We start from the raw sequence: 143625 nt of genomic DNA, 5'->3' as shown, positions 1-143625 counted from the left end.
AAAATACTCTGATACAATATAATAAAATATGACTTAGAATGTTCACATACATCCCAGTAGTGTTATTATCGCGTTATACATGTGTCATTGCAAGCTATTAATTCTAATTTCTAGGTCATTACACAATTCTCTTTAACCATCTAGTATGGTTAATTTGTTGAATTTGTTATATACTGTTATTCGCTGACAATCTTTTACAGAATGAACTGTATTTTAGGGTTAAATCTTCGAGTAATTATCGGCAACTGGGGAAACCTATAAGTCTATCAATCTCACACTTTCTAAAGAAATAAAGTAGGTTAGATGATTAAAAAAATGAAAAAAAGTCATATATCCGATCCAAACTCTTTACTAACAAAATTAATATTATAACAACTAATATTTATCAATAATAAAAAAATCCATCACTTTCTAATTACAAAAAAAAAGTAAAGAAAAAAAGAGGACCATGCATGCGTGGTCATCGATATTATATTCCATATATAGACAACATATCCATCCATCGTAAATTATAAGTAAAAGTCAAAGAATGATGGTAACTGCTACGAAAGCCTGTGAAAGCATTTGTCGTCTAAGAAAGAACTGATGACAATATATATCTTGTCGGCGAGGGCTATTAAGCTATACAGACCTGATCACTGATGAGTTCTGCTTAGGTACAAAATTCCCAGTACTTAATTATTAATTTGGCAGCAGTGTCATGGCCTCACTTTTATACTTCATACGATTAATTCTTAAATAGCTAAGGTGAGCATTTGTCTAAGAAAGATATGCTTGTGATATCTGGTTTTCGGATAAGATTTGTTTAACACAAGCTTAAGCTATTAAATAAGGGTATAGTTTAAGGGTTGTTAATTATGATACCTTTTAAAAATTTAAGGGTTTAATTTGATGCTGAACCAACAGTTGAATGATTGAGTATATATACTAAGAAAGAGAAGAGGGAGAGAGACTCTCAATAACAATACCAAATTAAACTTTTAAATTTCTGAAAGTGACATAGAATTTTTAATATTTATTCTTTATTTAATTTAATGTACGTTGAGATTATTACTCACGATCACTAAATTTTAAAAATGAATACCTTCTCAGTTACAAACTAACTAATTTTATAAAAAAAATTGCTAATTTTTATTTGGATATTCATAGGACGGATTAAAAATGATCGAGTTTATCTTGGCTTGTATTTAACCTGTAATTTTAATGAACTCATTTATTCGGATTCAAATCTGATCTGAACAAAATCTGGTAATATGGGACAGGATTTGAGCCAATTTTTTGGCACAATATATTAATATTAACATAAAGTACAACTCGCTAGATAATAAAATTAATTAAAGAAATATAAGACTAAAATAAAGTTATACATTACCGTATATATTTTTAAAATATATTATATCAATATAAATATGATATTATGTTATGTAATATGTAATTCAAAAAAGTGTGTGTATATATATATATATATATATATACACACACACTATAGGAAATCAGGTAAAACCGAGATGATTCAAAATGTAATTTCAACAAATTCTTAAATTCTTATAATACACTGAATCTGATTTTTTTTATATAAAAAAAAGAACTTACGAAAATTAACTTACAGTGAATCCGGGATGAATATTCTTATATTTTACACGAGCAGCTCACAATATTCATGTGTGATCAAACCATATAAGTGTTATAGCACGTTATAAGTGTTTTAAACAATTGTAATGTCCTAGTCTCACAATATTCATTATAATATTTACGAGTTTAATTTTTTAATTGAAAGTGGAGATCAGATGAAGTTTATGATTCGAACTTCTGATAAGAAAGATCAAATTTGTCAAGATTATAGTTCTTTATTTCAAATTTATAATTAACAACTGTTAAGTTTTTAAAAGGAATTTGTTTCTCTTGAATAGTTGAAGCTTTGAAAGTAAGCTTCCTGATCGGGAATTTTTTCTCTCCATGTTCTTGAATAAATAAAGAATTATGAGATAAATATAATTAATAAGAAATTGTTTGGATGAAATATCTTCCTCATATATAGTTATTTAGCATATACTTGCAGCAGCCATCATCAATACCAACAATTAAGCCTAAATTATTCCCTTTTAATTATTGATGTACGAATCTTAACCAACATGGCACATATATTATAAAACGCTAGACAACATACTGTCTAGGTTCTCGTTACATGTTCGTCATTTCTTATACTTTTTCTCCGTTTAGGTATATATTGACCTAACGCGTCTATACATGTTTTCATCCTCATATTTGAGATCATTTGTTTAAGGTCAATGTGTGAGAAAATGTGGGCATATGGGTCAAATTCCATTATATGTTAGAAAGAGAATATATATAAAAGGATCAACTCATTAATTCCCTTCACGCATTGTACCAATTACCAAGTAGTAGTAGTTTCAGCACAGAGAGTTCATAGTACTGTTCTAGGATTCTTTTCTACTAAATTGGTGATTCCTGTTTTGCATGTTATTTTCCATCCCCACCAATTAGTCTCCCTTTTTCTCTCACCAAAAAGAAACAAACAAAGGCCAACAGAGGAGAAAGAGAAAAAGTTAAGGGTAAAAAAGGAGGAAAAAAAATAAAGGAAGAGAGGAAAAAAAAAAGTCCTCAAAGGCAAAAGAAAAGAAAGCTTGATTTCATTCATTAATCAATGAGTGCAGGCTTTTCTCTCATAAAGTCTGGATAATAGGCCAGAGAATTTCACAAATCCAGGGACTCTCTCTAAAGAACATGAGTTTTAGGGAGTGCAATAATGTAGAAAACAAGAATCTGTGTCTTCAAACCCCAACTTTTATTGAGTGGCTCAAACCATCATCATCTTCCTCTCTAACTAGTTTAATTTCTTCATCACCTCCTTCTTATTCCTTGACTCAGCATGAACAACTTGCCCAAGAAACCATCCAGTTTTTGCCCTTCAAGGAAGATCAGCATATAAGAGTGCAAAAGGAAGGTTTTGAAGTAAAGGAAGAGAAGAAGGTGGAACAGGTGACTGTGGCTTTGCACATTGGATTGCCTAACACAGGAGGCCATGACCCTGATGATGATAATGATCATGATGCTGATGATGAGAAGAAGGTTTTCCATGTTAAGGAAGAAGAAGAACCCTTGAAGAAAGGCTTCCAGGGTAATTGTTCTTTCAATCAGGAGAGAAGATTTTGGATTCCAACTCCTGCACAGATCCTTGTTGGACCGATGCAGTTTGCTTGCTCCATATGCAGCAAGACCTTCAATAGATATAACAATATGCAGGTTAGCAATTGGTAATTCTCAACTTCTAGTGCAAAAAACAAACGATAAGATTTTCTATTAATTAACTATTTGCTCTTAAATTAACTTGTTTTTAAACTAAACACATATTTTTAACTACCAATTATGCCAGGAAGAACCTTTCAAAATAGAGAGTGGGAACTGAGAATTAAGCATCTTATTGTTGTTTGAAAAGACAATCGTGCTTGATTTTCATATAATACGCCTAACCTATCTACAGATAGCTTACACTTCAATTTCATCGCTATATAAGTATCATTAACAAAATAGAATCTAACACCACAGTTAGTTTGAAAATTAATGGAATCTTAGATTTTGTATTTGTAAGTCTTTGTAACGTTTTACAGTTTGAGATTTACAATATAATGATAATAAATAAAAGAAGTTGTGCAGATATCAGTTTTCTTCACAATCACTGCAATAAACATTCTGGTGATAGGTTTTCAAATCATTGTTATCTAGTAGTTTTTTTTTTAAAAACAGAAATTATCTAGTTATATCACATAATTCACGCAACTGTATACTATGATATCTAGTTCATAATTGGTATATATAAATGAGTACATAAGTGTGTTTCTTTCATATATGTACTGTCACTTAATTTGAATTTTTTTATTTAATTAATACCAAATCATGAAATCTAAATTCGTTACAATCAGTTTAATTTGATAGTATAACCCTCTGTCATCTATATCTTTTGTAACTACTGATGACTAATATGTGTCCAAATTAAATTAAGGGAATTAGCACTAATTCCTCAGAATTTGAATTTCTTCTTTATTCAAGCCAACCTGAACTAGGTGTTTTAACATGATGATGTTGAAGAAGAAGATAATCATCAAGAAGAAAACAAACATTTAAATGAACTTTAATGGCTATATAAACATGACTCTTAATGACGGTCTTTTTCTTTTGCTTTCTTTTTCACTTTAAGAAATTTGAGCTATGGCCTGTTGCCCCGCTATTCAACTTTTAGCAAAAGGCTCCCTTTATACCATAGGCTTTCAAAGGGAAATTGCACTTCCATATCTTCATGCTTTTATTTTCTTTTTCTTTTTATTTTTCCATGTGTTTTGTCCTTTTGGGTTGAAAACCTCGTCAGAATACAATTACCTTAGGAACTAATCGTCGGTGTTTGAGGCATGCATGCAGTATAGCACAATATCTACCTTAGCAAATTCTTCAGTATAAGAATTGCGCCTTTGTTAAAATAAAAAGAAGAAAAAAAATCTATATCATCATATATGAGAGAGAATGCACACAAATCTCCCATTCTTAAGAGGCATTATATATAGCTATTAATTAGATTACTAAAAATCACTTCATCTCGTTTCCTTTTTATTCCTTTAATTATAAAAATGAGTTATATTAACGATTAATTAAAGACAATGGACACTAGCCGCTGGTCTGAATAAAGGCCAACATTGGTAGGTTATAAGTGGATGGAAATCATTTGCTCTCCGTTTTTTGTCTTCCAAATTAAAAAGCAACATATGTGATTAGAAAGTAATATTTTCTTTTTTGATTTTTAGTTTTTTTATTTACATTTTAGTTTTTAATCAAAGAGGCAGAAAATAATATAAAGAAAACGGATATAGCTGAGTTGGATCTCACATAAGCAGGCTTAATTAAGGATTAATTAATTTGATGGCCTAATTGGAAGCAAGTTTGGGATCATTTACAAATGAACTTGTTAAACAAACTTATGTATATGAGCCGGTTAGAGTAGTCTTGTACTCTTCGTGAAATTTGTTTGGATTTTTTTTATAAGAATGTTTTTTTTATTAATGATGTCAAAGCTTAAAATGAGTACAAGATATGCCAATATAAGTCTACAGTACACTTGATATATATATTAAAACAAAAGAAGTGTGAGACAAAAAAAAAACAGCAAAAATATTTAACATATATATTCATCTTCTCTTTCATTCTACTTATATCTCATTTTTCATAATTTTTATTTTCTATCACATCATTTATTATATTTAAAGTTTTTTCTCTTCTATTCACCCACACACCCCAAATATTAAGAATTCTTTTTTTAATTACCGAATTATTGATGTAAAATATTTATTAATTTTATAAATAATTAAACTTTATAAAAAAAATCTGGTCATCATCACTTTTAATAGTATTTTATCTTTTGGCTAGAATTTTTTATTCTAACCATATTTGTTCCAGTCAAAAATTGAAAAAATATTATATGATTTAGAATTACTATATAGTCTAAGCTAATCTCCATGACATGTAGTTGAGTATTATCCATTCTTGTAAATTAAAAAATGGGGTGTAAGTTAGTCATTACTCTATTTGCTTTGCTTAATTATGATCTAAGAGAGAAGAAAAAAAAGTAAAACAAATCTGAATTAAAAATTTGCAGATGCATATGTGGGGGCACGGGTCCGAATTTAGGAAAGGACCAGACTCACTTAAAGGAACACAACCAGCAGCAATGCTAAGGCTACCATGTTACTGTTGTGCCCAGGGTTGCAAGAACAACATCAATCATCCAAGAGCAAAGCCCTTGAAGGACTTCAGAACCCTCCAAACCCACTACAAAAGAAAGCACGGTGCAAAACCATTTATGTGCCGAAAGTGTTCAAAATCCTTTGCAGTTAAAGGGGATTGGAGGACTCATGAGAAGAACTGTGGAAAGTTGTGGTATTGCACTTGTGGTTCAGATTTTAAGCACAAAAGGTCCCTTAAAGATCATATTAGATCCTTTGGAAAAGGTCACTCTCCACATCCTTCTCTTGAAGGCTTCGTCGAGGATGAGAAGGAATGTGTTACCGGTTCTGATGATGAAGATGATGTTGCTCATACATGATCATGATATGCAACATAACACTCTCTCTCTCTCTCTCTCTCTCTCTCTCTCTCTCTCTCTCTATATATATATATATATAGCTTCCTTAAAGAGTAGTAGTACGTAACTAGTAAGTGTAGCAGATGTCAGTGCATGCATGCGCTTGTGCTCAGTAACAAAAAATTCTCGACAATTATTGAGGGATGAAAATAGGGAGCGGTTTGCTACCGAGCACTTGCAGGGTGTGATATGTGCTAGCAGGAAGAAATATGTGTGGACGAATTTTCTTTGTGGTTTATTAATATATTAATATAGCACATTATGATTACCTAGAGTGATGAAGCATCTCAATTCTTTTTCTCATGTATAGCAGCAGAACAGATGTATATCATGTTGAACTTGAAGCTTTTGCATACCTTTTCAGTGGAGAAAATTTATCCGCTTCATTACCAAAAGGTAATCCTATATCAAGACACTAGTAATGTAGATAAATCTTTTTAACACCAATTTGATAGTAATTTATTCTGTATGGATTATTAATTTAAGCTAGACTACTAGATGATTTCCCAACTTCTTCCCTAGTAGCTAGCAGATAAGGAAATAATTAAAAACTAAAAAATGTTTAAAAATAATTACCATATAAAAAATTATGTTCGACTCTGGCCATAAGACAATAAAAATATTCTAACACTCTATCTTTTTCATATATCAAATACAAAGGATTGAAAAAAATAATTTAATTAATAGTTGTGCACCCACAATTAAATACATGGTTGTTTGTAATTATTTGATAATATAAAACGGTTTTATAACATTAATGTATATTTTTTCTCTTAAAAAAACTATGTATAAAAACAGTTTTTTTATTGATTAAACAATTAAAAGAAATACTTTTTACGAAATCAGAGTATTTAGTGTATTATTATAGCATGAAATGTTACTTTTACTATTAAAAAAAGTCATACATTAATAGTTAGAACATGGATTAGAATTATTATCGTGATATAACACTAATAGACAATAAAGTTGTATAATAAAAAAATTAAATTAATTATATATATATATATATATATATATATATATATATATATATTTGATCATTTTACATTAATTAACAGTATAATATTGTTCTAATAAATAAGTCTTCAATATACAGAAATTCAATGCATATATTATTACATTAAATATTAGTACTCCTATCATCAGATAGAGGTTATAAATCTTAGCACCTAACATTTTTCCATTAGTAAATGATTTTTTTGTTATATTATGAATAAAAATCAATTTTAATTAGTTCTTCAACCAATATATTTTTAGACAATAAGTTACAAAAAAAAAAAAACTGTTACAAATACACAATTAGCAAATTTGCCAGATGTGAGACCAAGGAGGACTGAGTACATGCGGTGTTTACAGAAGTGCAAAAGGCTTTATAATTTATTCATCATGTTATGTATTTTGGCACTCTTAATAAAATGTTTGGGTAAATTGTAGTAGTTCACAAGTCACATTAACCAAGTCACGGTATTCACGAAACGGAAAAGATGATACAGAGAATCATTTATAATTATTGTCAAGCAAAAGGTAGTACCGTCCTCATCTGTAAAGGATTTTCACAATCCTAGCTACTTTTACGAATATGATTACTAATTGACCCTCGTGTAAGGAACAATAAAAACTGCATCTATCATTCCTATAACCTATAAACAATTCTAGAGAGGGAAAAAGAAAAAAAATACTGAAAAAAAACTTGTAAAATTAAGAGTGGGTAACATATAGAATTATTAGGATAATAATTTTTTGTCAAAAAGAAAGATGGATTCAGCCGCAAACTTGCTCAATGGAAAAACGGTGTAATCAAATTCAAGTATCCAGCTAGATTTTCTTTCTTTCTTTCTTTCTTTCTTTTTTCTGGTACCTGCTCCCATAAATTCTGGTCTTTGGAAGAGTCTATTTTGGGCTCACCAAACTCATACGCCACTATATGAAGTAGCTACGAGCTCGACATCAATTGCCCAATATAAAATTAGAACTACTAATTTATAAGCCTGATTCTTTTGGTCGCATACTTAGATGATCTGCTAAGAAAAGCAACCAAAACGGTGTTTAATTACGCAAGTGTGTTTGAAAAAGAGATTTATGATCTTGTGTTGTAAGTTACAAGAGATCGACGACTCTTTTTCTTACACAAGACATGGTGATCCTTAATACACTTGAGGAAGAGAGAGAAAGGGGAGAGTGCAAACAATAAAAGGGTTTGGGATTTGGATTCTTTTGAGGTAGCTAGGATTGACCAAAGCAAAAAAGTAGTAGAGAAAATGGGAGGTTGTATTTTGTTTTTGAAGATAAGGTTATAAGGGATCTCCACCATGCTTTGTCGGGTAAAACGTTAGAGGTAGAAAGAACACAGCAACCATCTTTTAACTGCACCAACCTAGCTAAATTTACTAGCAGTTCGCTTTCATACTCAAAAGTGTCAGCCCCTCTGTGGCTCACTCTAAAGCCATTAGCTAGCTAGCCAACTATGTTAACCAAAATCTTGTCTATATATGACATCATCCTCTGCATCCAAATGCAAATGGGGTGCTTATTGATCCAATCTTGTCCCCTATAACCCAATATCAAGAATATGTTTGTAAGATTGTGAAAAGTGTTACCAACACACTCTTTTAACTTACTATTATATATATATATATATATATATATATATATATATATATATATATATATATATATATTTATTGATTAAAATGTATTAAAAATATAAAATTAGGAGAGATAATCATTAAATAAGATATAAAATTCACTGAATTTTATAATTTTTAGTAAATTTTAACTTTTAAAATTGAGTTAGGTTTAAACTTAAATTCTAAAATGACATTAGAATAATCCTAGTGATTGTTTTTAGACCTTTTAAGTCGTAATCAGATCATTTAGATCTATTTATCATAATTAGATCACTCATAAATGTCACGAATGCAAATTTTATGTGTTGTCTAGTCCTTGACGTATAAAGGATGTCTATCTGTAATAGATTTTGGTTCCTTTGATACCACTTTTTTATGAATTCTCATTAGATCAAGTCATACTCAAATCATCTGTAGATGTTTAGTCCTGCAAACTTCATGTGTTGTCCAATCCTTAGTGTGAAAAGGGTGTTTATCTCATGAGCCAATTTTTTGTAATTGTATTAGGCTCAAATTCAAATTCTAAAATGATATATATGCTAGCTAGTGGTTGTTGTTAGACTCAATGGGTTGTAATTGGATCTTCTGGGGAGGTTAATCTAGTAAAGTTCACATTGTCTAATCCTTGTCAAATTTTATCTTAATGATTTTTGTTAGACTTATCGAGTTATAATTGGATCTCCTTTGCTGGATGTTGAATCATATAAACTTCACATTGTTCATTTCTTAGTGTAAGAAGGGGGTCTATCTCATCAACTAACTTTTCAAATTGTATTAGGTTGAAACCCAAAATGGTATCACACACAAATATCTGTAGTCCGGGAAACTTCGCATGTTCCTTAACATGTCTATCTCATGAGTCTTCTTAATATTAACAATATTTCAATAAAATAGAAACAATGCTATATTAATGCAAAAGTGAGTTTATAAATGTTAACCAGTAGAAGCAACAAACATAGGTCCCTTCTCTGTGAATTTAATGAAAAGTACACCTGCCCAAAATGAAAGGCCTAAGTTTATAGCAGAGAGCACGAGTAGATAAAGAAATAAAGAACATTGAAGATATAAATATTTCTTAAAGGCAACGTGAGAAAAAAAGAAAAAAAAAAACAAAAGGCTGAAAATGAACTAGTTGAGGATGGAGATTATACGACCCAGTATGCATGAGGCAGACATATGAACAAAAATTCCACGGTAATTGTATATCTGGAAAATGAGGAATCATATACATTATTTTGTATAAATTGTTTCTTACATGAGCTCTCAGAAAGTCCACAATGTGAAATTTATATGTATTACATATACTAGATGCATTATGAAATTTAAGTTTAAAAATATACTAAAAATTAAAATAAAAAATAAAAAACTTTATACTATGAATGCAAGGTCATTAAAGCACTCTCCTAGGTCTCACTGGGAGTTGAGTGTCAACTTGTTTAATAATTAAGTAAATCAAATGTGCATGACTTTTTTTAAGTAATCATGTGTCCACAAACTAACTTGTCATAAGTTTGGTAATTAATTATTCTTCTCTTAATTGGCCCATTTTGATGTAAAATATCTCCGGTTGTGATTTTATATTAAATTGGAAATTGAATTCCAAATCTTAATTAAGGAATCCAAGTATCAAATATCAAATGATATTTGTGTTGACAACTTTTGGTCATATATATCATTATATTTACTATAATTATCAGCGAAGAATAATCAAATCATTCGTGACTCCTTAAATGTGTTACTTTAATTTCAGTCGTTGGATCAGGCAAAAAATTATCATTGTGGGGACAGCAGATAGAATTTCATGAGCGTGGCAGTTCAGAATGTTGTTATTTGTGATATGTGAATATGTGAGCTTCAAGATTGATCATTGATATGACTATATAAACTACTGTATGTTAAGTGATTCAGTGCCTTTTCTTTCTGAGCAGCCAAGAGTTGCTGTTTTGAGACCGGAAATGTCTCTATAAACACTTCATATATATGCTTTTAAACAATTACTATAACATTATTATTGCACTTCGCTTTGCATGATAGACAGGACACCAAACAGAAGAATGGTTGGAATCATTATCAATGGGGGGGCCAACACTAGGAATTAGAAAACAGATGAATCTGAGTACATTGTTTGGTAAAACTTCCTTCAGGAGGAATAGTTGCCTCAAACTAATTAAAGAATCAAATTAGTAATACTTATAATAGTTGAAGGATTTTAGATTTAATTATGTATAGGATCATTGAAAAAATTAATTCATAACTAATTTAAAAAGAACTAAAGGATATGTTTATATTTTTAAACTAAAAACATTTAGCCTAAAGTTGAAAGTTTTTAAGTTAATTCATCAAGTTAGAAGTTTTTTTTTTGTTATTAAACTAATGAATATAAAATGATATAAAAGGATATGTTTATATTTTCTTATATGACTTTTATTTTGATTTAATATATAAAAAATATTTTTAAATAATTATAGTTTTAAGTTTTTTAATTAATGTTGAAATCTTATCATTTTTTATTTAAATATCAAATATTTAAAAAATGAAAATAAATGGTGTAATAATTAAAAGAAATACTATAATATTAAAAAAAGTAACCCAAAAAATAGTAAAAATGGTATAATGATTAATAAAAAAAAGTTAGGATTCTCTTAGGGGAGAGGGTAAAGGAGAAATTTTATTAAAAACATTACTAATAAAAATGACTTATAAACTGTTAATTAGCTTAGATCAAATAATGTATAAACAAATGCTACAAGTTCACTAAATAAACTTGGTTATCAAACACTTTCATTTTAGTTAAATAAGATTTGTAAGTTAATTAAATTAATGTTATAAATTAGTTGAAAGTCACTAGCTAACTATATAGTAACAACTTTTTTTTAGAAAAACTATATAAACATTATTCATTTTATATAATGATTTAGGCCTAAATGAAGGTAATTGCTTTCTGCACCTTCACAATTGTTTCTAGTACATTTTTAGCCTTCCACAAAGTCTTATTCAAAATGTAATTTTACGTTTTAGATTAGTCTTTTCGAAATGTAATTTGGAATACAAATTTTTATATTTTAAAATGGCTAATCTAAAATGTAATGCAAGAAACAAATGCCCTAAATGAATTAGTTATTTTGAATATAGACCCATTTAGAAAGGATCCAATAGAATAATCCATGAACTTCAATAACTTCATATATTTGAGTTTAGTCTAACTTAACCATTCAATTTTAGTGACCCTTTCATCTGGATAATATGTTTTTATGTTAAAAAATTTACAAACCTAATGACCCAACTCGTTTATTTATATTTTTTGCTTTTATTTTTTATTTTTTTACAATTTTTTAGAAATTTGTAAACAATTTTTAAGTTTTTTTTACCTAATAGACCCATCCAACCTGTCGTAATCAAACTAGTTTAGTTTGGATTTGACAAGAAAAAATACACAAATTTGATCCAACCAAAACTGAAGTATATAAAATGCATCATACACCTATTTTACACAGTAACATTCTTACTAAAATATCAAATAACAACTCGCGGGAATCATAGACGAAAATGATTATGTATCATTTGTTATTGTACAAATATAGCATCTCATTTAAAAGAGGAAAATGTATACAAACAAGATCGAAGGTGATATGCATAAGAGATATATAATCTTCTTTATTTTTCATCGTCTCCAACTCTTACTATCACTAACTTAAATGTCAAAGTCCTTATATTTAACTCGTCATCACTGTCTATTTGGGAGAATAAAAAATTAAAAATACTCTCATACCATTTATCCACATTAGAGAATCAATTTCAAATGAGACAGTGAAGAGCATTGTCAATAAATTAAATTATTGTTAATTTTTTTGATAAATCAAATAATAATAATAATAATTGAATATTTGGTAATTAAAAAATTACTCTAAGCCTTAATAATAATGTAAAAAAAATGTAATTTTATAAGAGGGTGAAATTACTTAAAATTTTAAAAAGATAATTATTCGAATAATAAACTTTGCATCATAATTAACATCATACACTATTTAATTTTTATCCTGTCCATTGTACTGTCTACTGCAAAAATATTTTTATAAAAATCAAAAGAACACCAATTGGTTCCTCCAAAAGAATTAAGAAAAAGCATTACTTTTAACTTGTGACCGAAAACTTATCAAACTAAAGAGCAATCATGGATAGTGGTCAATTTGTTATGCACCACAGAAGAAGGACGTAGCAAGCACTTAAAGACCCTCCGTTCACTACACATGTCAAGGACAAAACGGGTAGAAGATGGTATTTATCCGGTGCATGCCCCAGCTTCAATAAAATCATACGTGGCTTAATGTATCGTTAAAGTGATCAATTCCCCGATGAAACAAATTAAACCTTGTTCAATAAAATTCAAGGACAATACACAATTTTACTTGTTTCATGGTTATTTTCCTCTACAAAAAGAAACACAAAATAAACTTGACGAACAAAAATACTTATAACTCTGTCAATGCTATATAATGTCTCTTCTCAAACAAATAATGAAACTTAATAAAATGTTCATGGGCTAGTAGTGTCTTATGTGGAACCCATCTCAACTCATCAAGCTCTTCCACTCCTTATAGCTTGAAGCTCGAGGACTATGTTTGGGTTTGGTCCAAATGACAACCCTTAACCATCCACGCACCCTTTACATATGATCCCAAAGCTAATCAATGATCTTGTTAAGGATGTTCAACTTTCAATTCGTTAACTCAGAAGGCATAAATAATTAGAATGAGTCCACATATTTGTTAATTAAGAGAGACATAATTATCTAATATGTGCGTTATTACAGGTGTCCGTGTCAATACCCACCATCTGACTCCGCTAGACGACTACCACTCACCCACACAATGTCCTCGTGGACATTATGGGTAATTACTACCTTGGGCGTTGTCTCCCTTTATAAGAGGACACACGACGTATGTACATGTAAGACACATTTTATTCACTATACTCACCCAAAACAAACACTAACTTTAGCGTTGGAGTTCCTTTTTAGGTATTCCACCCACCATTGGAAAATGAGTTCGAAATGACTGAAAGATGGCTACTCACATATCAGACTCGGCATAGTTTAGTGAGAAAATTCGACGCCCATCATGGAGATGAAGTGAAATTTCCTTCGGTCACAAGAGTATATGGTAGTGACCAGAAATTCAACTTAAGGTCAACTGCCATGGAAGAAAATTTTGTGATATAAATAATAGTTGGAAGCTCTAGAAAAGAAGAATGCAGAGGAAATGGTTGCATTACAACAAAAGCAAGAAGCAAACCTGTAAGCACTGTGCGAGGAAAATGAGGTCATCCGAGTGCAAATGCAACTGTCACAAGCAAACACACTACAAATAATCCCAAACCACAACGTGCCAACAAAAAGAGAGCATTATTCACATGATACAAACCGCCATACGAATGTGGTGGGACGATCCCTTCAAAGATCCCAGAGCCAACCAGCTGAGATTCGTCAACGACATCCTTTGGTTGACGAAATTATTGATGCTCCCTTTCCTCGGGGATGGAAGCCTCTGAACATCGACTGATATGATGGAAGCACGGACCCCGATGAACACTTGGAGGCGTACACTACCCAGGTAAATTTATACACTAATGACGATGTCATTTTATGATGGATCTTTCCAAGTTCCCTAAAGGCACCCGCACTAACAAGGTCGCATTAACTTCCCCTTCAAATGATTGACTTGTTTGATACACTTTTTGAACAATTTAGTGCCCAATATGCCACATCCCAACCTCACCACATGACATCAGGGGCACTGATCAACCTACAACAAGCCAATAACGATTTCATGGCCCAATTCTCATAAATCACGATCAGAATCCGAGACTTAGAGCCCAAAGTATCCGTTCATGCCATGATAACAACATTGAAGTTGGGAGCATTCGTAGATAGCCTGTGCAAGAAAAGGTTGACTAGCATGAATGAGCTGAGACGTTATGCAGCTAGTTCTATTCACATGGAGGAGTTGTCTGAGTTTCACGATAGAGTGAGAGGAGATAAAAAAAAAAAAGCTCGATTCCATCAAAGAAAAGCTGAAGCCTGTCAAAGAGAAGGTTTCAAAAGACGGCCACGACAGTCGAAGTATGCAACATATACCCTTCTCATTGAAACCCGAGCACGCATCTTGGAAGAAGCATTCAACAAGAAAATACTTGCACTACCACTATTGGCGAACTCTCATAGTTAAGTCAACCATACCAAATAATGCAGATACCACTAGAACTATGGTCATACAACAAAAGAATGCATTACTTTAAAGGATAAGATTGAAGAGTTGGTTCAAAGGGGATGTATAAACAATTTCGTCAAAGAAATTAACTATAACCATGGCAGTTATAGAGGAGGAGGCAGAGGTGGATACATTGGAAGCCGGGGCAACAATAACCAAAAGGTTGTAAGAGAAGGCGAGCAAAGGCAACAGAAAAATTCTCCTGGTGTTGTTCGAGGTGTGATCAATACCATTGTCAGCGGTTTTACTGGAGGAGGCTACACAAACTCCACCATAAAACGACATGTCCAAGCCCTCAAGAGCGTCAATGTAGGGAGAACAAACGACACCTCACCTAATCTCTACCATTAATCACATTTGGAGATGCATATTTCATAGGAAATGACCCAACTCAAGACAACCCAATGATGGTTACAATCGTAATAGTCGGCTAGTTGGTCAAAAAGAATATAATTGATCAGAGAAGTTTTGCTAACTTTTAATATTGGTTTATCTTTGAAAAATTAGATGCCTCTCGTGGTTATATATAACCTCATGAGAAACCTGTAATAGGTTTTGCAGACGAGCGAGTGTATGCTAGAGGAAAAATAGACTTGTTGATCACTTTTGGCTTGGGAAAGCTTTCCTAGTCATTAAGGGTTCCTTACTATTGGTGAATACAAATACATCATATAACGTCTTACTCGACAAGCTTACTTTGAACAAACTAGGAGTCATTGTATCTGAGAAATCGTCGTTATTAAGGTCAATCAGGTTGATGCTCATGAATGCTATGTGAAAAGCTACAAAATTGAACTGTACAATGTGATGAAAGAGACAGACAAAGGGAAAGCATTGATTTCCAGTATCAACGCAATTGTCACCACCCTGGAGGATCTAGACCCCAATCAAATTCTGAAGATCGACGACCAACACCCATTGAGGATGTTAACACCTTCTCAATCGACAAGGATGTGCATCAATGCACACAAATCAACAAGCAAAAAGAAGATGCAATGCGACAAGAAGTAGAGCAAGTGATCATGAGCAACACTAACCTGTTTGCTTGGAGTGTGTCTGATATGTCAGGCATCAACCCCAACTTCATTTCCCATAAGCTTACAATTTTCTCTTATGCAAAACATGTAGCTTAGAGAAAGCGCAAACTCGATGAAGAAAGGAAAAAAACTATGAAAGCAAAAACTAAGAAACTATTAAAAGTCAATTTCATTTGTGAAGTAGACTATACCGCTTGGTTAGCTAATATGGTGATGGTGAAAAAAGCAACCGGTAAATAGAGGATATATGTGGACTACACCAACCTCAAAAAAGCCTACCCCAAAGATGCTTATCCTTTGCTTAGCATCGACAAGTTGATCGATGGAGCATGTGGGTTTAGATTACTCAATTTTTTAGACACCTACTTAGGCTACAATCAGATCAAAATGTTCTTGCTTGATCAAGAAAAAACAACATTCATTATTGAAGGAGCCAACTTTTGTTACAAGGTAATGTCGTTTGACTTTAAAAATGCATGTGTCACTTACCAAAGGCTCATAGATAAAGTTTTCAAAGAGCAAATAAAAAAGAATGTAAAATTCTACGTAGGTGATATGGTAGTAAAGTAGTAAAGTTACTTTCCTCTGATCAACATGCTCGGGACTTGGTTGATATTTTTTCATAACTTATAAAACATAAAATGAGGTTGAATCCTGAAAAATGCAATTTTGGGGTTGGAGGTGGTAAGTTTTTGGGTTTTATGTTAACCTATAAGGGAATAGAGGAATACCCAGACAAATTTGAAGTTGTTATAGCAACGAGGAGCCCAAAATAATGAAGTCCAAAATTTGACGACAAAACTAACCTTTCTCTCTCTTTTCTTACCCAAGATGGCAGAGAAGGCAGGACCATTCTTCAATATTTTGAAGAAATCATAGAATGACTTTGCTTAGGACAAGGATTGTGAGAAGAATTCAAGAATTTCTTGGCAACCCCTCCCGTTCTAACTTGACCCACACCAAGTGCTAATCTCCTACTTTATTTATTTGTCTTTAATACAACTATTAGTTCAATATTGATGTAGGAAGTAGATAAAATACAATTGTTGATCTACTCTACAAGTATAGTCTTACAAGGGGTTAAACAAAGGTACCAAATGATTGAGAAGTTGGCATTATCATTGGTGAACTCAGAGAGAAGGCTATGCCCATACTTCCAGAGTCATCATATTAAGGTTAAGACCAATCACCCTATCAGATGGGTTCTTTGAAAGTTGGAGCTCACAAGAAGGATGGTGGTATGGTCCATGGAGCTATCTAAATTTGGATTGAAATTTGAGCTACGAGAACCCATTAAAGTTCAATGCTTAGCTGATTTTGTGGCAGATCATCCCCCTAAACCGAGCAGTAGTGATGCAAGCAATTGGTGGATGCTTTATGTTCATGGAACTTGTAACCCCAAGGGTAGCGGAGCATGAATCACCCTTGAGGAACCTGGAGATATCTCGCTTAAGCAATCATTGAGGTTTGATTTCAAAACTTCTAACAATCAAGCTAAGTATGAGGCTCTGATTGTAGGATTAAAATTAGCAAAAGAAGTTGGAGTGAGGAAAATCAAATGCAAAAGTGACTCCAAACTTGTTACTGGCTAAGTGAACAAAGATTTTCAAGCCAAGGACACACAAATGCAGAGATATATACTCTCACCTTACGATATGCTTACTTAATTGCTTTGACAAGTATGAGGTCAATCATATTTTCAAAGACAATAATGATAGAGCAGATGTGTTATCAAAGCTAGCAAGTTTCAAAAAGCCAAGTGTTCGATTACGTCGATAAGTGTACCGATTCGCACAAGTAGTATAAAACGGTAAGACCGAGTATAGTATTCTCAGGGAATTTGTTTCACTCAGACCACGTACATTCAATATGTAAACATTTGTATGGATTAAAAGCAAGGTAAATGTTAAGTTCTGTACTAGAAAACTTATTTGAACATAAACAAAATATCTAAACTATGAAGGTGAAAACTATCAAGTAAAAAGAGTTGGGTTGTTCTACTGAATTTCTCTTGATGTCTAATATGTATTTTTCTCTATTTAACGTTATCCTAGTGTTCTTATGCTGAGAAACTACTCAAACCAAGATCCTTCTAGTAAATGAGCTTAACTCTCTTTAAACTTCATCCTTGATCCCTCAACTAACTTAGTCTAAAAGAGTTGCATTAAGCCTACAACATAATATGGACTAGATCACTGCACTTCATTCCTAGACATACAGATTTCTAGCTTGCTCTACCAAGTTCTAAGGCTTTAAAGCATTTCCCAATGCTAAAAATCCTAACTGTACATACAAATGGGTGATCAAGCCACAAGCGTGTAAAAGAAGCATAGGTATAAGGAATGAACACATAAAAATAACCTTAAATGGATAGTGAAAGAGTGTTGCATCAAGGTTTCAGCATAACTCCCCAACAAAGAGGTTTAGCCTTCCATTACAAGCAATGGAATCTCACAATACATGGAAAGAATAGCTTTGAGTGAAAGAAAATGGCAAAAGATGGTTGAGGATGTCTCCTACAACCTCTAAACCCTAAACTTCACTCCTTCTAACCTAAGCTCTCTCTGTTGCTCTCTTTCTATCTCTTCTGCTTCCTTTTTTGCGCTCCCTCCAACTCTCCTTTTATTTCCGCCAACTTTAGTGTTTTAAAGGCTCTTGGACCTTTCAGCTTCCGAAGGCTCGCTAAGCGAGTCTCACTAAGCGAGAGTAAGTGAATTTTGGCTTAGCGAGACTGGGTGCACTAAGCGCGAGAAGAGAAAAAAATTAAGAAAAGCAAAGGATGTTTAGGTGGAGGAGTTGCCTAGCATATTGTAGGCATACCACTGCACTACACAATCTACAACAAAAGAAACCCATTCCAGGATCACTTATGGTACCAATGCTATGATCCCTGTGGAGGTCGACAAACCTTCTACAAGAAGAACTCAATTTGAAGAAACACTTAACAATAAGAACCTGGTCAGGGAGCTTGACATGATCAACAAGGTGAGATATCATGCTCAAATTCAGGAAAAAGCTTGCAAACAAAGAGCAGCTTGGAAGCCTGAGTCAAAATTGAAGATAAAGGAATTCCAAGATAGAGATCTTGTATAGTGGATAAGGGCTGAAACAAGGAAGGATCACACCAAAGGAAAACTTGCTCCAAACTAGGAAGGACTTTTTAAAATCGCTGCAACACTAGAAAATGGGGCATATCGACTTGAAGAGCTTGCTAGAAAGGTCATGTCAAAGACCTAGAATGCAACACACTTAAATCCCTACTTCAATTGAGAAAACCAAGTGTCGTACTCTTTTTCCTACTTTAGTCTTTTTCCCAAGCAAAAAGTAATGGGTTTTGCCTTAAGAGGTTTTAACGAGGAGAACCAAGGCCACATTGTAAAAGGAATATAGTATCATTATCATTGAATGAAATATTTTACACACAACATCTTTTTATCTTCCATTAACCGTTGATAACTTATTCATTCCTTAAATCAATCGTTGAGAAATGTCTTACACAAAAATGTGTACTGACCTATTAATGTCTTGCAAAAAATTGTGTATCGACCTATCTATGTCTTGCACAAAACTATGTATTGACCTTACATTGTTATGAAAACACATAGTGACCTTTAAAATCGAGCATGTTGAGCACATCTACATAAAGGTTGAAGTATGAAGTCATATTTTCTTTTCACCACATGATCTCATGTCTTGTACAACTCAGCTTAAGATAACTGCTAAATAATTGTATTTTGATAGTAGAAAATTAGTCAAATATTGGCCTGAAATTAATTATTTAGTAGTTATTTGTGATTAAAAGTTAGGAAATTAATTAAATTGAATTTTTGGTTGCAAATATAAAAATTGGAGGTGTAACAAGCAAAGAGGGCAGAAAAATTGAAGAAAAGAAGAAAATTTGAAGAAGGCTCAGCCCAATACGCGCGCTCAGCGCCCGTCACGGGCTAAGCGGGCCAGGAAGTACACGCGCTAAGCACGGGGTGTCGCGCTAAGCGCGCCTACGAAGGCCCAAAGTCCACTTCAGCAGCTATAAATAGAAATTCAGTTCAAGAGAAAGAGAACACCACAACAGAACCCCCTCTCCTAGGGGTTTCATTTACTCATTTTCTTTCTTTCACCCTCCGTCTCATTGTAAAGCTTTCATGACGATGAGTGGCTAAACCCCCTAGCTAGGGCCTGGCAGGCCTAAAAAGCCAATGATGTATGGAGCATTTCAAGAGTTATCAATAAAAAGAGGATTTCCTTCCAGGTTCTTTTATTTACCGTTCTTTCTTTTTCATCTTGTATCTCGGACCTTACTTTCTATTAGGGTTTAGTCCACTTGGGAGAGAGTAAAGCCTAATTAGGGGTAAGGAATGAATACTTGAAACTGTTTTAAGGGTTAGTCCACTCGGGAGAGGGTAACGCTTAATAGAACACTAAAAGGAAGAAATGATCAGGTTATCATTAGAGGGTTTTCCTTCTAGGTTCTTTTATCTGCTTTTCTTTCTTATTTATTCTGCATCTCGGACTTTATTTTCTGTTAGTCTTTAGTCCACTCGGGAGAGGGTAAAGCCTAATTAGGGATAAGAAATGAATGCGTGAATCGGTTTTAAGGGTTAGGCCACTCGGGAGAGGGTAACGCTTAATAGAACAATAAAAGAAAGAAATCATAGGATTTGCATGACCCAATGCTCATGTTTTAGCAAACATCTAGAATGTAATCTTAATGCATCTTAGTTATTGAGTCTTCGCAAAGGGCATTTGGAAGATAGGTAATTAAGGTAGGCTTGTCATCATGAGAGATCAAGGGCAAGTAGATGAATAGATGTGGGGCAGAATTAGTTCACTGGTATTGATAACAGACAAATCCTGAATCCATATATCTAGGCTAATTAGGCTTGTTAGGTTTTAGCGATTTTAATATATAGATTGTATTCCTTATTTTACTGTTGGCTTTTCTTAGAAGTAGTTATTCCTTATTTTACTGTTGGATTTTCTTGGAAGTAGTTATTCTTATCTTTATCATATCTCAATTTAAATATTTTATCTTCTATTTTGATCTTTCAATCTTTTATCTTTTTCTTTTATCTTCGAATTTTATCTTTAAATATCTTATCTTTTCTTTTATCTTCTAATTTTATCTTTAAATATCTTATCTTTTCTTTACCTTATCTTATCTATTATCTTTATCTTTTATTTTAAATTCTTATCTCTTGCTTTTAAATTGGGTTTGTATTAATCTAAGTACAAATAAAGTCCATGTGGATTCGACACTCGGACTTCCGAGAATTTTACTACTTGTGACGATTTGGTACACTTGCCAACGAGTTAACAGCTTATATTTATACTTTTTTTTGTTATTGCTTAAATGCTTTAGAAAGATTGGGTTTACTCTCTATTACTTTATTGTTAACACTTAAGTTAAACATAACTTAAGCACGTAAAAACTTTGTCAAACACTGATCTCATTAAACATTAAACTTAATACAATATATTTCATACTCTAATATCTTGGTACAAGATAATTTGAAATATAAAACATCTCATTACAACATAAAACCGAAAGCCCTGATTATCTTATAAAAACTAAGTCATTAGAGGATTTAAAGGTAGAACAAAGTTTGAGGTCGCCTCAACATCATCTGCTTTAGAAATCATCTCATTATTAGAAGCCTCCTCAGAACTTTCCATTTGAGACTCTCTCACTAACTCCTCATCCTTTACATCTTTCAATACATTGAATTTCTCTAAATTTATATTAGAGGTGAATAAACCAAGTTGGCGGAGAGCGTTTTTGAAGCCATCTTCATGACCTATCATGAATGCTTGTTGCAGCTGCAACACATGCTCAACACTAATCTTTTTTGTTTCTTTCTTTTGATCAACAAGTTGTGTTTGTAGTTTGGAAGTCTATTGATCGACCAAATCTCTCTCTTTTAGCATATTATTCTCTCTCTAACTCCAAAGCTTTCTTCTTTTCTTCCTAAGCAGTTAGTTAATCATTTAAGGCCTTGACAATGTTCTTGGTTTCTGCTAAGTCCTTAACTGCAAAATAGAAATTCATGTTCATACTTTTAATTTCCTTAACAAGCTTTTCGTTTTCTACAACCTTCATGGAAACCATCTTCTCATGGTCAATAATTTTATTTTGAAGACCCTTAATGATCTCAATCTTTCTAATCATAAATGAGTTTTTCTCATTGAGGGCTTTGACCAATTTCCTCTTATCCTCCAAACTAGCCATGAACTTTGTTTCCATGTCAACATATTTGTTCCTCCAATGATAGATGGCAACAACAGATCTGTAAAGAAAGACTTATATAGAATCCAAGTTGTTGTCGGCTCCAATGAAGTCCATCATCTCAGAGTCAATCTTTGTAAGTAGTCTATCAGTGATGATGAACTCAGATCCCTTGATGTTGACATCCCATAACGAAGGAAGATCATGAGTTACAGTTACATGATCAACCATATGTAGAGGGCCTTGATGATGTTGGATCACATACCTCCACTTCGCTTTTCAGACGAAGTATTTTGAGGAACATTTTTTTCACCTAAGGACATGATTCTACTTTCAAAAACAAACATGCAAGGTATAAAAGTAAATGTATGCAAAAGTAACATGATTAAAAACTCACTACCTTATGGATTAGGTGGAGTTGTAGTAGTTGACTTCTCCATGTGCTTGTTACTAACATCAACATTAGTGATCGGCTCCTCATTGTTTTGTGGGTGGATCACATCAACATTCCTACCTTTAGTAGTAGGCTCTTCCACATTCAAAGTCTTCTTCTTGCAAACCTCTTGTTGTTTTCTACCTTTCTCTTTTTCTAGAGAACATCACTTATCCATCACTACGACCTTGGCAGTTTTAGACTGTTGTTTGATTTTGTCACTTGGTTGATCGACCTCAATAGCAATTGTCTTCCTCTTCTTAGGCTTCACTAGGTCAACAAGTGTTGGTGGTATGTTGGGATTCTAAGATTCCAGAAGCCTGAATCATCTTGAAATTGAAACCTTTCATGATTCCTGTGCATTGCAAAAAGATTTTTTTAAAAAAAATAAGTTAGTAACAACTCTAATCTACACCAATATTCAAAACTTAATAAAAGCTTACCCTCTAAAGCTTTTTCAACATCGCCACTATAAGGCAAGTTAAGGACTACCTTGATATTCATTCTCCTTGGAAACTCCATAATTATGTTAATATCTCACCTATCCTTGGGAGATAGTAATAGCCTTTCCTAAGATTTAAACCTTTACAGAATTCTTGCCAATAAAAGGGAAATCTCCTAGTTTCTCCATCAAATTTATTGAAAAGACTTGTGCGGTCGGGATAAATTGGGTTCAATTTAATCTTATGAAAACGAGTCTTGAATTTCTTCTTAGAGGAGTTGAACAAGGTGAACAAAGACCCATGTGCACCTGTCATGGAAACCCACCCAACCTTCCCTGACTTGCCTAAACCCAATAAAAGTACAAAAATTTGTTGACAATGGAAGTGATATTAAAATAATAGCAAAGAGTTAAAAATGCCTTTGTAAAGGTCCAACTATTTGGATGGAGTAGAGTAGGAGTAACATTCATCTTGGTTAAAACCTCACACTCAAAATAAATAAAAAGTAAAGATATGTCCAAATCCTTGAACATATCTTCACACACATAAGTAAAGTCGGGTTGGCCTTTACTAGCACCGAGAAAAACTCGTTTACTCAGAAGACAATGATCACCAATAACATAGTCAAAATTATTGTGATAAGTTAGGTTTATCCTATATTTAAGGTATGTAATGGATTTGATATTTTGAAGGATAGAAAAATAAATCTCAACCTCACAAGTGACCGTGTACTCAAGAAGAGTGATAGAGGGAACTCCTTTTTGTCCCCGATGCTTAGAATCATCTTTATCTTTATTCTTTTTGGTTTTTTTAGTCTTTTACTTTTACAAGAGGACCTACAATATCTATCCCCCCCCCCCCCCCCCCCCTCCCCGTCACCACCTCTGGCAGCCTCATCCATTTTCCTAAATGGCTCAAAGACATCAATTAAAAAACCCCCCATGTAAGGATCAACCAAAGTCGGTCCAACTCATTTCTTTGGATATGTGTGTGTGATAGACCATCCTGATCGACCACATATTAATCTCGTACTCAAAGTCCTAATGCCAAACAACACCCGACTAATGACTTCATGTCGCCTCGCTGGCATAACTCATGTTGTCTTTAAGCTCTTTCATCTTCATGAACGTCGTCCACACAACATCCTCGTGAATGTCATGGGCAATTACTACCTCGGATGCTGCGATGCTGCCTTCTCCTATAAGAGGATAGACCACGAATGTATGTAGATGGAAGACACATCCTATTCACCATACTCACCCAAAACAAGCACTGTATCTCTTTTTAGATACTCTACCCACCATTGAAAAAGGAGGTCGGAAGGACGGAAATAGACTACTCGCAGACCTAGACTTAACAAAATCTGATGATAACATTATCTATTAGAATAATTGTTACATTTGAGTGAATGAGAGAAAAAGTCTTTAAAAAATAAATTTATTTACTAAATGATATTATCAGTTTATTATAAAGCGTACTTTCTGAGTTTATGTATGTTCACTCTTCACATTACTCATGGATTTTGTAACATTTTTACACAAAATTATGCGCTTTGACGATGTAAATATTATGATAGTTTTTAGAAAACTAGAACTAATGAAATTAAGACTGGAACATACGAATTTTGCTCTTACGTGAATGTGTTTATCAATAATTAAAGTTTGTGAACCCTACTTGATTTTTTTATAGCTTTTCACTTTTCTAACGTGAAGGCAAAGCCACCGGTCACCGGCCTGCGATGTTGCAATTATTATTCTTCCTATCATTTATTAACATCAATATTGTGCAAAAGAAATTAAAGAATTAGAAATAGTAGCAGCTTTCAACCAGAAAGAAGGTGAATGACAATTGAAATGTTTTTCAAATTTTTTAATTTACAATGACAACGCAACCACATAACAATGACCCACCAAACTCACCCACTCACCCACCGCCTTTTACGGGTCAATGATCCGACCCGCGTTTCGCATCCGTTATCCATCACCACCAACTTGATAAACACGAAATTACCATAACACCCTTCGTTCATTCGTTTCAGATCTTGTCGAGCTTCTCGCCCTTCACCACCGGATTCGCCTTCGCGATCTGCTCTCTCCCCATCCCCTTGAAGTCGAACTCGCACGCGTGCTGCTCCGGGTAACGGTGGGTCCCGCACAGCATCATCCCGCACCGACACTTGAACCCTGTGAGCCCCACGCGCCGCCTGCACGTCATACACCGGTTCTGCTGCGGCGCCTTAACCTCCTCCGACTCGCGTGGCGCGTCATCAACCACCGCCGATGACGGATCTACCGCGGCCGAAGAAGAAGACGACGGCTGAGAAATCACCGCCGGTGGCGGTGAAGGAACCAGCGACTGATTGAGAACCATCTTGGCGTTGGAAGATTGCTGCTCCTTGAGCTGGAAATCGCGGTAGCACTTGGAGCACATATTCTGCGTGGCAGGGCTGCCAAAGAAACCGCAATTGTTGGCGCAGAAGCGCGGTGCCTGGCATCTGTGTTCTTCCGCCATATTTTTCCCTCGATACCTGAAACGAGACCGGAAGCGATCCACCGGTGAGATCACAAATTTCAAAACCCTAAAATAAAAGCAGAGAAAACAGAAAAAAGAAAGAAAGATTGAGATTTGTATTGTTATTACCGTTAGGGAGAAAGATGAAAGAAGAGGATGACTAAGGTTATGGAAATGGAAAATCGAGGAAGAAATGAAAAGGGGGAAAGGGAGAGGTTGGTGGTTATAAGGGAAAGAAAAGAAAGGGAAGCAATCTAGAATTTGAAGGAAAGTCTCAAAGAAAAGAACCTCCACACGCACACGACACACCAACGAAACGAAAATTCCAGATACGCTTTCTTCTTCTCTCTATCTAATTTTCTTTTCTCGGTTATTTTGGGTTTTCTATTTGTTTGTTTGTATTCTGTAACCAAACGGAGCGCAACAACGCGTCTATTGTTACGCGTTAGCGAAACGGTCTTTTTAAGGACGCTCTTTCTCTCTCTAGGTTAGCCGTATGGGGTCTTGATTCGGTATCTTCTCGAAGCCGTTTACGCTACGCTACTTCTTTTTCTCACATTATTAATTGTTATTTATTAATCACTCTATTATGCTCCTCGGTTATTGTTTAGACAAAGTAAAAATTATTTATTTGTTGAATTTTAAAGAAAATATTGAATAATTTTGTGATATATTTTTTTTTACTAATATCGCTCAAATGAAAATTAATGAATCATTTATTCTTTCTGTATATTATACTCATCACTAAGCATGGATTAAAAGTAATCTTGAGAAAAAATATCTAATGCAGTATTAAATTTTTAAAACAATATATATTTTAAATTTTTTTTTTCAAAAGAATCATATAATCTGAAATGTAAAAATATATTTTAATAATTAAAAACAAGTGTTTCAAATAAAAGAAAGGAAACATGGTTTGTATTCCTAGGATTGAGAGTAAGGGATCTATTAGATTAGGATTTTAAAAAGATTGTTTTAGTATAAAAAAATTTCTTGTGAATTTTTAAAAAATTGTAAAAATATAATAACTTTTAAGATTTCTTTTAAAAGACTTTTATAATTATGATTTTGTAGTTTAGATTTAATGAATTCATAAAATATAAATTCATACAATTTGAAAGGTCATCATGAATTTATTTTTATTATTTAAAAATAATTGAATATCTCAAAACTTTTAGCAGAAAGATCTTTTAAAAAAATTCTTTAAAATCATAATTAAATACATTCTGAACCTTTTTGCTTTTCCTAATTGTTGTAATTAGGTAGCGACATTAATCAATGATTTGTCTTAAAATTATTTGTTCTTTATTTTAAAATTGAAATAATTAAGCAGCAGGCCAATTTGGACCGGTTGGACGGTGAAACATACGGCGCCGCGCGGATAAAGTCAGAATCCACCGGATATGAAGCATAAGCGTTCTGAGCCGTGGATTCGTTCATTTCTTTATTAAAAAATAAAAAAAAGAAAATGGTTTGACATTACGGATGCATTGTATAGTGTATACAAGTCATTTGAAATTGACAAGTCGAATGTTGTTTGCCTCGGAAAATGGTTCTTAAACATATCATTATTGTCAACTGGGTGATGTGACCCCATTTTACACACTCAAACGAGCAAACAAAAGAGGTGACAAAATACAAAAGAGGTGCTACCAACAATACTAGAGACTAGGTATAAATTTAACCGATATAGTACATGAGGTGAATTTTAAATTTTTAACCATGCCTTTTTTTATTTAATTATGTTTTTCTTTTAACTATTAGTAGTAGAAAGTTATATATTTAATGTGGGTTTGATTTATAGTCGACAAAACATTCAAAACACCTCAACGGACTTGTATCTTCTTCTTTTGGGGTTAACTTTTAGTTTGAGCATTTTAAAAAAGAAAATAAACACACTCTTCAAGATTTACATGACTTTATTAATTTTTAATAACTTTTGAGTTTCAATAACTGATTTATTTTTTAGTCGACCTCCACCCTAAGTGGTTGACTATTATGGTTTCTCACCACATTTGGGCAATAGGCACAAACAAGGCTTGACTTATAACAGAAATGCAACAACCCAAAAATCCAACGCAACAATTCTTAGAATCTTTATTTTATTTTATTTAGAACATTTAATTACAAAAACGTTTGTTCCTTTTTCAAAATATTTAAGTAATAATATAAAAATAATTTTTCTAGTGGCATATATAATACAGTAAAGGAATATTATAATTGAGGTATTACATAATACATAAGTAAATACATAAATAAAAGTCTTGTTACATAACAAAAAGAGGTTTTTGCTCGATCGACAAACATGAAAAAAATGAAACGAAAGTGGAAGAAGAAGCAAATTCACTAGAAGAATAAATGGGGTATCAGGAAAGGGATTGCTTTGGCGAGAGCTAGGGGATTTGATCACATTATGGTTGAAACATTATAATTTGAGATATTATATTTAAAACTTCAATCAATGATATCTATCGGGGGTTTGATCAAAAGGGGTAATTCCATTAATGTGGGTAATTTTTGAATTAATACCCAAGTAAGGGTAAGTCATAGGGATTTTTACAACGTTTGGATATGAAATAGTAAAAAATTGATGACTTTGGCCTTTTTTTTAAGTGGAGTCATAAAAACTCTAACGACTTTAATTTTTTTAAATTTTTTTGTATTAAATTGTAAAATTTATAACGACTTCAGAGTTGTTCAAATTTTTTTAATTATTTATTCGAAGTCGTAAAATGATTAATGACTTCAAAGTCGTGTTAAATCTTTTAAAAAAAAATTAAATTAGTTTTAAGCGACTTTAAGTTAATTTTGATTTATAATTTTGTATATTGTTTTATTTAATATTTTCTATGTTTTTGTTACTAATGTTAAGGATTATTATTTGTTTTTTAAATTAAAAAAAATAATGTAAACAAAAGGCTTAAAATTTAAATAAAAAAATACTACACATATTTGTTTAAGAAAAATATTAATAGTGGGATGATGTCCCGCAACAAGTTCTTCTGGATATATGTTGTGGTCTTCTATCTTGTTGCACTTGATTTGTTAGTGGTTGTTGTTCTCTTATTTTATGACATCTTCCTCTTATTGTTCTAGGATGATCACGTATAACCGTTTGTTGTTGTTGAGAAACATCATCACCACCATAACCATCATCATCGCCATTATCATTATTGGTGTTATCATCATCTTCCTCCTCATTCTCATGACCCATGTTATGCATATGGTAGGTAATGATGGATGATAACAACAACTCGATGGTGGTGGGTTGTATACAAATGGCAGAGTGTTGAAAGTGGTAGCAAACATTTGTGAGTGTCCTTCAAAAACATTTGAGGTAAAAGAAACTTCAAATGAGTATTGAGGCACATATAATGAGACTCCCGGTGTTTGAAAACTTTGTTCACATTCTTGAGGCATATATCCAGAAAAGCTTGTTGATTGATAAATAGATTGCGCATGTGATTGATGATGTTGGGACATATATCCAAAAACATGTACTAGAGGTATACTAGGTTCAACATGCGATTGATGATGATGATGGGCAGGATAATACTGAAAATATCATGTTAGAAATAATAATGAATAATAATAACAATAATTTATGAAAATTCTTAAGTAAACTTACAATCTCAATAAATGGTGTCCCTTCACGCAATATATATCGTCTAACTCGACGTATATACCATTGCATGTATTCTAAATTTTCTTGCAAAATACCATGGTGAACATCACATTGAACAATATAATCATTCCAATGATTCCATTTGTTAATCCAATGACGATGATGGTAAGACTAAAAAAATATTTATTCTCCCTCTAATATCTATGTCATGGAGTTCATCTAGGTTTGGTTTGGTGGGTCATCTGAAATATTTTGTTGAAAATCCAAATTGTCTCATGACCTTATATATTGCATGCCATTCCAAAATTGCAAAACATATGAGAGGTACTTTTGCACAAACAATCATTGATACCTCAACATTATTAATTAATCGCCCTATGTAGGGTGCCTCATAAGGTGTCCACAAGAATTGCAAGATATATATTATTATTGTCACATATTTATTAATGAATAAGAAACCCAAAGAAATACTTAATATAAATAATATAAAAAAAACCTCATTCATATGTAGTCTATCAAATATGATTGTATAAGTATGACTGCATGGGTAAGAATGTTTCTTTGGCTCGTTGATTGAGACCACCTTCGTGCAAGAGGAAATCCAAGTCCTTGTTGTACTTCTTCATCATATAGGTCATCTATGTGTGGGACAATATGTTTAATGTGGTCTCGTGCCCGTGATTGTAGCAACAACAAGCATCCTTCGATATCAATTTGTAATGGCTTTACGGCTCGATCTAGAACTCAAAAAAGAGAAGCTAATACTACTGTATCCCAACTATAATGACTTGTCTCTATAAAATTTGCTAACAAAAGGAGATACATAAAATGATCTCTTACCTCTGATGTATCTGACATCAAACATCCGCCTATGGACATCATGATATGAGCTCTAGCATGTTGTGCAATGACAACATCATCGACATTAACAGGAAGTTCTTGAAAATTTTGCCACAACCAGGTTAAATAAATCATTTTTCCTTTGATATACTTATCAGGTGGAATGTCCCCTAATAAGGCCTAACAAGTAAGACGTACATCATCAGTACTAACACCAGCTACAGGCAGTTCATCTATCTTGAGGCCTAGCTACAAGACCACATCTTAAGTTATGGTTGTCTCCCCATGTGAAAAATGAAAATGTGTGTGTTTCAGGCCTTCAACATTCAACCAATGCATTGACCAAATGTTGATTAATATCAATCTGCCCAATAGTTATAACACGACCAAAACCAGCTTCATTTATTAAGTTTTTCTCGCAATTATCTATCTAGTCCATATGCGTAAAACCCAAACAAAATTACACTTTGGACGAACCATTCTTTCTTCGCCTTCCCACACTTGATTGGAAATATGATTGTGTTGTAAGCGCAATAATGAACCATCAATAGGTCCAGGTTGTGCATGTGTCATTGCTTAAAAAGAACAAGAGATTGCAAGAAGGATGAAAAAAGTGGGATGTGAGAAAGAGAAACAAGCTCCACAACAGCAAAAGAAGAATGAAAGAGGTGGGATGTGAGAAAGAAGGTCCAACATGAAAGAAGTAGCCTTTGGTAGTGAAGTGATTCATTCACGTGATGGCAAATATGTCATGCATTTGTCATTTGATAGAGGGAATCTCATGCTTTTGTGTTCACATGTGAAAGAATCTCACTTCTTCAGTGTTGTACTTGATTGGACTTCACATAAAGAATCTCATGTCACATGGTAAGTTGAACGTGTCGATTTGGTCTTTCTTGAACGTGTAGGTTTAGTGTTCTTCAACATGGTTTTCACGAGCTTCACCATTGAACGAAGGAAGATTCTTCAAGGTGCAGGATTCTGAAATCTAATATGTATTGTCATTTCTATATTTCATATCATGCAAGCTGAAATTCTTCATACATGAGCTTGGAAATATTTGCGCATGAGCCTGCATTATCCATGTTCTACAAGATGATTTTGCACATTTCATTGCATGTTCCTTAAGGTTACACGACTTCAAAGTCATAGCATATAGGTCACGACTTTAAAGTCACACCATAGAAGTCTTTGATGCCACACGACTTTAAAGTCGTAAGGAAGGTCACGACTTCAACACAAAAGTCGTAAGATAGACCGGGACTTTAAAGTTGAGATAAGCCACGACTTTAGGGCTATAATTTGTGGGGGGATTTAATTACTTTCAAGTTGTGCTAACCCTAGGACTTTCATCTCCATTATAAAACATATTTCCTAGCATTTGAGCTTGCACTCGTAATCTTCTCAATCTTCTATCTAGGCACATTTTCCATACAAGCCATTATACATATTTTTACCATTTTCCTGGTATGTTTCTATTTAACATTAGATGTCCATAAATTATTCATACTTTTACTGCTAAATTACATTTTTATTTGTTCACAAATGTTTGGTGAAGAATCCATAATAAAGGATAATGTTAGTGACTTTAGTGATGAGGATCAGGAGCACAAAGCTCACAAAAGTGGAGAACCAAGCAATCAAAGTCAATGTGGGGCATCTTCATATTTTAAAACTATTAATAGCCAACTTTCAAAAGATCTACAATTCTCAAATCCTTATCAGAATAGAGAGAGTGGTAGTACAAAAGTCTCATGATCTTGATGAAGGCATGAAGTTTGAATCAAAACAAGCAACTGTGCATGTCATTAAGTAATTTCATTTTCTACATTCATTTAATTATGTTGTTAAGTGTATACAATATGAGGTGACAAATATGTTGTTAAGTGTATACAATATGATAATGGATGTCATTGGAGGGTGAGGACATCCTTTAGCAAAATACACATGAGGTGGGAGATAAATAAAATAAATGGTATTCACACTTGCACAACTTCACTCATATCTCAAGATCATGTTAGGTTAGACTCATCTTTAACTGCTCATAATATTGTTGACTTAGTGAACACAAATCCTAGTATCCCAATCAAAATCTTGATTGCAGACATGCTATAATGCTTTGGTTATATTGTGACATACAAGAGGCATGGACATCTAAACAGAAAGCACTCAAAATTGCATTTGGAGGTTGGGAAGAATCATAAAGTTATTTGTCTATATGGATGAGAGCTGGTCAACACTTTGTACAAGGTACAATTGTTAGATACAAAACATCCAATTCAATGGAGGATGGTGAGGATGACACTTCTAAGGTGATTTTTAATCGTGTGTTTTGGGATTTTAAGCCATGCATTTAAGAATTTCAATATTGCAAGCTGATTGTGCAAGTAGATGACACATTTGTAACAAAAAAATATCGTGGTACTTTGTTGACTGCCATTGTACAAGATGATAATTGAAACAATTTTCCACTCACTTTCACAATTGTTGAGAGTGAGAACAAAGATTCTTGGATGTGGTTCTTGCATTATTTGAGGAAATATGTCCACCTCAACCAAATTTATGTATTATATCAAATAGGGGAACCAGTTTGCTAGCAGCTTTGTGATCAAAACAATTTTGGGTGGACTAGGTCGGATGTAACTTTTGTGTATTGCATTTGCCATATTGCATCAAATTTTAACAAATAATTTAAAAATGTCGACTTAAAAAAATAAGTCATCAATACGGGTAAACTTCTAAGCACTTCATGCCTCAAATAATTTATTTATTATGTGTTCAACATATTTACTACTCATCATGTTTTATTTTTTGTCATAGGATATGAGATGAGGAAATAACAATTTGAGGTAAAGTTGCTTGCAATGCGATCAGAGTTTTGCGAGCAGCAGATTGGTTATACCAAATCCTCAAGTGTAAATGGGCTCAGACCTATGATAAAGAAAAATGGTATGAGCATATTGCTATCAACTTTGCTGAGTGTATGAATTTTGTTTTGAAAGGAGCTTGGGCATTGCCTATTATTGCCTCAGTCAAGGAAACATTTAATAAAATAAATGACTCGTTTGTTACTAATGGGATGAAAATCATGAATATGATAAAGGCATGACATAGGTACTCCAAAAAGGTATATGTCGTGATGCAAGAAAATCGATGCATTGCTATCTCACATTATGTTCGGATGTATGTTTGGGAGGCAGGGGAGTTTAAGGTTCAAGAGATCGCAAATACTCGAATAGGGTGACGAGCAATGACATGCACTGTCAAAACGAATGGTGGTGTGATTGTGGGGAATTTTAGGCATTTCGAATTCCTTACTCGCATGCAATTGCAACATGTGCTTCTTGCAATTTCAAATGTAATGACTTTGTTGACCCTGTATATAAGTTGCAAAACATTTACAAAGTTTGTCAACATTAATTTGATTCCCTTGGGAGCGAAGATAAATGGTCTCAATATTTTGATCTATATTTTATGTCTGATCCTTCGAAGCAGTGAGACACAATGGAAAGGCTAATCACTAGTCGTTAAGGGTGGGAATAGGCCAGGCCAGACCAGGCTTTGAAAGGCCTGAGTCTAACCTATGATGAATCTTTGAGGCCTGAGTCTGGCCTATAGCCTATCAAAGGCTTTTATTTTGGCTCGGCCTAGCCTTTTTAAAAGCCTGGTCTGGCCTGATAGCCTTTTTAAAAACCTTCTTCACAACAAATATTTAATATTTATATGGAGTATGAACGTAATAGGAAAGTTAAAGAAAAAAGAAAGTCAATCAAAATAATAAGAAATATAAAAAGACACATGACTCACACCTAAATTGTAATTAAAGTCCTTAATTATAGGAATAGAAGTTATGGAGCAGTAATGTATAATCAAAGTCTGATAGTTTCAAAAAAAAATTAATTGTATCCAAAAAATAATATTAATAATATTATATATTAGTACCCAAAAAATAATATATATATATATAGGCCGGCCTATCAGGCTTATTAATAAGTCTAAGCCTGGTCTATTTAATTTAATAGACTTTTAGAAAAGACTAAGCCTAACCTTTTAATTAAATAGGCTAGTTCAGGCCAGGTCGTAGGTCCCTGTAAGCCGGCCTGACCTATTCCCGCCCCTACTAGTTGTATACATAATGAAATGGATAAATCAATTCCAAATAAACTTAAGAAATACTCATTGTGTAGAATTGAAGGACATGATCATATTAAATATCCATACAAGCAAATTAATGACTAATGTTATTTATACTTTTCAATTTTATGTTTGTATTTAATTTGTATTATTCATTTTATATTAACTTATTATGTTGTTTTTATTTTAACTACTTTTATTACTAAATTATTTTATGTTGTTAATATTAAAATCATTTTATCAAATAAAATTAATTAATAATATTGTACAAAATTATTAGTTTACTTAATGGTAAATGTAAAAACTAATTAAAAAATATTTAAAAAGAATTTAATATTATTTGATAAATTTTAAGTTAATATTATTTGTTAATATCAATAACAAAAATATTACAAATATTGAAACAAAAATGCCTAGAAATTAAAACGACTTTAAAGTGTTTAGAAATTAATTTAAAATAAAAAAATAAAAAAAAACTTTGAAATCGTTATAAATTTTATAACTTCATATAATTTTTTTAAAAAAACACTAAAGTCATTGAAATTTTTACGACTTCACATAAAATAAAAAAAGGTCGAAGTCATCAATTTTTATGACTACCTCCTAGTTAGTTATTAATTCACAAATTATCTTTATTTGATAAATTTTAAATGGAATTGTCCCCTTTTAGTCAAATTCTCACCCGTTCCACTAGTTTAATTCTTGGGTGATTTGGCTATATTCAAATAGAAGAGAATTGAGAGGAAAATTTTAAAATCCTTTATGTGTATTTTCAAAATTTTAGGTGTTTTACACTTTTATTATTATTATTTTAATCTTATATTTCTTTTGAATATTTTTTAATTTATTTTACACAACCAAACTATAGTTAAATCTGAGTTATGGTGATCTTGTCTTCAATGAAATTATTGCGGTGTGGAAAGGAATAAATAAACTTGTCCTCTCCTCTTTAACAAACTTAATAGCGTCACAAAATTATTGCGGTCCACCTTTTTAGCTTTACATCTAATGTCACTAGTGTGTCACAATTATAATGGCAAACTTATGCAACCAAACAAACAGTATATCAACTCACTATTTATTTGAAAATGTTATCAGATGATAACAATTATTGTAATATTTAAAATTACAAAAACTAAAATAATTAACGTTTATCAGTTTTAAGAATTATAGCAATATTCATACATTTAGAATCTAAATTAAAAGTGTAATTAATGTGGACTGTCAATATTTTTTTATGACCAATCAATAAAAATTAATCTTTAATATAGTTTTTAGAATAATTATTATAAAAATCAATTACATGTATAGTTATTTATGATTAAATAATAATATAATTTTTTTGCACTACATATATTATTTACTTCCAAATTAATTTAATACTATAAATTTATAGACTAATTTAAATTATTATTTAAATAAAAATAAGTTTTAAATATGTTAAATTAAATGAATTACATTAAAGCATATAATTGCCTGATTAAGCCTAAGCATAGTTGTAAGACATGGATTACACAGTTCGTCACTTTGGCATATGTCAAAAAAGGAATGATTTTACTTTTGAATTTAATTAAATGTATTAATAATATAAATATTTTTGTATTATTATTATTATTATTTAATAACATGTTATAATATATATTAAATTTATCAATTTTATAATAATGATTTTAAATATTATATTTAGCATAAATTTAATTAATAAATAATACATGAAGATTTTTTTAATTTTATATTGAATAAAAACATGTTATTGTTATTTTTACAATAATGAAATTAGAACTTAAAATATTTTATGCAAAGTATCCAAATTTCTTAGCACTGATCAGTCCTAGTAAGTTTGTCATTTTTTTTTCTTTTTAAAGTGATTGATAAAGTAGAAAATGCATTTTAAAAAATCAAATCAAAACACAACGCATTAGGTGATAGCCTTAGCCACCACCCTATGGATAGAAAATGCATTGTTTTTGTTTTCTCTTTTCCGCTTTTGTCCTCGAATTTCCGATCAATTCCGATTCCAACAACTAGGGTTTCGAAATCGATCACACCTTCTCCCTCTTTCCCCAACACACACGATCGCGATGCATCTCTAGGGTTTCTCCCTCTCCCTGGTTCGAAATTTCGATTCTCGTACATGCCATCGGTGGTGACCGGAGGAGCAAGACGATGTATAGCAATTTCAAGGAGCAAGCCATAGAGTACGTGAAGCAGGCCGTGCAGGAAGACAATGCGGGAAACTACGCGAAAGCGTTCCCTCTCTACATGAACGCCTTGGAGTACTTCAAGACGCATCTCAAGTACGAGAAGAACCCTAAGATCAAGGAAGCCATCACGCAGAAATTCACCGAGTACCTGCGCCGGGCCGAGGAGATTCGGGCCGTGCTCGACGATGGCGGCCCCGGCCCAGCCTCCAACGGGGACGCGGCGGTGGCTGCAAGGCCCAAGACCAAGCCGAAGGACGGGGAAAGCGGTGGCGGTGGTGACGGCGAGGACCCCGAGCAGGCCAAGCTCCGGGCCGGGCTCAACTCGGCCATCATAAGGGAAAAGCCCAACGTGAAGTGGAACGACGTCGCAGGGTTGGAGAGCGCCAAACAGGCCTTGCAGGAGGCTGTGATTTTGCCTGTGAAGTTCCCTCAGTTCTTTACTGGTGAGTGAGGATCATGAGTTGCATTTTGTTGTGCCTGACTAGTGTGAAGATATTTTTTTCTTCTGTGAAATTTGGTTGAATGTTTGATATGTTTGTTTTCTTGTGATCTTATTTTCAGGGAAAAGACGACCCTGGAGAGCTTTCTTGTTGTATGGACCTCCTGGAACGGGAAAATCATATTTAGCCAAGGCAGTTGCAACAGAAGCTGAGTCCACGTTTTTCAGGTAAACTTGTTGATTCTATGGTTTAGGAAAGGAATAAAAGTTTATGGAATTGAGAAACCTATGGGTCTGGAGTTTACCAGATTGCATGGGAAATCATTGGAATGAATTCTGATTCATAAGCTGAAATATGTATGTGTCTCAATTTCTGCATAGCATACCCGTTTATAGGCATTAAAACTTGAATTCAAGGTAGTTATAAACGGGAATTTACCTTAAATCAGGATTTGGGGGGGGGGGGGGGGGGTAGTAGGGAATTCAAAATCTCCATAAATGTACATCATATTCAGATGTCATAACCCATAAAGTAGTCAAAACACAACGATTTCAAAACAAAAGTACACAACACATGAAGGCATACAACTTAAACACCAAAAGCAAATAGTAATATTCTAATGCTAGAATATAGATGTCTAGTCTAACAAATTTGCCGTATTATAATCATAAGGATCTACTATTTGATCCTTATCTTCATATCATATCATGATCACCAAGTGTTTCCTCTCCAACTTGGTCTTGAACTAAGTCTTCATCTCTATCCTCTATCTCTTGGTCTTCAACCAAGTTCTCATCTTGAATTGGAGCATCCAAATCCAAGTTGGCCACATCCAAACCTTCAATTCCATCATTATTCTCCATGGTCCACTCATTATCAGAGAAAACATCATGAAGATCTAGCTAAGGAGCCCTCTTGCTTGCTTCTGTTTGCCCAATTTTGAATTAGTCATGACAAAACCATCATTCATCATCTTTTGCTTTAAGCAGTTTCTTCTCTTGGTGAGGACATGAATGCATGCAAATACAATCAAGATAGGTTAGTAGGTAAGTTTAAAAGGTACATTAAATATTCCTCATTATAGAAATATTACCATCTCGAAGGCACTCTAGTTGTTCTCACCTAGAAGAACTGTGTATCAAGCTTAATATGCGAATGGCTAATCTTTTGAGCTCTGGATGTTCATCAAGCATCTTAAAGATTTTGTCTACTGTTTTGGATATGTGGGATGCATCAATGTACTTCTAATAGACCGTTCCTTTGGGTCTGTTAACCAAGAAATTACAAATTGTCCTCGTCATCTCGTCAGTCCATCAATTAGTCATTATTGAGCAAAGACTTCTAAACAACTTTATGTTCTTCAATAGCCTTCATTGTTAATTTCATTTGTTTCAAATACGTCACTCTAATGTCATGATAGGATGGATGGTGGCTTAAATCCCTTGCAATGTTGCACAATTAAGTCATCCTTAATATAGAATTCTTCACTTGCCACACTGAGTAATGGCATTATTGTAGAAAAACCTTGCAATTGCTTGACATGCATCCTCTCTTATACCCTTCTTAAACATGGGGTTGTTTGTGTCTTGGGAGCTAACTGCCCTTCTCTTGAAAATGTTTCCAATTCCAACATTATCAATGTCATCCACTTCATTGCCTTTTCTCTTTTCAGCTCCTATAGACTCCTTTGTCATCCCTGGTTTTTTCATCATTTTTTTTAAACCAGCCACAACCTCCAATATCTCCATTTTTCATCTTCAGGAGTAGCTTTTCACATTCTGATTTGTTTGAGCCAAGTGATGCTTTATCCTATAAACACTTTCATTAAATACTTTTTGACTAAGCTTGCGTTGAAGCTTTGTAGTTGCCTTCAACTGAAACTGCATATTTCCATCCCACATCATACCTGCTTCCATGGGCATTCCAGCGAACAAATTTTGAAGCCTCCCTTGAGCTAGCTCTGGAGCTGCCAGCACCAGGATTACTACCAACACTTGAGCTTTGACCAGCCTCACTAGAGCCATGACCTGCCTGATTGACTATGAACCCCTATTAAGAAGGCTTATGTGAGGAGGAATAGAGGCACAACATAGGATCATTCCCTTAAAATAGATCATAAATAACCATAGAATAGATCATAACCATATAACAGACTAACAGTAGTTAGTTATAAAATATGGTGAAAAATTATATGAGGGAATATTAAATAGAATGAAAAGGGGAAGGGGGCATCAACAATTATATGAGGGAACTGTTGGGGAGAGTACTGGTCTCTTGAATACCAGTACATTGTACTGTTCATTTCTGTTTTCCTCTACTCTGCCACCACCCTGGTGCTGGGTCAGGGGAGAAGAATTCCTAAATAAGATCTGTTTTCATACACTTGAAGAAGAAAACACTTTGAACACTGTTGGGGATGACTAAAGTTAAAAGCGGGTCGGCAGAAACAATCCCGTTCAAAGCATCCAAATGGGTCAGTCCGGCAACATTGTAAAATTGGTAAAATCCTACGGTTTTTGTGATTGAGTTTTAAAACACAATTTTACCTCTTGGATTTTATGTGCGATTTAAATCAATCAAAGGGCTTAAAATCGTAAAATTGCATAATCACACGATTTTACATTTTGAACCCTGATTTTAATTTTAATTACCATGCTTGAATTCCTGGTAAGCAATCTTTTAAGACATTCTGCATCCATTTAGTATCTCAATAGGATTCTGGTTCTACCATAATTGCAATTGCGTTAATAATAATTCAAATGAGAATAAGTGTAAAATCATTAAAAACTGCAACATTTATAGCTATCTTTCTTGTCCTCTTTCATTTTCTGAATCTAATGTTTGCTTAAGATAATTAAAGGAAGTAAAATGAAAGTAGTTCCACGTTTGGTTTGACTTGATTTAAAACATAACACTTAAATTTCTAGAATTATGATATATGGTGCAATACCTTCTGAAGATGATATGTGCATGATTATAATTTTCTTCCACTTCATCCAATTTTCTCTGCCTTTTCTTGACAATAATTATGTTTCTATTCAGAATTTGAGATACGCTTGATATCTATTAAAAAAGGTCTTTTGTATTGTTATGAATGTAGGTCCATAAGTGGACATGTTCTTGCAAGCATTTTTAACTTTTGAATTCTTCATCAGTGTTTCTTCATCAGACCTTGTTTCAAAGTGGATGGGTGAAAGTGAAAAGCTGGTTTCAAACCTTTTCGAAATGGCTCGAGAAAGTGCCCCTTCTATCATATTTATTGACGAAATTGATTCCCTGTGTGGTCAGCGTGGAGAAGGCAATGAGAGTGAAGCTTCAAGACGGATTAAAACAGAGCTTCTGGTGCAGATGCAGGTAATAGTTTTAATAGTTTGTTAGTTTACATTTGAATTGCAATATATAGCATATGCACATCAAGTTGTCAAGACGCCTTAGTCCCAGTTGTATAGCCCTATATGAATGTGGATCTGTTATTAATTTAGTTTCAAATCATGGAGAAAAGATGTAACCAATTTCTTAATTTCTTTGATATAAACCCATTTAGGCTTAAGAATGTATGATTCATTTTCAAAAGAAGGTTTCCTTCCAAGGGCTATCTCCTCAGTGGTTGGGTGCATATTAAGACATCTTTCGTACTTCATTTTTTATGGTTGGAAAGTAGAGAAGCTAAACCAGTAAACCTTCATTTAAAACAATTCAGCTAAATTTTTCTTGTTTCAGCATGTGAGGAGGCTATGGTGGTTGAATAGCAGATCATGATTGAGCTAATTCATGCTGGTCCGTCTTACTTATTGGTTTTTTGGGTCTTCAAGTCATGTTTGAGTGTACAATAATGGCAACACTTGAAACTAGCTTAGTTCAATGCTTTTCTTAAACCTCTAATCAGCATTTGTCTCTGTTGTTTAAACAATTCCAAGTCATGATTGCTAATAATTACATTCACCTTAGATTTAAAGTCCCTCTTTCAGTGTACGCAGCATGTCCTGTCCTGTCCTGTGCTTGTTTGATGAGATGTTCATACTTCACAAACAAAGTTGCATATTTTCAATTGGGATTTGGCTCCTCTAAAGTGAGGGAGTGCACTTTAGAGGATAAAGTATACTTACAATTGTTGATTAGAAAATCAATGGTTGAAAGTTGTGATAAATCTAATCCCTGTTTAACAAAATCAAAAATTTATTTTAATCTTATTCATTAGTTTTCTAATTGATGGTCATAATTTCACTTTATCCTCTATTGCATTTCCCTCACTTTAGAAGAGCCAAAATCCTTTCAATTGTTCTGTATCTAATGGGCTAGTTTGTTTAAGCTTATTTTTTTTAAAATAAGTGCTTTTTTAAATAAATAAGAACTTTATGGTTTTCTGATGTGATTGTCTAAACTGCTTTTACTTAAAATAAGCAGTTTTCTGCTTTTTTTAAGAAGCAAATCTTATCTGCTTATTAAAGAAAGTGTTATATAAAAAGTGCTTATTTTAAAGTTGCTTTTTTTAAGTTTAAACAAACTCACCCTATATCTATGTCTCAGAAAAGGAATGCTAGGTCTGTGTCAATCACTGATTTGCGGTGGTCCTTCAGTTTTTCATGTTTGTATGTGAATTGTTATTTGATTAAGTCATCATATTTGACTTTTTTAATATGTATTTTCAACAGGATATTTATTTGTTATATGTAACTAAACTACGGAAGCATGTTTTTTACTGGTAGCCGAACTCCCCAAAGCACTTAAGTGTTATTGTCTGTCCTTGACCTGTCAAAATTTGTTAAGTAACTTGGTTAATGGTTTTTAGTCATATACAAAGTTGCATGTGGTATTTGATATTTGAGTTGCATATCAAAATATTTCTCCCTCATAAGTAATCCCGTTTTCTGTTTTACTGCTTTATTTTAAATTGAACCCAGCAGTTACTTGTTTGTATAATATTGTCAGAATATGGCTTGCTCATCTATATTTTATTCTCTCATTTTGATTCACTTTTTTGCTATTAACATGAGGGCAGTTTCCAACATTTTTAGTATATATTCTCTCTTTTTTTTTTTTAATTCTCTTTATTTTAATGTAGTTTATCTACTTTGTAGGGTGTAGGACACAATGATCAGAAAGTTCTTGTTCTTGCAGCAACAAATACGCCCTATGCTTTAGACCAGGTCAGACAGAAATGATTTTGTTTATACAATCCCATATAGAATTAATACTATGTTGTTTTTCACTAATCAATTTGTAATTGCAGGCAATAAGGCGTCGTTTTGATAAGCGCATATATATTCCACTACCAGATTTGAAGGCTCGCCAACACATGTTCAAGGCAAGGACAATATACTTGATTGTTGAATGATGGATTTTGTTGTGCTATATAAACCTAGCGAATGGTTTTACCATGCTATTTTCTGGCTTAATAAATTGAGCAGGTGCATCTAGGAGATACTCCCCATAACTTGACTGAAAGCGATTTTGAATACTTGGCTAGCAGGACAGAGGGGTTTTCTGGTTCAGACATATCTGTCTGTGTAAGTTTTACTTCTATATGGAATTACTGGTTTCATTAATCTTATACTTAATGAATCTTAAGTAAAAAGTTTTTGGACCTCCTCTTCAGGTAAAGGATGTGTTATTTGAACCTGTTCGCAAAACCCAAGATGCAATGTTCTTCTTGAAGAATCCCGAGGGTATGTGGATCCCGTGTGGACCAAAGCAACAGGGTGCAGTACAAACCTCAATGCAAGAGCTTGCTGCAAAAGGACTTGCTTCTAAGGTATTTAATGTGTAGTTTTTGATGGTAATAGGACTGTACCGAGTGTCCTTATTTTTTAATAATGATAATTGGAGAAGTAGTGTTGTGATTTCTTTGGACTAGGTTGTTACATCTCTAACTGAAACTGGGGAATGCTAACCTATAAAACTTATTGCAGATCCTTCCGCCCCCTATTACGAGGACAGATTTTGAGAAGGTACTCGCTAGACAAAGGCCTACAGTAAGCAAAGCCGACCTTGATGTTCACGAGAGATTCACAAAGGAATTTGGAGAGGAAGGTTAAATACTGATGGAATTTTCACTTTGAAGGTCCACACTGGTTTCAAATATATTGTTATAATTTGTAATTTGTTTAGCTGTTGGATCAAATGAAATGCATCTATTTCATTTTGTTTTGGGGATGTAAAGTCCCCTTTTGTATCGAGGTGGATTTATAAAGGTCGATACTCATTTTTCTTCTAAATTGTGTATAACAGAATCTGAAATGATTTGAAAAAATAACTTGTGTGATGCTGGGTTCTTATTTTTGCCTCCTTTGGATTTAGGATAGCCATAGATTTGGGTGCTTTTTAGTTTCGAGATGGATCAGATACTCAGCAAATGTGTAGCACTAAGCTACTGCGGATGGGACAAACGAGACTCATCATAAAATATGCCTCGCAGATTAGGGTATTCGACTTAACATAAAAAAGTGTTTAGTAAATGTGATAATAGAATGGTTTTTTTATTCAACTGCTAAGTTACTCCAGATTCTTCATTAATTGTCTCAATATTATTGCGATTACATTTTAAGCACAATTATTGTTTTATATTTTTTTACTGGGTCGTTATCAGAATTTCCGTATAACAAATTCTCAAACAAGTATCAAATTTATATATTGTCATGTTCACTGTAATTATATAATTCAACGGCAGAAAAAAGAGTGCAAATGAACTTAAGCTATTCCAGAGTTATTTGAACTAAATAAATAAATTTAATCTTGACATTTAAGTTTTGCCAAAATTTTACAAGTTCAACATTAACAGCTTAATGTTTTTATATTTAAATTGATGAGAATTTGTCTAGTCTTTGTTATTTACTCATGTAAAACTTTGTTGATAACATTAAGTTAATTTGTAGTTTGTTTTGTAGTAATAAAAATAATTTAAGTTTTTTATTTATTGTATTATGAAAATGTAATAGCCTAGAAATTTTGAATTTAACATACATGATATTGTTGACCACATATTTCAAATACAAGCTAGTAAAGTACATTAAGAATAATTTTTTTTAGCAAGTCAACATCAAGCTTTTATGTGATTTGTTTAAATACATGAGTCCAATTTTGAAATCTTTTTTTTTTCACAAGCCAATTATTTTTTTTCAGGATTCACAAGCCAAATTTGAACTTTAAATATCGGGTTAAGTCAACTTGCTTACACCCTAGACAAAAATATCAAACAATTACTATCACATTTTGTGGTGAACATATTCCTACTGACGGAGTAGAGATTTTCTCCATAAATAAATGCATCGATGTCAATAGTAGTTCTCATTAAGTTATACTTATCTAAGAACTAAGAGGAAAAAAAGTTTATTGGCAAGAACCATTTTCTGTTTTCTGAGCAAATACCAAACTAATCGTAACCCTGATCTAGTTAACAACCTGTGCTAATTACTTTTGATTATTAATTTTTAAATTTTAATTTTAGCACTTTGTAGAAATAGCTACAAAAATAAATAAATTAGCCTTTTTGAAGTTTTATGAACAAAGCAAAATAGATTTTATTCAAAAGCCCATACTCAGGTACAAGTTGTACCGGTATGGATCCAATCAAAAGTACATTCTGTAAACAAAAAAGAACATAAAAATCTGCATCATGAATCAATTGCCACAACAACATAGTCACCATTCTAAAACTACAGCAGCACAGCCCGACACCAGCACCTCAGATAAACCAAAAGGCTAACTATCTCCTTCAAGATACCATTTCGCACCATATACTACACCCTCATCACATCTTGTAGCCATAAGCATTATACTACTAGTCGGCAACTAATCTTTCATTGATCGTGATAAGCAATGCAAAGGATTCAAAATCCAATTCGGCAGTGAGTAAGCAAATTTAGTTCTTCAATTATATTTACCTTGGATAAAATTATGTGTTCTCAATTTGTATTCCAATTTCCAAGTCATGGAGTAAAGAGTTTCTCCATAATTAAATGCATCAATCTCAACAGTGCTTCTAATTAAGTTATTTATTCGGCTAATGACTAAAATAGATAGCTTCAACATTACAAAATTTGTTACTTTAATAAGTAACAGCTGATTAAGGGGAAGAGGAGTTATTGGCAAGAAGCATTTTCGGTTTCCTGAGCCATTTCAGCAAATACCTAAACTAATCATAGCCTGGAACCAGTTCAGCAGCAAATTGACAGGGACTTTGTTAGGTTATAAGAAGGGAGAGTTAGTTATGATAGTTAGACTATTAACGAGTTAGTTAGTTAGTTGGAGGGGTTTATTAGATATAAATAGGGGAAGGATAGGAAAGAGGGAGATTTGTTGTCATTGTAAATTGAGCATTAGCTCTTTGTGAAAGGGAAACTCTTGGAGAAGAGTTTTTTCTCATATGTTTTGTTCTTTTCTTACTATTCAATAAAATCTATCTTTTATTTCCCATTCTGTTTCTTGGCTCCTAACAGGCTTTCAGGATTTCTGGAATCACCCAGCAAATTTCAGCAATCCTATCAACAATTTTCCATAGCAATGTTAAATGTATATTTCCTGAGACTTTCTGTTGAGTGTTGATGGATCATCCTTTCTGAGTTGAATAATATCTACAATGGTCTATCCAAGAGTGGAGAGCCAACATCATCATACTCACCGGTCACTGCCATAATCAGCGTTAAAAGTACCCATAAGTAGCCTAATGTTATGATGTGTTTAGGCTTTCAATTCCTATGACATTCTTTCCTTAAAGTTTCCACGAGAATTTATGCCTTGGAGAGAGTTGATGGATTCTTTGGAAAACAAAGGTCAGATCCACTAGAGAATCTTCAAAACAAAAAAAGAGCATATTAGCCCAAACATCACCAGTAGTCCCCACATGAACACAAACCACCTTTAAAGTGGTGAAATCGGTTTGAATCTCTAACAACAATGTATCTCTTTTCAACGAGTGATACTAACTTAATAAAGCTGTGGCAATCTCCGCAGACTCTGAGATTCTTCACAATCTGAAGGGGAATTTCAGGAAGTGTAGCTATTAAGCCAAAGGCAATGGCAAGCCTTTCACTATGATGAGAAAGAATAGTTTCTTTTTGTTCATCTTCAATATCATGAAACACATAATTTGTATCAGGCTGATAACCAACATCCCTCAACCGGGTATTTAACTCTGAAAGTTTTGAGTAAATATGGTCTGACAAAGGATGTGACAAATCACCAGCCAGGAAGGAGTACGTCTTGTTTTTCACCTCAATCCAACTGTACCCAGGTTCCTTTTTCACTCTTCTCTTATCCATAAGTTTTCTCACATTGACTTTCTCATGCCAATTTCCTGCTGCAGCATATATATTGGATAATAAGACATATGCGGCTGAGTGTTGTGGCTCAAGTGAAATAATTTTTTCAGCTGCAAGTTTCCCAAGCTCTATATTGCGGTGTACTCGAGAAGCTGCCAAGACAATGCGCCACACAGTTGCAGCCGGGGGAAATGGCATCCCATTTATGATATCCATAGCTTTTCCCAGCATCCCAGCACGGCTATATAGATCAATCATACAGGAGTAGTGCTCCATTGTTGGATTAATGTGATGATCATTGATCATTATATTGAAGTAGTTTTGACCTTTTCCCACTAAGCCAGCATGAGCACAAGCAGAAATGACACCAATGAATGTTATAGCATCCACTTCTAAGTTTCGTTTCTGCATTTCCTCAAATACCTCTAATGCTTTCTTCGCCTGGCCATGCTGTGCATATCCAGAGATCATTGAGTTCCAAGAAACCAAGTCCCTCTCCTTCTGCCTTTTGAAAATTTCATGTGCACTTTCAATATTGCCTCTCTTTGCATACAAGGTAACAAGAGAACTACTTACACACAGAGCATTGTTCAATCTCAGTTTAATTGCATAGGCATGGAATTGTTTTCCCTGCTCTACTGATGCTGTAGGAGCAGTACAGGCATTAATGATGCTGCAAAAGGTAAATTCATTTGGTTTAATACCTTCCCTTGTTAATTGGTGGAAGATTTTAGCAGCTTCTTCAGTTTCTCCTGCTTGGGCATATCCCGCTAGCATTGCAGACCAGGCTATTACGTCCTTGGTTTCAATTAGCTCAAAAACTTTAACAGCATCACTAATATTTCCTATCTTAACAAAGGCATCTAAAAGTGCAGTTCCCACCGAAGATGACTTCTCATAATTAGTTTTGATGACTTCTGCATGTATTTCAGAAATGAAAACAGCATGTTGCACAGTCAGGATAGTAGAATAAGTGAAATGATTTGGTTTGACACCTTCCCTTCTCATTAGGGAAAACAAATTCACAGCCTGATCAGTGTCACCATTCTGCAAGTACCCACTGATCATAGCAGTCCAAGAAACCACACTTTGAACCCCGTGCATCAAGGAGAATAAACTAAAGGCATCGTCTATTTCCTTGCACTTAGTCAATGCTACCATGAGTGCAGTTAGGACGTTTTGGTTAGTGGAAAGCCCACTCTTCAGAGTCTTACAGTGCAGCACTCTTACCAACCCCAACTCTTTAAGGCTGGCACATGACTTGATAACAGATGCAAATGTCGCATGCGTGGGCTTAGCCCCTGCAAGTTGCATGTTGTTAAACGTTTCAAAAGCTTCCAAATCTTGTCCATTTATCACATGTCCAGCAATCATACTATTCCAAGAAACTGAATCCTTGTTCTCCATGTTATCAAAAACAACTCTAGCATCTCTTAACATCCCTGACTTTGAAAGCATACTAATTAGAGAGTTGCACACAAGTCTTTCTGTCTCAAAACCGAGCTTTACAACCAAGGCATGGATTTGCATTCCTATAGCCACCGCACCCTGATTGGCCAAAGCTGCAATTACAGTAGAAACAGTATAATAGTCAGGTCTGTATCCCTCAACTTGCATCAGACAGAACAATTCCCACACCTGATCATTAAATCTATTCCATGAATAACCCGTGAGCAAGGAATTCCAAGACACCACGTCTCTGTCACCCATTTCATCAAAAACTCTCCTCCCATCTCTAACATTCCCCGTTTTCGTGTACATATCGACAAGAGAGTTTCCTACGCTAAGATGGTGCACAAGTCCACACTTGACACACTGACAATGCACTTGTTCACCCACCGTCCCATTAAAGGAACCGGCACAAACACTCAAAACACAAGACATGGTATAGCTATCAGGGGATAAACCAGAACGATAAAGTGAGACAAAGAGGTGGAGGGCTTCTTGGGTTTGGTCACAGCGAGAGTAACGGAAAAGCAACTGATTATGCTGTTTGAGGTCTCTAAGGGGAGTTTGGTCGAACAGTTGTTGTGCAAAGCGAGGATCACTGTCACGTAAAAGGGTCCTTGCATTGAGGGCAACAACATGGGATTGCAGAAGAGGGTTAGCGTGGCAGTGAAGTTGGTAACGTCTAATTCTGAGAATTGGGTTGGTTGAAGTGTTGGTGAGTGCCCTTAAAGTCATATTCAGAGTCATGCTCTGTTGGAAAATTAGTACTTTTTAAAAGGGCGGTGTTCGTTTCAAATAAGGTACGATGTTTTGTTTTTCTGTTGTTGGGTACTCTAGTAAGGAGACAGTGACATTTGAAGGGATAAGATGAATTGCACGTGCGACGTGTCATGTTCACCTGTTTAAATTCTGTGACTCACAAGCAAGCAGGATATTTTTATGTTCCAAACTTCAGAGTTCATAGCTTTCAGAATATAATTATTATCTTTTATTTTATTTTATCTTGTATAAAAAATTTTGAAAAGGAAAAGTTAAAGTGTTTTTTTTTCTTCTGTTTTTATAGTAATTTTTTAGGTTAAAAGATGAAAATAAAAAAAATGTTTGTAAAATTAATAATAAAAATAGGAAATATCGTCTCAAATTACTTCATCTCTAATGATTAAAAAAAATTAGTTCATCTCTTAAATTTTACAGGTTAAATATATTTTTAGTACTCCAAAAATACATCGCATTTGAATTTAATTTTTTAAAAAATATGCATTTGATCTACAAATTTTTTGAAATATCATATTTTAGTATTTTTACTAACTATGTTTTGCTACTACAATTAAATATGATCACATAGTCATTCCAGGAAAACATGCCATATGATTAATTAAAAAAGTTAAATTAACTAATAAAAATTTAAAATTAATTATCAACAATAATTTACACAAGTTGTAAATGTTTCTTAATCAAATCAAGTCAAGTGGTTAAGAATTTGAATCTCAGTCTTGCATAACAACTTTTGAGAAACACTGATAAATAAAATAGTAAAAATAAAATTAAAATAAAATTCATCTCATTCAGCTATAATTCCTAATGAATCCGCTTACCCCAGTGTTTTTCTACCTCTTAACAAGTTAAGAAAAATAACTAAAGATATATTTTTAGAGGAAAAAAAAATATTTAACGGAATTTTATATATTACTTTTAATGAACTAAAAAGAAATTTTAAAAAAATCCTTGTGAAGTAGTGATTTTTCAACCTCTTCTTGGACCGAAGTAAATGAGTTTGTTCTTTGTTCGGTCCCAATTTCTGTTAAAGAATGATAACTAAAAATATTGATAATTATTTTAATTTGTATATTGAAAAGTATAAGATGCGAATAAAGAGTAAAGTTAAGGAGTATTTCTTTCTATCTTATATGGTCCATTTATATTGTTTTCAATTGGACTAAATAAAAATTAAAAAAAAATGGTATTCTAAAATTGGTCCCTACTGGGCAACTTGTATTATTATATCAAATATCAAATAAATTATTACATGTTTGGTCCTAATTTAATTTATTTAAAAATAAAAAATAAGAATTAATAAATAATTATTTTAAAATAATTTTTTCGATTATTTTCTAAATAAAACCATACAGCATTTTATATTGCAAAATAAAATTCGCCGCTGATTAATCATCACTGCTTGTTTTGTCTCAACTTTTATACCAAACCGAAGTGGTCCCTTTTTTCTTTATTTTATTCCCAACTTGCAACTTGGTTGTAATAAAAAACATTTTCTTTTTTAAAAATGCTTTTGACGAAGATATGTCACGGCAGATTTTGGATTTTTAGTGGCAGTGTCAATATATTAATAACCTGATTATGATTCATTTGATTTTTTTGGCCTTATCGAAGTTGTGCTGCTGCAGTTATATAAAGCCTAATCTGCATACATTAGCCTAATATATTAAATAAAATGCTTTCTACTTTCTCTTTGTTTTGAGTACTATACAATATTGGAGGTGTTCAGTGAATCAGTATATGTTTTAATCTTATCCCATTAATTTAATTTGAAATTAATTTTGACAAATTTAAATGTTAAAAAAAGTTAAATTTAAAGTGTTTTGAAAATGAATTTAAATTATATTTTGAGTTGATTTTGGTTCATTCTAACTTGACCTAATAATGTCGATATTTTATTATAACATATTTTTAATAATTAATAAATAAAAATATTTTTAAAAAAAAATTTAAGCAATGATATTTTATATTATATATTTATATTGATACAATGATCATAAAATATATATTAATTTAAGTGTATATTCTTTTAATTATATATATGTTGTTAACATTTATATAATAATATTCATAAATTAGTTTAATTTAATCTTATCTCTTGTATTATCAAATTTTAATTAGGTTAAATTCATATACAAGTAAGGATTAAACTAAATCCAGAAACAGTATGAACAACAGCATCACATCACACACACGTACATATTTTGGAAAAACAATGAAGAAATCTGTGTATTTGTTTCCGCTGAAACAATTCTTGTATACTCTTGCTACTTACCGCTTACCATACTAGCTAACATATCTGCATATTGCAGAAGCCACACTCATAAACATAAAGTAAGTTATCTTTTTTCAACTCTGTTATGTTATTGCTTCTTCCTTTTATTATTAATAACCTTAAAATATTACTATTTATTTTCTATTCATCGGTATTTTAGCTAGATTTGACCGTTAACGAGGAAGTTAACCCCTCGATCTTCTTCACCAACTACAGCATCACATTTTAGGGTTTTTGCTTATTTACCCACCAAAGCTTAGGCCCTTGTTGTTCTCCTTTTAACCTCTTTTTTTTAAAATAAAAAAAAAAGATTATTCCTTTTTTTTTTCATGGTTGTTCATCAATTTAGGTGTTTCCCCCTTTCATGAAAAATTGCTAAACCCTTAAGGGTACATGTCAAATTTCAGTGTTTTCTTTTTTTCTTTTTTACTGATTCGGTTTCACAGTGCTTTGGGGGATTCAGAACAAGCAATTTGCGTAGGTTTTGAGCATAGTGGGTGAAGTTTTCAGCTCCTTCCACTTCCCCAAATTCAAACCCTTTTTTTTTTTTTTTTTATGAATTTGCAGCAAGCAGTGTGGAAGAAAGATTGTTTTTTGGTGTGAAAGAAGAGATTTTATTTTTTGGGGAAGATGATAGCCGAGAAACCTAGTTGGGTTAGGCATGAGGGCATGCAAATTTTCTCCATTGATGTTCAACCCGGAGGGCTTAGGTTCGCTACCGGAGGTGGTGACCACAAGGTATGGAATTTTTTTCTGTCTTTGAGGCTCAAATTTGTGGATAATTTTGAATTTTGGGCGTTTAGTTATATGGTATTTAGGAAGTGGCACCCCAATTTGATTTAAGATTTTAAGTCCTGTAATTCTTGAATATGGGATTTAATTGTCTTCCCACCTCTCTTTTTTTTTATCAGAGGAATATTGCATTCTATATATTTTCAATTAATTGAAATTTTCACAGTTTCTTATGAAGAGTAGAAATTGTTGCCATTTTTCTTGATTCAATATAGACTGCACTTCATGCTGACTTTCTGGTTAAACATTGGTTTGCCAGGGCAGAGAGCATCTTTATGTGTTTCATATTTTTAAGAATAGCTTCCTAGTGAGCTTGTCAATTGTATTTTCTAGGGACACAACTTAGCTCAGGAAACCAAATTTCCTCGGTGCCTTCTAGTGAATCACTTTTCATATTAAAAAGTAAGAAGTAGTAAAGATCTGACGTTAATATGTTGCCTAGTGTCAGGTTCAGCTAAACATCTAAGAAATATAAGTTGTGCTGAAATTTCTTGTTTCTCTTCACTTATTTTGTTTTCATAACTTTCCTGTTCCTGTGTCTGAGAAATCTGGCTGTATACGACTTCTGGCCTTCAGGGTAGGATTAGAGTGGGTCGTTATTTTCAACTTTAGTTTCTTGATTTGTTTAAGTCACTTGAATTAATTTTCATACATCCACATTCTCAACTATGTACTATGCAGGTTCGCATATGGAATATGAAGTCTGTTAGTACTGACATAGAAAATGATGCCTCTTCTCAAAGGCTTCTTGCAACTCTACGGGATCACTTTGGGTCTGTCAACTGTGTTAGGTGGGCTAAGCATGGAAGGTATGTTGCATCAGGCTCTGATGATCAGGTGATATTAATTCATGAGAGAAAGCCTGGTTCAGGAACCACTGAATTTGGCAGTGGAGAGCCACCAGATATTGAAAACTGGAAAGTTGCAATGACTTTGAGAGGGCACACTGCAGATGTGGTAATGCTATTGCTTTTATTTTTCAATCTTGTCTTTTTCAAAAATATTTTCTAGTTTCAACCATTTAATTCCATGTTGACATTTGCTCTGAGAATTGAATGTACCAACTTGTCATCTAAATGGATCTCTAGCTGCTTATCCAAATGCTTTTACATTTTCAATGATCATCATTAACTTGGGATCTATTTCTCCGTGCTTAAAGTAGGTGGATCTTAATTGGTCTCCTGATGATTCTGCGTTAGCTAGTGGGAGTTTGGACAACACTATCCACGTATGGAATATGAGCAATGGCATTTGCACTGCTGTTCTAAGGGGCCACTCTAGCTTGGTTAAGGGAGTTGCTTGGGATCCTATTGGCTCCTTTATAGCAAGTCAATCTGATGATAAAACTGTAATTATTTGGCGAACTAGTGATTGGAGTCTTGCTCATAGGACAGATGGTCACTGGGCAAAATCAGTAAGTTTCTTATTTTGAAAATTTTTCTGATTGAATAACAAGCTCTATTTCCTAATTAACCTGTCTTCCCATCAGCTTGGATCGACCTTTTTCAGGCGTCTTGGTTGGTCTCCTTGTGGTCATTTTATCACCACTACTCATGGTTTCCAGAAGCCAAGGCATTCTGCCCCTGTGCTAGAGAGAGGGGAATGGTCTGCAACATTTGATTTTCTAGGACACAATGCTCCAATTATTGTGGTGAAGTTCAACCATTCTATGTTCAGAAGAAATTTGACTAATGCTCAGGAAGTGAAGCCTGTGCCTGTTGGGTGGACCAATGGTGCTTCCAAGACTGGAAGTAAAGAACCACAGCCTTATAATGTTATTGCCATTGGAAGTCAGGATCGAACTATAACAGTTTGGACTACTGCAAGTCCTCGTCCTCTATTTGTGGCTAAGCATTTTTTTACTCAAAGTGTTGTGGATTTGTCCTGGTATTCCTCTTCATCTCTAGCCATGGTTGATTTATTTTGTGAATGTTATATTTTTAATTAATATTTTGACTTTATCATTTCTGAGTGACCCCTCCTTATTATTCTTTCTTTTGCCTTTTCAAATAGGAGCCCTGATGGATATTCACTTTTTGCATGTTCCTTGGATGGATCTGTGGCTACATTTCATTTTGAGGTAAAAGAACTTGGTCAGAGATTAGGTGATGCTGAGCTAGATGAGTTGAAGAGAAGTCGTTATGGTGATGTGAGAGGTCGTAAAGCAAACTTAGCTGAAAGTCCAGCACAGTTACTGCTAGAAGCTGCTTCTGCCAAGCAAACACCTAGCAAAAAAGTGGTTTCTGATGTTCAACAAAACCAAACTAAGGCAGCTTATGTTGATGCAGTGGTTAATGCAAAGAATGCTGAGCCTCAAAATGATGATGGCAAGAAAAGTGGAGGTCCAGTAGGTGATGTGTCAAACAAAGCTGCAACCGCTGGCCGGATTTCTAGTCCTGTTAAGCAAAGAGAATATAGACGACCTGATGGGCGTAAAAGAATTATTCCAGAAGCAGTAGGAATGCCTGTTCAGCAGGAAAACATTTCTGGTGCAGTTCAGCAAGCACTCGATTTTCCTATAGTTTCTTCTGATCACAGAAAGGATACTGAACGAGCTTTATCCAGTGATGATGGTGCAAGAGTAAGCACCTTGGGAGGAGCACATGGCAGAAATACTGATTTAAAAGAGCGTTCTGGGGTTACTGCTAGGGCCACAATTTCAGAGAGCCTGATGATTGAGAAGGTTCCAGCTTCTGCTGGTGATGGAAGTGTCAATGTTGAGCAGTCAGGCAATTTGATGTCTTCCAGTTCTTTAGCTGCTTGTAGTGGTACACTTTCCATTAGAGTATTTGACAAGAAAAGTGGAGAAGATTCTTCTCCTATTCATTTGGAAGCACGCCCAAGAGAACATGCTGTAAATGACATTGTAGGGCTGGGAAATACATCCATAATGAAAGAAACAGAAATTGTGTGCTCTAAGGGTCCTCAGACACTTTGGTCTGATAGGATATCAGGAAAAGTCACTGTTTTAGCTGGTAATGGAAATTTTTGGGCAGTTGGATGTGAAGATGGATGTCTGCAGGTAAATTGCTTTTCTACATGTATATGCATTGTTTTCTTTCAGTACTCTTTTTTGTTAACATTTCTGATATATTGTGGGACATGGGTTATGATTGTATGTTGAGCTGTAGTAGTTGTACCCAACATCCTTTATAATATTTTTTTCGTGGTATTATTGAGCTTTGTTGTGTTTTCCTTAAGACTTTTATCCTCATGTTTTAATGTTATGAAAATTTATTTCTTCTATACCTTTCTCACATGTTTTCTACCTTTTGGTATCTTGGTAGCATCTCTTGTGCATCGATCAAGTCCATTCGAGTTAATGTGTGCATTCTTTGCATACATACCACTGGCATAAACTTAAACATTGTAGCTGTATAACTAATAATTGATTAGAAAAGTTGCTTACAGCCTTACACTTAAAATATCCCATAAATTTAAAACATTGTTTGTAACTGTAAACTAATTGATTGAAGAAAGCTATCTATGTTAATACTTTACTACTTGACATTTGTCACATAATAATTTACCATGTAAACTAATTGATTGAAGAAAACTATCTATGTTACTACTTTACTCCAATATCAAACTTAGCTAATAATCTTTTGGTATTCAAATTTCAGAAAAATTATTTAAGTTTTAATTAGGAGATAAGTGCTTAAGTACTATGTGACAAATGACTAATTTGTATGTAGTGTGAGATACATGGCTCAAACTTTTTTTAAGCTTGTAAAACTATGGGCATAAACTAGTTAAACATATGGGCATTGGGCAAGATGTAGTAGGTCTTATGCTTTTGAAATCTCTGTTTTTTGACTTTTGCTTGCTTCCGAGAAGATTTACACAAAGTGTGGGAGACGAGCAATGCCTACCATGATGATGGGTTCTGCAACAACATTTGTAGACTGTGATGAATGCTGGACATTACTGCTGGTGACAAGAAAAGGATCCCTGTACATGTGGGATTTATTCAACCAAACCTGTCTTCTTCAAGATTCGTTGACTTCTCTAGTTGCTTCAAGTCCTAACTCATATGGTAAAGATGCAGGTATCATATATATTATCTACATTTGTTTGATATTGGAGATGCTTGGTCTTTAACTATGGCCTCTGCCTCACAGTTTATCATTTTTTCTTTGTATTTAGACAACTTGTCCTGGTTTTCCAACAATTTGTCTTTTTTCAGTGGCTCTACGTTATCTTAAAATTTACTGTTTCTTTTCAGGAACTATTAAAGTTATATCTGTGAAACTATCAAAATCGGGCTCCCCTCTTGTTGTGTTGGCTACTCGCCATGCTTTCTTATTTGACATGAATGTCAAGTGTTGGCTGAGGGTTGCTGATGATTGCTTTCCTGCATCAAATTTTTCCAGTTCATGGAGTTTGGGTTCGATTCAAAGTGGTGAGCTGGCAGCATTGCAGGTTGATCTTAGAAAATATTTGGCTCGGAAGCCTGGTTGGACTAGGTGTGTATTGATTAATGTATTTTTTACATAGCTTGTAGTTGGTCTGGATCCTCGATTTGAAATATTGTTGGATACCATATGAATATGAAATTGAACAATCTACAATTATTTTCTGTATACTTATACTCTTGCCTAGAAGGATGGAGTGTGCTCGTTACGTAGGCTCCAGATCTCGTGTTTCATAATTTTCCCCCTCCCCCTTTTTGTTAGAATTCTGATGTTTTAAAAGAACACTTTCTAAACTTGACTACCTTAATGCAGAGTTACTGATGATGGAGTACAGACACGTGCTCATTTGGAAACACAATTGGCTTCTTCCTTGGCTTTGGGATCCCCTAATGAATATCGCCAATGCCTATTGTCATACGTACGCTTTCTTGCAAGGTGTTATTCTCTTCTATTTTTCTTTGAGATATTCTTCAAATACAACTTTAACACTTTGATGACCTTGCATAAAACATGTATGCTTGTATACATATTTAGTTTTCTATAAAAGTGTAAGTTACATATTGTTTCTCACTAGTCACTACCCCCAGCTACTAACCCTCTTGCTCACTTGCTGTCTGTCTCCCAGCTGTTTACACTTAAAACTCAATTCTTCTGCTAAAAATCTTTTGATGATGTGACTTAACTATTTAATTTGCATGATAACTATTCTTAAGATGAATGGCATGTAACTTATTTAAACTGTCTTCCAAAAATTTATTTTATTAGGAAGATGCTATGTAATTATATATGCATGTTCTGTTGTCTTCGTGATTTTGGACAATTGCAGACTAAAGGATGATAAAATTATTGCAGAGAAGCAGATGAATCTCGTTTACGTGAAGTGTGTGAGAGTTTCCTTGGACCTCCAACAGGGATGGTTGAGGAAACATCTTCAGATTCAAAGAACTTAGCATGGGATCCTTTTGTGCTTGTAAGCTTTTCTCTATCTACATATCTAATAAATTCATGTTTTGCTTACCCGGTTGTTTTTACTATTTATTAAGAGTGTGTCAAGCTAGGAATGGTAAAATAGTACATAAGCACGCTTAAATTTTCCTGTACAGAAATAGACGATTACTGAAATTTAGGGGCTGTTTTTTTTAAGCTTTTGAAAAAAGAGATTTTAAGGTTGCGTAGAAAATGAATTATTTTAGATTTTGATTTTCCTTTTCAAAATAAAAGTGATTTTTAATACAAAAACCGGGGGAAAAGAAGAGCTCTTATTATAATTGGAAAACTAGATAGAGGAAAAGTGCATGAAAGACATTAATTGGCTGATTACACTGATTTATTTATTTTAAAAAAATGACAAACCCTAACAAGAGGATGCTGGAACTTTTATTGACCAACACAGCTTATATGATTGTCAAATCAAATGATCACTTTATCTTTTCTGTTTCTCAAATGTTCCAACTGAATCTTTGCAGGGAATGAGGAAACACAAGCTCCTTAGGGAAGACATTCTTCCATCCATGGCATCAAACAGAAAAGTCCAGAGATTGCTTAACGAATTCATGGATCTTTTATCCGAATATGAGATCATTGATGCTAATCAAGAGCAAACAAACCCCACAGTACCAAATTCATCCTTACCAGAAACCAATCCAATTGAGAGCAGTTCACTAGCAACAGATCGGGAGCACACTGCTCCACCAAAATTGGAACACAATACTCCACTGGAAAAAGAGCAAATAAATTTCCCTCCAGCACTCGCAAATGAAGCTAGTGCAGATACCCCTATGACAGATCAAGCTAACCAGGATGCACAAGTTAAGGAAAGTGCCTAACTTGTGTATCTTACTGTAGGAGGCAGTATTAAGGGTAGAAGTGTATCAACAAAGGATGTTCAAGTGACATGGATGAATCCAATTTCACGTTTTTCTTTTATGATGATACCTCTCCTTTAAAGTTGATCTCACTAACACACACTTCTTCAAAGGTATCACAAGTTGTATGATTTGTAGCTTCTCCCATCAACTTGGAGCTTGCTTTTTGTAAAATGTCTAGTAAAGGAAATTAGAGTTTCTTTCTTCTTGGTGTGTTAGTTGAGACTTTTTTATGGCTATGACTTTCATGCACCTTTATGAATTGCTTCCAGCACTCCATTACATTCCGGAAAGTCCACTCTGGAATGTAAGCAACAGGCAGTCCAATCTGGAATGTAAGCACCAGTCTTTTTTGAGCCGCTGCATAAGTTCCAAAACGAAACGAGCCCTACAGCCTGAAGCATTTTCTTGAATTAAGGCCATTATAACACAAGTTTTTCAGGTCAGTCTAGATTAGGGGTGTTTGCGGGTTGGTTTAAGTCGATTTTCATCAAATTCAGGATCTAATCTAATCAAATTTAATTGGTTTGGCTTGGTTCGATTTTCACAGTTTTTTTTTAAATCTAATTTGACCGATTTTCGTTTGGGCCAATAGGTTACCCATTGAAATTTAATTTTTTTCTTAAATTTATTATTTTATATAATGATTCATTCAAATATTCAATATAATTATCATAATATTATCAAATATCTGAAAGTAGTAAAATTGATTCATTTAATATAATCAACATTATATTCTAAATTAGACTAACACAAATTAAAACAAGATATTTTTCAACGAGATTTACTATAATAGTCTGAAGCACAACTATTTTCTATAAACTAATTTCTTGTAATAAATTTTGTTGTGACTAGATTTACTGAAACAAATGAACAAAATATGATTAATTAATATTATAAACATGACAGACAAAATAAATATGAAAAAAATGTAGAACAAATAACAAGGTACTAAAAGTAATATTTTAAGCAATTTCAACACTAGTAGTCCCAACATTTGTAGTTTCAACACTTGGAGTCCTAATATTAACCGTATCTAGAGTCAAACCAAACAATTCTAAAAATTTTGATCGATTTTGATTAGTTCAGTTCGATTTTGATTGGATTTATAAATCTAAATCCATGACACAACTCGTACATGAACGGATTTGATTGATTCGGTTCGATTTTGACCCAAATATATAAATGATCCAATCCAAACTATTCAGATCGGTTTGAGTCAATTTGAGTTCGCGGATGACCCATACCCGTGAACACCCCTAGCATGCATAACCCATGTATTTAGTGGGTTTGGGTTATAGTTAAATGGGTCAATCTAGAAACCATTGTATTTCTTACAAAAATAAAAATTAATTTTAATGATAGTTTATTTTAGTAGACTTTTTAATATTTGGTTGAGGTGCTGGAGATATTTGGTAATGTTAGTTATTGGTAAATGATAGTGTCATTTTCTTTCTCTTTTATTGTCTCATATAATTATTTGGATTTTTTTTTTAATTTTTTTATTTAAATTTTATTAATATATTTATCATGTTATTAAATTTAATTAATTATTAACAAGTAAAGAATAATCACAATTTAGTTTTTTTTAGTTATTTTTAATATTTAATTTTTTGGTTTAAATTTTATTAATATATTTACCATATTATTTTTAATAATATATTTTTAAAACTATTTTTTCATCTTTAATCTCTATAATTCATTTATTTTGTGGACTTGGGTCAATACATATGAGCCTTGAATGGTCTAGGCCAACCTTTTTATCTACATTGTTAACTTTCATAATAACTACTTTAAATATTATAATAACATAATTCTACTTAATTAACGCTATATTTTTTTTACTATAACAATAAATTAAACTCTTAATTTATTTAGAATAACTAAATATCTTCCTTTCTAAACAAAAGTCTCTCACCTTATTCAGACTTTGTTTTTGTTTTTTTTTCTTCATAAAACGACCTCATCTCCTCCATGTATCCTTTACTCTCTTCAACCTTTACTAATGTCTCAAAAAAATTAATCGGCTGAAAAATAAATATTAAATCAAATTTAATATACTTTAATAAGCTATTTGGTATTATAAAAGTATATAACAAATTTCAAATTGTAAAAATTATAATAAAATGTTTTCATCGGTAAAAAAGAATAATTTTAAAGTCTACTTTTAACTTAATGTTAGACTGACTTAGTTAAAAAGAATTAATTTCACCAAACTTAGTGAAATAAAATAAGAAAAAAAACTTACAAAAATTACAACTCACTAGTCATTTTGATAAGTTCCAATAAGTTTCACTAAAACTCTTCTAAATGTATCATCTTCAAAAGTCAATTCTCCAGGTGTTGAAACTCCACACAAATTTTGCTTTTGTTCTCAAACTATAACGTAGCAAAAGATGAATAACAAGTAACTGACTAAGACTTTGTCATAAACTGAGGCACAAATCATCCTTCTGTAATGAAAGTTATCACTGCTCAAGAGAAAGAAACTGAGTCAAGGGGTACACTTGCTAGTTGTTGTGGTCCTGCTTCTTTTTTTTTTTTTTTTTTTCATTTTTTGCTTATCAACTTTTAAATCCTATATATACACCTTTCTTGACCACCTTTTACACTTTTTGCTTCCCAATGACATATATCGAAAGTCTGCATCAATATGAAACACAGGACAAGACATTTAACATGTATGCGCTGGCCACAATCCTAGAGCTGTCACGAATCATTGTCCAAATCCAGCTTGCTCAAGGACCCTCGTATCTCTTGCATGGCATGTTGTTCCTTTAAGGGCACATGCTTCAGACTCAAAGACTGAGATTTTCCAGAAACAGCAAAAAATTAACCGGGTTTGCTGGCTAGCTACTTCTCCAAGCATTTATTTCTTCCCAAATATTATATACCTTTGCTTAAAATTTTCAATTATCGCTGATCTGCACAAAATCTAACACGCACATGCAAAGACCAAGCCACATTAATTAGCAAGTTCAAACTCTTCCACTAAAGGGTTAAAATTGATCATTATCAAGATTTTGTTGTAAATATAGCTTTAGTCAGTTATAATTAGCTGTCAAACTGTTATGATATATATACTGTTAGTTAGTTATTATGCAGTTTGTTAGTTATTCTTTTTCTGTTCTGGATCCTTTGTATATAAACCATTTCTTGTAGCACATTCACCAATGAATTTCAATTTGTTTTCATTCTTTACTTTGATATCTGACATGGTATCAGAAGTTACTCATTCCGTGTCTATTGCTTCTTCTTGAAGCTTCTCTCGGTGTATTACCTTCTTTTTTACGATTGTTTTCTTCTAAATCGTTTCTTTCCTTCTCTCCTTGGTCATGGCTGCCATTGATGATTCTAATCCCTTAATTCTTCATTCATCCAATAATCCTGGCATTGCTCTAGTTTCACACCCCCTTACAAGTGAAAACTACAATTCTTGAAAGAAAGCAATGCGCATGGCACTTCACGGGAAGAACAAATATGAGTTTGTCGATGGTTTAATTCCTGAACCTACTTTGGGTCACTCCACCCATGCTTTATGGCATCGCAATGATAACATTGTCTCATCCTGGCTCCTTAATTCGTTATCAAAGGAGATGCAAGTGAATATCTTACACTGTTCTTTTGCCAAAGCAATTTGTGATGATCTCAAAGAACGTTTCGAACAACGTAATGGTCCTTTGATTTTTCAACTTAAGCATGAATTGATCACTTTGCAACAAGGGTCCATGTCTATTTCTTCCTTTTACTCCAAGCTTCGTTCTCTCTGGGAGTCGCTATCAGAACTGAAACCATCACATAGCTGCAGCTATGAAGGAATTAAACCATGGTGCGATTTTGAGCAGCCGAAGTATGCTATGCAGTTCTTGATGGGGCTGAACAAATCTTTCTCTACTATCAGAGGTCAAATTCTATCCATGGATCCCTTTCCCTCAGTTACTGAGGTTTTTGCCTAAATTGTTCAAGAAGAAAAACAAAAAGAGGTTGGTGCATCCATGTCTGGAACTTCTGCTAGTGAGGTTTCACATGCTTTTGCATTCAAGAATTCTTCTGATGCAAGAAATAATTCTGACAATCGCTCCAAAGACTCTCCCAAGAACCGCCCCTTGTGTGCTCATTGTGATATGTTGGGTCATACTTAGGATCATTGTTTCAAGTTGGATGACTATCCTCCAAATTATAAGAAGAATGAATATTCCTCATAGGTCAAGAAGCAATCTTCTTCCTCCTCTGAACCATCACACAAGGTTGTTCATGATATGCCTCAATCACAACCCTCTTTTGGTTAAAATTGATCATCATTATTTTTAATAGCATTACTCTCGATCGTACCCATCAGCATCAAGCATTTTACTGCCTACCGGTGTTTTTAATATAATTTAAATACTACTAATCAAGAAATTAACAGAATAAATTTTTAACTATTTATTTACCTCCTACTTGGATATACTACAATGGTGTTGGACTGATGTTAAATTGAGTTGACCTACTCTATAACAGCAATTAGAATAAGTCATCTAAAAAAATGAGTTACTTTTTGTTTTTTTTTTTAATCTAGAAACACAATAAATTTTCCTTTTAAATATTTAATGTAATTATATATTTAGTATTCGAATTCACAGTATAGGAAATTAAAACATTTATGTGTCCAGGCAATTAATCCACGAGCTCCATTCTCGATAATTTCTTTATTCTTGTACATTTTCTTTGCACAATTTTAGTATTTTGTTTTTCGAAAACTAATTTGAAAACCAAATCAAAAGAAACTCAATCTTTTTTTTTTTTTTGGTTTCGTCTTTTTCCTTTCCCCATTATCTTGGGTTTAGGGCCAGATGGTGAGATAAGATATCCATCTCAGTCAGCTACTACTAGTAGCTTCTAATCACAAAACTCAAGGAGAGAATGGGTTTAGGACCAAAACATGCTTAGCTTTATGAAACAGCATGCTGATCCATCTGGAAATCCTTTATGGGGACTTGGTGGTCCACACGACGCTAATATGAATAAGTTGGGTTCTATAATACAATTAAGAGGGATGGCTATAAACCGATTTCTTTCAATAGCCCATAATGGGCTGTTGTGCCTTGTTTTCAAACATTTGGTTTTGGGTGAGGAATCAAACCAATAGCCTTCTGAAATTTCTATTCACTTTTGTTTTTATTTTGTGTTTTCATTTTTAATTTACAAAATTATTATTTTGTTTTAAATATTTATACAGGGAATAATGAAATCAATTTTGTCCCTCTATTTATTGTACAAATCTTTGAAAACATAAAAAAAAACTTTAAAAAAATAAGGTGGCCAGTAGTTTTATTAATTAAAAGATAAAATAAAAAATAAAAGTAGGAAATAAAAATAAAAGTAAACTTTCCTTAATAACAATTTTGTGCTTTCTATGGATTCCTTTTTCTATCATGAATTTTATTTGTGTCCCCCCAAAGTTGTGTGAAAAATCTGATACAACCAAAAATAACATCTTCTTTTAGCGTTAGTGACAATGAACTAAGAGTGAGATATCACTTAAGATATCATGAAAGACCCACGAAAATTATATATGATAGAATGAAAATCAATCCAAATTCACTCATTTGTACTAATAGATTGATAGCTTATCATTATTTTGATAAGTGACCCAAAAGATGTTATTTGTAATTGGTTCTTAATTGTAACCATTTCTTATTATTGTAAACATTCCATCTCTTTTGAAATTATAGCAACTTCTCCTTATATCCATTCTTACCATATTAAGTTGCCATTTTGTTCTCAAATTCACTTATCAAATAATTCTGTAAACTAATTTCATTTATATGAAAACTAGCATTCGTGCATTTGGATTTGCCACTTTTGTCTCAAGTAATCACACATATGTAAATAACATTGGTTATATGAATTGCTCCTTGTATCAAATTTTGCTTGGCATATGAACTTGCCATTTTTATACCAAATTATGTAAATCAGTTGTCAAATAAATTAATAAACCCACAAATTACAATAAAATAAAAACTTAATTACATTAAGTTGATAACAATGTTCGTACATAAATATAACAACATCCTATGTATACATATTCAAAATAACATCGTTCTATACCAAAGATAAACAGTCCTTGTACACTATGAACTAATGACATGCTTGTTCTAAAAAAAGTACAAGTGTTCTAATATCATATTTGTTCTAAAACAAAATAGCCCTTATACAACTGCACAAAGTTTACTAATGATAGCCATATACCCAAAATTAATTGGCCTTATACTTAATAAGATGTGCATATACAAGAAAAATGCCTATGCATTAGAAATATCTGTCTATATACCCAAAAAAGAGTCACAAAATTGTTTTCCAATATCAATTGTTCCCTAAAAGTTCCTATGGTATAGTTTTTCATTTGCCTTTGGTCTTTTTATTACTGTAATCCCCTGCATCATTGTCAGTGTTCCAATGTTCCCTTATTTGTTGCAAGATACAATTGGCACCTGTGAATTCAGTTGTATTCCTGATATTTTAAACATAGGTGGATGATATCAATTTGTGAAGCCAAGAAAGTAGAGATTAAAAATAGATTATAATAAGTTTAGTATACCTGATAGGTGATTGAAAACTATTGTGAAATAGGTACATTTTTTCTAACAAAAAAAAATATTAAAGATTAATGTTCAGAATATTATATATATACAAGTCGTTAATATATGTATAAACCTAGTTTTGTTACCCTAGCTTGTTTCCTCACTCCAACCCTTTGACAAGTTATATAATTATGACCAAACTGTTTACAAGTGGAACACCTAATGTTGTTAGACCTTTTTACTTCTTGCGATCTTGATGATCCTTAATTCCTCCTAGCCTTAAGGCCTTTCTAGTGTTAGGATATGGAACGTGGTTATGCTTTTTTTTCTATGAAAGGATATGATAGAAATGTATGATAGAAATGATGGGAGTAGGAAGAGGATGCGTTTTCAAAAAATAGACACCTTAACTTAATTTGTGCTTATTAGCTTCTTGACTTACATTCCATGGCTTGCTACAACTTATGCCTTTATATAGATTACATAGGTGATTTCTACACACTTCTATACTACTTAGTCCTAGAGTCTTTTAGACTCATCTATCATCTATCTCTATAATGTTCTAGGTGCTTCTATGAGATATTTTTCTACATCCATCAAGAAGTTTCTACACACTACAACATCTCCATAGGTGTAGAACTCTCTAGATAATGGACCACCAATTATACATCTACACTTTTCTAGATTAATCTTCAACACTCCCCCTTAATCTAGAAAAGTCTTGAACTCCAAGCACGTCTCTGAATTTGATGAACTTCTCTGTTACAATTGGCTTGGTGAAGATGTCTGCTAATTGTTTTTCAGTCTTGCAGAACTCCATTTTGATTTCTCCATGTTCCACGAGCTCTCTGATGAAGTGGTATTTAATCTTAATGTGCTTTGTACGGCTGTGGAATACTGGATTCTTAGTCATTTCAGTAGCTAACATATTATCAATGAATAACTGTTGGAGTCTTGGAGTCTTGCAGAATTTTTCTGAGCCATGTCGCTTCACACGCAGCGCTTGTTGCAGTCATGTATTCTGCTTCTGCTGATGATAGAGCAACTGTCGTTTGCTTCTTTGACGCCCATGATATTGCTTTGTTGCCTAGAAGAAACACATATCCACTTGTGCTTTTTCTATCATTTGTGCTTCCTGCCCAGTCGCTATCTGTATAACCTATCAAGTTAAAGTCTTTATCTGCCTTGTACAAAATGCCAAAATCCTTTGTGCCTTTGACATATCTTAGGATTCTCTTGGCTGCTGCAAAGTGTGCTTTTCTTGGGTTACTCATGAATCTAGACACGATGCTAACTGCATGTACGATGTCTGGCCTTGAGTTGGTTAAGTAGATTAGCGAACCAACTAGGCTTCTATAAATTGTTGCATCAACTTTGTTTTTCCCAACATCTTTTGAAAGCTTCTCATTCATCGCCATAGGTGTGGCAAGTGGTTTGCAATCTTGCATGTTGAACTTCTTTAGTAAGTCATCCGCATATTTTTCTTGCGAGATAAATATTTGTCCAGGTCTTTGCTTGACTTGCATGCCGAGAAAATATCTCATGAGTCCAAGATCGATCATTTCATACTCTTGCATCATAGCCTTTTTGAATTCTTCCATCATCTGTGAGTTGTTGCCGGTGTAGATTAAATCATCTACGTATAGGCACAAAATCAAGAAATGATTACCTTGCATCTTCACATATAGTGATGGCTTACTTGGACTTTTGAGGAATCTGTGCTCGACAAGGTATTTGTCTATTTTGTTGTTCCATGCTCAGGGAGCTTGTTTGAGACCATAAAGCGCCTTTTTCAAGCGATATGCTTTGTCTTCTTCTCCTTGAACTTTGTATCCTTGTGGTTGCTCCACATAGACTTCTTCTTCAATCTCTCCATTCAAGAAAGCTGATTTTACATCTAGCTGGTAGACATGTAGCTTCAACTGTGCAGCTAAGGCTAGTACAATTCTGATTGTTTCCATGCGCACAACGAAAGCAAATGTCTCATTGAAATCAACTCCCGTAAGTTGTGAATAGCCTTTAGCGACAAGTAGTGCTTTGTGTTTCTGGATTGTTCCATCCTCATTATATTTAATTTTGTAAACCTATTTCAGGCCAATGATCTCCTTGTCTTTTGGTTTTTGCATGAGCTCCCATGTATGATTTTTCTCTATCATTTTGATTTCCTCGACCATGGATTTTCTCCAAACTTCTTCTTTCGATGCTTCCTCAAACTTTTGAGGTTCACAGGCAAAAAATCCAACATTTGCGTACTTTGGATTCGGTTTGTGTGGCCTTCTTGATCTTTGAAGTTGTTGTTGTGGGACTTCTTCTACTTCCTCTTGCTGGTGATGTTGGTCATGCTGTGTTAGTGATGGTGGCAGTGTGCATGGGCTTGGATTGGTTGCTTCTTGCGTCTCATTGACTTTAGTACTCCATTGCCAGCTTGCTCCTTCGTCAAAGATGACATCTCTTGAAATGATCAATTGGTTTGAATAATCGGTAACCTTTAGATTGGTCACTATAGTCGACAAAAATGCACTTTTCTCCTTTTTCATCGAGCTTTTCTCGGTTCTTCTTTGGAATGTGCAAATAAGCAACACATCCAAAAACTTTAAAATGATCAACTATTGGTTTTCTGTTGAACCAAGCTTCATATGGCGTCATCTTTAAGACTGCTTTAGTTGGAGAACAGTTGAGGATGTATACTGTTGTGCTAACAGCTTTTGCCCATAGATTCTTTGGCAAGTTCTTGTGTTGTAGCATCGGTCGAGCCATTTCCACAATGGTTCTGTTTTTCTTTTCAGCGATACCATTTTTTTGTGGAGTGTGACAAACAGTTAGCTCCTTCTTGATGCCATGATCATTGCAAAAATTGATGAATATGTGCCCATTGAATTCTCCCCCGCAATCTGTTCTTAAGATTTTGAGGGAATGTCCACTTTGCTTTTCCACTAGGGCCTTGAATTCCTTGAAGCAAGAGAATGCATTGGATTTTTGTTGGATGAAGTACACCCACATCATTTGAGTGTAGTCGTCAACGAAGAGGAGAAAATATCTTCTTCCACTAAAGCTGGGGGTACTTGATGGTCCCCAGATATCAGCATGCACCAATTGAAGTGGAGCTTTAGCTCTCCAAGATGTTTTTGGAAATGGTAACCTGTGCATCTTGCCATAAATGCAGCCTTCACAAACTTTAAGGTTAGATGAAATAAAAGGAAACCCAAGCACCATATTTTTTTTGTTTTAATAATTTGAGGCCATTAAAGTTTAGATGACCATACCTCAAGTGCCACAGTATGGACTCATCCATATTCTCACATTTCAATGCATTGTTTTGCCCAAATGGCATAAATAGAGGAAATACTTTATTAGGAGCCATTTTGATAGAAATAATTTGGCCCTTTCTTTTATCAATGATATTACATTTATCATCATCAAAGATGACTTTATAATTTTTATGAATAAGTTGACCAACACTTAGAAGATTTTGAGTAAGACCTGACACATAAAAAACATCATGGATATATTTTTGGCTACCATTTTGAGTTTTAACAACAATGGTGCCTTTTCCTTCAACTGTTTGAACATTTCCATCACCAAGTGTAACTTTGGATTTTATTGTCTCATCGAGTTACACAAAGCAACTTTTGTTTTTTGTCATGTGGTTTGAACAACCACTATAAACATACCATACATTCCTTGATTCTTGAGAAGATAAAACGGAGTACAAAGTATGATCAAGGGATTCTTCATTTTCTAGAAAATTTGCTTCTTCTTTTTGTCAGTAAAAACAATCTTTTTCGTAGTGTAGGTGCCTTTTGCACTTTTTGCATTTGTACCGACAATCATTTGTATCATGATTGTTTTTCTTGCATAATTTGCAATAGGAGCTTGAAGCATTATTACTCCATTGCTTTTTGCTCCTTTTACCACGATTAGTAAATGCTCCTCCTCTTTTTTGAGGAAAATTATCGTGGTTATTTTTCTTATCCCCATCATTTTTAGAGATATTAATTTTATATTTGAATGCTTGCTCTAGTGGCTGCTCAAATCTTTTCATTCTAGCTTCATGAGCTTCTAAAGAGCCCATTAATTCTACTAGAGCGAGTTTAGATAAATCTTTTGATTCTTCTATGGCAACCACAATATGATCATATTTTACGGGAAGACTTCTTAATATTTTTAGTATTATTTTCTTGTCTTCAATCGTGTCCCCGTAACTTCTAATTTGATTGAAGATATTAGAGACACGAGAGAAGAAAGATTGTATAGATTCATCTTCCCGCATTATTAATGTATCCAAATCCTTCCACAAAGATTGAAGTTTAATAGAAATTATCTTATATGTGCCTTGAAATTCATTTTTCAGAGTCTCCCACACCTCCTTTGCATTTTTTGCTTGCATGATTCTTGGAAAGATCTCTCTACTAACTCCTTGTTGGATGAATAGCATAGCCTTAGCATCATGTTGCTTGTTTTACTTGTACTCCTTTTGCTTTGCTGCTGTCCACGTAGCCAATTCTTCTTGGCTTTCTGGGACTGGATAGTCATTCTCTATAACATCCCACAAGTCTTGTGAGATGAATAAAGTTTGCATTTGGATGCTCCAATAATCATATGCTTCCCCATTAAATATGAGAAATAAGGTTTGGTTATAGTTGAAGGTTGGTGGGCTAGGTGATGTAGCAAAGGCCATAGGATCAACACTGCTCTGATGCCACTGTTAGGATATGGGACGTGGTTATGCTTCTTTTTTTTATGGAAGAATATGGTAGAAATGTATGATAGAAATGATAGGAGTAGGAAGAGGATGAGTTTTCAGAAAATTGACACCTTAACTTGAATTGTGCTTATTAACTTCTTGACTTACATTCTATGACTTGCTACAACTTATGCATTTATATAGGTTACATAGGTGATTTTTACACACTTCTATACTACTTAGTCCTAGAGTCTTTTAGACTCATCTATCATCCATCTCTATAATGTTCTAGGTGCTTCTATAAAATATTTTTCTACATCCATCAAGAAGTTTTTACACACTACAACATCTCCATAGATATAGAATTCTCTAGATAATGGACCACCAGTTATATATCTACATCTAGATTAATCTTCCACACCTAGCATCCTCTTCAGAGTAATTAAGGGGTCAATATGAGGATAATTTCCTCTATTGTTAACATCAATATAAGGCGTAGGATGAGTTATTTTAGCATGAGCAATATTTACATAGTATTTGAATATATAGTCTTGGCGACAGCATTTATATATTCACATTCTCTATGTTAATCAGTTATGCAGGCACGTCCATGATTACATGGCAATCCAGTTATCTGCCAATAATTACACCTGCACATGACAGCAAAGGTTGTGTAACCATCTTTAACCTAAAACTCATCTTGCCCAGCATATGTCAGAACACAAAATCTCACATCTCGCATGGTTTTGTCCAAAATCTACGTTCCTCACTCAAGTTATTTTTTCTTCCGAGAATAGTAATGGCTTAATAAATATAGTAGTGAATAAATATAAATACTTCATCCAATCTCGAAAATAAGCTAAAGAAAAACTAATTTAGACTAATAAAAAGACTAGTTAACATCATCTAATTATACATTAATCTCAATTAAAAGATATATTTTTTGAATTATTTTTCATTAAAATTTGATATCAAGAATGAAAAGAGTCATATATTAAAATAAAACCCCAATAAAATAAAATGTATTTTAGAGATTGACATAAAAAAATAAAGTAAAATTAGTTGAGATTTATATATATTTAAGAGTAAAATATATGAGTTTTTTTTCTTGTACTTGAAACGGGAGGGAGTAAAAGGTAAGAATTTTGTTACTTTATTTAAAATATGTTTTATGAAAAATAAAAATTAACATTAGAAATTAAGAGTTGAATTATTAAATATACTTACTAATTTATATGTAATATATTAATATTGATTTAGATATTTTTTTATTTAAAACATGTTTTATAATTTTTTTTTCAAAATAATAATAAAAACCAACAATTTTTTTATATTTTTCTGATAAAATTTATTAACATAAAAAGCCATACACATTTAACGTGTGTGTGTGTGTATATATATATATATATATATATATATATATATATATATATATATCATCTGATATATTGAATAAATATAACATTTAAATTTAATTTGTAATATAGATTAATAATATCCTTTTACAATTGGTAACTAGGGTAGTTTTTAACATTAATGTGCCGGCAACAACCCAAGAGTAAACATCTATCATTGTCCAAACTCCAAATCCAGCTTGCTCAAGGACCTTCTTATCATTTAGCCCCTTTTAAGGGCACATGGATCATAGACCACATTTCATTATTCCTAAAACGACAAGCAAACCATTGTTGCTGGCTGCTTATCCAGGTATTTATTTCTTCCCAAATATTATTTGGATAGCTTAAATTTTTCAATCATTTTTATATATAACAAAATATATATTATAAGTAAAAGCAAACGTATTTAAACTCATTGATTAAACTAACGGGTAGATGCTAGATTAATATTATTCTAATGATAATCAACAAAAATATGGCTGTGTTGTCATGCAAAAGTTGATATTGATATTCATTTCCACAATTAAAGCCCAAAATGACCGCTCGCCTATATCTGGCAAACAGGTTTATATCCCAACAAGTTTCTTTTATGACACTTGACTAAGGGTAGGGTACAGAGACAAGTAATGATCCTCAACTAGACCAGTTCAATATATATGCATCTAATGTAACTTCCAACTGTTTTATTAATATATAATGCCAATATACGATGACAATTTGCCCACTGAACTAAACCCAACATCTAAATATGAAGTCGATCTCCGCTATACGTGTGTGCTTATCTATTTCTCAACATTGCATGATGGCATTAGTATTAAATTTGAAGCATACACTCTACACGTTCATGCCATTTACACGGTTATACATATATGTGTGTATCTTTCCGCAGAAGGGAATCTTGCTTTGAGCGGGGAGAAACTGCTATAGATAACAAATTTTAATTGTTTCGAATATTTAATGCATTTGTATACTCAAAATTTGAATTCGAGTATTTGATGATCATTAACGTTTATATTGGAACTTCTTAATTAATAGCGACTAGCGCTGATCATATGCAATGGAATTTGCTGGACAAATCCAAATTGAAAGTGAGAAGGGACAATGTCGATTGTCTGATGGGAACACTCGTACATACCCCATCACAAAACAATTTCACGCTCCAGCCTTCACAAAGAAACCGACCTTTTTTAATGTTTTCACGATACTTTGTTAGGTGTTGTACTTTCGGATCAATCCATCACTTCATGATTTTCTTTCTTTCTTTTTTTTCGTTTCATATAAATTAACTCTTTCAACAATATCTGTTTCTTTTTTATCTGTTGTTGTGGCATAGTGTAGTTATTATTAAAGGGTGAGTACGTAGAAGGGTTGTGGCGCACGGGTGATCCGTTTGATCTATATGGTCAGCGCGGGTCGTAGGTTCATAATTTTCAGTCAATTAAATAAAATGCGCCTACACAATTCGCAGATTAAACGTGTGTGTGTGCTGTGCCTGTGGTCTTGTGGTTTAGCATATTGATCAACTAAGAACATTTACTTACCGAGAGATATGTGTATATATCAAATAAGAATTTTTCTTATCAATAAAAGGGAAATGTAAATATAAATTATTAGGTTTTATTTGTATAGTCAAGATTGATAAATGCTCATGACATTTTTATGAGTTAATGTGACCACTAAATACGTATGACTCATTAATAATTTTCATTTCTCATATCAAGAAGCAAGAAGAGTTGATATGACATGTCTCATATATATATATATATATATATATATATATATATATATATATATATATATATTCTATTTCCTTCTATTAATAACTATTCTTATAAATTACAATTATAAAATGAAATTAAAGATAAACTTAATTATAATAAATGAAAATATTATATGTGATGCTTTATTTGAAAAAAAAAAGGCTCACTACATGTACAGTTGAAAAAAGAAAACATATTGTTTAACTTGTTTTACTCTTGGCCACTTAGTGTCTTTGTCGGTTGGAAAAAAATATTAAAGAGAAGATGACAAACTCAAAACTGAATTAAATGTGTATTTCAGATAGCTTCATATACGTATCCACACCTATACATTTTTAACATTAAAATTGTTATTTTATGTATTTTGAGTTTTGACTAGTCATAATATAGAGGGATAAAAAGTTAATTTACAATTACTAACATAACTTTGTTAAACCTAAAACCAAAGTGTAAATCAATACAAAGGGATATAAGAATAAGAGTTGTAAATCAACCATCATGTCAGCTTTATAATGATGTGTAAAATTGTTTTGCTAATATGTGTGAGGTATATATAGAGATAGAGATCACGCATACTATTAAGTGAAATCACTTTTATCAAGAGAGGATGAGAAAAATACATACCATTAAATCAAATCATAAAAATTTAAAATTAAAAGATAAAGTAAAAGTACTAATTTTTTTAAAAGTAAATTAAATAATTTTGACTCTCAATTACGTTGATATCTGTAATGATCTAATGTTAGATTCATTTATAGGATCGGAGTAGACCAGTTACGACACTCACTCTATAATTTTATGAACTTACGGCAGTGTCATTGTTTCTGAGTTCTGACTCGTGTAGGACAGAGTCAGTGGGGGGGGGTGAGTTGATTCATACACTTCATGTGCCAGGACCAAATATCTAAGACAGTTTGGTGGAAGGATTTATAGGCACATTTAAACGAGACAATAACTACACTACTAATTAAACATGTTTTTTCTTATTAATTTGTATAAATATCTGTCTAAGCAATTAGTAGTAATTGAATGATCACGTACGTAACCTCTAGTGAGATAGTAATTAATTTTGAGCTAATTAATTTGAATATGAGAGAGAATATATTTATTTATTTATTATTATTTTTAAAGTCTTCACTTCACTGACACGAACAGCTTATCCACAGCCCATCTCATGAGTCATAATTGCTCTATGATTTTTATTTGTTTCCTCTTCTTATATGAAATGGCTCGCATTAGATTCCACTCTCACCATTTGCCTCTTGTCCGAGCTAGAAGCCACTTTGGTTTCTTTGCCTTTCTCAATACATTTTCTTTTCCATGGAGGTAGGAAGTGTTCTTAACTTTCTTCAGGACAGGACCATTTTAATTGTTGGAGCCACTGGCTTTCTAGCCAAAAGTATGCTCTCTCTATCTCTCCCCCCCTCCTTCAGAGGTGCTAGATGCGAACTTTTTTAGCTATATTGGTGATATCTTTGGTTTATGTTTCACAGTTTTTCTGGAGAAAATATTGAGGGTTCAACCAAATGTTAAGAAGCTTTTTCTTCTTTTAAGAGCTTCGGATGCCAAATCAGCTAATTATCGATTGCAAAATGAGGTAAATGCACAAATATTAGAGTACCATGGACAAACACTTTTTATATATCAAATACTTCATTACACTCAATCACTTTCTTGAGTTTCTTCTATCTATTTTCCCATCACATCATATCAATTATTGTTATATGTTATTTTTTTTTCTCTTCTCACTCTCTAAGTATGAAATAATATCCAAGTATCAGAAGATTATTTTTTTTCAAATGAATAATAATATATATACACTCTTATATATCAGATTTTCTGATCACATGTTGCATCATTTACCCTTTTATATTATCAGACATATAATTTCGTCCTAAACTGTCCATGAAAGTCAATCATACTTTTTCATATACTCGTTTGGAGCGAAAGATGGCATGCATTAGGGTAAATTGTAGACGTAAATGCACAATTATTATTATTATTATTATATATGGTGGTGGTGATGATTAAATTTCTGCATGGTGCAGTAAAGTCAATGCCGTGTAGCCCATTCTCTGCATTTTCGATCTTTCGCTTTCTCATATATTCGTTTGGTGAGAAAAATGTCGTGAATAAGGGGATGAATCACCGTTGTAGTTGGCCCTCACAAATTAGAAGTTATACTTATATCTAGCTTTGGATTTATTGCTCCCCGCATCACATAATTTATAGGAATTACGGGGAGTTAAAGTGTCATTTTTTAAACTGCTTAATTTGGAGCAAAATTATTTCAGATCCTATTGTAGCAGGGTGCAATTCACAACATCGATCCAAAAGCATGAAAAGAGAAATACTAATAATTTAACATACTATTTATCATCAGTTCGTTATTTAAAAATCAATCATTTGTTTTGTTAACATATCACTTTTTAAAATGTGTTGATAATTTAGAAAATAAAGTAAAGCAAGAGTGTGTTGAAAAATATTTTTAAAAAATGATAGTATTCTTTTTTTGGAAAAATTGATAATAGTCTTCATCATAACATTTCTTGTGACCTTTTTCCCATCTATAACTCCTGGGCGTATTTATGACTATAGTTAAGCATGAGATTAAGGACTTCAAGTAGATACATGGCTTGCTTCATATTTCATTTTCAAGCTTGTCTAAATCATTATTAAGTGAACACAGATTAATTTTCTCACCATACATGTTATTAAGTGAACACAGATTAATTTTCTCGCCAGACATGTTATTTAATTAAACTTGTGGCTAATATGCGCTTAATACATGTACTTTTGGCATTTAGATCATAGCGAAGGACTTATTTATTGTGCTAAAGGAAAAATTGGGTGCAAATTTTAAGTCCTTTATTTCGGAAAAAGTGACTCTGGTGCCGGGGGATATTTCTTACGAGGACTTGGGTTTAACTGATTCCATTCTAAGGGAAGAGATTTGCAACCAGACAGATGTTATTGTCAATTTGGCAGCTACAACTAAGTTTGATGAAAGGTACAAGCTTTTGTATCATAAGACTTTTTTTTTCCACCAATTTAACGAGTTTAATAGTTATGTACAGTAAATATAAAAACTTTCATTTCCTTAAAAAGAATTAAAAATTTATATACTGTTAATCAAATAAAAATTATTATTAATATAATTTTTAAAATAGTTATTATAAAAATTAATAAATTTATTAGACATAGTGATATATAATTAGATATAATAGCGTAAAAATATTTTATACTGAGTGTTTAATTTATTTTCTCATTCAATAATGATATGAATTTTTCTTTATTTTAATTCTTTTCCTTGAAAATTAAATGCAGGTACGATTTAGCGTTGGGTCTAAATATCTTTGGAGTTAAGCATGTCATGAAGTTTGCTAAACAATGTGCTAAACTCAAAATTCTTCTTCATGTATCAACAGGTAAGTAGTGTAAATTAATTGTTAGAATATGAGACGTGGTTATGTCTTTCTTCTATGGAAGGATATGATAAAAATGTATGATAGAAATGATAGGTGTAGGAAGAGGATGAGTTTTCAGATAATTGACACCTTAACTTGAATTGTGTTTATTAGCTTCTTAACTTACATTACATGACTTGTTAAAATTTATGCCTTTATATAGGTTAGATAGGTGATTTCTACACACTTCTATACCACTTAATCCTAGAGTCTTCTAGACTCATCTATCATCTACCATTCATCTCTATAATGTTCTAGGCGCTTCTATGACTTTAGACAATAAGATATTTTTCTACATCCATCAAGAAGTTTCTACACACTACAACATCTCCATAGGTGTAGAACTCTCTAGATAATGGACCACCAATTATACATCTACACTTTTCTAAATTAATCTTCAGCACTCCCCCTTAATCTAGAAAAGTCTTGAACTCCAAGCATGTCTCTGAATTTGATAAACTTCTCTGTTGCAATTGGCTTGGTGAAGATGTCTGCTAATTGTTCTTCAGTCTTGCATAACTCCATTTTGATTTCTCCACGTTCCACGAGCTCTCTGATGAAGTGGTATCTAATCTCAATGTGCTTTGTACGGCTGTGGAATATTGGATTCTTAGTCATTGCAATAGCTGACATATTATCACAATGAATAACTGTTGGAGTCTTGAAGTCTTGTTGTACATCTTGCAGAACTTTTCTGAGCCATGTCGCTTCATACGCAACGCTTTTTGCAGCCATGTATTCTGCTTTTGTTGATGATAGAACAATCGTCGTTTGCTTCTTTGACACCCATGATATTGCTTTGTTGCCTAGAAGAAACACATATCCACTTGTGCTTTTTCTATCATCTGTGCTTCCTACCCAGTCGCTATCTGTATAACCTGTCAAGTTAAAGTCTCTATCTGTCTCATACAAAATGCAAAAATCCTTTGTGCCTTTGACATATCTTAGGATTCTCTTGGCTGCTGTAAAGTGTGTTTTGCTTGGGTTACTCATGAATCTAGACACGATGCTAACTGCATGTACGATTTCTGACCTTGAGTTGTTTAAGTAGATTAGCGAACCGACTAGGCTTCTATAAACTGTTGCATCAACTTTGTTTTGCCCATCATCTTTTGAAAGCTTCTCGTTCATCGCCATAGGTGTGGCAAGTGGTTTGCAATCTTGCATGTTGAACTTCTTCAGTAAGTCATCCGCATATTTTTCTTGCGAGACAAATATTTGTCCAGGTCTTTGCTTGACTTGCATGCCGAGAAAATATCTCATGAGTCCAAGATCGGTCATTTCATACTCTTGCATCATAGTCTTTTTGAATTCTTCCATCATCTGTGAGTTGTTGTCGATGTAGATTAAATCATCTATGTATAGGCACAAAATCAAGAAATGATTACCTTGCATCTTCACATATAGTGATGACTCACTTGGACTTTTGAGGAATCTATGCTCGACGAGGTATTTGTCTATTTTGTTGTTCCATGCTCGGGGAGCTTGCTTGAGACCATAAAGGGCCTTTTTCAAGCGATATACTTTGTCTTCTTCTCCTTGAACTTTGTATCCTTGTGGTTGCTCCACGTAGACTTCTTCTTCAATCTCTCTATTCAAGAAAACTGATTTTACATCTAGCTGGTAGACTTGTAGCTTCAACTGTGCAACTAAGGCTAGTACAATTCTGATTGTTTCCATGCGCACAACGGGAGAAAATGTCTCATTGAAATCAACTCTGGGCAGTTGTGAATAGCCTTTAGCGACAAGTCGTGCTTTGTGTTTCTGGATTGTTCCATCCTCATTATATTTAATTTTATAAACCCATTTCAGGCCAATGATCTCTTTGTCTTCTGGTTTTTGCATGAGCTCCCATGTATGATTTTTCTCTATCATTTTGATTTCCTCGTCCATGGCTTTTCTCCAAACTTCTTCTTTCGATGCTTCCTCAAACTTTTGAGGTTCACAGGCAAAAAATCCAACATTTGCGTACTTTGGATTCGGTTTGTGTGGCCTTCCTGATCTTCGAAGTTGTTGTTGTGGGACTTCTTTTACTTCTTCTTACTGGTGTTGTTGGTCATACTGTGTTAGTGATGGTGGCAGTGTGCACGGGCTTGGATTGGTTACTTCTTGCGTCTCATTGACTTCAGTACTCCATTGCCAGCTTGCTTCTTCGTTAAAGATGACATCTCTTGAAATGATCAGCTGCTTTGAATCTGGTTTGAATAATTGGTAACCTTTAGATTGTCACTATAGCCGACAAAGATGCACTTTTCTCCTTTTTCATCGAGCTTTTCTCGGTTCTTCTTTGGAATGTGCGAATAAGCAACACATCCAAAAACTTTAAGATGATCAACTATTGGTTTTCTGTTGAACCATGCTTCATATGGCGTCATATTTAAGACTGCTTTAGTTGGAGAACGGTTGAGGATGTATACTACTGTGCTAACAGCTTCTGCCCATAGATTCTTTGGCAAGTTCTTATTTTGTAGCATCGATCAAGCCATTTCCACAATGGTTCTGTTTTTTCTTTTAGCGACACCACTCTGTTGTGGAGTATGACGAACAGTCAGCTCCTTCTTGATGCCATGATCATTGCAAAAATTGATGAATATGTGCCCATTGAATTCTCCCCGCGATCTGTTCTCAAGATTTTGAAGGAATGCCCACTTTGCTTTTCCACTAGGGCCTTGAACTCCTTGAAGCAAGAGAATGCATTGGATTTTTGTTGGATGAAGTACACCCACATTATTCGAGTGTAGTCATCAAGGAAGAGGAGAAAATATCTTCTTCCACCAAAGTTGGGAGTACTTGATGGTCCCCAGATATCAACATGCACCAATTGAAGTAGAGCTTTAGCTCTCCAAGATGTTTTTGGAAATGGTAACCTGTGCATCTTGCCATAAATGCAGCCTTCACAAACTTTAAGGTTATATGAAACAAAAGGAAGCCCAAGCACCATATTTTTTTGTTTTAATAATTTGAGGCCATTAAAGTTTAGATGACCATACCTCAAGTGCCACAATATGGACTAATCCATATTATCACATTTCGATGCATTGTTTTGCCCAAATGGCATAAATAAAGGAAAGACTTTATTAGGAGCCTTTTTGATAGAAATAATTTGGCACTTTCTTTTATCAATGATATTACATTTATCATCATCAAAGATGACTTTATAATTTTTATGAATAAGTTGACCAACACTTAGAAGATTTTGAGTAAGACCTGGCACATAAAAAACATCATGGATATATTTTTGGCTACCATTTTGAGTTTTAATAGCAATGGTGCCTTTTCCTTCAACTGTTTGAGCATTTCCATAACCAAATGTAACTTTGAATTTTATTGTCTCATCTAGTTGCACAAAGCAACTTTTGTTTTTTGTCATGTGGTTTGAACAACCACTATCAACATACCATACATCCCTTGATTCTTGAGAAGATAAAGCGGAGTACAAAGTATGATCAAAGAATTCTTCATTTTCTAGAAAATTTGTTTCTTCTTTTTGTCAGTAAAAACAATCTTTTTCGTAGTGTAGGTGCCTTTTGCACTTTTTGCATTTGTACCGACAATCATTTGTATCATGATTATTTTTCTTGCATAATTTGCAATGGGAACTTGAAGCATTATTACTTCATTGTTTTCCGCTCCTTTTATCACGATTAGTAAATGCTTCTCCTTTTTTTCGAGGAAATTTACCGTGGTTATTTTTCTTATCTCCATCATTTTTAGAGATATTAATTTTAGATTGGAATGCTTGCTCTAGTGGCTGCTCAAATCTTTTCATTCTAGCTTCATGAGCTTCTAAAGAGCCCATTAATTCTACTAGAGTGAGTTTAGATAAATCTTTTGATTCTTCTATGACAGCCACAATATGATCATATTTTACGGGAAAACTTCTTAATATTTTTAGTATTATTTTCTTGTCTTCAATCGTGTTCCCGTAACTTCTAATTTGATTGAAGATATTAGAGACACGAGAGAGGAAAGATTGTATAGATTCATCTTCCCGCATTATTAATGTATCAAAATCCTTCCATAAAGATTGAAGTTTAATAGAAATTACCTTATTTGTGCCTTTAAATTCATTTTTCAGAGTCTCCCACGCCTCCTTTGCCTTTTTTGCTTGCATGATTCTTGGAAAGATCTCTCTACTAACTCCTTGTTGGATGAATAGCATAGCCTTAGCATCATGTTGCTTGTTTTGCTTGTATTCCTTTTGCTTTACTGTTGTCCACGTAGCCAATTCTTCTTGGCTTTCTAGGACTGGATAGTCATTCTCTATAACATCCCACAAGTCTTGTGAGATGAATAGAGTTTGCATTTGGATGCTCCAATAATCATATACTTCCCCATTAAATATGGGAACTAAGGTTTGGTTATAGTTGAAGGTTGGTGGGCTAGGTGATGTAGCAAAGGCCATAGGATCAACACTGCTCTGATGCCACTGTTAGGATATGGAACATGGTTATGCCTTTTTTCTATGGAAGGATATGGTAGAAATGTATGATAAAAATGATTGGAGTAGGAAGAGGATGAGTTTTCAGAAAATTAACACCTTAACTTGAATTGTGCTTATTAGCTTCTTGACTTACATTACATGGTTTGCTACAACTTATGCCTTTATATAGGTTACATAGGTGATTTATACACACTTCTATATTACTTAGTCTTAGAGTCTTTTAGACTCATCTATCATCTACCATCCATCTCTATAATGTTCTAGATGCTTTTATGATTTTAGATAATAAGATATTTTTCTACATCCATCAAAAAGTTTCTACATACTACAACATCTTCATAGATGTAGAACTCTCTAGATAATGGGCCAATAATTATACATCTACATTTTTCTAGATTAATCTTCAACATTAATTAATGTCAACGTCAATCGATCTCATTGTAAAAAAAAAAAAGTGTCTCACAGAGATGTTACACTTCATTTTCAGCTTATGTATGTGGTGAGAGAGGTGGACTCATACTAGAAGACCCCTATCACTTTGGTGATTCACTAAATGGAGTGTCTGGACTAGACATCGAAGCAGAAAGGACAATAGTGTGTGACAAATTGGATGAACTACGAGAGCAAGGGGCTACAGAGCGTGAAATTGAAATAGCTATGAAGAACCTGGGTATTAGCAGGTTTGTGAAAATCTACAAGCTAACTAATTAATTTCTTCATTAGCATCTCTACTAAATATACCCGAGCTAAGATATACATGATGGTTCATTTGGGGATAATAATGTAATTACTTATCCCAATTAATTTTCATCATAACATTCTGCAAAAAGCTAAACAACTTTTTTTATACATATGTTAGCTTTAGTCATGAGTAAATACTCAATTCTTTCCTAAAAAAAAACTAATGATAGACATATAACAATTGTTTATATTAACTTTCTTATCTTAGTAAATATCTGTCATCTTAGAAACTAATCTGCGTGCTTAACTACTAATAACATTGTTATCTCAGCAACTAAAGAAAAGTTGCATAATTTTCTCATTTCAAAATATGCGAGCGAGTCTCATTGTTTGACATATATATAACAATTGTTTATAGTAACTTTCTTTTTAATACAATCTCCCACATTAACAACTTTAATATTGAAACTCATTATGTAAAAATTATTTATTTTTAAGCAACTTTCACTTCTAATATAACTTATATAGAATAAATTAGGTACTAACTTTTCCATGCTAAATTTTTCCAACGACGAAAATTTGCATGTTTTTAATGTTCTGAATGAACAATGCGTGCGTGGTCCCGCCGAGGGATGTTCAAGTTCAGCAACGAAGTTGCTTTTCAAACTCAGCTTAGCTTTAATCAGTTCAGTTCTCCATTAGTTATAAACACATCAGCACATTTTTAGGGAAAATGATATTTTTTTTATACTACATTCATGTAAGAAATAGGTAGAGAAGAAATAGAAGTAGAATATGTAATAGGATGTAATGTGATGGAGAAAAAAAGATTTAAAAAAAAAAAAAAAGATGCAAGAGAGGTAGAGAATTAATAAAGATGCAACGGTGTATTGATTAATATCATTCTTGAAAAAATCTTCTGAACATGCAGGGTGCAGCTGGCTAACATTCACAGCATGTGCATGATAGTTTATAAAAATATACGTAATATGGGAAAAATAATAATTTTCGGTTTATCACACATGATTTTATTCGCTATGTACAAGTGATTATATATATAGGATCCATACACAAACATGTGGGTCTCTACTTTGTACAAATTGACGTGAATAAGTTAGGGTATCCTGCTACCATATGCACACATTTAACTATTCCAAAGTACGTGTCACCCCCTAAATATAGAAGATTCTGGGACCAAAGGAAAGAAACAATATCGACCTTTATTTCCCAAATCTACAAAGATACGTGCAATGTGTTTAATTGGTAGATGGATAGGAAACAATATGCACAAACAAATGTGCAGTTAATGAATGGCCCTCATTCTGTCACAACTGATAACCACAAGTGTTAGAGTAAAATGTGAAATATCATGACGAACTAGAAGCCATTGACTCATTTGAGCTTCTTGTTCAAGCTCAAAATTAATTGTGCCTCGATCGGCTAATAAAAGAAATGAAAATTGTAAATATAAATTATAATCTTGACCATCCATCTAATAAATATATATGGCTGTCCTTCTAGAGAATGGAAAGGACAATGACTTCATCATGTGGCTCATGCCCTATAAGACATTAAATTATTATAAAACAATTAGGCATTTATTGATTAATTAAAGAAATAAAATATAATAATAATTTAAGAAGCTAAAAGGCATTATGACAATATTCATGATATATAATGATTTCTTTTTCTGATACAGCGTATAGATTTCTATAATATTATTTATTTTGTGAGAGATTGTACTGTAGGAAATTGTAATGACCAAACAATATTTACCATAATCATGTTTGGTATCTCTAATTATGATCAGGGCAAAGGTGTATGGATGGCCAAACACATATGTATTTACGAAGGCAGTAGGAGAGATGCTTGTGGAACAATTAAAAGGAAGCCTATCCGTTGTTATTATGCGTCCCACCATCGTTACAAGCACATTAAGAGAACCTTTCCCTGGTTGGGCTGAGGGTGTAAGGTAAATCAAAGTTTTAGTATCATTTATGAAAGATGTTGTTAATCAATGTCTTTAATTAGCACATTAGTTAAAGAATTAAAAAAAAGATATTTATTGTAGAGATTATAGGAGCGAGTTAAAAAAGTTATAATTTTACATATTTTAATAAAAATATTTCTCATTTTAATTTCTTAATTAATGTTTTAAGGATACTAGTTAATATATGACTTTATCAAATATTCTCTCGAGAATCGTATATAAATAAAAATAATTATTTTACAATGTTTAAGAAATTTAGTTGAAATTATTTAATTTTATTAATCTCAAATAAAAATAAAATTATTCCTAAATTATCATGAATAAAATAAAGTTTTTGAAAATAGAATTATAATTAAATAAAGTATTTTATGAATAATATCATTAAATAAGAGTGTTAGATTTGTTTATATTTGAATCTAAAATTTAAAATTTAAATTAATTTTTTTGTTTATATATATATATATATATATATATATATATATATATATATATATATAAATGAGTACAGAGGAAGAACTAAATATTGAATCTATCTTTTAAGGGGTGAGTTGATTTTTTTAGTTAAAAATGAGACAATTTTAAATTCAAATCGAATGAAGTAATACTGACCAACTGATATAACAATTTAATAAAAATAAGTAACAAGATTTAAGAGTGCAAGTGCAAGACAGAGGAGTTCTTGGTGGTCCAACCAATATATATAGTGAGTGACCTATATCAATTACTCAAGCATCTAATTGCATTTAATTTGTAAATTTAAAACACCACAAGGCTAGATCACTTCATCCCAAAAACTTGAGTAATAAAGTGATGGTTTGCTTATATGAAAATCATCGGTATGTTTCTTAAAAAATCTCATATCGTGTATCTCAATTCTCGATCTATTGATAACTTTAATTAAAGTGAATAATAGATTTTAAAATGGAATCTAACAATGTTTTTAACGTATATACGGTTCATGGTCCAACTTTATAGATGATTTCCTCACTTATTCACCACTAAGCTATAGATGAAATCAATTTCTTTCTTGGTTTGGTTAAATATATGCCTACATGATTAAGTAATTGAACTATTACACCGATAAATTTCAGAACTAAAGCTACAGTCAATTAATTAATTAGTCACTATATATAAAACAGAAGTTGTGAAAATGTTTTTTTTTTTATCAAAGTTAAGATAATGTATTACCAACTAAAAAACATGTATTTGATTTCAAGAAAATAGTAATTTTTGTACAACATAGTCATATGTATTTAGCTCAAGATGAAAGATTTTTCCTTTATGCTTGTTACAGAACCATTGACAGTTTAGCTGTTACTTATGGGAAAGGAAAATTAAAATGCTTCCTTGGAAATATAAACGGAGTTGTGGATGTGGTGAGTTACTTCATGGAACCCATTGTTGTCTTGTTCTTATTATTAAATTCTCCATCTCTTATCTGATCTCAATACCATCAATTGAATTAATGATGAGCAGGTACCAGCTGACATGGTGGTGAATGCAATGCTAGTGGCCATGGTGGCTCATGCAAAGCAGCCAAGTGATATTGTATATCATGTGGGTTCCTCTCTTAGAAATCCACTCACATACTTGAATCTCCAAGACTATGGACTAAAATATTTCACGGCAAAACCATGGATAAACAAGGATGGAACACCGGTCAAGGTTGGCAGAGTAACTGTATTAACCGACATGGATAGCTTTCAGAGATATATGTTCATTCGCTACCTACTTCCACTAAAGGTTAATTCTTATGTAGTTTAGCTCCCTTGACTAGTCATCATCATTGTTAGAACTTAGAATGTAATATAACATCATTTGAGCTTGGACACTGTCATTCAATCCAAATTGTCTAAAATGATTTCTTAGTTAGACACGACTAAAACTTTTACTGTGACAACACATAAAAATTAAACTCAGAATTATTATATAAAATCTTTCTTGGATCTCCATCTATTATTAATTTGAATTTTTGTCCTATCATTCAATCATAATTTATTTAAAATAATTTCTAATTAATTGATAATGTAAAAATTTTACTATGACAATACATAAAAGTTAAATTTTTTAGAATAATTAGTTCAAGACATAGTATTTTGAGTAGAGAAGTGTTACACACTCTTCCATTAATTGAAATTTATTAAAAACTACAAGTTAAGAGAGAAAGACACTAAAAGAAAGGTGAAAACTACAAAAATTTGTAATTTTCAATAATCAATAATAGAGAGTAGGTGTATTTAAAAGAGTGTGTTAAAAAAATGTATTGTTAGCTTTTCTTTTTAAGTATCATGTCATTTTCAATTAATAAGCTTTTGTCGTGATTAATTCATAACAATCATGACTGCCACTTAACTTCAAATTCTTAACAAGGATGTTGATAATAGAATGATTTTTGATTGGTTGGCACGGGAAAGTAGAAAAATTATCTTATTCAGACATTGAATGAAAAATAAACTCTTTGGGATAATTAGTTCATGACATGGTATTTTAAGCTTCATGGATGTCGTTTTCAACTAACAGCTTAAGTTTTTGACATGATTGATTCATGACAATCATTACTACCACTTAACTTCAAATTCTTAACAAAGCTGTTGACAAAATTTTCTATTTAATAGGGACTTGAGCTGGCCAATACTGCACTTTGCCAGTATTTTCGAGGAACTTATCTTGAGCTCCACAGGAAGATCCAGGTTGTGATGCGGATGGTTGAACTTTACAGGCCTTACATGTTCTTCGATGGCGTGTAAGTGTCGTAAACTATAATATAGGGACTTTACATGCATGCATTCAGCTTCAATGCATGTTTTTTCAATAATTCAATCTAGCTAGCATGTTAATCACATATAATTGCATACACATGCAGTATTAACATATTACTTATAGTCTTTATGAGGTATAAACTGAGACAGAATGTTATGCACGCAGATTTGATGATATGAACACAGAGAAGTTGCGAATGGCAGCAAAACAAAGTGGGACAGAGACAGATTTGTTTTACTTTGATACGAAAGAGGTTAATTGGGATGATTACTTTATGAAGACCCATCTCCCTGGTATTGTCAAGTACATTTTCAAGTGATATATGCTATACTTTTAAGTGATTTGAGAAACTAGTAACTTTATTAAGATCTTGTTTATATAAACTGAAAGGAAAATAAGAAAATAAAATGAATTGAGTTTCTATTTAAGATAAAATCAATTTATGTATTTTAGCTTTTGAAAAAAAAAGTTAAAAGAGAGAAGTTTTGTAAAAGCTAAACACCTAAATTGATTTTAGCTTTATAGAAGAAACTGATCAATTCATCTAAGTTCAAATTTGTGCAGTATGCATTACAGTAGCTAGCGGTGTTCTTTATTTCTCAACATCAGTGTAATCGGTATTGGCTAGCTGCTAATTAAGTTTAATAAAGTGTACCAAATACCATATATTTTGCTTTCTCTTGCAATCAACTTTGGGTTGTTTTCGTTCCTTTTTTATCCCTTCAGTTCTTTGTGTTTAACGTGGGAAAGAGGAGCATTTATTTTAATATCATTATCCTTTACGTTTTACTACTAAAATACCATTAATATGAACCAATGTTCTTTAACACGTTACGACAAATAAATATGTCATTTATAGTTTTACAAAACTGATGCCCACCGCAATGTGTGGTTAAATTAAATGCGTAACGAATTCTCTATCACCTTGTCTACTCGGAAGAGAGTGCTTTTATGTGTATGAAGGTGAAGACACATTATAAGATTTCAAAATTACATCTTTAACACAGCCCCTTACGTTTGATCATTATCCCTTTACGTTTTAGTTACTAAATGTTCACTAACACTTTATGACAAATAAAGATATCATGTAATTTACTACACAGAACATAGTATTTAAAAAAAATGATGCTATCCACAATGTGTGCTTAACTGAGTTACAAATTCTTTAGAATCAGCTAGTGCCTATTTGATTTGAAGTTGAAGAATTGATTCTAGATTTAAAATTAATTTCTGATATATTTTGATATGTTTGATTTTACGTTAAAGAAGAATTAATGATTAATTTTGGATTTATTGTTAATTCTTGGTTAAAACAACTTTAATTAACTTTTACATTAAATTTAAATTTTTATTGATAATTTAATTTTATTATAAAATATCTAAACACAAATTACATCACTTTAAAATTAATTTTAATCAAAATTATTTTTATTTAAAATTAGTTTTATCAATACTCATCTAAACAAACACATGTTTACTCGGAAGATAGTGCTTAAAAAATGTTACTCTATATATGCCCACGAGAATATTGCTCATGTGTGTGTGTGGAGGTCAGTGACTCTTTGATTTATGAATGAATTCATTCCATCATCAGTACTCGTACAATATGCAAATTTAATTGCATGTGGACCAAGTATATGATATATCAAAAAGTATCGTTAAAAAGTCTATATACTTAAATAGGCATGATGAATTGATTGCAATTGGTTGAATCTTTTGGGTGATATAGTTTCCATCATTGATACACATTGATCAATAATTATATGTGGCGAAGTTTTAGCTTTGACAGTGCTAGCTAGTCAACACCGAGTTTCTTAGATAATAGTAGTACTACCACCTAATGCTAAAATCAATGATGCCTATAATTGCCTAGTGGATTGTTGGTATTTGGTAAGACCATTTGAATTTGGTAGACAAAAGTACAGAAGACAATTTAATTAGGGGAATAAAAAGAGTGTAGCCTAAATTTAGCGTTATTCCTTAGGTAATAATGCGGCTTACGAGGATGGAAATATGAATTGTGTTGTGCTTTCATTTTAGCATTTATTATTATTTTTAATTATATAAAACAAATATCTTTTTAGTGCAATGTACTTGTTAAAGTACTAGTTTTTTTTTAAAAGAAAATATATTTGAGAAAAAAATGTAATACAATAAGAATTCTTCTGTCATCAGCATGTATGAGCCTTGTTTTGTTGGACTTGATCAACAAAAAGATTCTCATTGTTATTTCCTGTACTTCTTATTACATCATGGAAAGTTGATTTCAAAATACAATTCCATTCCAAAATAGGCTTTATATAGTACGTACAATGCAAAGTGGAGGAAATTTTACCCCCAAAAATATTATAAAGTTTCAGTCCAATTAGACATTCCCATGTCAAATGGGCGGTACAAGAACCAAAATAGCCAGACCTATTATGATATCTATGATCGGACTGTTATTTTTGCTCCTTTTTTTATTTGTAAGTTTCAAGTTTTGCTAAGATTGTGAATTCTCTATACACCAAATAAGTTTTCATTTGAGTATTGTAAATTATATACAACTAAAACTTATTTCTATCTAATTAATTTTTTTAATGAAAAATTAATATAATAGAACTTGTTTCCATTGTATTATTTTTCAAAAAAAAAATAATATAACAAAAAAAATCGTTATATATTTCAGTCAAAATACATAATGAAAACATTTCAATCGAAAAAAATTAACATAAAAATCAATAAAATAGTATTTCCACGTGTTTAACCCCTTTTTTGTACGTTTTTACATTAAAAATGTTATAAACCATCACATTTTCATCTAGAAAGTGCTATCTTAACACCTAGGTCACATCATCATGTTAATATAAAAAAATTCGTTTATCTACAATGTACTTTTTTCCAAACAACTTTTTTATTACACAACTTATAAAAACATTTAAGGTGTCTTTGAATAAAATTTAAAAGAATAAAAAATGTATTATAAATTGTTTATTTTCATAAAATGTCAAGTATTATAAATTTATTTTGCAATAAATATTTAAAAATTAAACTATAGATAATTTTTAATTCGTTAATAAATAATAATGTAAACTTTGTTGTTTAAAAAATTAAACTAGTTGGTGTAACAAGTAAGGTGACCAGTTCTTCGTTAACTAAAAAAATCAAAACTTGTAAGAAATCAGTCAAATAAATCTAAAATCGATTCAAAAATCTGGTTTGAACAAATATAAATTGTGAATCAGTATTTTCACCCGCGTAATTAACGACTAACTTTTAAAACACCAATACTACTTTTAGGCTAAAATATCATATGATACATTATGTTTTCATATATTTTTCATTTTAATTAATTATGTTTTAAAAGTCCATTTAATTCTTTATGTTTGTAAATAAACTCAAAATGATCCTTTTTTTTTCATCAACCAGTGATGTGGTGCCAATTTTATCTAGTGGTTCAAAATTATAATAAATTATTTGTCTATGTTGGAAATAATCCAAGTCCAACGTCGACCAAAAGTAATCACACATTAGAATATATATAAGTGAGGAGTAACCATCACCCCTTAAACTAGTTTTTGAGATTGATTTAGGTTTCTTACATTATTCATTCTTTTGAGGTTGAATTAGACCTCTTACATTATTCATTATAGGAGTCTGAAGCATTTAATAGGTAAATAATTAAGACGATATTTTAATAAAATACTGAAATAAAACTTTTAAAACATAAACAACCAAAACAGAAAAATGTGAAAAAATAATAGATCAAAATGATATTTTAGTAAAACTTTTATCCTAACAATACATGTCTATATAAACTCAACTTAAAATGAAAACGCTTTTATAATGTTTTTGTGCGTGTGTGTGTGTAAAAGTTCAAGATTTCGCATATTCAGAGAGGTGAATCGTTGTGCGGACCCTTTAGCTAATGCTGCTCATGATATGGAGAGTAAATTTATGATTCATCATCAACAACCGACTTTTCTTAGCCTTCTGTTGCAGGTGGATTTGTTAGGAGTTTCTTCTGCTCGTTTTGATCCTGTGTGCTCTTTCTTTTTGGGCTTAGGCTCATGTATATCCCCCCCAAAAAAAGAAATTAATCGTTTTTACTTTTCACTTTTGAAAATTTTAGTTCAACATTTTGTAATTTTTTTAAATAAACGAATAACTAACTTTTCCTTAAAAAAAATAAAACGCTTTACTTGAAAGAAAAGGCAAACAAACATGTCGTTAACAAGATGTGATTTGCTGATGAATTTTAATTTAAGATTGATTGTCTGCTTTTAAAATAAAAAAGAAAATGGGCGACCAAGAAGTTTATTAGAGACTTGTAGAAGAGCCATGTTAATTTCTTGAGGATCAATATCAAGTGAAAAATAATGAGTATGTATCCTCTACGTTTCTTTTAAGCAGGTATCTTTGAGTAGGAAGTAAAACGAAACTTTTTCAGAGGGAGACAATTACATTAAAAGTACAAGAAACAATAAGCAATAATCAACTCATGAAGCTTGTTGAAGAGTTCTCGTATTGAAGGAAATAATTGACTATTGGAACATTGGTAATATTAATGGTATTAGTTGTTGTCGTGGTCATGTTTTTTTCCTCAATGAATATAGTAAAAACTTTTTATTTTCTATAAATTAGGAATCTAGATCTTTTAGTTTTCATTCTTATTATTTTGTTTTCCGTCCCACTGCTAGTTAATTTGTCTGTTAATTGTATGAGGATAATGTCATCAAGACATCATGACATAAAATATTAGCAAATGACAATGTTATTAAAAATGTCATATCATCACGATGATATCATTAAAGACAAAAAAATAATATATATGAAATAATTAAAATAAAAAAGTGATGTATTTATTGAGGTTAATATTGTATTTTTAATAAATTTCAGTTAATAATTCATAATTTGTTCAACATAACATGTTAGTAATGTTTCACTTGAAAGAAAATAGACTACTATAAAATATACATTTAACATCCGTTATAAAAAAAAATTGATGTTAAATTATTTATGGTGACATTTTCATAAATAAAGAGATATTGTCAATATTGATTTTTTGAAAAAAAAACTGATATTAGTAGAAGAAATGTAAAATTAAAAATTGATGTTATTGAAAGAAACTCAATATCAAATCAATATTATTAGCAAAAACTCAACATTGATTTTTGAAAACTTGATGTTGTTAGTTTAATATTAACATCGTTTTTTCAAAAATTGATGTTGAGTTACTTTTAGTAACATTAATTTTATTTAAAAATCAATGTTGTTGGATTTTTTATAATAATTGTACTGGCATCTAAAACCCTCGAGTTCTCTCACTTTGTAACCTTTCTAACTCTTACTTGAACCCTTTCTCACTCCCTTTTCTCACTCTCACTCGAACGTCTCACGGCGTTGAAACTCCTCATCGTTGGCACTCTCATTGGCGGTGTCACTCTCGCTCTCACTATTTGTCTCGCTTTCACTGTCAGTTCGCAGCGGCAACGAGATTACCAAAGGTCAGCATTCGTTTTGTTTGTCGTTTACGCCTATTTTTTGCATTTTTATCATTACAGAAACATAGATTATTAGAGAAAGACACAACGCTAGTGTTTAAAGAGAGTTGCTCTCGAATGCTTATTGATTTTGCTCTTTTGTTGAGATTATAGAGAAGAATGTTAGGAATATGCCAACCTGATAACTGCTAAATAATAGTGAATTAATAGTGGAAAATCGGTCTAAAATTAACTTAGAATTAATTATTTAGCAGTTATTTATGCTTCAATTTGGAAAGATTTAATTAATTTCGAATTTTGATTGCAGATGTGAAAAAGGGAGGTACAACAAGCAAAAAGTGGTAGAAATAAAGAAAAAAAGAAGAAAATCAGAAGAAGCCCAAGTCCAGCAAGGCGCTAAGCGCAGGACGCGCGCTGAGCGCGATGTGGCACTGAGCGCGAGGCTTCGCGCTCAGCGAGACTACGAAGGCCCAAACCCAAGTTTGCACCTATAAATAAGAGGGTCAGCCTATGAAAAAGAGACCACCACAGAACCCCCTCTCCTAGGGGTTTCATTTACTCTCTTTCTTTCACCCTCATTTCTCATTGTAAAGCTCTCATGACTATGAGTGGCTAAACCCCCTAGCTAGGGCCTGCCAGGCCTAAAAAGTCAATGATGTATGGATCATTTCAAGAGTTATCAATAAAAAGAGGATTTTCTTCCAGGTTATTTTATTTATTTACCGTTCTTTCTTTTTCATCCTGTATCTCGGACCTTACTTTCTGTTGGTCTTTAGGCCACTCGGGAGAGGGTAAAGCCTAATTAGGGGTAAGGAATGAATACTTGAATCTGTTTTAAGGGTTAGGCCACTCGAGAGAGGGTAATGCTTAATAGAACACTAAAAGGAAGAAATTATCGGGTTATCTTTTAGAGGGTTTTCCTTCCAGGTTCTTTTATCTGCTTTTCTTTCTTATTTATTCTGCATCTCAGACTTTATTTTCTGTTAGTCTTTAGTCCACTCGGGAGAGGGTAAAGCCTAATTAGGGATAAGGAATGAATGCGTGAATCGGTTTTAAGGGTTAGACCACTCGGGAGAGGGTAACACTTAATAGAACAATAAAAGAAAGAAATCATAGGATTCACATTGACCCAATGCCCATGCTTTAGCAAACATCTAGAATGTAATCTTAATGCATCTTAGTTATTGAATCTTCGCAAAGGGCATTTGGAAGATAGGTAATTAAGGTAGGCTTGTCATCATGAGGCATCAGGGGCAAGTAGATGGATAGATGTGGGGCAGAATTAGTTCATTGGTATTGATAACAGACAAATCTTAAATCCATATATTTAGGTTGATTAGACTTGTTAGGTTTTAGCGATTTTAATATATAGATTTTATTCCCTATTTTATTGTTGGTTTTTCTTATAAGTAGTTATTCCTTATTTTTCCTATTTGTTTCCTTAGAAGTAGTTATTCCTCATTTTACTCTTGGCTTTTCTTAGGAGTAGTTATCCTCTATTTAGGAGTAAGTATTTAGGCTTATTAGATTTAGACTTTAGTCTTCCTTTATTTGAATTTCGTAGAAGTGGTTATCTTTATCATATCGCAATTTAAATATTTTATCTTCTATTTTGATCTTTCAATGTTTTATCTTTTTGTTTTATCTTCTAACTTTATCTTTAAATATCTTATTTTTTCTTTTATCTTCTAATTTTATCTTTAAATACCTTATCTTTTCTTTACCTTATCTTCTATCTTTCTTTATCTTTTTATTTTAAATTCTTTTCTCTTGCTCTTAAATTGAGTTTGCATTAATCTAAGTACAAACAAAGTCCCTATAGATTCGACACTCGAACTTTCGAGAACTTTACGATTTGATACATTTGCCAACGAGTTAACACAACCACAAGTTAAAAACCTTAGTCTTTGTATTGAAAAAATACTCAAGTCTCACATTGTCTAAAAATAAAGTCAAATTAAGATATATAAATGAGCAGTAATCCTCACCCCTTGAGTTAACTTTTGGAGTTAAGTTAAACCTCTCACATTCATTCCAAGACTTTGTGTTATTTCTTTACGGGAATCTTTCAAATGGAGAAGTATGTAAAAGAAAACAAAGAAAAATATTTAGAGGGAAGGATGAGAGGAAGGGACTTGGCACCTTTCATGAGTGGGACTAGTGATTTGCCTATATATAGGCTATATGGGGTAGTTGTTCACCTGGATATCATGAATACTGCTTTTTCGGGTCATTGTGTGTGCTATGTGAAGAATTTCCAAAGCAGGTGGTTCAAGGTTGATCACAGTGTGGTATGTCTTAGTTCCCATTATTTGCATATCTTGAGAGCAAATTTCTTTGGTTCTTAATTGTAGTATGGATTTATGCTTTCCTTGGTGGTTCTTTGAATAAGATCATAAGCTAAAATGATCCTCTTTAGGTTGTTATAAGCAATGTTTAATGGCACCAATACCCACTGTAATGTCAAACTGCTGGTAATGAGTTTTGAATGTTATATCTCTTCTTCAGTTTACGCTTTGTCTAGTGAAGGTATAAATTAATTTCAACCTCATAACACCAATATTTTTAATATTAGTAGGAAATAAGGGAACTTTATAATAATACTTTTTTCCCTTCCCTGTGTTAGCGTGTGTAGGTAAAGGTTAATAAATGTTGAAAAAATCAATCATAAAATATTTTTAAAAATTGTTTAGTCGTTAGTAGAAAATTATTTTTAATGATTATAAAAATATACAAGCATTTGAAATGTTTAGTTGGATTTTTGATTTTTTTTCACAACTCACTTTTTATATTTACTTTATTCATTTTCTTGGTATGTAATTTATAGTTCACAGTACACTTCAAAAGTTTATTTTATTGGTGATTTGTAAATATCTCATAATCCCTAATGTTGATTGAAGGAATTTAAGCAATGGTGGAGTTGTTCTTTTGTCCCCCAAACATAATGGCAATTTTAAGTGTTCTTCTGGCCACATCGAATAAATACTAAATAGTGTTAGTATCTCCTTTGATTTTTGTTTCAAAATATCCCTCCCTATCTCACAAATTCTTTTTGCAGTTCATTTGTAGCAAAACTTATGAGTTGAGTCTGGAAAGTAACTTTTGGAATTTGCCTTCTTCCCTTCAATATTTTGTTTTGGGAATATCCTTTCCTAATATCTGCAAACTGAAATGAATATATATGCCAGTTATGTTTTTGAGCAATACGCCAATAGCTGAAGATGCAGTTTATTTTAAGTATAAGAATATCTTGATAAATTCCAACTTTGGTATTAGATTCTTCTCATATTGCTCTGTTTAGCAAACTGTGCAATGGACCAATTTTTGCAGTTAATTTGAGTCTTATTTTTTTTTCCTCATGTTTTATATTATATTAGATGCTTTTTGTTTCCTTTTGTTCCTGTTTTTTTACCTTTTAATCGAATGATGGAAATTAGGTTTTTTTTCTATAGCTAGGATTAATCATACATCATTTATTTAGAAAACCTCCATTTCTATTACTCGAAATTATGTGATTATTTTATGAAATGGTACAAGAAAGTTGAAAAGCTTGATGAATGTTGAGTTATCAAATGGAACATGTAATTGTACCCTTCAAAGCATCTCTAGCATCTCTTTTGCTCTGCCACTTTTACATAAATGAAATGTCATTTTTCAGAAAGAGAATATATCAAAGGCAACGTGTGCATCTACTCATTGTGTTGTTCTGTCTTGATGATTTTCTTCTTTCCTCATTTTCAATATAAAGTAATACTGTGGCCGCATCAAAAGTTGTGATCTTAACCGATGCGAATGTGGACCACAAGAAACTGTCGGCAACAGTAGGTTCATCAAAATAGTGGACAATATTTTTATACGGTGGCGCTTGACTTGATTAATTTATTTAAAGGGCACAACAACTAGGATCAGATTGTATTTAGATTCATATACTCTTAGTTGTACGCACCTCACTTTTAGGGAATTGTATACTTTTTTGGATTGATTTGTATTTGTTTTCTGCACACTTAATCTTTAAGTATTTTGCATTTGAGATTATAGGATTGTGTATCCCCTAGATCAGATCATATTTCGATCCTTACACATTAGGCCTTTAAGCATCTTATGTTTGACGTTAATGGTTGTGGATCCTCCTAAATTGATTTGTGTCTCGATCCACAAGTTTCTTTACAGGATCTTAGTTGATCACTACCTTATTACATTAAGCAGCTCATTCTAATTTGGGTCTAGGACGCATGTATTTTGGATGCAACCACTTGTGTTTTTCTTTGGTTAAAAGTTAAGCATACATTTAATATGTAAAAATCCTTGATATTTTGACTCTTTATGGTTTAATAGTTTTTAAAAAATATTTACCTAGTTTTTTTCTCTTGAAAATGCTTATTTTTTTTCTTGAAAATTTTGTGATGACCTTATATTATATATATAATGAATATCATAGCCATATACTACTTATACTTCTACCTTTTGATTGATAAAAAGAGTAAAATTATATCATGTCGCCACGAGTTTTTTGAGGGTTTGAATATAGCATGTTTAATGTTCATTGTAATTTGTAGGCAATTTTTATTTTCATGTTTGTATCGTTATCACAACATTCATTGTTTGAGATTGTTAGTAACCATCTTCACAGGTACGAATGTCTTTCATACTTTTTTGAAATTCTTTTTTGTTTCAAATGCTTTTATAACTTGTTTTATTTGATTAATGACTATTGTTTTATGTACAAGTTATGTTTATTATGAGTGAATCTTAGTTTTCTATTTGAGATTCAATACAATGATTCTTCTGGACAGTTTAGATTAATCGTTGTATTGAATCTTGAATTATTTGTTTAAACAGTTTGGGAAAAGTCTTTTTTTATAGTAGGTTTATACGTATAGGTTAACTTTATTTTCTTAAATTTGATGAAATTTTAGTATAGTGCATTTCACTTTATTCTCTCGGTGCATACTTGATTGTGGTGGAATTCATGTCACCGCTTTCATTTCGTGTACTTGGAGATCAATGCGAAATACTGTCAAAATTTCGTCAAATTTCCTTGCACAATAAGCCTGACAACTATTTGAAAGAAATTATTAACAAGTCAGTTGTAATTTGTAAGACATATATTTTATCATTAGTATTTGACATCAATATTTTAATTGTACAATATGCATGCATGTTTCTCTTAACCAATGCTTTGAAGGAATTCAACAATAGTCAAGAAAGTAAATCTAAGACTACTGCTAAATGAATTCCAGTTAAAGTAAATCATTTAAACAATGTTTAATGCCTTAAAAATTACATTTTATTATTGTGTACACTAATTTTGGGTTAACTTTGAATATATGAATATCTTATTAAATTTAGTGCAATAAGCAAAGAGGAAGCACTAAGTGCGGCTATTACGTGATGTGTTGGATGTCAATGATAGTCCTAAAAGGTTTCAAAGATAATTGAGAAGTGATAATTGTTTACTTCAAACCTAATTTCATTTGTTATAGTTGTTATTATTTATAATGGTTAACTTATGTTTTATTATATCATGTGCTGAGACAAGAGCATTGGAACTAGAGTGAATAAAGACAATTCGCATTCAGAGGGCAAGATGTTTTCTTAGAGTTAAAAATGAAATATTAAGTGTTTAAGGAATTTTACAATTGTAGAGTTATATTTAATTAGCTTAAGTTATAGATGATTCTATGTATTGACGTTATTATTTTCATTATTTTAACTATTTCTTTTAATTGATAGTAATTATTCGATAATAGTATAAAAATTGTATTACCTGAAAACAGTTTGGACTGGTTCTATTTTTCAATTTGCAGATTTTGGTAATATTAAAAAAATAGATAGAATATTAAAAAAAATTACAAAAACAACATTAATTTTTCTAAAAACCAATATTGTGGTACAAAAAACAACATCAATTTTTCTTAAATCAATGCTATGGTGCAAAAAACAATATCAATTTTTAAAAAACCTGATTTTGTGGTGCAGAAAACAACATCAGTTTTTTTTCTTACAACTGATATTGTGGTGCAGAAAACAACATCGATTCACAATATCAATTTTTCTTAAGACTGATGTTGTGATGCACTTACAGCATCGATTTTGTTAAAAATGAATATTTTTTCATCAACACATTGATTTTCAAGAAAATGATATTGTCTAGTGAATTTTAACATTGATAATTTCAATATCAATTTATAATTGATATTAAAAATTCTTAATAACTAATTTTAAAAACTTTTTTTTTCAGTAGTGATAGCATTTTTCTTAGCCATGGAATCTAAAAAAACAAAGTAAATTAAGTTGATTTTTTCTAGAAGAGTAAATTAGATTGATTGTATGGCGGTATCTATCACTGTCATTTCTTTCTTTTTGTTTATTACCCGCATGCCCCTTGAAATCCCCAACCGCTAAGCTTCAGTGTTGCAGAAAATACGCAACAATATTGATTAAGCATTTATATTTGCATTTGCAGACATAATATGGTAGCTATCTTTAGGTTCAACGTACTGTTGAGATAATGTAGAAAACCTTGTCACAATCACCGATTTTTTACCAACATAATTTAGTTGACACGTGAGGTATTGGAGGTGGACAGATCGAGCATAAAGCGTGATTCACATTTCAGAGTTAGGAACAATTAATGGGTATGCCATAATAGGTAATTGCATTGCCATTTGATATTTCCTTTATATGGTAACTAAATTAATATATGTCTACAAATAGATACTACAGGGTATCACCATATGGGCATATTACATTTAATCAAAAGTATTGTGTCGTATTGTTTGGTTAAAGTTCACTTAGAAATCCTTCGCCCTCTCATAATTTTATCTCCAATGGAATTGGGAAGCATAATGCACTTCCTTCAAGATAAGACCATTTTAGTCACTGGTGCCACTGGCTTCCTCGCAAAAAGTCTATCCCTTTCTTTCTATCTATCTAAGCTTGCTTATTGTGCTTGCATGATACTAAGCTATATATCTTGTTACCATGCATTTCCTTGTGTGTTTTTGCAGTTTTTGTGGAAAAAATATTGAGAGTTCAACCAAATGTGAAGAAACTTTACCTTCTTTTGAGAGCCAGAGATACTGAATCTGCTACTCAACGTTTACATGCTGAGGTGAATGTACAAAGATTTACAACTATTAATATTTTTTTCAGTCATCAAGAATTTAGAATACATCATATATCAAAACCTAACTTTACCGAATTTGGCTATACGTAAGGTAACTAACCGCAGGCACAAAATCTCTAATGTATTTAGAATGATGACTGATATACACTTCGCACTTCTGTGTATCAATCATTGTATTAATAATTATTATTTTTATTTTTCTTATTTCTCTTTTTCTTTCTAAGAGTTTAATTATGTTAATATATTTGGTGTCCAGTGATTATTTTTCATATATTTAATGTGAGATTAAAGATTCGCCAACTAGTTTCAACTCACAATTGCCACACATATAAATAAGGCCAGGGTAATGATAAACATCCACCCCATTTTAAAATGAATTGGTGGAAAGAAAAGAGAAATAAAAATGAAAATGAAGGGAAAAAAGTAATGTAATTGAAAACGAGAAAGTAAAAAAAAATTAATAGGATGAAAATGAGATGAAGAAAAAAAAAGTGTCTCCTATTTTCCTATAAATAATATATTTTCACCAACAAATGACCTAGTCTACACAAATTTGCGAGTAATTTTGTTATTTTAACTGATATATGATTTTTGGGTGTTAAGTAAAAAGTAAGAAAAAAATTGAATGGACAACAGAGATTTGATAGGTATAATAGATAATCAAATTAAATGCTATTAGTTAACACCTAGTTAGAGAGGTGTGATGATATACATTAAACTATATTATAACTAATATTAAATGTAAGCAGGTGATATATGATAGGAACAGAGATAAAGAAAAATAATAACTATATATCATCACTAAAGTGATATTAATATCATCTCAAAAGTTCCCCTATCACACACCTAATATATTTTTACAGCATTTTTAATGATGTTTTAAATCAGTATGTCTGATATTTGATCACGCTATTATATATATTTTCCTCTGTAGATCATAGGGAAGGACTTATTTAGATTGCTGAAGGAAAAACTGGGTACAAGATTCAATTCCTTTGTGTCAGAAAAGTTGGCCGTAGTGCCTGGGGACATTTCTCAAGAGGACTTGAATTTGGAGGACCCAATTCTAGGGGAAGAGCTTTTCAATCAAACAGATGTTATAGTTAATTTAGCTGCAACAACTAACTTTGATGAAAGGTATATATTCAAGGTGATATAATTTTAAAACCATATATATTGTGTGTCTCTATGTTCACATAATTTACAAATAGTATTTTATTTCTCAATAGTTAAAATGACATTTTTTTTATTTTTTCTCTTATGTCTGATAAATGCAGATATGATATTGCATTGAGTATAAATACATTAGGAGTTATGCACGTGTTGAGCTTCGCCAAAAAATGTGTCAAACTAAAAGTGCTAGTCCACGTATCAACAGGTTAGTATATATGCATGCCCATGATAATTAAAATTATAACTGATTCAAATCTCACATTCAATATTCCAAATGATTCTCTCATCAAAATAAAATACAGACCCAATAGATGGGGCTGATCAGATGGCAATACAGTATCTGTGATTGTGGAGATGATTTGGGTTCAATTTATGTAAAATTCATCTTTGGATAGGAGAAAAAACTTTAAATGTGTATAATCTCATAACCGACTTGAACCACAGTTTTTTTTAGGATATATCGAGATCCTACCATTTGAGCCAAAGGTTATGATTATCTTAATTATCAAAAAATATATATTCAGTATTCAAATGCATTTGAATCCACTTATATAACAATGGGGCAATTGCCCCACAAAATTTTAAAAATTTCTTAATATAATATACATATGTAATTATAAATTATCCCCATAATATGAAATGTAAAATAAAAATTTAATTTATAACATAAGTTTGTTCCAACAAATTTATTTATATCAATATTGTTCTCACTACATAAAAAATTTCTTGATGCGTCAATATATATATATGTGTGTGTGATTTTTCATAAATTTATTTATGTCATTGTAGATGCCAATTTTGCCTCAAGGTTATTGCAACAAGTAATTATATTAGGATCACGTGTTTCATGTACGTACTCTTTGCGAGATAATGCTTATAAAATATACAATATGAAGATTGTAGCATCAATATTGTGTCCACCTTGTTGACATAACTAGTGTTTAATTACGATAGAGTGGGAACTATGCTAAATTTATCATAAACTCTAGCTTGAATTTGCCGTGAGACTATATAAGCCATTATGTCCATGGAATTTCTTGAGTAAAATTTCCGAGAATTTCTTTATTGCTATATATGTTGCAGCTTATGTATGTGGAGAAAGAGAAGGACTCATACTAGAGGATCCACATCACTTTGGTGTGTCACTAAATGGAGTGCCCGGACCAGACATTGATATGGAAAAGAAAAAGGTGGAGGACAAATTGAATCAGCTTAGAGTGGAAGGAGCCACAGAACATGATATTGAATTGGCCATGAAGGACTTGGGTACTCAAAGGTTTGTTCTAATTATTGTACTACTTCCCAATAGCCAATTAACTTCCCTGGCCACTTATTCATTTTTTCAAAAAGCAGTATCAACTAATTAATGTTGAGAAATTTACAATTTTATGTGTTTTGCAAAAATTATTTGGTTTCTTGCAACATTTTCCCTTTTAACAATTACGAAAAACTGAATATTAGAGCAACCATGTATGGATGGCCAAACACGTACGTCTTTACAAAGGCAATGGGAGTAATGCTTGTAGGAACTACAAAGGGAAACATGAACGTTGTAATTGTACGTCCCACAATGGTTACTAGCACTTACAAAGAACCTTTCCCTGGTTGGATTGAAGGTTTAAGGTAAATCATCGATCACATCTCTTATTGTGTCCACGCATATATGTAGTTTCGATTATCCACACCATCTTATGTTCCCTTGGCTCGACTTCCTAGAAATTAGTTAAGTGGCATTTAGAAATGGAAACACAACCAAAATTTTCTCATCTGATCGAGATTTTCTTACAGAACCATAGACAGCATAGTTGTTGCTTATGGTAAAGGAAAACTAGTATGCTTCCTTGCGAATCTTGAGGCAGTTTTTGACGTGGTAAGTCACTAAATAAACCCTTTTCTTCTTTTATTGGTGCTAAGAAAAATAAGTGGATATGTATATATTAATGCTGAGTTTGATATAGATACCGGCTGACATGGTGGTGAATGCAATGCTAGTGGCCATGGTGGCTCATGCAAATCAACCTAGTGATATCATATATCATTTGGGTTCCTCTGTTGTAAATCCAGTTATGTACCTTAATCTTCGAGACTATAGTGTAAGATATTTCACAGAAAAACCTTGGATAAACAGGGATGGAAAGCCCGTCAAGGTTGGCAAATTTACCATATTGAGAAACATGGATAGCTTCCGCAAATATATGTACATTCGTTACCTGCTTCCCTTAAAGGTTACTTCAAAATTCAAATCCTTAATTTCTATAATTAAGTCACATAGTTTCTTAGCTTTAATTTTCATGCAATCATTCAGAAGTCACAAGTAACAATATCATGTGGATGTGAACTTTACTTGAGCTTATTATAACATTTTTTAAGGCAACAATATGTGCTTAATTAATATATTGTTTGCATTTAATAGGGACTAGAGCTTGTCAATGCAGCTTCATGCCAGTATTTTCAGAAAATGTATCTTGACTTCAATCGAAGATCCGTACTGTCTTGCGATTGGTTGAACTTTACAAGCCTTACTTGTTCTTCAATGGGGTGTAAGTTAATTATTAGCAGCCAATAAATAAGATATTGAAGAACTTGTTTAACGGCAATATTCACTATCTCATGATAGTGCTTGTTTTGCACACAGATTTGATAATACGAATACAGAAAAGTTATTATCATCGGCAAGACAAGGTGGGGTAGAGACCGAATTGTTTTACTTTGACACAAAAATGATTGATTGGGAGGACTATTTCATCAATATTCATTTTCCTGGGATCATCAAGTATGCCTTCAAGTGATGCCTAATTACATACTTTGCAGAAGCCCTTTTAGAGTTTATCATATGAAGCTTGAATTTGTTGTATTCAAATTGGTGCTGGCGAGTTTATATGTTGATCTATTACAAATTATTGAATTTAACCTTATAGCTGTAAGTGTTTGATATATGGAGCGAATATTTCGTCCTGGGTTCAAAAATGACACTATACTCTGTTCTTTAGTTCCTTGTCCATGATTGGATTATATATACGGAGTTAAGGAGACACACCCAGGGGCGTTAAATTCGCTAGTTTATCTGTTTCCTTTTTGTTTTCAATATCAATAACAATCTATAACAATTTCCTTTGGCAACAGGCACTGATTAAGCCATTAAAATTCAAAAATAGAAAGAAAGAAAAAAATATTACAGTTTCTATTAAAAAATACTTATTTATGATTAACCTTTGACTCAAGTTCTTTAATAATCGGAAGTTCTTTATTACGTAAATAAACTCCTTAATCAACTTTATCATAATAAGCTCTTTAATTTGTTAAAACAATTTTCTTGATTAAATTTATAATGTAAACTCTCATCATAAAAAATTGTCAAATAAACGTTTAACAAAACTGTTTGCCTGAAATAGTCCTTATCCATGATTTTGCTACTTCTTGAAATAATTTTAAATATACTAAATGGACTCAAACATATGCAAAAGAAAACTAATTCACGCTAATTAACAAAGTTGTTTAACATCGTACAATTTTACTAATTTCATTTAAAAAATAAGTTTAGTTGTTGAACGTTTAGTTCTTGAACAAAATAACAAACTTTATAATTGGACTAGTTGAAGATTATTCATTCATTGGATAGAGTCCATCGGAAGGTTAAGTATCGGCCACTATAACCACTACCCGCTTTGGAACCATGACTGAAACCCCCCACACAACCTCTGACATAATTACAACAATGAGATTAAACAGTATAACTTACTGTGGGTCTGTTGGGAGTGGTTAAAAATGTACCCTTTTAATTAGCTTACAATCATTTGTAGAAGCTTAATAACCGCAAGGTTGCTGCCGTTTATCTTGCCACCAGTAACCCCAAAGCAATCAAAGGACAAGCCAAACAAAGGGCAAGCCCATGGAAAAATTTATCATGAAGGAGGAGACCTCTCTTTTCTTTTACCAGTGACAGAAGTGGCATTGTTTTCATCGACTTGGGAATCCAAGCTACTAACACCATTAGAAACAGTAGCAACAACATCATGACCACATGGCCGGGTAATGCAGAGCCAACATCTCGTAGACTCACAGCTAGTGCCTGGTGCTAGGGGTACATGCCAATAACCTTTTTCCGATTCCTGAAACAAAAAAAAAAATCACATTTTATACAATAACAGAATTTAGAAACAGTAGTAAAGAAACAAAGTAGTTCTGAATTTGATAGAGGCATAGAATACAAAACATTTTAGATGCTAAAGTATTTAGGATTTTTATGTTTGCAAAGGCAGTTTTAGATGCTTTGGCATGTATAATGCTAATGCTCTTTTACATCTGGTCTGGTTGCACTTAGCAATCTTTAGATATCCAACTTGAATTTCTAAATATATACCTTTACCAATTTCTAAATTATTTTTGTAATATGAAACTAATTAAGAGGTAAAATTAGCGCTGAGCGAAAAAAAAAAAGAGGTAAAATTAGCAATTCATAAAAAAGGCGATAACAACTCGTGCTCAAGCATCTTGAGATTCCTATGGGTTTGAAAGGGCATCACATGTCCACACACATTGGTTGTTTGGGTTGAAGAAAAGGCATTTGAGGTATCTATGGTTAAGCCATGCCGTAGTAATTGAGAATAACTTCTCTCTGTTTCGTCACCAATTTTAGGAAACACATAAAACTGTCATCACAAAAACATCTCACCCTGATGCCTGAAAGACAGACTAAAGTCTCTTTCACAACTTATATGTACATTAGAGGTAAAAAAAATTAAGAATATACTCAGGCCTCACTTTATCAAATGACAATACAAATCTCCTGCTAATAACCAAAATACGAGAAATGAACCTAGAGTCTAGAGGGAAGATGGTAGACCAATTGTGTCTCCGGCCAAATAGTAGGAAGATATATGCTGGAATGCCTATGAAAATGGTTGAGGTGGCAGGGCCTAGTGGGTGTTAGTTACTTTGTAACATCCTGAAGGCATAGAAGAATGAAATTGATTAGTTAGGGGTGGTTAGTTAAGAGGAGAGGTGGGAATGATTACTCTCTTCAAGCTGTAAAGCTGAGGGCATACTGGCATAGGTGTATTATCTGTAGGAGCTTTGCTTGGGAAAAGTATAGTAGCCTCTTTCGCATTTCTGTTTTTCATCCCTTCTTCTATGATCTATTTATATTTTGAAACTTACACCGACTAAATACAATAGAATCCGTTTACTCTCAGTCTTCAATATTGGGTTCCTAAGTCCTAACTTCCAATCATCTCCCCTCAAATACCAAAAGATCAAAATACTAAGCTGTCACACAGAAAAGAATACTAAGTTTCTAACACATTCTCAGCAGGAACAGTAGAATGGCACTACATGCATTACCTGGATGACCAATGAATATGATGGTGGCATCTGAAGTTTTAGGTTTCCTTTCACAAAAGTGTAGTGAACCTGTACATAAAAAAAATAAAAAATAAAAATGTGTCACAAAAGCAAGGGCATGCTAGATAAATCTTAAACACCCTACAGATCAGATTTCGGACTATACACAGTTAAACAGCCTACAGATCAGATTTCGGACTGTATATAAAAAAAATAAAAAATAAAAATTTGTCACAAAAGCAAGGGCATGCTAGATAAATCTTAAACAGCCTACAGATCAGATTTCGGACTATACACAGTTGAACATTGAAGGCTCCAATGGGAAACAATTACTGCTATGTCAAACATTGGAGATGTACTAAAGGTAATAAAAAATATCCCTGTTTCTCAAACGGCTTGAAACAGATCAAACTTTTTTTCTCTCAAAAATTCACTCCCTGCCCCTCTAAAAAATCCTAATCCCACAGGAAAAAAGCAACAAGAGTACAACAAAATTTAATGAGCACAAAATCATAAGAACGGAATAAAAACTCTCCTGAACTGACATTAGAGTAAACAATTTCAGAAAAATGTAGAAGAGTAAAAGTGCCCAAACAGGTCGCAGAGATGTAATAAAATTTGAAAACTTAAATTTATAGGGAAAAGAGTTCCCATACAGGACCCATTTTAAATTGTGAACAAACAACAAGTCACTCATAATGATAGAGTAAGAAAATCCAGAAAAATAAAAAAAATAAAAATTGCCTGATGTCTTTCTTTCCACTGGTTAAAAAAGTTGCTTCCTATCAGTTCAAATATGTGATCTCGCATTTCATCATTTGTCACAAGCAAGCACCTAAGTTTTACTGCAGCAAAGAGCCAATACCTGAAACCCAGAAGATTAATACAAGTACATCAGTGCCAAACAGAGAAAAGATTATAACAAATTCATGAAGAACACCAGAAGGAATTTTGACTAAATTAACTATCAACTATTTGAACCTTAAATGATACGACCAGTTACATTTTAGTACTTTAAAAAAAACTTAGCTTTCGTTTAGTCCTTCTCAGTTATTCAAGTCTGAGTTCACTTTAATCCCACCAATAGCTTCATCTGTCTGATGCAGAAAAGCATCATATATGGCACATCAAATGTGAATCAAATCTCATGCAAGATGCTATATATTGCATAGATGACTTGATAAACTGAAGTTCTGAAACTGCATGCTTTAATTTAGAGTCTTTGACCAACATGAAAACAAATGCATACACTCACAACTGAATACCAAATAATAATTTAATCCCAATTAATAATAATAGTAAATAAAGAAATAAATAAACAAAAATTAAGGGCTCAAGAGAAACTAATTGTTTTAAAACCAAATAATAAAATATCATTTAGGCATGTACAGTAAAGAAACAGTCAAACAGTTCAAGAAACAATGCTATGGTCCTAAGATTAAAAGTGAAAAACAAATGCAAAGCCTAAGACATTTATTTGGAAATTTACCAATCATCATTGGATCCATTTGGAGTTGTATACAGTGCACCATTATTCATCCACTCCTCCACCAGTCTTCTGCTAGAAGGATTTTCCATCAGCCCTCTTAGACGCTTGTTGTGCAGCACAACAAGCGGCCATTTCTTCCCACTCCGATTGTACAGTTCTTTCACAACATCATCAAGCTGCACTATTAGAAAATCAACAATACAAACACAATTAGCTGCATAAGCAATAAAGCTTAATTACCATAAAAGAGCAAAAGTTTACATAAGTTGTTCAGACAGTTAAGGTAAAGAGACTCTATAACTTAGGCATACAACCTGAGAAATGCTAAATCCGCCATCTGCAAAATTTTGTTGGTAGAGCCCAATATTTGCTCCATCCACTATAGCTTCATAAGAGGCATGCTTTTCAAGCCAGGCCTATAAGGATCAAAGAAAAGCATCAAAACCAAGCTATTATACCTAGACTAATAACAATAATAAGAGTAAATAGTATATGCATTGATATTTGATGGTGTAAAAGGTTTTGTACACATTCATCCAATAAGTTTGTTGATTTCAACAATAACTATCTTAAAATTCATGCATACTATGATTTCTGATTGATAGACACTCAGACAATGCATAAAAATTAAACTCAAATAATAACATATCATCATTCATGTCATTTAAAATTGTGTCACATTGCTGTGAATGGAGAGATCAACCACACCTGAAATTCACTAAAATTGGCCTTGACCTCTCGTTCAAAGGCCAAGGCAGCAACAGACCCTGCAAACTTCTCCCTCTCCGCGTCATCAATATCAACACAAACCAATTGCTCCCCGCAACAACAACAATGTCCATCAGCACCAACACTCGTTCTGCTCACAACCCAATCCCCTTTCCCAACCCATCCCTGACCATGCCACCCTCCCCCGTTCCTCAAAACTCCCTCTTTAACTTGCCCGGCCTCGAATTCCACCTCGCCAACCTCAGAGGACTTGCTGCCACGAAACCACTCCTCAATAACCACCGCAGAGGACTCACTAACACACCTCACAGAGCTTCTAAGCTTATGCAAATACTCATACACCTTATCCGCTCTACCACACCGCGCACTCACCTTCAAAAGCGCCGCGACTTCCGCCTCCTCCAGGCTCACTCCAACCCCACTCATATGCTCCTCCACCTCGTAGGCCTTATCCGCGTCAAGCATTTCACAGAAACAGAACAGAGCAGGATCGTAGGTTCGCAGCCTCGGCAAAGCGTTGTTGTAGTTCTTGCCCATGCTCTTCACCAAGTCGAAGGCGTAACCGGCGTCGCCTTTCGCCGCGGCGAGGCGCGCGACGGCGGTGACGGTGGCCTCGTTGGGGAGGACGGCGAGGGCGGACATGTGGCAGAAGGCGCGGAAGCCGTAATCGAGGGCGGTGGATTTGAGGGAGGGGTCGGCGACGGAGTTGGAGCAGAGGTAGAGGAGGGCGTTGAAGTGATGCTGGTTGAGGCGGGTGTTGTTCGAAACGGCGTCGTCATAGAGGGATATGGCGCCACGGAGGTCCTTCGCCTTGGAACATGTGTTGAGCTCGAATTGGAACTTGGCCTCAGGGTTTTGGCTGCCTTTCTTCTTCTTCTTCTTGTTCGAGTGCTCCATCGAAGGGTCAGATTCGGAAGTTTTGCTGTGAGGATTTGCAGGGTTTAGTTAGTTTAAACCCTAGATGGCGGTTTTTTCTTTTCTGTGGCAGTTACTCGTGATTGGGGCCCAAAAACCATGGGCTTGCTCTTCTGCCCAAACATGGATATGGAGTTAGACTGACAATGTACTTGTTAGTTGTGGCAACTAGTGTATTCACCGATCTGTTTAGTTTGAACATGGGAAAAAATAAAATTTAAACTAATTGATTTTAACTGGTTTAAATTTAAGAAATTTTTTTGCCTAACTCGAATCAAATCAATCTAATGTTAAATGGGTTTGTTCGATTCAAGTTATCGGATACCGATCAAACAATTAAAAATAACAATTTTATCCCAAAATCAATAAATAATGTTGTGATAAAAGAATGTAAACAATATATTTGCATGTAAAATTGATTTACACCAACTAAATAATAGTATAAATTAGCAATAATAACATATGATTAATTGATTATATTAAAAAAATAATTGATGGTTGGTTATGTGAGACACTCTAAGGACAAATCAAAACTCAATGAAAAGATACAAAAGACACAATAATAAGTAAGTTTAAGTATCAAAAAATTAATAGAAATAATAATAAATATATAATTGATTTGGTTTAGGTTTGGGAAGTATCTACCCATTATCCAAATCAATCAACATTGAGTTTCAATTAATTTGGTTTGGGTTAAAGTCTAATTGAAAAAAAAATTCAAACCAATTTATTTGGTGCTGTTTAGATTATCAAGTTCTTTAAATTCATTGATAAACACTCTTTAGACATGCTTGTAAATCAAGTCAAATCAAACTTTTAATAGGTAAATCAGTCAAATTCAAACAATATATTTTTAATAAACTTAACTCAACCTAATACATTTCAATCTCTAAATGGCATGTTTTGAATCACATTGAAAATAAATGAATCACATTTAGAATATAAAAATTAGAATTATTAATGTTGGAAGATCACATTAAAAACATAGAAAATCTCATTCAAAACATGAAACTAAACAAGCTATAAATATATCTCCCTTATTTGTTTATAAATTGACAAAATGAATCATACTCTAATATTATAAAATAATATCATTCAATTATAAATCATCATATTTAAATAAGATTAGGGTGATGTACCAAGATTTTTAACCAGATTAATCTATCCTTCACATCTTTACAGTGCACCCTCTCTGGCATATATTTTATTCCTCCCAGATATGCACAGTATCTCCTATCCAAATCTCCAGCCAGTCTCCGTCCCGGTTCCGCTGCGTTTGAGTCTCCGTCGTGGCTCTACCGCCATCGCGACTCCATCTCCATGGTGACTCTCTCTCCCGTTCTTCATCCTCTTTTCTTCTCTCTTCGCTAGAATCATCGTCGATTGCGACCACGGCGAACGACGACAGTGGTCGGGTCTAGATATGCTCCAAACGCTGCATCCTTATTGGCCCTGTCACCAACGTCAGTCTCTAGTGATCACGGCGATTGGTGCTGGGTTCGCGAGTTTGGTTTCGACGAGACAAATTTGTGTTTATGAGATTCGTGTGCCATTTGCTTCCATAGCTGATTTTAATCGAGTTTGCTTTTGATTCCATATATTGTAATGTCTTCCTTGGTGCATATGGATGCCCATAAATGTCATCAAATCAAGGACCCTCATAAACTATTCGATAGGATTCTTGAGAGGGATGTGATTCATTTGGTTGTCTTGGTTCATATCTAATGGTGTTTTCTGCTACTGTATGTTCAATGAAATTTCTTTAGTAAAAGTTGTATTTAATTTTACTTATATTTTCTAGTAGAAATCAGATTTGCACTTTGAAGCCAAATAACTTGGTACGTATTTTTTCCCGAAATATTACCATAATCTTAACGCCAATGATGTTTTTCATGTGCAGTATTGTGAAGATCGAAAATATATTATGGGGATGGTGCAAAACATAACTAAAACGCCGCTGCCAAAATTGCCTTCGGCAACGGTGAACGGTAGTCGGCGGCGAACGGTTGTCCGCGGCGGTGAATAGTTGTTTGGGCATGAAGAGAGAGTTGTGGGAAGATGCATGGTATAACCTATTAAAATTGATTAACTTAACGACTACATTTTCTTGTCCACCCTAGCCTTGGCCTCATACTTAATGGGTTGGTTTTATTATGATTTTAATTATTTTTTTTTTACCAATCTGAACAGCACCATTATGGTTAAGATAAAGCTGGTTTTGTTCGAGTCCTTCACTTGCAATAAAAAAATATTATATTTTCAAATTTTTAATAATGCACTATTTTTATAGACTTGTATTATATATTAATCCTATATAAGAAATTTGTTCTTTAATAATTAAATATTTATTTTATTTAGTAATAATTTTATGTCATTATCACTTCATATATCTCATTAATTTATTTACAAAGCATAATAAAAAAAATATGATCAAATTAAAATATTTGGTAATTTATACTGATTAAGATCATAAGAAGATCAAAATGAATGAAGCTAGAAGGGAAAAAACAAAAGAAACAAGAAAAATTAAGTGATAAAGTCTAAAATGCATTATTTAAAATTTAAAAATAATTAACCGATCGAGTCACTAGGTAGGTTTAGGTTGAAAAATTAACTCAAGAACACAAACCAATTATGATTAGTTGGATTTGCAGTGAAAGAAGTCAATTAACCGAAATAATTTAATTGGTTTGATTTTTGTTGTCGGATTCATTGAGTCAATGTAAACTGATGAACACATTTGATAGAAAATGTGAAGAAAAAGGATGTGGAAGTGTGATGGAAAATAATTTAAGAGTACAAATATAATTTGTATATATCCAGTATTTGAATATATATATAAAAGTTTGAACGCAACGCTATAAAACCTTTTCTTTCAAATTTATAAGCACTTTGTGGTCAAGTTATAAACAATGATCGAAAGATCATTTCCATCCTTTTGTAGTATAATCCTTGACCGACCAAAGCACTCACTTCTATGTCCTTAATTCTTATTATCACATCATCCGTTCTCCTTTTCTCCCAAACTTAAATTTTATGTATTTTGTATTTGATTTACTTGGTTATAAACAATTGGTCTCCAAAGGATTTATATATTTATCCACAATTTCAACTTAAATTTTACTTTGTCTGATCTATCAAAACATTATCATTAGTAAAAAAACATGTGCCCAAATTCCATATATGTTAAATATTGAATGTGCCTAATGAGTTTATACATTCTAATAAGTTCGTAGGCTTATTGGTGAACCTTTATGTGAACATCTTCATCATATTAACAATTATTCACCACCCTGAGTTTATGTCACTATCTTATTCATCATATTGGAAAACATTCATGTTCGTCACTCTATATGTTTATATGTCCCAAATTTATTATATATTTCCTTAAAAATGTTTAATGTATGTTTGCAAAAAAATAATTGGGGAGAATGACTGAAGACCCTTTTATTAAACTCCTTACATATTTTACACCTTGGTGAATAATAACTTGTTAAGAATTTTTTGCAGTTTCGGTTGAAAACACATGAAAGCAAAATAAGTAATTGATGTCACATGTTCAATAAACTTAATTATACAATTAAACATTGAGGACATCGTAAGGTATTTATAATTATGATTAAGGTTTTGGTTTTGGACTTAAAAAATATTGTAATTTGTCAATTAAATTTTCAGCTTATTTCCATTATGTACATACACTGATACGCAAGTTTCCATATACATACTTTAGCTAGAAATTTCCCCAGTTTGGTCACTCAATGAGCAAAAAGTTCAAGACATATAATGTATAATGCATTATTTAAATACGCGAACCATTTTCTACTTGATAAGTGTATTATTGTTTGTTACCATGCATGTTATGTTATAATGATTATTTATGAGTGATAAGGACAAACTTTTCAAAAAGTTATGTTCTTCAGTAATATTGATTATTTTTATTACAAGCAGAAGAAAGAGATGAATATTACATCTTTTAGCATTTGAAATTATATTTATATTTGTAATTGGTGCTGCAGTATTGTTGTAGAGCAAATGAAGCTAGCATGATGTAATCAAAGCTTGTGATGAGAAGCACCAACAAAGGTAAACTTTGTGTTTCTTATTCTGCATTTGATCTTTTTGCTTTATACAATACACTCATGTTATCTCTTACAACATTTTTTATTGAGAAAATTTGAATAATACCTAGAATACGAAAAAAATGAAAATTTTTGCACTCTAAGCTCTCCCTATCTATCTATCTATCTATCTATATATATAAACCCACGAAGCATAACTACCTAAGAATGTTGACGATAAATGAATTTTGTTTAGGATATAAAATATTTGGAGATGCTTTAGGTGATCGCATTTTTTGCTTCGGGGTAGTTATTATCTTGCTTTATCTATTAAAGCATAAAGTATAGATTTATTTTACAATTTAAATATTTTCTCCATATCACATCAAATTCTTGTCATTCTATATGACAATCTTGTATATTTATATTTTTCCTCTTATGCAATTCATCATCATTAAATGTTTAATTTAGACTGTTGTACTTAATTGCATTGTCACTCTGAATATGTTTGATTTGTTAAAATTATGATTTGTTAAAATTATGATACTAGACAAGTAGGACAAGATAGGATAAAAATGAGATAATTTTTTTTTATCTTGTACACTATTTAATGAATAATAGACAATACAAGTAAAATAATATAAAATTTATTAATATACTTAATATTAATTAACTTAATACAGTTGATATCAAGTTGATATCTTGATGTCAAATTTAATGAGTTTATCAAAATAAAAAAAAATTAAGTTGACTAGTTACTATTTTTCTGTTATTAGATATATATATATATATATATATATATATATATATATATATATATATATATATATATATATAACATTTTGTACCTGAAATAAAAAAAATTGTTCCATGATTTTCTAACTAATAAAAATTAGAGATTTTATCTGTTTGATTTGTAGTGTCCCTTGATTTTTTTTCCGATAAAAAAGGTGAAATCAAAATATTTGTTGTGTTACCATAATTTTTAATAAACCAAATGGATCCTATAGGACAATTACTATGTATCTTCTATTTCATTCATTGCTATCTAAATATTTGTACTTTTAATATTGGGAAAATATGAAGTTATTGTTGTCTTGTGTTTTATATAGTTTCAAACTAACTTTTGTTTGTAAACTTTGTTTAGTTTTTCTCTATCGATGCCGTGGTTAAAAAATGAGTTTAGTAAGATCAAGAACAAATTGGCCGACTTTCTTCATGTTTACTACCTTTTTCTTTTCCATGATAAAGACATCAATATGTTTTTGAAAGAAGATAATAGCATGAACTCTTTTTAATTCTTTAAAGTACACTCAGACATTAAATGCATCAAAGGATACAACGAAGACCAATATAGTTTACTTTTTGTTACTTGAATTTTCAAAGCTCGTATTGTATAGTAATATATTTGATTGCTTTATTTAATTTATAGATGGAGCTAAGGATTACTCGACTTGAGTTTTTCAATCAACACCCTCTACTTCTCAGTCATCAAACTTTAGTTCTCAATCATCTAATTAGAGTTTATACGTTACTATTCTCAATTATCCTTCAGTTGGATTGGATTGATTTTACTTTTAAAAGTTATGTTGTTTTCGAATTTCTCGGAGATGTTGAATCATGTGACTTTGTTTGCCTATAAAATAGATGCTTTCTTAGAAACAAGATCATTTTTCCTATGTTGGCTTATCCTCCTTTTTGTTATATTGTGTGTTTTTGTCGACTTTTTTTATTTGATTATAGTTCTCCTGTATTTAACTTTCTAGTTATAATTTTCTTGCGATATGCAATTTTTGTATTGTGACTTTCTTTAGTCACTTGTGAAAAATTTGAAGGCCATGCTAAAAATCAAGTGATGCCAACCTCCAATAGTGATTTATGAACCCCTTAAAGTAAGTTCACGACTTCATGTCTTTTTACTCATGATAGTTTCTGGTAAGTCACATATGGGAGGTGTTTAGTGCAATGTATTGTATGCTGAAAATACCTCAAACTCAAACTACAAGAGAAAGACAACATAGAATCTCAAAATGAGACTTTTTGAAAAATTTATGAATATAGTAACTCTCTTAACATCCTTTTATCTATTATATAATGCGCAAAAATACCAATAACTCCCAACCTCAAAATATTGACTAAATTCATTATTTTTCATTGTCTTGGAGAAATCTACTAGAACAAAGCTCCATTTAAAATCTGTTACAGTAAATGAGTCACTTTTTTTTTCATTTTCTCTAAAAATGCATGAATATAAAGTTATTTTGAACTCTGTAAATGTAGTTATACACATGATTTCCAACTTTTCAAATGAAATATTGTTTTGAATTTTTATATTAATTTTTATTCAATCAATTAAAAAATGTGGCATTAGCATTCATTTGTGTGAGAAAGTTTCATATGAAATAACAATTCTCATAGATGAATATTCATTTCGCTTTTGTATCTCTATTCAAATGAACACTAAGAGTAAAAAATAGTGATTTCAAATTCTACACGGATGAAAATCAAAGAGAAATACTTTACAGAATCAAAACTAAAATTTACTCGTTTAATATAGGCACCAAAAACAATAATATAGAAAGATGAAAAACATTTTTTACAAGAATCATTTCAAAATCAATTTCCTTTTATAGTGACTAAAAATATATCGTAGCCTTAACTTTATTACCTAATCCGAAATGTAAGATTAAGTTCTTCATTATGGAAAGGTTAATCCAAAATGTAATTTTACATTCTTTATTTGGTATTCCAAAAGCTTAAAAAGGTGTAGAAAATAATTATGGAAATGCAGGAAGCAATTGCCTAAGCCTTGTCCATGAATATGTATGGGCTTGCTTAACTGGGCTTTCACAAATAAATTTGGGCCCATGAATTTTGGCACAGTGGCACTATCGTCATTTCAAAATTTTGAAGGAACGAGTGAACGAAGGAAGCCATTCATTCTGGATTTCTGGTTGATTGATTTTACTTCTTTATCCTCTTCCTCTTCCTCTTCTTCTTCTTCTTCTTCTCCCGCTCGGGACTTTCTGTCTCAAACGCAATCCAACAGAAATGGCAGCGATAGTTAGCCACCACCACCACCGCCTATTCTCCGCCTCCACGCGCTTCAACTCTACTTCGAGAGACTCGCGGCGGCGAAGGAGCGGCGCAAACTCTGTTCGGTGCGCTGACGTAAGCACGGCCACGAGCGAGAATCGGCGAGTGACGGTGAGTAACAGGAACGATTCGCTGGAGATATGCCGCGTGCTGAACGGAATGTGGCAGACCAGCGGCGGATGGGGCCGAATCGATCGAGACGACGCCGTCGAGGCCATGCTCCGCTACGCCGACGCCGGTCTAACCACCTTCGATATGGCCGATCACTGTACGTTCTCTTCTTACTCGCAATTGCTTCTGCTGACGTGGAGTTTTCCGATTGGCCTGTTATTCCTCCTCCCTCCGTTACTGCCTGTGAATGCATTTAATGGCTTTTATTTTTCTTTTGATTTCGAACATGCACTGCCTTATTCGAAAACCGAAATACACATTTTTTTTTTCCGACTTTGATACTGTGTAATGTATACTCCTCCTTAAATTATTAAAAAAAAAAAGGTATAAAAATTAAATATATTTTATTACAGTAAACGGTTTACATAATTTAAAAAAAACGAAAATTATGTTTTTATATTTTTATTTTTGTATTCTTACTCTATGTATATAGATATGGATTAGAAATTTATTTTTTTTAAGAGTTAATTATTAAATAATTTTATTTGTTATTAATTTTCCAAATACTTTATAAAAAATATTGAATAACAAAAATATGAAATTATTAATTTTTCCTTTTTTTGGTGAATATATTAATTTTTCCTTTGTTTATTAAATAAAATGACTATTTAATATTTAATTTAGAATTATTGTTAATTAGTAATTCCCATTTAATAATTATTTAGATTTTGGGCAAATGGTATATATTTCTTAAAAATGGAAAATTATTAAAAACAGGAAACTATCATTTAAATATTTTTATAATAAAATAATTAATACAAATATATAATGTATTAATTATTTCTTATATTAATATCTTTAAAATATCAAATTAAAAGTATTTAATACTTTTGTAAAATTTTACCTACTTAACATAAATGTCAATTTTTTTTATTGGATGAGAGTATTAATTTTTTAACTAGTAATTCTAATAATAAAATTAAAAAACTGCAATCACATAAAATAAAAATGATAAAACATGGTGGAGATCAAAGGAAGCTGATACAGGATAAAGCACTGACGAAGCGGCACTGTGACCATGTCCCTATTTTTTCATGCTTGTTAGAGAGACAGGTAAAGTTGCTGAAAGGAGCTGCTTTTTCTCGTGTATCTGCTAGAGCTGTTATAGGCACTTGAGCAATTTGGAAATGTCGAATTTATTGCGGCATTCTTTGAGCAAATTCACTTTCAGTCCAAACGGAACACCAACTGGGAGAGAAAAAGTAACACCAAAACATAAGCATCTGAGACCATTTCAATGTGTGCTGACACAGGATAACAGAAGCATTGCCGTCAAGAATGGCAATGATTCATTGGTCATATGTCGGGTTGTGAATGGGATGTGGCAGACGAGTGGTGGGTGGGGCAGAATTGATAGGGATGATGCTGTTGATGCTATGCTTAAATATGCTGATGCTGGCCTCACCACTTTTGATTTGGCTGATATATGTATGCAACTTAGCTGCTTCTACTTGCTTTGTGTTTGAACTCATCTTAATATACCCCTTTAAGGAAATTCCTTGATTACACACTCAAGTTATTCGTTAGAGGAATAGAGAGTGATAATTGATTTTTCATTTTCAAATTTGAGGGTGTCATTTGATTGTTGTTTGTTTGATGTTTTAGATTAGATGTGGATTCTTCTCATTGTTGTGTTCTTTGGCCTTTGAGAATTGTATTCTCATTGTTGTGTTCTTTGGCCTTTGCAGATGGACCTGCTGAAGATCTATATGGGATTTTCATTGATCGAGTTCGTCGAGAGCGTCCTCCAGAATTATTGGAACAGGTCAGAGGGTGAGTTGATTATGTGACTACATATTATTTTCTTAATTATTTTTTATACTTGAAGAAAATGCAGTTTCTTTGGAGGGGTATTTGGCTAGTATGCATCCTACCATATACTTCTAAATTGTTAGTAAAAATAAAGGAAAGCATTTTCTTATCCATTGTATCATTTGACGCAGTCTCACTAAGTGGGTGCCTCCGCCAGTTAAGATGACTAGTAGCTACGTAAGAGACAGCATAAATGTTTCAAGGAAGAGAATGGATGTGGAATCCTTGGACATGCTTCAGTTCCATTGGTATTTAATCCCTCTGTGTTGTGGTTTTTTATCTACTGACTATCACGGTTCAAGCAGCACAATTCTTCAAATTTTAGGGAGAATTAGAATCATAACCATTAACATTATCCATGACAAAATCATCCATTTTGCTTCTTTACTGAAATAGTGAAAAAGAGTACTTAATTTCCATTATCTAGCTAAACTACTTATTAAAATAATTCTGATTCTCTGAAGTTAAGGATTCTTGTTACAATTCTCCCCTGTCTCTAATGGATTTAGGTGGGATTATTCGAATCCAGGCTACCTGGATGCACTAAAACACCTAACAGATTTGAAAGAAGAAGGTTAGTTTCATTTCTGATTAACGGTTACAAATTCACTTATAAGTTCACGTTTCTTGCAAACTACTTCTGTTAGCTCTGTACAGGTAAAATCAAGACTGTGGCTCTGACAAATTTTGATACAGAGAGATTACAAATTATTCTTGAAAATGAGATTCCTGTTGTAAGCAATCAGGTAAATCCAAATGCTTTAATTTCTCTTTTCTCGGTTCTTTTAATAATTCCTGTTTGTTCGTGATCCTTATTGGTGTCTTCAACATCAGGTGCAACATTCACTTGTTGATATGCGTCCCCAACAGAGAATGGCAGAGCTTTGTCAGCATACAGGAGTCAAACTGATAACGTCTCTCTCTCTCTCTCAGAAAATAAATTCTCAGCCATAGAAACTAGTTCTCCTAAATATGAGATGAAATAAGTTTACTAAAAGAAAACTACAAATTTTCCCACTTAGTAGATCAGTTTGTGATGCAGGTATGGAACGGTAATGGGTGGTCTGTTGTCGGAGAAGTTCCTTGACACCAACATATCTATTCCTTTTGCTGGTCCTGCAATAAACACCCCCTCCCTCCAAAAGTACAAAAGGGTATGATTTCATGACCACCATTAGTTATTTGGAGGTAGTTTAAGGAAAATATAGCACCTTCATTGGTGTTCTATAGCAAGCTGCTATCCCTTCTAAATTCACTGTATTGGAAAACTGAGATAAGCAGTTTAGGTAAGATGGTCTGGCAAAGGGGAATTGTCAATGATAAATAACTCTGAATCAATATGTAGGGTATAGAACAATTCAAGTTGATGATTGATGCTTTCCCTGTATGAGAACAATTTTTTCCTTGTGACTTGGTTATATTCATGTGTTTTCACTTTTCATGTACTTTGCATCCGGTGGCAGATGGTAGATGCTTGGGGAGGATGGAGTTTGTTCCAGGGACTGCTTCGGACTCTTAAACAAGTAGCTTCTAAACATGGCGTTTCGATCGCAACTGTTGGTGTGAAGTATATACTAGATCAGGTGAATTTGATTTATTCTATCTCCAGGAATTTGCTGTTCTTATTAATTTAAAACCTCATTCTCATGCTACATTGGACGAGCCCTGGTATATATCCCTTTTATTTTGGTTCTTGTCAAACATGCAGCCTGCAGTAGCAGGATCAATGGTTGGTGTCAGACTAGGCTTGGCAGAACATATTCAAGATACCAATGCTATCTTTTCGCTTGTTCTTGATGAAGACGACGTGAACAGCATAAGAGAAGCCACAGCGAAAGGAAAGGATCTGCTTAAAGTGATTGGTGATTGTGGAGATGAGTACAGGCGTGCATGAGTCATGTTGACTTATCAACCTGGTGAAATGCTTTCATTTATTAAGAACAAGGGGATGAAAAAAAAGGGAGGGGACAAAGGAAAAGTGTTCGAGCCCAATTTTGTGTCAGTTGAAGAATTTGTATGTAATACTTTTATGGATTACTCAGTACTGATCAAAAGACAAAATAAATGAAAGGAGAAAGTAATGTATTCTGTAGTATATATCTTGTGAGATTTATGCAAACTTTCCTCATATATTGGCCACCTCAAAGTATAGAAACTTTGGTGAATCACTGAACAAGAATTACACTTAGCTCTAAGTTGATTTTTGCATGGAAGGAAGTAGTTAATGATCCATCGTGCGAGCTTTGCTTTAAGTCTGTTTAATGGTGCAAAAGTGTTTTTATATTATTGTCCAATCACTATATGACAATTTTTTATAATATTATATTAATTATAGATGACAATTTTTTATAATATTATATTATGAAGAATCGTGGGTATCGTATAAAAACATTAATTAAAAAGATACGAATAATGATTTCTATGTAAGTCAGCAATACTTTTACGTTGAAAGACATAAAAATTAAACTATGTTGCTTTTATGATTTTTCATATTAATCTTTGAAACTAAAAAATAACGACATTTTCTATAATTATAAAGAGAAAATATTTTCTTAAACTAAGGTTTAATTTTTTTTTATGTTCAACAATAAATAAATTAATTAACGTAAGATTGAACTTCAAGACAAATGAATTTCAAAAAAATAAACCAAAGAAAATTAATGGAAGAAAGAAAATATGTTTAGGTAACATTCGGTTTGGTAGAGGAAAAGTGTTAGTTTCGCTTGATTTTACTTCTCTTTTAATCATTTCTTCTTCTCACCATGTGTTTGGATGGAAGATTTAAATTTTTTTATGAAATTCAAATACACAGCATTTTGATTGCCTTGATTTAAATTTCTTTCATTTTGTAAATATTTTGTTTGAATGAGACAATTTAATTTCTTGTATTTTAATTTTTTTTTGTTTGGACAAAGTAATTCAATTTCAATGAAATTCAAATTAAATAGGAAATTATAAATTGTAAGTAACAAAAAAAAGTAACATTATTTAATTTAACTACCGGGTATTGGAACAACGAGGATATCATCGTCGTTGATAGCAGTGCTTCCCATGGCATTAACATTCATCAAATAAGTGAGAGTGGTGAAGTACCTAGCAGCAACGACAGCGAGAGTATCAACGGGGCGAACAACATAAGAGAGGTAAATCGCGGGGAAAGAGTTATTGGAGCCGTTGAAGCAAGTGCAAGGGAGAGGAACGACGAGGTTTTGACTCACATCAGGGTTGAAAATGGAGTTAGCCTCGCAGAGTTGGTTGGAGGAGACGAGGCCGACGTAGACGGCGTCAGCGATGGAGGAGGGCGTCGGAGGGGCGGGTCTTGTAATGAGTAGCGACAGATTTGCGAATGTCGTCGACGCAGAAGCAGGAGATGGGGACTTTGAGGAAGAGCGTCGAGGGGAGAATGTGGTGCTCCACGTTGGGGTAAGAGATATCGATGATGTTCGCAATGAGAAGCGCAATGGGATCGATTTGGAAGAGTGAGTAAGCTATGAGGAAATTAAAATTCTTTGATTTTTAAGAGAATTTCATATTACTTATTTTTGTTAATTAAAATTTCAGATATACAATTCCCCTTTAGATTATTATTCAAATATTAAATTTAAAATAACAAATATTCAATATCTCATTTAAAATAATGAATGATTCTGTATCCATCCAAACACAGGATTTAGGATTAACACGGAAGAAGGAAAAACCAGCTGAGATTAAAAAAAGCATCAAATGGCATATGAGAATGCCAAAAGTTCTAAAATCCTTAACAAACCCCCAGCAACGTGCACGTAAATAAAACCCATAAGTCATAAGCCCCCTAATCTTCACCTCATCTCGATTTGGGAAGCGAAAAATCATAAAACCAACTAAGAACAGAGCAAGTTTTGCTTCTGCGTCGTCCCCTGATTCCGGGTACGTACTCGCATTTCACTTTCCTTACTCTTATCGAGAGTTAGGCAATTTAAGGTTTTTAATTTCACTCTAAGTTGGTATATTTGTTTTAATTGTTGTGTTGGATTTGTCTTGGCTTCTGATTTATACAACTAAAAAATAGAAGCAAGGATTATGGCTCGGATTTTGTCTGTGAAAAATTACTTCAACTGGGGCAATAGACCAACGAAATTATACATGCCCCGACGGTGTTTGTAAAAATGTTTGAAACACTTATTTGATCATTTGGTACCTGCAACATTCTGATCTACAAAATGAGACGTTTTTTAGTCATGTGGTACCACTAGCTAACCGTATCAATGATCAATTATAATTCTAATATTGTAATTTGAACTTAATTTTGTTTCAGCAATTGTATCCCGTGAGGTGTGACTTGTAAGCTGCTACAGTAAGAAAAGGAACAGAAGAAACCAGAATTGTTATATTTTTTTGCCGAAGGATTACCAGGAAAGCAATCATGGATGGTATGTCATCTCAGCCACGGTCATACTATTTACTTTATTGTCATGTTAAATTGTTTTGGTTTGGGTCACTTGCCTTAAAACCATAATGAAAAGGTTCAAATGTTTGGAAGATGAAAAATGTTGAAAAACTTGTGTGTGGGTTTCAGTTGATGCGCAGCCAACGATGGATGAAACAATTTTGGTTGGTGATGATTTAATGACGGGTCCTCCATCACCTGTAGTACCACCAGAAATAGCCTCCCATGTACTCCAAGGTGTTGATTTGTGTGATGGAATTCTCAGGAATCTCTTTCTCTGTAAGTCCCATTTTTATTAACCAGATGTAGATGTTCTTTTTGTTAATTCCTTTGCTGGCTTAAAATGTGAGACTCATTAGAGGTACACATAACATAGAGAAGGAAGAACATTCAAAACCTTAATAATTAATTTCTATAAAAAAAAGGAAATTAAATGCATAGAAAAGATAATAAAAATTAGATACTTGTTTTTTTAGCCTTATCATGTGACTATTATTTTTTTAATTATTGAACATTTATCATAAGATTGAACCTTAGAAAAAATAAGCTCTGAGATTTGTGTTTTTATTTTAATTTGATAGCTGTGAGTAGATGCAATGATATGAATTAAGCAGTTGTTTTGCTTTGTTGTTTTCGTAATTAGAATTAAGTGGGAACATCAGCTCATGGGATTTTGTATGACTTTACATGTAAACAAAGTAAATAGCCATGATGGTCTTCATAATCAACACTTTTTTCGGTATTACCAGACAGGAGAAGTTAAAGGATTAACTTCAACAAGGTTCAATCTACTGATAATGCCATGAGTGAACTGTGGACAGATATTTGTTGTTTGTTTTAAAGGTTTTAATATTAGATGTGTGTTGCAACATGGTCGTATCTGAAGATCTTATAAGCTTTATTTAAATCTTGTAGGCCTGCAAATCAATGACATCGAACCATTTTGTCAAGATGAAATTGCCTTATATAAACAATGTGCTGAAAGAAGGGTGAGACCATTGCTATCGCACATCTGTTACAGATATTCTTTTATTCTTTCTTCTCCTTCCTCCATCTCTTCCATTTTACTACTACAACTCATAACTTCTTTGAATGATTTTTAATATGTAAAATATTTTCTGATTGTTATTGTTGCAAATTAAGATTTAGGACAATTCAGTTTGTTACATCTACCGTCACCTTTGATTTTTTTTTTTTTTTTTTTTTTTTGAAAAAAAAATTACAGGATAAGGAGATACGGAAGCGGCTTCAAGATAGTGAATTCAAATTAGGTTCATCAATGCCTCTAGATGAAGCCAAGGGGAGGGCATCTCAGCTTGAAGCAGAAGTTACATCATTGGAGAGGTATATTCAAATAGTCATAATGTGATCCATGTTTATTAATTAGTCTAGAATGTTTCTTTGCTTTACATATCCTGAAGGAGCATAAAGCTAGCGTATAATAGATCCTTGAAGAATGTTTTTTCCTAAGATATCAAAACACAAAAATTCTGGAGAGTTCCTTCTGTAAACATGTGTTGAGTTTTTTGGGCTCCCTTTCTATGTGAAGTAAAGGCCCAAAATGAGAAGGCCTGTATGTCTCACTTATTTAAGTGGGGAGGGGTCATATTAGAGAGTGAGATATAGTGAGAGAGACTTATTTGAGAGGAAAAAACAGTTACAAATCATTGAGAGAGGAAAAAGAAGAGGGAAAATCATTGTGATTTTCGCATACCCATCAGAGAGCGTTTTTCAGATTGCAACTGCGGATTCGTTTACCGTTGGATCAGGCTGATTTTTGGACAGCTGGTTCTACGCGCATGATACTTCAAATTGTCCGGTTGGATCGGGAAAAAGATATATGTAGAGAGAGATAAGTGTTTCGCATTATCTATTATATATTTTGGGGTTTTAGTGCACTTGTTGGAGGTTCTCTTATATCTTCATTGATTATAGTGGAGTTATTTCTTTGGTCTGGACGACCCCTGATTTTTAGCCTTGCATTTTTTCCTTAATTTCTTTTTTGCGCTCTATATTTCATTGGTACTCCTCGCAGGATCTTGCAAGTTTAGGGAAATTTATTTCCGCTGCTTATTACACTGTTAGAGTTTGTTATTGTGTTGGCCTAATTTCTCCCATCAACATGATCGTCTTTTATGACTAAACATTTCATTGCTTTTATTTTGAGGAAGCTGCAGCAGCATCTTGCTCTTCCTAAAGTATTATTGGACTTGTCCCCAAAACACGAGTGATGCTAGAGAAGAATATTTGTTCTTATTATTTTATCATTTGGGCTTCAAATGAATACTTTAAAAAAATCAAAATTTAGGACTAAAAGTTTTTTTTTTATTTTTTATTTTTCAAGGTGGTCACCAATATCTAAGGACGTTACTTTATTTATTGAGGTATGTAATGAGCTTGTATAAAATAAATTTCTTTAAGCATTAATAACTTGAAACTACATACGTAAGTGCTCCTAAACTTCTTTATAGTCTTCACTATTTCTATTGGCTGACATCGTTTTTCTGTCACTTTGGCCCTCACACACTTTGACAATATTTGTATGTCTTCAGTATCATGTAACACTTGGGTGTGTGAATGTGATGTTAGAATTTTCAATCTCTGGACATCTTATGTACCTTCATTTCAAATGTATAGGCGTCTAATTCTTGCTAGTGGAGTTGAGGGCATTGAAGGTTTCCGTCAAAGATGGAGCTTACATGGCCGCCTTACTGATTCCAAGTAAGGTTTATCATCCATAATTGTGTTTTTGCAATACTTTTATTGGCTATCCAGGTGAGTGATCCATAGATCTTGGAATTTCAGTTTCTAAATATCTTTCAACTAATTATTGCTATCAAGCCTGATTATTGGATTGTTAAATGGTTTGGACCTGCCTTCACGTACCTATCCTTATTGAACTATAGACAATATCACAATAGTATGGTTAGATAGATGGCTTTACGGTTTACCTGTTGCACAGTGGTGTTAGCATATGTTAATGCCCTTCGTTTACAACGACTAAATATTAATTGTTTTATTTTCATGTGGTTGATTGCTGGTACTATGTATGTAATTATTCTTCCCCGCTTTTATTTACTTTGTGCGGTTGTATTTTGTTAAATGTAAATTTTTATGCAGAAATAGGTTGCAGTTCTTAAAGCAGGGCCTAGAGAGCAGAAAAAAGGGTTGAGTCCATCGGGGAATTAGCTACCAAAAATTGACTCTTGATGTGAAGATTGATCCGGCACGAGGGTTGCACCATGTCCTACTTGTCCTCCCAATATTTTAAAATTACAGAATTTCTATTACTTTTTTACCTTATATTTGAATGACATTTCTACATGTATAAGAGTTTTTTTATCCAATACTCAGTCATAAATCAACCGAGTTAGATAAATTCTGATAAATTAGATAACATTTTACTCTCCAACAACTAAAAAAATTCTTTAAGAATTACCATTGTCCAATAATTGTAAATTTGTAGTGCAGTTTGCTTATATTATTCCTGAAACTGAAAACTCTTTTAGGTTGAAGAAAAACCTTTAACCTCCTCCCCCTAAAAAAACTTTAATAAAAATTGAGTCAACCCCTTCAATCCGCCTTTGTCTGGTAGAATTGCTTCGATAGATTCATTTTTTTCAATCTGGATGAATTTTTTATTTATTTAATTTTTGGATTTTGTTTTATTAAAATAATTAAAAGAAGCCGAAAAGAGACAGCCCAACGCGACAACTCCATAGTCCACCAGCCCAACGGAGATGGCCTTCTACAATTTATATTGTTGCCCAAACCCAAAACAATGAATAGTTTAATTTTAACATTTTCATGATTTAAAATGTGAGATGTAAAACCCAATAACATGGTGATATTTATTAGAATTTAATGTGAACTCAAATAAAAATAATAAATAAATTGTAACTTTATTAACTTTTAAGGTTATGTTTGACAAAATTAGTTAAAAAATGAGCTAGAAGTTGAAAAGTGAGTAGTAAAAAGCTGAAAAAATAGTTTATAAATTATAAATATTTGACAAAACTAATTGTTGAAGTAGTTATAAAGCATAAAAATAATAAAATTATTATTTATTTAAAATAAGTAACTAGAAAATTTAATAAATATAATAAGGATAAAAAGGAAATATTTGACTATGTTCGGTAAGATATCTTAGCTAATTTTGTTACAAGCTGGAAAATTTGTTTAATTATTCGATTAACAAGTTTTTTTAATAAAGTAGTTTTTTAAAACACTATCTTTTAGCTTCTGATTTTTAATATATTTTTTTCATTTTTATTTTAAATATATTTATCAATTTTCCTAATTATCATGTTTAAATAAAATCATGATTTTATTACTTTATGTCATTTATACTTTTTCAATCACTTCAACATTTAATTTTATCAAACATTTTTAATTTAATAAATTAATTTTTTAATTTTCAACTAATTTTGTAAAAAATAATCAACCAAAATATAAAACATTAGAAGCTAGAAACTATCATTCTAACTTTAAAAAACACTAGAAGAGCTACTAAGAAGAATATGTTTTCCCAACATAATCTAGATCATTCGTAATTAAAGATATATTGTAAAGTACAAAATTATTAAATAATAAATTAAGCTTAATTAATTGTCTTTTTTTTATGAGTTAATTGTATCTTTAGAGAATTCAAAACGTAATGGGTTTTATTTTTGGAAAATATTTTCAATTCAATTTTTAATTCTTATTTACACTTTAAACAACAAAAATATCACATTATTTTCATTTTATTTTCTATCTTCAAAAGATTTATATCAAAAAGTAAAAATAATAAAAATCTATTTTCACAATTTCATATACAACTATTTGAAATTAGGAAATAATGTCAAAATAATCTGATATTTAATAATTAAAAATAAAAATACTTTCTTAGGCTAAATTTCCGAATTTCTGTAGTGCATGATAAATGAATGCGTTTTAAATATAAGATTGAATTTCGAAATATTTTAATTTAATTAAAAAGAAAACAAGTCATTTAATTCAGGTATTTGTTTGTATTTTTATTCCAAATGAAACTTCTTTATCAAATTGATACAAAAAAATGAAACCTCATCATTTTCATTAACTAATGTGTTATTTTTAGAGTTTGTTTGGATAAACTTTCAAAAAACACTTATAAGAGAAAAAAAAAAAGAAATAAACTTGTCCATAAACTAAAATAAACCTATATATATATAATATTTAGTTTGTAAAAATTTTCTCATTAATTTTTTAGAAAATAGTTTTAACTAAATTAATTTTAGTTTATAATTTTTTTAAAGGGAAGCTTTCGTGACATAAATAAAAAAGTTATATTTTTATTTTGTAAAATTTCTTATTTAATATTTTTAGATCATTTGAGTAATTGAACGGTATAAAAAAAACAAAAAGATAATCTGTGCAAACAAATTGTATATGCCAAATATTAGGAAAAAAATTGAAAGAAACTGAAAAAGAAAAAAAAAAGAAGTTAGAAGTTTATCTAAATGTTAGGAGGGGCATTACTGGAAAATAAAAAATGGATGAAACCCCAAGAGCTGAAAACCCTAGTTATATATTATGTCTCTCCACTCCTGCGCCTCTCGTCTCGCTCTGCACAAACCCTAACACCAAAACCAGAAGCGAAATCGCAATCGCAATCCAGCGAGTGAGTATTCTTTCTCTCACAACACCAATTCCATTTGCTCGTGTTGTTGATCTGTTTTAACTAACAATTGTTGTTGTTCGCTGATTTTGAATTCAGATATGAAGGTCGTAGCTGCATACTTGCTCGCAGTGTTGGGAGGGAATCCTTCCCCTTCTGCCGATGACATCAAACACATCCTCGGCGCAGGTCCTTCCTTTATCCTAACTACTCTATCTTTTTCTCCCTTTTTTAATATATTATGATTATGATTATTATTATTGAGCGTTTTTTATTTATGGGTTATTGGTTGAATGCTGAACTGGGTTCGCAATAGCATTTCTTTATGTGTTCAATGCAAGAATGTGGGGGGGGGGGGGGGGGAACTGCCTTATTTTAATGTTAATATAGTTTGGGATTTGTAGAGTTGGTTAGTAGAAAACTGAAATCATGCCTTGAGAATGAGATGTAGTACAGTATTTTTCTTCTCAAAGTTATTGGTGATTGAATTCGGAAGCGTTGTGGTTGTCTTGTTTGTTGATATTGCGACAAATCGCGGACAAGTGCAGCCGATGTGATTCCAGTTGCTGTCGCAGACAGTTAAAAATACCTTGATGTTGCAGCCTAAATCATGGTTGAGGACTGATTTTTTAAAGCCTTTAGCCATGTGTAATTTTCTTGTTGATTTGTCTTTGCTGTTTTAAGTCTTTAGTCAAGGATTTTTATTTGGGAGGAAATGTAATTTTTATAGTTAGGAGCATTGTTTTTTGGTTGATTAGTATATGGAGTCCATGATGAAGTGGGCAAAACTTTGATTTTGAATTGTTTGGAGTGATTGTTTTTGTGTCTTGTTTGTGATTTATAGTTGGAGCTGAGGCTGAGAATGAGTTGATTGAGTTGCTCTTGACTGAAGTCAAGGGAAAAGACTTCAATGAGCTAATTGCTAGTGGAAGTGAAAAGATGTCTGCAGTGTCTGGTGGCGGTGCAGCGGTTGCCGTTGCTGCTGCACCAGCTGGAGGTGCTGCTGCACCTGCTGCCGAAGCAAAGGAAGAAAAGAAAGTAGAAGAGAAGGAGGAGTCTGATGATGTAAGTTTCAAACTTTTGGCAGCAATTGTTAATTTGTTATTGTTTAGTAAATTCGTAATTCTCTGCTAATGCTTGTATGTATCTTCTTTGTTCTGCAGGATATGGGTTTCAGTTTGTTCGACTAAAAGGTCTGAAGTGTTTTTGTCTTACATTTGCAGTTCTATTTAGTATTTTAGCCCAATCACAAGGTTTTGTTACCTGAGTTACATATTGTTTTAGGTTTATGGGTTTTGCTTATTCACATTGGAGACAACGTCATGTTATCTGATATAATTTAGTAATGTTTGAATTTAATTCGTTTGACCTTATGGTTATTTAGAATATGTATGGTTTTATTCATCATTGAAATTACTTTCATTTTGAAAAAACAAAATTAAATTGTTTTAAATTAATCAGAATCTGAAAGAAAATCATACTTCTTACTATTTTGTGGAGTATTTTTTTAATACCTTCTAAAAAGAGCTCAAGTTATGTACTTTCCATAAAATCTCCAAAACTAAATCATTTGTATCTTCGCAAAATCACCTTTCTGAAAATCATCTCTTTCAAGAGCTTTAACAAAGGGCCCATTAAATATATTTCGCTGTTACCATAGTAGGTATTCTGTTAACAAAGGGCCCTTAAAATATATTTTGCGGCTACCATAGTAGATATTCTATTACTTGCTGCCTTTGTTTTTCTAGATAAACACAATTTGTGTGCTCTGCCTAGAAGATTATCTGGGAACAATGAAAGAATAGGAAATATCAATTATCCCCTGGTTAATTGGTTCTTTTTGCTAGTTACTATTGAGTTCAAGACATGAAAATCGTATAACTGTCAAAAGTGAGAGACTGTTCATCGGAACATTTATAGGCTGAATACTCGTAAGTCTGATACCATGGATGTCCAATAGCTTTGATAGTAATGGGTGGATATACTACTACCTCGTCCATTGTATAACAGAGCAAATGATGGTATAGCAATGAACATCGGGATACTAGGAAACATGGTCCGAAGAATCTCAATGGTAGGTTCCATGAACTATCCTTTGCGTGATGCGAAAACCAAATTCAGAATGAGGAAGAAAAAGATATCGTGATGTAAGTCTATTATTCCTTGCATCATAGGTGTTGGATCAAATAATTATTCCTTTAACGTTTGAAATATAGGTAATCCTTTCATGAATTAAGAGTCTATTATTCTTTTCATTAACTATAGTAAATTAAGTAGAACATGAAATATGACTAGATTGATCCTAGTTACTCTTCGGAATAAAATATAAGGGGGAGAGACATTATTGAATTAGGAAATAGAATCAACGACTTTAAAAGAATTGAATGAGGAATTGTTTAAAGTGCATAGATTCATTTCTACTTATTGACTTAATGTCATTATAATTGTGACACATCCATAACCGTTATTGTCATCATCTTAATTATGGTTGTTAATATCTTTACTATTGATCTATCGTTATCATCAAAATTATCATCATTCGTCAACCAATGATCATTGTCATTTTCTTTGTCTCCTTTGCTTTTGCAATTATTGGTACCATCATCATCTTTAAAAACCATCACCATGATCATTGATTCTCGTCTCTACTATCATCAATGTCACTAGTTAATCATTATCAATGATTATTACACAAGTCTAAACGAAGATAGATAGTGTTGTTTGTATTTAAATTTTAATGTTAATTTGAAAAAAAAATCATTAAATTGAAATTTATTTCCAATTTTTAAAAATTCAAAATTAAAAGTTGACAATTAAAATTGAAATTTAGTAGTGTGGTTACGAGAGTATCGGGTTGACTTGGTTTAATTATCAAGTTACGATAAAAAGAAAAAAAGCACATCAAATTTCTTAAAATTTATCTCATTATTTATAAAGGAAATGTTAAATTTATAGTTATGTAAGATTAACATATTTCTTGTTTATTAATGACTAAATATTTATTCTGTTTAATATTTAATTTTCCAATATCTATTACTGTATATCTCATTAATTTCTTTACTCAATATGATAAAAAAAATAACTAAAGGGACTAAATTCACATATTCCTTTTTAAGTTGGAGAACTAAATTCAATTTAAAAATATAGGAACAAAAACCAAGTTTGGTCAAAACCAGAGGGACCAAAAACACATTTCCCCCCTTCTGGTAACTTCCAATTTCTTATGTAAGAAGCATATCTGGTAACGCTAGCAATTTAACGAATAAATATTTTATTAAACTGCAAAGTCTAGTCTCAACACTTATTATAGGTTTTTAGATACGACTACCCAATTAACAAGTTTACGCAAGAACCACGTGTATTAAGAGCCTTTTCCAACGGCAGGGCTATCCTTAGTAGCTCACAGGTCGCGGAAGCTAGTGTCCCACCCAGAGACTCGATGAAACACTGATGTCCATGTTTTATTAAGGGCAGATTAAAAAGGTAATAAAAAGGCAGGTATATCGTACATCAGGTATAGTATCAGAAAAATTATACGTCAAGAAGTGATTTTGCCTAAATGCATTCCCTTGGCATGCAAAGCACATTACACTGGCAAAGCAGAAGCTTGACCCATTAGTCAGATAAAGGAAGATGGAACCTGTGACAAAAATGTATGCATGAAAAACAACGCCCATCCTGTTAAGAATAATCGCCTCAGTTCATAGGTTCATAGGAACCCTATGAAACCAAGGGCAGAAACATGAAATCATCCTGTTAAAACTTCTTCAGCCACATATCATCCATAGATATGACTGACTCCATCAGCGATACAAACCAAGAACCTTCAAGACTTTGGTACAGTTACGTTTAGAATTTTAACATCTTGATATGGCTTATCTGTCCTGTCTGTCTTCACTTTTTCTATAGCCTGCCAACATCAAAGTTATCAATTGGTTAGTTTATCAGATAAAAAGTCGGGCTTTAATCAATAAGACCTAAAAAAAGATTTTAACACAATACATCATAGACGAAAACTTAAGAGAAACATTAATCAAATGTTCCATGGATAAAAGGAAATCGAGAAGGATTGATTTCAAAAAGATATGTGATCAGGTCATATGAAAGCCCACATCACAGACATGGAAAATGTTTGGCGAGTGATTCTGAATGAGCACATGCTTGTACTAAATGGTTACCAAGAATAGATGCCAATTTACCTGTACAACATCCATTCCCTTGGCAACTCTACCAAATACAGTGTGCTTGTTGTCCAACCATGGAGTAGCCACTGTGGTTATAAAGAACTGAGAACCATTTGTATTTTGGCCCGCATTTGCCATTGATACTGTGAAAGGCCTATCATGCCTCAAACTGCAACAGAAAAAAAAAAATCATTTGCTCTTAGTTCCATCTGAGGCAAAACCATACCAGGAAGTTTCCACATGCCATCGGCATATCCCCCAACTAATCATTAGCCTGGAGTGTGAAATCATGATATTTCTTGCATATAGTAACAGAACGTTTGTAGACAAACTTCATTACCTTTTATGAAATTCATCCTCAAATTCTCTCCCCCAAATAGACTGCCCACCAGTGCCATCTCCTAAAGGATCTCCTGTTTGTATCATGAAGCCTTTGATGACCCTATGAAAAATAAGATTGTCATAGTAGCCATTTCGGCAGTGAGTAGTGAAATTCTCCACAGTTTTTGGACATTCCTCTGGGTATAATTTCATGTGAATATCACCCATAGTGGTGTGTAGAATCTGCAAAAGAAGAATTGGTATTGTAAAGCTATTTTAGGGGAACATACAGGTAACCATGTGATTTACAAAAAATTATATAACAAAACCAACTCACATGTAAAGAACGAGAGGAAATATTTTTCCTCTTACAATAATTACTTAAATACAAGAATATACAGGTGAGAAACAGATGTTTCTAATTTAGAGGTTATTTCTAGACAACTTTTGTTTTTTTGAGACATTAAAGTGAAAACCTCCATGAATTTATTTGCCAGTCACAACAGTGCTAAAGGCCTACATCCTGTTCTAGTAAACCAGGATCATCATGAGAGGGTTGAGGAAGGTCTAAGTCTAACCCTGGACCAGACCATAAGACGTAGTTACTTATGGCCTAGTATAGGATATCTTTCCGTTCTGCTGAAAAGAGATAAGCACTAAGAGGACTATTTTGTATTAAATGTGTTCTTCCACGATATGGAGGGAATAACACTATCATATGGTTTTTATGAAATACAATAATAGAGTCAGAAAAGATCTCTTATAGTAGTCTAGTATATAAGACCAACCTATCTAAGATTCTTTGCTACAGAGCTACCAAATATCCCCCCAATACCAAGGGTAATAGAAAAATTTAGGAATGGATCTTCCCATTAACATTAAGGTTAGAAGACCTAAGCCCCAAGAATAGCATAAAATGGGTAAGCCTTTGGAGTTTGAAGTGCAAGTGTAAATTCCTAACCTACTTTAAGGCAAACAAAGATAGCTCACCACATTGTCAGGAAGTGATGTTGTAACTGACTTTCCAATATCCGATACTGCCAAAAGTTCATCAGCAGGTGGCTTTTCATTGAACACATCTCTTCCTTTAGTTGCATCTTCAGGCTCCTCTGGCTCTCTTCGACTGATACATGACAAACTCCAAAACTTAGATACAAGTTGGATATATATTCGCATGCCATATGATTAATAACAATACTATGATATGATATTAAACAAAATGAACAACTCAATGCACTGAGGGAAAACACTACCAGACAAAAATCGCCATATTTATGAATGTGATATTATCAAATAACAAAACTACATAACTTTGGATTTCAAAGTAGGGGTAAAATGGTCAGTAGAGTTTACTTACCTGAATAAATATATCCTGTGCTTTTTGAAGGCACAACACAGGAGAGTGGGATCTGTCAAAGGCTCCTTGCTCTCATTAGCATTTGCAGCTGCTGAAGGGATCTTTCTTACTTTTTTACTATTTCGATCCCCTTGATATAAAGCTATTCTTAAGAACCTATCATTATTCTCCACCTTTCCAAGTATTCGAGCAACTTTATTGGTGTGCAGATTAACAATCTATAACCATACAGAAGATGTAAAATGCATAAGGGAATGGAGTTCCATCTAGATGCAATCATTGCATTATTGAACAATGAAAAATTATAAATATGGAGAGGTTGTATAACAGAAAGAACTGAAGTGATTGTAACCCTTGAGTAAGAAAAAAATCTCACTTTAATCCCAAGCAAGGTTGCATATATAAGAAAATTGGAACTTTCGTCAAAAACTGCATTTGGAAGTAGTGCACTTTCTGTCTTCTCTATTTCCTTCTCGACAGCCATTCTTCGACCAAAATCAATGGCTTCCAACCGGTATAATGGAGCATCACTTCTTTGGAGATCTTGAGCAACCTATCAATAAAGCAATTTATTTACCATATGTCCAAAAAGCAACAAAAGGGTGAAATTCTGGTACAACCATTACCTCCAGGGATTCATCATAAACTCGCCTTAGTTTACCTGTACTGAACCAAAACACACGTATTCTCCGATCAGGTGATGTAATGGAAAATTGCTTACCATCTGGACTAACCTAAAAAAATGCAATACAGTCAATAATTACCATCAAGTTAAACACCAGATATCTAGTAGCTTTCATAAACCATCTAAATAATGTAATATTGAATTATCAACTATAAGTCTGGAAGTATGTTCGTACAACTGAAGTACCTCAATAGCCGAAACAGAAGTCTTGCATTTTGCAATTTCAAAGAGGTTAGTGTCACTTTTCAATTTAAAATCGACCCTACAAGTGCCCAAGGAAAAGATTAAAGTGCATTCGTAACTGCACAAATTCAAATATCCAAAACTCATGCAATTAAGAATTTCCAGAACTGTTATATACATAACTAGTATATAGAAGAAAAAAATTACTAATACAGTCACAAATTCACAATGTATGACAACCATACAATGTTTCAAATATTTGGCACTTCATGGCATATTGGCATTGCTGATTACAATACTGATTCATTTTGTACAGGCTATGTCTGTAAGCAACTTATTGGTTGGCCAACTCGAAAGCCTTAGACCAGTAGCCAGGTGCCAGCAAGGAGGCTATAAGACAGCATTGACAGAAGTTTGGAAAACATGCCACTTCTGGATAGAATAGCAAATATATTGTCTGGCAGGATTAGAGTGAAACATCCTATAACGGAACATTTGGAATCAAATTCTAATTTTCAAAATTAAACTAGTTAGTTCACCTCAAATTGACCAGATCAACATCTAGATCCATGGGTCCAGTCAATAGCACGTTGATAAGAACGATCTTATTAAATATGCAGTATTGTTTTTTAGCCCCATCTAAAACTATTGATAGTTTATTATCATCCTAATCATATTATAGGCTTCAGAATTTGCAGTTTGAAATTATCTTAATCCATTCATTTACAACAATAATAGAGTGAAGCATCTACAAATTTGTAAATATGTTTATGGTGTGCATATGTAATCTAAGACACAAGGAACTTTATGCACAGTCAGCCATCAGAATTTGAACCATCATGAGTAATTTATACTAAATGAAACGAGGCAGAACTACAATAATACAAAAATAAGCGCATACACATTCTCTGGGAATTGAAGTGTAGCAGGGCTCCAGTATTCAATTATCCCCTTTGCATCTGCCGAAAGTACAGAATCACATACAGGATTGTACTTCATAACTTTAATAGGACCCATATGTATCTGAACAATGGAGCAAGGAATGATACAATTATGCATTTAAATTGTGGAAAATATCACCAAAAAAGAATGTTAATGCATTTTGAAGAGCCATTTATATGAAAGTTAAATTAGAATTGGAACCTCTTTGGAGATGATAGGATCATTTGTACCAGCCCTTGCATCATATATGTGCACAAAAGATGAGTTCCTATCACTAATGGCTAGCCTAGCTTTGACATCCCCTTGTTTGTAAACCCATTCAACAGCACCAGGAACATATGGCAAGCGAATCATGACCATCATGTCAAAGTTGACTACGTCATATATTTTCACAGAGCGGTCATTTGATATTGTACAGCAAAGCAGACCATCAATACTAACCTGCACAGCTGAAATAAGTCAAGGTTGATAACAAGCATAACAAGAAGATATAGAAAATATATTGTTATGCTTTCAATGCCCGGCAAATCAGGCTATATTGTCCCATAAAAAAACATCAGAGAATTGAAGCAAAAATCAATTAAATTACATATGATTTATAGCAAAAGGGTTATGTTATGTCAGGTTAACAAACTTACAGCTAGACCTTCAATTGGACCAAGATGAGATCTGAAGTGCTTGGCAAACTCAATACCAATAGGCCTTTTCTTCCAAAACTTCAAATGACCTGACAACAAGAAGCCACCCACCGACAAAGGGATAAGCCTCAATGTCATTGCAGCAAAAATAACTATTCCAAAGATTAAGCTAATTAAAATAAGATCCATATGCTGACATATGTACAACGTTGCGACTGTATTGATGCTTCAAATGCTACATTGCATGGATTATTTTATTTTATAAAAAAAAAACAAATAATTGGACTAAAGTAGAGGTAAGGTAACAACTAATAGGATCACTCGCAATTAGTCACAGATCATAATTCGTCAACCAGAACATGGTTATACCATCGGCACTTCCAGTGATGAAAAATTCGGCAGCTGAAACAGCGACATGCGTAACCACATCACGGTGCATATAACTTTTCTCGTACCTGAATTAAAAAACAATAATAAGAAAACTGCCGAAATAAATTCGAAATTGCTCTATTGAAGAAACCCTAATTCAGAAAATGTAGTCTAAGAGGCGCAGAAAGTGACATGTTGGCAGAGGGTAAGGCGTCGAGGTAGGCGTGCTCGAACTGAAGGGGTCGCTTGGGCCGGGCACGAGGGGCCGGGCCCGGGCCTATGACCTGTTCCTCCTCGCTTGCGTTGGCGCCATTCTCGTGTTCCTCCGTCATCTTCAAACGCAGCAACACTTTGAACTGAATACGACTAAGAGAAACAAACGCTAATATATTCTCCCCAGTAAGATGAATGCAGCAAGTGCAAGTTTCTGGGAAATGGAAATGGAGGGAGCAGAAGCTTCTTCTGTTTTTTCTTTAATTGAAGAGCTAAACCCTAAAACGCTACGTCGTTTTTAAGTCTAATAACGGACAAACGACGTTGGATTCGATAGCCCAACTTCGGTGTTCTGTTCTTTGTTGCTAGCCCAGTCCAAACAATGTACTAATTGGCTAATTGCTGCCTATTTTGATAAAAATAAAATAAAAAGTTAGAGATTTATCACAAGATTCACAACTAACAGAATTTAGTACCTAGCTTTTTTTTTTAAATCCCTTAATATTACAGTTTTTTTTACATAATATTACAGAGTTATATTAATTCTATTTAAAATGTAAGGTTTATCAAATGCATGTTTTTAATAAAATTTACTATTAAACAAAAGTTGTAACATTTTTCTTAATATTTTGGTGGGAATAAATACTATAATATGATTAATGTTACATTTTCTTAAAAAATTTATTAATACATTTATACAAATACTACATGTAAAATCAATTATATTTAATATCTTAAAATATAAAATATTTTCAATTCTTTATCTAGTTTGTCATCCATATGCGTGGTTAATTGTTTATATTATAAGTTATATGTTTGTGTTATGAAGTCATACTAAATCTTACATATTTCTTAATCCGAACATGATGTAAAATTGAATTACAACATAGATTTGTGTTAACATTTAGAAAATCATACATCCATACTAGTTATGATTATTGTTGTTTAAGTATGTGTTTTAACGATTTTTGTTTTCTTTTGTATATATAGTAATTGTTTATTATGGATGTCATTTAAAAAAAAATTAATCAATTGAAAACTTTAATTACATTATGTATTAACTTGTTATTAAAAATCTTCCATGAGATATAAAGATAATCAAATTGAGGAAATTGGAATTCTAAAAGATTCTTCAAGCATAATTAATATTTCAATTTAAGAAGAAACTGAAACAAAGTATATTTGTGTGTAATGTAACACTAGTACTTTGTTTTAATCATGAATGCAGTAGTGAGAAAAGAAATAGGAATGAAAGCTTCGTAAGGTGAAGGAAAGCTTCCGAAACAATGAAGTACAAAGTTTTACTCAGGATTATAAATTAAATTTTTGTCAATCAATATAACAAAGTGTTTTATATGAAAAAGAAACACACATCTATTGTGCACTTCAATGGTTGTAAGGTTAATAATTGTGAGAAAAAAATCATTTTAAAACTCGAGTGAAAGCTAAAAAAATACTTGATCATGAAGTTATTGGGAGAATCTTGCTAACTATGCCCAACTTAATATATCATTTGTTGTAATTTATTATTAAGATATAATTTTCCCACACAGAGAGACGTTGAAATGAAATCAAGCACATACTTTATTATCTTTGGGATACAATGAATAGTAGCTTGTTTTATTCAAATGTTTCTAAGATAAAACTAATTAATTATGCATCTTATACGTTAGATCCCCATAAAGTTAGATCACAAACAAAATACTTGTTTATATGTGGTGGTACAGTCATTTCATAGTTGTTTGTGAAACAAATCATAACCCATCATCTAATGTGTTGAAAATTTATCATCACACGAGACAAGTTAAAATGTATTTGTCCATATTCTTATTGTAATTCCTTGTAGGATATAACTAATTATAATTAACATTAAACCATATTAACATGTACATTGAGTTTGGTTAGATTAATTGAGTTAGAAACTAATTGACCCAGTATCTAGATCAACTATATTTGGGTAAGTTAAAATGAACCTAACCAAGCTAGCTTGACTCATTGAAAAATTGAGTTGACTGGATTCACCAATATTAATTAAATATACTGATAAATTATATAAATTTTTTAGTCTTTTTATACCAGGTTATCAAATTCAAAAATTTAGATAAACTTGTGAAAATTTCATAAACTCAACTCATAAACTCGTAAGAGTTTACTTCATATAAAAATTATAATAAAATATATATAAATAATATATCAATTAAACATTTCAACAACATAATAAAATAAATAATAAACTATAAATTTCACAACACTTGAATAATCAAGTCTAGTAATACATCATTACTAGATAATAACTTACAGAGGTAATAATAGCAATAAAACATTCTCATAAAGGGTTTGATGTTATTGGAGAACATAAATTTAATGTTGTTAGAGATGATGATTTTTCGATTTAGGAATAACACATCAAACAAAAATATGTTGAATCCTAAACACAACAAAAAATAACACAAAATGACCTGGATTTTAATCTAATTTTTTTAACTTGTTAACTCGCTAACTAGGTGATAAACTCAAGATTCTATAAAGTTTGCATAGAGTTTACTAAAAAAAAAATTATTCACGAGTCAACTTGTAGAAGATATAAGTGATAAAATCGTAAGAGTTAACAAGTTTACTTGAAAGTTTTATAATCATGTTTTTATATGTATATATATATAATATATAATTTTTCTTACTTATATTACTTTTTTTTATTTTTCACAATTATATAAATTATAGAAAATTATTGTCTAAAATATTTTTTATGCACAGACATTTGGCAGCTCAGCAGCTGGTAATACTCAAAACCAATCAGGTAGAACCGTTTGTTTCTTAGAAGTTCGTAAATGATCAGAAGCAGAAAAGTAAAGGTGGTTATCACTACTTAGTACTAGTAGATGCAACCTCAAGGCCCACACTTGTCTCGTACTCGTAACACACGACATTTCACGTGGTCGGGTGCATGTTCTTCACAAATAAAAACGCCACAAAAAACACATCTTCTATATATGTTGGCATATGATATGGTCTTTTTTGTACGTGGCCCTATGCACCGATCATTACTCACCACACCACCGCTTTTCTGGTTCAAGCTCTTCCCAAGTCAATATCATTGTTTATACGTTTGTTGTCTGATCTCGGTGTACCCATATCTCTGTTGAGCCCTTCAGATCATATAGCCCCCATTAATGTCTAGAAAAAAACTCACCAAAATATTACTAAAGTCATGTGCACCTTTTGTCGCCAACCACATTACATACAAATCACCAACCAAGTAAAGTTAATTTCAAGCCTCCCACATGGTACGCCACCAGACCCCATCACCTATCATCAATCTCAATTATTAGTAGTACCATAGTCGGTTGACAATTACACTTTGCTATTTATTATGTATATTCATGGTTGGTTGACAATTACACTTTTGCTATAATAAATAAAAAAAAAAAGTATGGTGAAAAATTAAACGGAGGAGAGGAAAATAATTAAATCTGGTGGAACTATCTTATTAACTGTACTTCATGAATCTCCTCCCTATGACCATCAATAATAATCAATGGGAGTCTGCGGACAAGTTTCAATTTCATGATGAGATGATACAGCTTCTTTAATATAATGTGGGGGCACAAAGGGTGGAGGAGTACACCTTAGCAATGCCCAATTAACACCTTGGAAAAAGGGGTGGTGCTTGATAGAGGAAGCACCCATTGTTGAGCCTAGCCTCCTCGAAGGGTCCTTAACCAATAGCTGAGAGATGAGGTCCTTTGCCGTGGGTGGCACGGAGGGTTCCTTAGGGAACTCCAAGGCTCGAGCCACAATGTTTGCTAGGGTTAGCTCGTTGTCCATTCCCCTAAAGGGCGTGACACCATAGAACAATTCAAATATGAATATGCCCAAAGTCCACCAGTCCACGGCACTACCGTGGCCCTCCCCGGACACGATTTCCGGAGCCAGGTACTCGTGGGTCCCAACGAAGGACATGGAGCGAACATCAATGGGCTCGGCCACAAACTCAGGCCCATTATGTTGGGCCTGCTTCTTCTTGCGCTTGCGTTTTGGGTGGAAACACGACACGGCGGGGACTATACAGCTGGGTAGTATGCAGGAAGACGAGGTGAACTGAGACTGCGAGGGATCCACGTGGGGGTCCTTGTGTGGGGTGTTTTTCTGATCCAAGATGATCTGGGGCGTTGATGTGGAATCATCACATTTTAACGAGAGGTCAAAATCAGTGAGCATGATGTGGCCGTCTGATCGAACTAACACGTTCTCCGGCTTCAGATCACGGTACACTATCCCCATCATGTGGAGGTATTCAAGTGCCACTAGCACCTCTGACGCATAGAACCTGTAGAATTGCAGAATTAGCATTAATTAACCACTTTGCTAAATAAATCCAAGTGGGACCAGTTCAAATTTGTTTGCCGGAATGGACATCATAGTATTTGTATAGGAGTACGATTGGCCTCAATTTGGCAGAAAATTGCAATAATATCTCTCTATTGGCCAACATCACACATAGTATGTATGCATGCATAAGAATATTGGTTGTTAGCCCTATCGAAAGGACCATGAAGATCAGATCAGATCAGACAGGGATATATATATCGTCTTGTTGTTGCTTGTCGTGGGCGTTAGGGCGTAGAGTATATTTTAATAGGCTTATGCCACACACTTGAAAGTTGAAGAAGAAAATATTCATGACCACTGAATTTGCCATATGTTGCGCGTAATATTCTACATGCAATAACCATATGTATGTTATTAGTTTGATTCAAGAAGTTGTATGTTTCACATAAGACGCGCGTTCAAGTAATGACAACAAAAGGAAGCCGGAAAATACTCTCTTCATATCCAAAGATAGGATATTCTTATTTTGAAATTTCTTTAAACTAACTCCACTTGAAGATTGAAAGACTCCACATGAGGTAATCTTACTTAAGATGTAGATAGAAAATAAATATGACACTTCTAACAAAATTTGTCATTGTTAAAGAACCAATCCATTCAGCTGGATTTAACCTCAAGTAAAAAAATTCAATAAAAAATAAAAATTTCCTAAAACGTCACGAAATAGACAAGCTACAGACAATTTTTTTCCTCGTAAAAACAGGAACAGATGAAAGAAAAAAGCAAAAATTAATCACGTTAGGATACAGAAAAAGATGTTATAAAAAGGAGTTATAATTTCATTTACGCACTTTTTATAAAACACTTTTATGCTTTACTCCCCCGCCCCCTATTTCTCTCATAATTATAAAAACATTATACGAATAGAATTAGTCTTTAAAATATTAATTAATAGCACAGATGCAAACTCTAAGAACCAGATTTTGGAAGAACATATCCCAATAAGGGGGGACCACTGCAAGATTAATCTCCCATATAGTTTAAATAAAATAAAAATCCAGAAATCCCGCAAAAATTTATGGATTCGAGGATAAAGTGTATCAATTTCCCCTGAGATCACTCATGATTTGATTTTCCCATAAATTAGTATTTTTTAAAAAACGAAGATGAAAATCACAATAAAAATATTTTTAGAGGAGACACAATAATTAAAATTTAATACTGAAGAGATTGTAGTAGCTAGCAAGAGTTCAGACCTGAATATCCAAAGAAGACGAGTTTGGTACCAAAGTCATTAAAAACAGAGTAGAGTGGAGTGACGTGTATTGAACAGCAGCTGACCTAGGAGATGTGTCGTATTGACTTTTAAGAGTAGCGTTTTACCTAAATTGTAGGCACATGAAGGAATGATTATCCAATTATTATTTGCTTAAGCAACACACGTGGTGGCTCAGCGCAACACGGAATCGAACGGTTAAAGTAATAAATGAGTTCAAAAATGAATTGTAACGTTGACCTACCCACAATCACGTAGGTAAAATAATTAATCACTCTGTCGAATCTACCACTCCCAATTATGAAATAACCATAGATTATTGATTCATTAATCTTCCACCTATTTTACGCGCAAGTCACGTTCTCAAATCAATAACAATCACTATTGGATCAGGATCAGGATCTGTTACCGGAGAAGACAGTGAAGGAACCTGAATGAAGTTCCCGTCACTTTCATGTTTCATCGTCGGTTATGAACAGTTCTAGATTTCCACCTAGGCTCGCCCACACCCGATCCCACCCTCCTTCCTTTCAGTTTTCAGTTTTCAGTTTCACACTGTCATTCCACTCCCCAAAACAGAAAACACTGAAACTAAAAGTAAATAACTAACCGTGTGTCTGTCTGAAAACACGTTCAGAGCCATATAGAGACTATAATTGTTAAGTTTCACAAAATCACATCCAAAATGTCATTTTCACTAAATCACTTTCAAAATGTCATGTAAAAAGTGTTAGTTAATTGAATAAGGTGCGTAAGTTATTATAAGCTCGGGCAACAAAATATTTGATTTTCAAGAAAAAAAAAAATATTGTGATAAATGATATGGTAATGATAATGAATGAATGAATGAATGATGATACCTGACGGCGGGTTCAGGGAAGCGTTTGTGGGGCTGGCGTTGGCGGAGGATGTGGAGGTCGCCGCCGGGGCAGAACTCGGTGAGGAGGCAGAGCCATTTGGCGGCGTCGATGGTGGCGTAGAGGGTGGGGAGGAAGGGGTGGTCGAGGGATTCGAGGATTTCCCTCTCGGTCTTGGCTCTTCCTTCCTTGCTGCGGCTGGCCAGCTCCTTCTTGTCCATCACCTTGGCGGCGAACATCACGGAGAGGGACCCGTCGTTGAGTTCGGCGAGGTAGACGGAGCTGATGTCGCCGGAGCCGAGACGGCGGGAGAAGCGGAGGTCGGAGGGGAGGATGCGGCGGCTGGGGGACTCCGATCGGATCCGGTGGATGGCGGCCCAGCGTGGGTCGGAGGAGGGAGCGTGGGGCTTGCTGTTGGCGGGGAGGTGGGCGGAGGAGGAGGCGGTGAGAGTGGTGGTTTCGGAGCCGAAGCTGGTGCTCCGCTTGATGTCCGCGGTGGCGGTGGAGGCGAAGCTAAGACTCTGGAGGTCGTAGGTTAGATCGTCGAGCCATGGGTCCATTGCGTTGGGAATGGAATGGAAAGTGAGTTAAGTGCGTGTGTGTGTGTTTTTGAGTGTTATAAGGGGTTAGAGATGAGGAAAGTGAAACAAACGGGGTTCCCACTCTCACTCATTCCTCTGATTCCTATCGGGCCAAATGGAACTGCCACGTTCGCTTTCGCCCTTTTAGATATATAATAACATTGGGCTACAAAATATGGGCCTTTGCCTCTATATATTCTACCAAATAATTCTTTGCTTGATTAAATAAATTAAATGTCAACAATTCTTTTTTTTTTAAATAAACAAATTAGAGAAATAAATCTTATATTTATTTCAGTTAAAAGTTTAGGTATGTTGAATTTTGAAAGCTTCCCCATCAATAAGCCAACAAATGTTGGTTTAGTTGATAAAAAATAAATTCTATCTCACAAAGAAGAGAGTTTGATGTTTGTTGTTGATCTTATTAGATCTTATTAGTGAATAGTTTATCGAAAAGTATTTTTTGAATCTTGAAATTTCTTCTGTCCTTGGTGAGCATTTGAGACCCAATTCACCTAAATGTTGAGTAATAAAAAAATAAAAAAAGGTTTATTTGAAGCAATCTTAATGGCAAAACTAAATTTTAACTTTGAGTATGTTTTTAGTGTTTATAAAATAAGAGTATTTTGATTTTGATTCCATTAAATTATTTCATTATTTTTCATCCTTCCAAATTTTGATATTACAATTTTTTTTATCCATGTAAAATGAGTGAAAGTTGATT

At 32.8% G+C, this 143625-nt stretch overlaps 13 protein-coding genes, 1 long non-coding RNA gene and 2 pseudogenes across 21 annotated transcripts; 8 read left to right on the top strand and 8 right to left on the bottom strand.

The window, feature by feature from the left end:
* Positions 1 to 2260: 2260 nt before the first annotated feature.
* On the top strand, positions 2261 to 6416 carry LOC114379394 (zinc finger protein WIP3-like). The gene is made up of 2 exons (XM_028338036.1): positions 2261 to 3264; positions 5663 to 6416. Exons 1-2 carry the CDS (start codon positions 2746 to 2748, stop codon positions 6107 to 6109), a joined length of 966 nt encoding a protein of 321 aa, XP_028193837.1. The 5' UTR covers positions 2261 to 2745; the 3' UTR covers positions 6110 to 6416.
* Positions 6417 to 21508: 15092 nt separating this feature from the next.
* Positions 21509 to 24040, bottom strand: LOC114380128. The gene is made up of 2 exons (XR_003659654.1): positions 22702 to 24040; positions 21509 to 22614 (listed from the first exon to the last, which is right to left on the bottom strand). It is a non-coding gene; the product is annotated as an uncharacterized LOC114380128 (long non-coding RNA).
* Positions 24041 to 24972: 932 nt separating this feature from the next.
* On the bottom strand, positions 24973 to 26129 carry LOC114380127 (zinc finger A20 and AN1 domain-containing stress-associated protein 3-like). The gene is made up of 2 exons (XM_028339067.1): positions 25818 to 26129; positions 24973 to 25704 (listed from the first exon to the last, which is right to left on the bottom strand). Exon 2 carries the CDS (start codon positions 25686 to 25688, stop codon positions 25212 to 25214), a length of 477 nt encoding a protein of 158 aa, XP_028194868.1. The 5' UTR covers positions 25689 to 25704; positions 25818 to 26129; the 3' UTR covers positions 24973 to 25211.
* A 10109-nt stretch (positions 26130 to 36238) lies between these two features.
* Positions 36239 to 43206, top strand: LOC114379914 (protein SUPPRESSOR OF K(+) TRANSPORT GROWTH DEFECT 1-like). Its single transcript, XM_028338734.1, has 8 exons — positions 36239 to 36934; positions 37053 to 37158; positions 40087 to 40285; positions 42010 to 42078; positions 42162 to 42236; positions 42340 to 42438; positions 42528 to 42683; positions 42841 to 43206. Exons 1-8 carry the CDS (start codon positions 36454 to 36456, stop codon positions 42964 to 42966), a joined length of 1311 nt encoding a protein of 436 aa, XP_028194535.1. The 5' UTR covers positions 36239 to 36453; the 3' UTR covers positions 42967 to 43206.
* Positions 43207 to 44499: 1293 nt separating this feature from the next.
* LOC114379186 (pentatricopeptide repeat-containing protein At2g27610) lies at positions 44500 to 48509 on the bottom strand. The gene has a single exon (XM_028337786.1). The coding sequence runs from the start codon at positions 48382 to 48384 to the stop codon at positions 45754 to 45756; it is 2631 nt and encodes an 876-aa protein (XP_028193587.1). The 5' UTR covers positions 48385 to 48509; the 3' UTR covers positions 44500 to 45753.
* Positions 48510 to 50591: 2082 nt separating this feature from the next.
* On the top strand, positions 50592 to 57976 carry LOC114379850 (protein HIRA-like). Of its 3 annotated transcripts, none has more exons than XM_028338633.1 (11): positions 50592 to 50745; positions 51254 to 51424; positions 52160 to 52435; positions 52641 to 52892; positions 52968 to 53365; positions 53492 to 54500; positions 55316 to 55514; positions 55704 to 55944; positions 56206 to 56328; positions 56746 to 56863; positions 57360 to 57976. In XM_028338633.1, exons 2-11 carry the CDS (start codon positions 51317 to 51319, stop codon positions 57717 to 57719), a joined length of 3084 nt encoding a protein of 1027 aa, XP_028194434.1. In that variant the 5' UTR covers positions 50592 to 50745; positions 51254 to 51316; the 3' UTR covers positions 57720 to 57976. The 3 variants fall into 3 exon arrangements, with proteins under 3 accessions (XP_028194434.1, XP_028194433.1, XP_028194435.1); XM_028338632.1 differs by having other exon boundaries at positions 55316 to 55526; XM_028338634.1 differs by lacking the exons at positions 50592 to 50745; positions 51254 to 51424 and having other exon boundaries at positions 52297 to 52435; positions 52638 to 52892; positions 55316 to 55526.
* A 7277-nt stretch (positions 57977 to 65253) lies between these two features.
* Positions 65254 to 65922, bottom strand: LOC114379003 (uncharacterized mitochondrial protein AtMg00810-like). The gene has a single exon (XM_028337570.1). It carries the CDS (start codon positions 65920 to 65922, stop codon positions 65254 to 65256), a length of 669 nt encoding a protein of 222 aa, XP_028193371.1.
* Positions 65923 to 73405: 7483 nt separating this feature from the next.
* LOC114378582 (fatty acyl-CoA reductase 3-like) lies at positions 73406 to 86214 on the top strand. The gene is made up of 10 exons (XM_028337219.1): positions 73406 to 73561; positions 73656 to 73759; positions 74970 to 75172; positions 75490 to 75590; positions 80561 to 80753; positions 82565 to 82726; positions 84039 to 84120; positions 84221 to 84487; positions 85360 to 85487; positions 85670 to 86214. Exons 1-10 carry the CDS (start codon positions 73483 to 73485, stop codon positions 85821 to 85823), a joined length of 1473 nt encoding a protein of 490 aa, XP_028193020.1. The 5' UTR covers positions 73406 to 73482; the 3' UTR covers positions 85824 to 86214.
* An 11503-nt stretch (positions 86215 to 97717) lies between these two features.
* Positions 97718 to 102394, top strand: LOC114379539 (annotated as a pseudogene).
* A 454-nt stretch (positions 102395 to 102848) lies between these two features.
* On the bottom strand, positions 102849 to 107889 carry LOC114380460 (proteinaceous RNase P 2-like). The gene is made up of 6 exons (XM_028339531.1): positions 106827 to 107889; positions 106433 to 106534; positions 106119 to 106294; positions 105374 to 105494; positions 104630 to 104698; positions 102849 to 103398 (listed from the first exon to the last, which is right to left on the bottom strand). Exons 1-6 carry the CDS (start codon positions 107742 to 107744, stop codon positions 103192 to 103194), a joined length of 1593 nt encoding a protein of 530 aa, XP_028195332.1. The 5' UTR covers positions 107745 to 107889; the 3' UTR covers positions 102849 to 103191.
* A 6865-nt stretch (positions 107890 to 114754) lies between these two features.
* Positions 114755 to 119129, top strand: LOC114380234 (flagellar radial spoke protein 5-like). Of its 3 annotated transcripts, none has more exons than XM_028339236.1 (9): positions 114755 to 115184; positions 116776 to 116860; positions 117031 to 117147; positions 117409 to 117473; positions 117557 to 117645; positions 117734 to 117813; positions 117942 to 118053; positions 118363 to 118482; positions 118608 to 119129. In XM_028339236.1, the coding sequence occupies exons 1-9, from the start codon at positions 114872 to 114874 to the stop codon at positions 118791 to 118793; spliced, it is 1167 nt and encodes a 388-aa protein (XP_028195037.1). In that variant the 5' UTR covers positions 114755 to 114871; the 3' UTR covers positions 118794 to 119129. The 3 variants fall into 3 exon arrangements, with proteins under 3 accessions (XP_028195037.1, XP_028195038.1, XP_028195039.1); XM_028339237.1 differs by lacking the exon at positions 114755 to 115184 and adding an exon at positions 116076 to 116515; XM_028339238.1 differs by lacking the exon at positions 114755 to 115184 and adding an exon at positions 116269 to 116515 and having other exon boundaries at positions 116776 to 116852.
* A 763-nt stretch (positions 119130 to 119892) lies between these two features.
* LOC114379002 lies at positions 119893 to 120696 on the bottom strand (annotated as a pseudogene).
* LOC114378523 lies at positions 120562 to 124763 on the top strand. 4 transcript variants are annotated; one of them, XR_003659346.1, is made up of 8 exons: positions 120562 to 120805; positions 121194 to 121308; positions 121455 to 121604; positions 122241 to 122314; positions 122551 to 122669; positions 123670 to 123709; positions 123963 to 124046; positions 124446 to 124763. XR_003659346.1 is itself a non-coding variant. In XM_028337126.1 (7 exons), the coding sequence occupies exons 2-7, from the start codon at positions 121302 to 121304 to the stop codon at positions 124495 to 124497; spliced, it is 486 nt and encodes a 161-aa protein (XP_028192927.1). In that variant the 5' UTR covers positions 120562 to 120805; positions 121194 to 121301; the 3' UTR covers positions 124498 to 124763. The 4 variants fall into 4 exon arrangements, 2 of the variants coding, with proteins under 2 accessions (XP_028192927.1, XP_028192928.1); XR_003659345.1 differs by lacking the exon at positions 123670 to 123709 and having other exon boundaries at positions 123963 to 124100; XM_028337126.1 differs by lacking the exon at positions 123670 to 123709.
* Positions 124764 to 126828: 2065 nt separating this feature from the next.
* Positions 126829 to 128352, top strand: LOC114378343 (60S acidic ribosomal protein P2A-like). Its single transcript, XM_028336920.1, has 4 exons — positions 126829 to 126969; positions 127066 to 127155; positions 127811 to 128031; positions 128130 to 128352. The coding sequence occupies exons 2-4, from the start codon at positions 127068 to 127070 to the stop codon at positions 128154 to 128156; spliced, it is 336 nt and encodes a 111-aa protein (XP_028192721.1). The 5' UTR covers positions 126829 to 126969; positions 127066 to 127067; the 3' UTR covers positions 128157 to 128352.
* Positions 128353 to 130399: 2047 nt separating this feature from the next.
* On the bottom strand, positions 130400 to 136135 carry LOC114380104 (peptidyl-prolyl cis-trans isomerase CYP71-like). The gene is made up of 13 exons (XM_028339039.1): positions 135838 to 136135; positions 135646 to 135731; positions 135277 to 135365; positions 134840 to 135079; positions 134598 to 134719; positions 133700 to 133775; positions 133455 to 133562; positions 133205 to 133381; positions 132829 to 133046; positions 132462 to 132594; positions 131491 to 131714; positions 131166 to 131319; positions 130400 to 130876 (listed from the first exon to the last, which is right to left on the bottom strand). Exons 1-13 carry the CDS (start codon positions 135975 to 135977, stop codon positions 130793 to 130795), a joined length of 1851 nt encoding a protein of 616 aa, XP_028194840.1. The 5' UTR covers positions 135978 to 136135; the 3' UTR covers positions 130400 to 130792.
* Positions 136136 to 139029: 2894 nt separating this feature from the next.
* Positions 139030 to 143036, bottom strand: LOC114378082 (serine/threonine-protein kinase D6PKL2-like). Its single transcript, XM_028336606.1, has 2 exons — positions 142324 to 143036; positions 139030 to 140185 (listed from the first exon to the last, which is right to left on the bottom strand). Exons 1-2 carry the CDS (start codon positions 142878 to 142880, stop codon positions 139381 to 139383), a joined length of 1362 nt encoding a protein of 453 aa, XP_028192407.1. The 5' UTR covers positions 142881 to 143036; the 3' UTR covers positions 139030 to 139380.
* Positions 143037 to 143625: the final 589 nt, after the last annotated feature.

The sequence above is a fragment of the Glycine soja genome, chromosome 12 (assembly GCF_004193775.1).
Source record: "Glycine soja cultivar W05 chromosome 12, ASM419377v2, whole genome shotgun sequence".
Lineage (NCBI taxonomy): Eukaryota > Viridiplantae > Streptophyta > Magnoliopsida > Fabales > Fabaceae > Glycine > Glycine soja.
The sequence above is the reverse complement of the archived record's forward strand: the minus strand, read 5'-3'. Positions and strand labels throughout refer to the sequence as shown.

Bases quoted from the DNA above. Each gene is read 5' to 3' on its own strand.
- LOC114378523 (XM_028337126.1), top strand. The intron at 122,315-122,550 runs GTGAGACCATTG...AAAAAATTACAG, and splicing joins AACAATGTGCTGAAAGAAGG to GATAAGGAGATACGGAAGCG. The intron at 124,047-124,445 runs GTAAGGTTTATC...ATTTTTATGCAG, and splicing joins GGCCGCCTTACTGATTCCAA to AAATAGGTTGCAGTTCTTAA.
- LOC114379850 (XM_028338632.1), top strand. From the start codon at position 51,317: ATGATAGCCGAGAAACCTAGTTGGGTTAGGCATGAGGGCATGCAAATT. The intron at 54,501-55,315 runs GTAAATTGCTTT...GCTTCCGAGAAG, and splicing joins GTGAAGATGGATGTCTGCAG to ATTTACACAAAGTGTGGGAG. The intron at 56,864-57,359 runs GTAAGCTTTTCT...GAATCTTTGCAG, and splicing joins CATGGGATCCTTTTGTGCTT to GGAATGAGGAAACACAAGCT.
- LOC114380104 (XM_028339039.1), bottom strand. From the start codon at position 135,977: ATGACGGAGGAACACGAGAATGGCGCCAACGCAAGCGAGGAGGAACAG. The intron at 135,080-135,276 runs GTAAGTTTGTTA...TCAGCTGTGCAG, and splicing joins GTCCAATTGAAGGTCTAGCT to GTTAGTATTGATGGTCTGCT. The intron at 131,715-132,461 runs GTGAGCTATCTT...CTTCTTTTGCAG, and splicing joins CATCACTTCCTGACAATGTG to ATTCTACACACCACTATGGG.
- LOC114380234 (XM_028339236.1), top strand. From the start codon at position 114,872: ATGGCAGCGATAGTTAGCCACCACCACCACCGCCTATTCTCCGCCTCC. The intron at 115,185-116,775 runs GTACGTTCTCTT...TGGCCTTTGCAG, and splicing joins CTTCGATATGGCCGATCACT to ATGGACCTGCTGAAGATCTA. The intron at 117,646-117,733 runs GTAAATCCAAAT...CTTCAACATCAG, and splicing joins TTCCTGTTGTAAGCAATCAG to GTGCAACATTCACTTGTTGA.
- LOC114380460 (XM_028339531.1), bottom strand. From the start codon at position 107,744: ATGGAGCACTCGAACAAGAAGAAGAAGAAGAAAGGCAGCCAAAACCCT. The intron at 105,495-106,118 runs GTAAATTTCCAA...TCTGGGTTTCAG, and splicing joins AATGGATCCAATGATGATTG to GTATTGGCTCTTTGCTGCAG. The intron at 103,399-104,629 runs GTAATGCATGTA...TTTTTGTTTCAG, and splicing joins CATATTCATTGGTCATCCAG to GAATCGGAAAAAGGTTATTG.
- LOC114379394 (XM_028338036.1), top strand. From the start codon at position 2,746: ATGAGTTTTAGGGAGTGCAATAATGTAGAAAACAAGAATCTGTGTCTT. The intron at 3,265-5,662 runs GTTAGCAATTGG...AAAAATTTGCAG, and splicing joins ATAGATATAACAATATGCAG to ATGCATATGTGGGGGCACGG.
- LOC114378082 (XM_028336606.1), bottom strand. From the start codon at position 142,880: ATGGACCCATGGCTCGACGATCTAACCTACGACCTCCAGAGTCTTAGC. The intron at 140,186-142,323 runs GTATCATCATTC...GCAATTCTACAG, and splicing joins TTCCCTGAACCCGCCGTCAG to GTTCTATGCGTCAGAGGTGC.
- LOC114379003 (XM_028337570.1), bottom strand. From the start codon at position 65,922: ATGGAAGAATTCAAAAAGGCTATGATGCAAGAGTATGAAATGATCGAT.
- LOC114379186 (XM_028337786.1), bottom strand. From the start codon at position 48,384: ATGACTCTGAATATGACTTTAAGGGCACTCACCAACACTTCAACCAAC.
- LOC114378343 (XM_028336920.1), top strand. From the start codon at position 127,068: ATGAAGGTCGTAGCTGCATACTTGCTCGCAGTGTTGGGAGGGAATCCT. The intron at 127,156-127,810 runs GTCCTTCCTTTA...TGTGATTTATAG, and splicing joins CAAACACATCCTCGGCGCAG to TTGGAGCTGAGGCTGAGAAT. The intron at 128,032-128,129 runs GTAAGTTTCAAA...TTTGTTCTGCAG, and splicing joins AGAAGGAGGAGTCTGATGAT to GATATGGGTTTCAGTTTGTT.
- LOC114379914 (XM_028338734.1), top strand. From the start codon at position 36,454: ATGTATAGCAATTTCAAGGAGCAAGCCATAGAGTACGTGAAGCAGGCC. The intron at 36,935-37,052 runs GTGAGTGAGGAT...TCTTATTTTCAG, and splicing joins GTTCCCTCAGTTCTTTACTG to GGAAAAGACGACCCTGGAGA. The intron at 42,237-42,339 runs GCAAGGACAATA...TAAATTGAGCAG, and splicing joins CTCGCCAACACATGTTCAAG to GTGCATCTAGGAGATACTCC.
- LOC114378582 (XM_028337219.1), top strand. From the start codon at position 73,483: ATGGAGGTAGGAAGTGTTCTTAACTTTCTTCAGGACAGGACCATTTTA. The intron at 75,591-80,560 runs GTAAGTAGTGTA...CTTCATTTTCAG, and splicing joins TCTTCTTCATGTATCAACAG to CTTATGTATGTGGTGAGAGA. The intron at 84,488-85,359 runs GTTAATTCTTAT...TCTATTTAATAG, and splicing joins GCTACCTACTTCCACTAAAG to GGACTTGAGCTGGCCAATAC.
- LOC114380127 (XM_028339067.1), bottom strand. From the start codon at position 25,688: ATGGCGGAAGAACACAGATGCCAGGCACCGCGCTTCTGCGCCAACAAT.